This window comes from Dromiciops gliroides, chromosome 5 (genome assembly GCF_019393635.1).
Source record: "Dromiciops gliroides isolate mDroGli1 chromosome 5, mDroGli1.pri, whole genome shotgun sequence".
Classification (NCBI taxonomy): Eukaryota; Metazoa; Chordata; class Mammalia; order Microbiotheria; family Microbiotheriidae; genus Dromiciops; species Dromiciops gliroides.
Window position 1 is genome coordinate 293,290,362 of NC_057865.1, and position 142,639 is coordinate 293,433,000.

The 142,639-nt window shown below is 52.0% G+C and overlaps 2 protein-coding genes and 1 long non-coding RNA gene across 3 annotated transcripts in view; 1 reads left to right on the top strand and 2 right to left on the bottom strand.

The window, feature by feature from the left end:
* LOC122729622 (cytochrome P450 2D14) overlaps positions 1-2,313 on the bottom strand; it is an 8,911-nt gene extending 6,598 nt beyond the window's left edge. Inside the window, exons 1-2 of the mRNA XM_043968585.1 lie at positions 1,985-2,313; positions 702-873 (exon numbers count right to left, since the gene is read on the bottom strand). Of these exons, the coding sequence (XP_043824520.1) occupies positions 702-873; positions 1,985-2,182 (370 nt within the window). The 5' untranslated portion in view covers positions 2,183-2,313. The remainder of the gene's footprint in view (positions 1-701; positions 874-1,984) is intronic.
* LOC122729623 lies at positions 889-2,901 on the top strand. The gene is made up of 3 exons (XR_006353345.1): positions 889-1,099; positions 1,813-1,943; positions 2,505-2,901. It is a non-coding gene; the product is annotated as an uncharacterized LOC122729623 (long non-coding RNA).
* Positions 2,902-21,516: 18,615 nt separating this feature from the next.
* On the bottom strand, positions 21,517-113,593 carry TCF20 (transcription factor 20). Its single transcript, XM_043966321.1, is given in 8 exon segments — positions 21,517-21,759; positions 25,859-25,985; positions 26,726-26,775; positions 33,624-33,717; positions 65,186-65,425; positions 65,427-66,295; positions 66,298-70,933; positions 113,427-113,593. Coding segments are annotated over 6 exon segments (5,937 nt in total). The 5' UTR covers positions 70,898-70,933; positions 113,427-113,593; the 3' UTR covers positions 21,517-21,759; positions 25,859-25,901.
* Between the last annotated feature and the right edge of the window lie 29,046 nt (positions 113,594-142,639).

Genomic DNA, 142,639 nt, shown 5'->3' on the forward strand with positions numbered 1-142,639 from the left:
GAAGCCAGGGGTAGGGAGGGAGAGCCTTCCAGATATGAGATGGCCCCTTCAAAGGTATGGAATTGGGAAATGGTGTCCCCAGAATAGCAAACAAGCTGCTGTCACTGGTCATAGAGTGAATGCAGGGGAGAAGAGTTTGAAGCCTGAAAAGCTAGGAAGAGGCCACATTATTATTATTATTTTTTTGTGAGGCAATTGGGATTAAGTGACTTGCCCAGGGTCACACAGCTAGTAAGTGTGTTAAGTGTCTGAGGCTGGATTTGAACTCAGGTACTCCTGACTCCAGGGCCGGTGCTCTATCCACTGCGCCACCTAGCTGCCCCTGATTTCTTTTTTATCTTTGCTCAAACTGCTTCTTAGAATAGTTTTTGGCTCACTCCTGAACTTGCACATTCTTCAAGAGACAAGTGAAGCCCTGCCTCCTCCAGGAAGCCCTCCTAGACCACTCCAGCCTACATTGAGCTCTCCCTTCTGAACACCTTCACTGCTGAGTCTGAACAAGTGTAATCTCCTAGAGAGTTAACTTCTCGGGCCTCAGTTTCCTCCTCTGAACAATAAGATAACAATAAGGACTTGATAACTTCTGAGGATTACTAAGCATTGCTTTTGAGGACAGTGCTCCAGTGAGTGAGGCTACCCTGGCATACTAAGCAGCCCTGGAGGTCACCCTGGGGCACTGGCTGGGTCAATGAGCTACTTGCCTTGGGCACTGGGCCCAAAGCCCAGGTGCTTGTAGACCGGTGAGGGTGGCCTGTCCGAAGTATCCTCAGACTTCTGCACCAAGGCCTCAAGGACAGCTTTGTGCCCGTTCAACACCACCACAGGGGTCCGGACCATCTGGAGGCTAAAGACATCCCCAAACTTTGCCCGGAGCTGTGGAGGGAAGGAAAGGCATGGGCAGAGTGAGGGGGCAGGGCCCAGGACTCACTGCACCATGCTGACCTGGAGCCTTTACCCCAGGGTTCTGAATCCTGGCCCTGAGCACCTAAGGTGCCCCAGAGCTAGGCACTGCCAGAAGCAGCATCCATGATGGAGGGAGCAGGAGATGACCGCTGTGCCCACCCAGATTAGAAGAGGTGACCAGGAACATATGCGAGAGGTAACACACAGAACAAGCAAGCTATGGAAGTCAGTCATAGGCTGATATTCAGAGCTGGGAAGGATCTTAGAGGCTATTGAGTCCAACCTCATTTTACAAAGGAGGAAACTGAGGCAAATGGGACAGGGGTTAAATGACTTGCCCAAGGTCACACAGCTAGAAAGTTGAAATTTGAACCCAGGTTCTCTGATGTCAGATCCAGACAGTGAAGACGTATGTACTTAATAATTTAGGTGCTGGGGCTGCTGTCCCTGCCTTCAGGGCTATCTCATCTCATTCATTCAGTCTGGTTGGAGCAGGAGACAGGAAGAAAGGAGAGTCTCGAGAGGGAGGGGGGGACCCAGCGCCGAGTGAGGCGCTTGTATCTTATCCAAGACACAGAGGACAGGGAGGCACCGGAACTTCTTGAGAAGGGCAGTGATGTGGTCGGAGCTGGGGAGGGGGGAGCCTGGGTAGGCGGTCAAGGGAGAGGGGGACCTGAGCCAGAGCGTGGAAAGGGAAAGAGGGATGGAGGTGGGGAGGGGGAGCTATATGTGGAAGGAAGTTGAAAAGCTCCACAACCCAGTGGGGAGACAGCCGGACCTCAGTCAGGGAGACTTCTGGCTTATATCGCAAAGCAGCGGGTGGGGTAAAGGAGCCGTGGGAGGTGGGAGTAGAGAGGGTGGGCGGGGCTTTGAGATAGGCCTGAATTTTAGAAGGTTTTGTTTCCACAGGTGCTGGATTGATTCCTAAGTGGTTTTGGCTTCCCTACCATTGCCCATCAGGCCTCGGGAGATTGGAGGACCGTGTTTGCTGATCTTCACTGGCCCCCAGGGTGGGAGACCTCTCCCCAACTCACTCTGTCGTGAGTCCCCTGCCTCCTCGCATCCCACCTGGCCCGCTTACTTGTTTGAAGGAGTCATGGAGATCCCTAAAGTCCACTTGGAGCGTGTTTCCCAGCAGGGGCATCAAGGGGGGGCCCGGAGGATAGCGGAGGGGTCTCTGCCACCGTTTTGAGAATTCCAAAAGGAACAAGAAGACAATGAGGGCAAGGGCCGCGGTGGTCAGGGTCTCCCTGCAGAACAGCTGAGCCACTAGTGCCATGGTGTTTGCCCCTATCCCTGTCTCCCGCTAAAGATCCTGGTCCTCTGGCAAGGCTGGGCTGTTCTTCCTCCTCCTCCTCCTCCTCCTCTTCCTCTTTCCTTTCTCTCGATGCCTGACCCGAACTTTTTCTCCGGCTCTGGGGTGGTGCCCCTGCTGGGCTCCTCCCCACATGTCACCTCCCTCCTCCCTCCCTCCCCTAGCTGTAGCCCAGTTTCTCTTAAAGGGGGAGTAGGCCTGGGCAGAGGGATTTAATGGAAAGGACTCTGCCCTGGGAGTCAAGGGCAGCTGAGCTCTAATCTTGACTCTGGTACCTCCTACTTAGGTGACCCTTGATGAGCCTAGGTGCCCTCATTCTCTGTACCTCACTTATGGCAGTCTCTCAAAGCATCTCCAGCCCCAGAGTGTGGTATGGATACATTTATATAGACTGATCATCTGTTAAGCCTCTTGTGGGCAGCCTGGTACCATGGATAGCGCCCCGGAGACCTGGGTTTGCGCTCCACTGCTAACTCAGGACCTCAGGCAAGTGGCTCCCCTTCTCCGGGAATTAGCGACAGAAATGAGACTCTAGGGGTCCTGGCTTCCGGGCCCCAGGCCCTTGACCTTACTCTGCCTCTCCACTGATTAACTGGAGGGTGTTCAGGGGAGGCAAGCAGGATAGGGAGGGGCATAGGACAATTGGCTTGAAGGAAGTGGGCATGTGTAGTTTGGGGAAGGGCGTGAGATGTGGCTGGGGGAGGGAAGGGCATGACAGCTCTCCTGGGGAGAAGGGATTGGGCCTCTTCTATGCACCCCAGAGAGCAGAAAGGATTGGGAGTGGGGGTGGGGTGAACTTCAAAAGATCCAATTTAGAAAAAACGAAACAAGCAAGAGCTGCCCTAGAGTAGCCTGGCTTCCCCAAGGAGGGGGTGGGTTCCCCTTCCCCTTTCCCTGAGGGTCTCCAAGCAGAGGCTGGTATGTCAAAGAGGGGACTTCCTTTAGGTTTGGTTTGAGTTAGATGGGCGGTGAGGTCCTTTCCAACACTCTCAATCTGTGATTCTGGGAAGTGCTTCAAGACTCTTACAGGTTAGAACAGACGGATCCTGGAAACTCACTCTTGCTTAGAGCAGAGAACACAAAATGTCAGTTAAAATCTCACAAGATCCAAAATCTGGTGAGCTCTGGTTGAGGGCCTGCTTTCTTCTGCTCCTCGATGTCTTTTGCCTCCAGACCACCCAGGATGGGCTATAAATCAGAAGCTGGGTCCCTGCTTGCTAAGATATCCTGCCCTTGGCCCCACTTTCCTTGTCCAGAGACTTGTCTAACCCAAATCATCCACTTGGGACTGGCTGAAGGACGGGGTATGTTTGACTTCTAGGAGACTTGGAGGAGGGTGGGTGAGGGTGGGATCCTAGATCTGGGGCTGGAAGGGCCATCAGAGGCCATCTAGTCTATCCCTCTCATTTTACAGATGAGGAAACTGAGGCTCTGAGTAATTAAGGTCATACAGGTAGTGTCAGAGGTGGAACGGAAACCCAGCTTCTTTGACTTGGCAGCCAGTGTTCTTTCTCCTGGACCCCACTGGGACCCCTAGCATCTCCAGTAAGAAATACTCTAGCCTCTCCTCCCAAACCCTCGGTGATGGGGCTCTTGCTGCTGCATCTGGAAGCAGTCCATTCCACTGGGCCCAGTACTTGTTAGGAAATGCTTCCTTTGGTCCAGCCAGAATCTGCTCATCTCAAACACTTGTGGGATCCCAGATCCCAGACAGACAAACATGCAGCGTTCGAGGGGAGCCAGTTCCTGCCTTGGTCATGTCCAAACACATTCGGCACCCTAATTCCATACCCCAAATTGAGGCCTTGGGAGAGGACTCTAGAGAACTTCTAGTCCAGCTGATTGATTTCTCATTTGTGAGTAAACTGAGGCCTAGAAAAGTGAAGAAGTTCATGGGACAGCTAGGTGGCATAGTAGATGCCTGGAGATAGGAAGATGAGTTCAAATCCAGCCTCATATACTTCCTGGCTGTGTGACCCTGGGGAAGTCACTTACACTTTGTTTGCTTCAGTTTCTTCAAGTCAAAAATGGGGATCACAATAATGCTAAATGAGATATTTGCAAGACACTTAGCACAGTGATTGGTACATAGCTGGAGCTTTTTTTCTCTCTTTTTTTTTTTTTTTGCGGGGCAATGAGGGTTAAGTGACTTGCCCAGGGTCATACAGCTAGTAAGTGTCAAGTGTCTGAAGCCAGATTTGAACTCAGGTCCTCCTGAATCCAGGGCCGGTGCTTATTCCACTGTGCCACCTAGCTGCCCCCATAGCTGGAGCTTAATAAATACTTTCCCCCTTCCCTATCCTCCCCCTCTTCAAGGTATCCCAAGGTATCCCTGGCACCTCAGACCAAGGTCCTCTGGTTCCAAATGCTGTGGTCTACTAACCCACACTGTATCTTCTCCCCTTCTCAATCTGGGCTGCTACCTTCAGAGGCCAAGCAGAGGAAGTCTCATGCTTTCTCTTCTGGCCAGTCCTTATTCACTTAAAGAGAGCTGTCTTTGAGGGGCTGTGTGGTAAAATGGAGAGTCTGAGGGACTGTGGGTTCAAATCCAACCCCTGACACTTCTAATCTTGGGTGAATTACTCTATTTTCCTGAGGCAGATGTTTCCTCTCATGTGAATATTGGGGCAGGGGTTTGTACATCCAAAGGGCAATCAAACTGCATACCATTCGACAGCAAAAACTAGATCAAAGAGATCAAAGAAAAGGGATTATGATCTACTTGTAGAAAATATTTATAGCAGCTCTTTCTATGGGGCGAAGATTTGGAAATTGAGGGATGCCCATCAACTGGGAAATGGATGAACAAGCTGTGGTATATGATTGTAATCGAATACTATTGTGCTACAAGAAATGACAAAGGGGATGGCTTCAGAAAAACCTGGGCAGAGTTATATGAACTGATGCAGAATGAAGTGAGCAGAACCAGGAGAACACTGTATATAGTAACAGCAACATTGTAACAATGACCAGCTGAGAAAGATTTAGCTATTCTGATCAAGACAATCCCGAAGGAATCATGATGAACAATGTTCACCTCTGGAGGGAGAACCGATGGACTCTCAGTGCATGTTGAAGCAGACCTTTTTCACTTTCTTTATGTTTCTTATTTTTTGTGTGTATTTTCTTTTGTGACAATGGCTAATAAGGGAATGTTTTGCAAGGCTTCATGTGTATCATTGATATATTGCTTGCCTTCTCAAGGGGTGGGAGGGAGGGAGAGAATTTGAAACTCAAAATTGTAAAAAGTGAATGTTTAGGGGCAGCTAGGTGAAGCAGTGGATAGAGCACCGGCCCTGGATTCAGGAGTACCTGAGTTCAAATCCAGCCTCAGACACTTAACACTTACTAGCTGTGTGACCCTGGGCAAGTCACTTAACCCCAATTGCCTCACTAAAAAAAAAAAAAAAAAAGGATAAATGTATCCTATCCTTCAACCAGTCCCGAGGGGATGATTTGGGTTAGACACTCAAGGAAGTGAGAGCAGGGGCAGGATCTCTCAGCAAGCAGGGATCCAGGTCCTGACTTGATAACCCATCTTGGGTGGTCTGAAGGGTAAAAGATATCCAGGAGAGGAAGAAAGCAGGCCCTGCAAGCAGAGCTAATAATAACTAATGAGAGGAGTTGGGGCCTCTGATTTGTTAATGAGCCTTACAAAGTGCCAAGACAGGACTTATGGCTTCATCACGGGCACCTAATGAACAGACAGCCTGAGCTGCCTCTTTTCATGGACTCCCAGTATCTCAGAGCTGTGAGGGACCTTGAAGGACATCTAGTCCTACTCATACTGAACCAGGAATCCCTTCTGCAGCACCCGGCTCCAGGGCCACTGCGGCAGCCCACTGGACTGATTGTTGGTCAACTCTCAGGGTTACGAAGTCCATGGAATTGGACATTTGGAGCTGGAGAGCACTCAAAGGGTCCAGCCAGTCCACCCACTGGAGAGGACACTGGAGCCCAAAGGGGTTAAGGGACAAGGTCAGGGTCACACTGATAATAAGTGACAGAACAGCAATTTCTAACTCCCAATCCAGCCTCCACCATGGAAGGTGACTAACTGGCTTTGGAGTAAGCACTGAGAGATACTTAGGGAATCTTGGGCATGTCCACCTTTATAAAATGAGGCCAGCCTCTAAATCCATGATCTTGGGACTCTGTCTCTGTCTCTGCCTCCCTGTCTTTCTCTCTGTCTCTGTCTCTCTCTGAGGAGAAAAGTCAGGGAATAAAGGAATGGAAAGAGGCATGGGCTTTAAATTATGGTCTGTGTGTGTGTGTGTGTGTGTGTGTGTGTGTGTGTTTCTTTTTTAAAATCTGGGTAGTGGGGGACAGCTAGATGGCTCAGTGGATAAAGCACCAGCCCTGGATTCAGGAGTACCTGAGTTCAAATCCGGCCTCAGACACTTGACACTTACTAGCTGTGTGACCCTGGGCAAGTCACTTAACCCCCATTGCCCCCCCACCCCAAAAAAAAGCTAGGTGGTGGAATGTATGGAGTTCTGTGCTTGGAGTCAGGAAGACCTGAATTCAAATCCTGCTATAGATACATGGCAGTCCTGCCTCAGTCTCTCTATCTGTCAATAAGGGGGTCCTCAATAGCCTCTAAGGTCTTTTCTGGCTGGCAGTGGGATGGGGGAGGAGGCAGACCCTGTGGGATATGGCCCAACCCAGAGAATTCAGTCTGGAAGGGAGGAGGGGTTGAAATGAGATGTAAGGATAAAAGCCACTGATCAAACGTGTTCTTTTAAAAAATAAGTTCATCAGAGAGGCTAAGGAAGGTCTTCTGAGGAAGGCTGTTGCCCACAGGGGCATCACAGAAGCCTTCCCGGAAGAGGCGGCGTTTCAGTTGGATGAATAGAGAAGTTCAATAGATAAGAAAAGGAGGCAGAGGCAGCAGTTTGAGTGAAGGCACAAGTCAGAGGAAGTCAGACCGTGTCTGTACAACAGAAAGTTGATCAGTTTGGGTGGAACACAGAGTGTCTGCAGAGGATAGGGCCTTGAATGACAGATTCATTCAATAATTCTTTGTGGTTGTTTTGGTTGTTTTTGTTGTTTTTGTTTTTTTTTTTGTTGTTGTTGTTTTTGCAGGGCAATGAGGGTTAAGTGACTTGCCCAGGGTCACACAGCTAGTGTGTCAAGTGTTTGAGGCTGGATTTGAACTCAGGTCCTCCTGAATCCAAGGCCGGTGCTTTATCCACTGGGCCACCTAGTTGCCCCACCCCTCCATTCAATAATTCTTTTCTGCCCACGGCTGGGGCTGTCCAGGGCCTCGCTGTGATTCGGGGCCTTCCTTCTCTTTTCCTCAATCTGTTTCCCACAGGAGCCTTCCCAGAGCCCAGGCTCAGGCAGAAGTTGGAGCAGGCATTTATGCTGATGCACCTGAAGTAGGTGAGAGGCTGCCCCCTGTGAAGGGGTTGGTCCTTTCAAAGTTCACAGGATTTGGAGTTGGGACGGCCCTTACAGGTCACCTCCTCCTGTCCCTTGTAAAAGAAGTTAATGAGTAACAGAGCCGGAGTTTTGACTCTCAAGCCATTGTACCAAGCTGCTTCCACAGCGAGTCCTTGCGGAAGATTCTCTGCCAGAGGACATCTCCCCATTGGACAAAGTGGCTTTGTGGAGCCTACATCTTTGTTTTTTTGTTTGTTTTTTGCAGGGCAATGAGGGTTAAATGACTTGCCCAGGGTCACGCAGCTAGTAAATGTCAAGTGTTTGATTCCGGATTTGAACTCAGGTCCTCCTGACTCCAGGACTGGTGCTTTATCCACTGAGCCACCTAGCTGCCCTGAGCCTACATCTTTGCGAGCAAGCCAGGCCTGCTGGGACTGAAGGCAGGTGGGCAGAGGTGGGCAGAGGGGCAGAGGGGATTTCTGGGCCCTTGGGGTCCTTCAGACTTGGCCAAACCAATTCCATAGGCATTTATGAAAGTGCCTTGTAGGGATTTGAGATGAAATAAGAGATGGTCCCTGACCTCAGGGAGTTTTCCTTTTTTTGGGTCTGACCCACTCTTGGCCTCTACCTTTGTGCCAACGTTGGCAGGCAGAAGAAGCAGCAGAAGGGTGCAGGGTCTGGGGATGGCGAGGCATCTACAGCTCCAGAGGCCTGTGGGATGTGCTTTGGACAGATGATTGAATCAGAATGAGTCCTGTGCCCCACCCCCACAGAAAGAGTTCCTTCCTGTTCCTCACACCTGTATTTTGGGGGAAGCCCTAGTTAGTTGAGGCTCTGTTCTCTGCAGAGGTGGGCCCAGTCATGGTGCTTACCCTTATTGTCCACTGATCCCCCCCCCCCAACCATTCTCCATTCTTCAACACTGTGGCATTAGAAAGCCAGTCCTGTGTCTGTCCCTGGGGTCAAACCAGCCTGAACCATCAGGAGGATCTGAAACAGTCCTTAGGATAGCACTTCCTGGGGGATCTGAATCCTGCCTCAGACAAGTGACCCTGGGCAAGTCACTTGGCTTCTCTGTGCTTACTCCAATGGAAAATGATAGAGTGCCCCTACATGCCCTCCAAAGTCCAGATCCTCAATCCTATGAAAAACATCTTTTTTCCCTAAAAAATAAAGATAGAAAGAGGAAGGAATTTGGATGCAGGGGGTGGGCTGGGAGGCAGCTAGGTGGGAGTGCTCAGGTCAGCCAGGTGGTGCCGTAATGCATGGAGAGCTGGGTCTGGAATCAAGAAGACTCATCCTCCTGAGTTCAAATCCAGCCTCAGACCCCTCACGATCTGTGTGACCCTGGGCAAGTCTCTTAACTCCTTGGTCTCAGTTTCTTCATCTGCAAAATGATCTGGAGAAGGAAATGATAAACCATTCTAGTATCTTTGCCCAGAAAACCCAAAATGGGGTTACAAAGAATGGGACACGATTGAAAAAAGTGAACAACAATAAGGTGGGAATAGTCAGTGATAGAGGGCTGGGCTTAGAGTCAGGAAGACTTGAGTTTGAATCCTGTCTCAGATACTTTAGTAGCCATACCACCCTAAGCAAATCCCTTCACCATTCTGTGCCTCAGTTTCCTCTTCTGTAAAATGAGGGGGTTGGTGGGCAGCTAGGTGGCGCAGTGGGTAGAGCACCAGCCCTGGATTCAGAAGGACCTGAGTTCAAATCTGGCCTCAGACACTTGTCATTTACTAGCTGTGTAACCCTGGGCAAGTTGCTTAACCCCCATTGACCCGCAAAAAAAAAAAAAAAAAGAGGGGGTTGGACTAAATTCTCTCCAAGGTCCCTTCCAGTTCTAAATCCATGATCATATGAAAACATTTTATTAAAAGATGGCATGATGGGGCAGCTAGATGGCGCAGTGGTTAAAGCACCGGCCCTGGATTCAGGAGGACCTGAGTTCAAATCTGGCCTCAGACACTTGACACTTACTAGCTGTGTGACCCTGGGCAAGTCACTTAACCCCCATTGCCTAAAAAAAAAAAAAAAAAGATGGCATGATGGCATTGAAGGCCACTAGGTGGTGCTGGACTTGGTGGCAGGAAGACCTGAGTTCAAATCTTGCCTCAGCTGACAGCGATGATGAAGAATGGCTGATGATGACGACATCCATGACACTGTATCCCACGGTTCAGGAATTCTGAGGCTCGCTTAGGTGAAGGTGCTGCTGCTGCTACTGGCCAATGCTTTCAGAAAAGTCTGTCTTGTAGTCTTTATCTAATAAATGGCTCGACCAGTTCGTCAGGTGTTATGTGGATGGATTGAAATGGCAGGAAACAAAGGTTCGTACTTCAGAGCAGACTGATTTCTTGGTGGGCCATGCAATTGCACAACAAATAGGGAACGGGCCCCCTCAGGTGCTAGACCCCAAATAGAGGGGGAGACAAATTTTTAAGCATTAAAAGAAAGCAATTAACAGGATGCAAGATTAGGTAATCTGATTTCTAATTGGAGGAAAGATTAGAGACTTTTCAAGTTGGGAGAGGGAGAGTGAACAGGAGCAATTCCCTGAAATCAGAAAAAGAGGTGTCCCACTCCCCTCAAGTGTCCATATTCAATTAAAGGAACATGGGAACAATAACTGATTGACCAGAACAGGGCTAGTTTTCAGATAAGACATATGGGTTCCTTGAGATGTATAACTGTGAAAAACTCCATGCATCAATCTTCAGAGCTGACTGGAGTTCTGGTCAGCGTAACCCAGGTCCCCAGTTTAGCATTAAACAAATCTGGTCTCTAAGCAACACATCGAGGTGGTCCAGCTTCTCAGTCACGCAGGGCTAGGTTCAAACAATGCAATAAGATTTACTCACAATTCCCATAATTGAATAAAGTTTCCTCGCAAGACAGAAATTGGACTAGACCCATAATAGAATAGAAATGGGACCGAGCTAGCTCCGCCATTGAGTCACAAGATGGAGTCAGTGTGGTTCACTCGATTCCCACAGTTCCCACAATTCCCGCAATTCCCACAGTAGGCAGCATGGTGACTGTCTTCCTTGTCCTGAACCCCAACATGCAAGCAATATAAATTACAGGTGGCATATCCATGGTGCTTTAAAGTCTGCAAAGTTCTTTGTATGCATCATCTTACTGATCCCCACAACAACCCTGTGACGCAGGCACTGTAGGCATTCTTGTGCCCATTTTTCAGAGGAGGAAACTGAGGCTCAGAGAGGTCAAGTAACTTGACTAGGATCACAGAGTGACCAAGTGTGGGTCAGAGACAGAACACGAAGCCAGGCTTTTCTGACTTCAAATCCAGGGCTGTATCTACTATTCCATACTGCCTCTTCATATATTGGCTAGACAGCTATATAAATATAAATATAATAAACAGAACAATAATAATAGTACTATTTCGATAGTACTTTAAGGTTTGCACAAGGCTTTAATTATGTTACCTAATTCGATCCTCACAACCCCCCCGGGGAGGTATCCACATTTTATAGATGAAGAGACAGAGGATGGGCAAGGTTAGACGTCTCTTTCAGGTTCACACAACTAGTGAGTGTCTGAGTCAGAATTTGAACTCAGGCTTTGCCCCTTCTAAGTCCAGTGAGATAGCCTAGCTGCCTCTGACTGAATGGTAGGGCAGGGCAGGAGGCATTTGGAAGTCCAAACAAGTAGGTGTGGATGCTCAGAAGGCCTGGCAGGTGGAGGACCCAGCCTGAGTTTGGGGGCTGGAGGATCAAACCTGGAGGAGTTTGCTCCGATACAGGTGGATGGGGAGCCCTGTACCTGGAATGTCAGAGCTGGGTCCAGCCACAAGATTTGCAGAAGTCTACACCAGGGAGAGCTGTGTCTACACAGGTGAGCGTGTCCCCAGAAGCTGCCCTGGGCTTTTGCTGTCCTTCATACTGAAGCTCTCTAGATCTGTTTGCTTGGCCCCAGCTCACCCGTTCAAGCTCTTTGGTCTTAAAGGGTCAGTCCCTGTTCCAGTGCTGGGCTACACTTTCCATCCAGACTCTTCCAGGCTCTGGTTTAATGTGTCGCCCCCTCACAGATAAGCATGTTAGAATCAACCAACCAACTAAGCATTTATTAAATACCTACTATGTGGGCTATAATAGGTTGGTTAGAATAGAAAGGAATCTTATAAATCAAATCTAATGCCCTTATTTTATAGTTGAGGAAACTGAGGCCCAGAGAGGTTGACTTGTCTAAGGTCACACACTAGTGAGGAACTGAGACAGGACTCCAGTCCAGGTGCTCCACCTAGTATTTCATGCTGTGTCAAGCACTGGGTATTTAAACATAAATGGAGATAGCCCTTGTCCTCAGGGAGCTTACTTTCTGACAATCCCATCAACACAATAGACCCAGGAGGAACCTTAGAGACAGAGCATCTAGTCCAATGCCTTCATTTTACAGAGAAGGAAACTGAGGCACAGAGGGGGGAGGGGCCAAGCCACGCAGCTCGTCAGTGGCAGAGCTGGAGTGGGATTCCATCCAAGTTGTGCCACAGGCCAGTGGTGGTTCTTTCATCGGCCTGGCTCACTTTGCTGCTACCTTAGTGGGAATCACCAGGCGAGGGTCTGATTCAGAACTATCGCAGCCTCAATTAAGTGAGCAGAGAAACGTTTAATTAGCATCAGTGCAGAGGAGGTGGCCAGGCATGCCTGGTTAATGCAGCTGATATACACACGCTGGCTGCCCCCCATGCCTGCTGCATGCTCTCTCCTCCTCTCCACCTACCAGAAACCTGGCTTGGAGCCGCCTCCTCCAGGAAGCTCTCCCTGACTCTGTACGCTCCCTCTTGCCCCCATTGTCCTCTAGCAGATCCTCAGGTCCTGAAATGTCGGGACTGGGTCCATCCATTTTCTCTGTCTTCAGCCCTGCATGCAGTAGTTGCTTAATAAATCCTTGTTTGAATTGGACAGAATGGAATCCACATGAGATCACAGATTTAGACTTGGGAGGAACCCTGGAGTCTAACTCCCTCATTTTACAGAGGGGGAAACTGAGGCTGGGGGGAAGGATGGTTTGCCCAGGGTTACACAGGTAGCGAGTGGCAACTTGGGTAGGATTTGAACCCTGGCTTTCCTGCTTGTGAAGCAGGGGGGACAGTGCTGGGCCTGGAGTCAGGAAGACCTGAGTATCTGGTCTCAGACACTTACTAGCTGTGTGACCCTGGGAAAGTCACTTCACCCTGTGTGCCTCAGTTTCCTCATCTGTACAATGAGCTGGAGAAGGAAATGGCAAACCACTCCAGCGTCTTTGCCAAGAAAATCCCAGATGGGACCATGAAGAGTGGAACTGAAAAAAGACTGAACTTCCTGACTGAAGGTCCGGCACTCCAGCCAACACACCTTGCTGCCACCTCTTAGGCAAGTTAGGAAACAGACCTGCAGCCGGCAGAGTGCATGCCACCTTCACTCAGGCATGCCCATGTTGCTGCCCAAGTGCAGGGACAGCACAGTGTGTTCAGATCCCAGGCCAATCATCTGTCTAGGACTCTGCTTCCAGACCTCTGGGGATGGGGAACTCACTACCCTCCCACACAGTCCATTCCCCTCTGGACAGTTCCAATTGTTAGGAAGATTTTCCTTACAGCAAACCTACTTTGAAAGACTCAGTCCAGAGCACTTCTGATGAAGTCAGCTGCCCACCTCCAGATAGAGTGGACAGAGGATTGTTGGGGGTGGAGGGAGGACAGAGCCAATGTTGGCATTTGTTTTGCTTGACTCCATGTTTGTCATGGCTTTTCTTTTTCTTGCTTTCCTTTGCGGGGGGTTGGGGGGAGAAGGGATGGAGAGAATAAAGTCCAATTAAAAACCCCACAAATCTCTATTTCCCACCTGATGCTCCACCTCCTGCCCCTCGGAGCCAAGAAAAAGCAGGCCAGTAACCTCCCCAGACATCAGCCCTCCCCATACTTGAACAAGTAGCACCTAGCACAAAGCCTGCACGCAGCAGGTGCTTACTGAATGCTTATCACTTGACTGTCTCTCTTCTCCAAACTAAACATGCCCATTTCCTTCAGCAGACCCTCCTCAGGCGCAGTCGCTACCCCCACCCTTCCTCACCATGCGGACACATTCCCATTTCTCCGATCAAACACTCAGCTACAGGGGAAGCCAAGCAGGGAAGCTCCTTTATGCGGGTGGGGAAATGGGTGGTCCCTGGTGCTGCTCCCAGGCAGGGGATGAGTGGTCTGGCACATGCAATTAGCCTCCCCAGGATGGGCTGAGAAGTCTAGGCAGCTCAGTGGGCAGACAATGGGGAGATCTGCAAGGAGCTGGAGGGTGGGGGTGGGGCGGAGCAGTGGGAGTCGCTGAGAGGGTTCACAGGGGAGGAAAAGGCACCTCTTGGGCATCCCTGACCAATTTTAGCATAACCAGCCAATTGCTAATTTCTTATTCAGCGATGTCTAAATGCTAGACCTGTCAGAAGGAGGGAATGAACAGAACACAGTGTTTCTGAGTGCTTAACTGTGAACCATGTCCAGCTCTAAAGAGACAGAGGGAGAAAGGGCACTGCACCCGGTCAGGTCAGGAAGCCCTGGGTTCAAATCTTGCTTCTGACACTTATTAGCTGTGTGCCCACCATTCCCAGCTTTGGGCCACCTGCTGATTTGATAAGTATGCTGCTTAACGCTCTATCCAAGGCATTCGGAAAAATGTAGACCAGTAAAAGACCAGGCACAGATAAGTGTAATGCCAACTAGCATTTATATGGTGCCTACTATGAGCCAGACATTGTGCTAAGTGCTTCACGAATACTATCTCATTTGTTTCTGACAATAACCCTGGGAGGGAGATGCAGTTATTATCTTCATTATAAATTTGGGGAAACTGAGGCAGACAGTCCAATAGCTGGTGTCTGAGGATGGATTTGAACTTGGGTCTTTTCCCAGCGCTCTATGCACCATGGCGCCACCTAGATACTCCTACTAGCCCTAACTCTACTAGAGACTCCCCTGGATGATTCCTCTGTCCTCTGTCATTCCACATTCCAAACTCACCTCTCCGTATGTAAGGATGCGGTCGTGCCCGCGTCACAGAGCTTAGGAGGGGACTGTCTAGCTCTGGGAGTAGCTGCCGATCACTCCAATACCCACCAATTCCTTCTCCTTGCAGATGCAGCCAATCGTTTCAGTCACTTAAACCTCAATGGTCACGTTAAATAAACCAGCTAATTAGATGAACAAAAACACGGTTAAATCAAAGCATTAGCTACTTGTATCATAAAATTCAACATTCCAAACACTCCTTTCCCCTGGTCCCCCTCACTTAGGTTGGAGTCCATTCCCCTTTCTCTCTCCGTTCTCTAGAGCTCGGTGAGAGACAATCCTGAAGTTCATTTGCTTAATAAAGCCCTCCAGTTACCACAGGGACGGGAGATTATAACCGCCATTCATGCCAATTAACTCCCAAACAGGTGTTCCGGTTAGAAGTCCCTTTCACTCTCTCACTCTCTCGGGCCTGGACTAGAGTGGGCTGATCCAAAGTGGTTTTTTGTTTTTGTTTTTTTCTTCCCGCTGGTCTACACCTCCACGTCGGGGTTTGGTGCTGCCAGTCTCTACCTACGGTCCTCTCCCTCCCGGTCCCCCCGCCTCCTGCTCCCTGGGTTTGGCTCATGTATGCATGACTCCGCAAGAGTTTTTAACTTGGGGTATGTGGATTTCTGTGTTTTATAATACTGGGATGACTATTGCAACACAACTGGTTTCCTTCGTAATCCTGAGTGTTTTTCTCTATGCATTTGAAAACCTGATTCTGAGAGGGGCTGCGTGCCCAAGGGGTCCGTATACGACCAAGGATAAGAACAGCTGCACGGGGAAGCGGTTCCGGATCTAGTGGGGCAAGCTCAGGGACGCGGGTATCCATCCCCTACCTACCACTCTGTCTGTGGTCATTTCCGTCCTCCAAACCTTTCCATGGGCATTTCATGTGTAGACCCTCGAGCGAATCACTTCCAGGACACAAATTCCTCTTTACCAGAGTCTAGGAGATTCACTGGTCAGCTCTAAAGCCTGTTGGGGGATACTGGTTCCTTACATCACGGACCACTATCTCTCCATCTTGCAAAGAATAACATGAGAGACCTTGTTAAATTCTTTGCTGACATCTAGGTAAACTGTGCCTACCACATTGTCTTGATCTACCAATCTAATAACCCCAACAAAAAGGGAGATAAGGTTACCCTCCTACTGGAGCCATGATGTCTGCGTGGAATCCATTTCTTTTCCCCCACTTTGGCAATCAGAGTTAAGTGGCTTGCCCAGTGTCACACATCTAATAAGTATCTGTGACTGGATTTATAAAGTATCTAGCCCAGCCAGTAGATAGTAGATACTTCATAAATGCTTGTATTTCCCTTTTCCCCTTTGGATATTACACACACACACACACACACACACACACACACACACACACACACACACACATTTGGGGGGGGCAGGGCAATGAGGGTTAAGTGATTTGTCCAGGATCATACAACTAGTGTCAATTGGAACTCAGGTCCTCCTGAATTCAAGGCCAGTGCTTTATCTACTGCACCATCTAGCTGATCTGTGGCTGGATTTGAACTCAGGTTCTCCTGACTCCAGAGCTGGTGTTCTGATGCACCACCTAGCTGCCTCCTTGTTTCTTTTTCTAGATGCTCAGAAACCATCCCTTTAATCATGTTTTAGAGTATTGCTGAAAATTAAAGTTCATTGGTCTATTATTTTTAGACTCCATTCTTTTTTTTTTTAAATCAGGACATTTTAAAATTAAAATTTAAACATTTCTGCCTCTATTGTTCTGCTTGATTTCAACTCCACAGCACAAACTCATTATTTCTGATCTTAGTCCCATGCTGTTAACTCAGTTTTGATTGATGATGCCACCTTCTCCAGCCTCCTCTTCCCTTTTCTTGGAGGGCTAGAGGTTGGAGTACTCGTACTCTCCCAATGCCTTCCTTTATAGAGGGTAGAAACTGGATTGTTTGACCCCCTACTCTGCATCCACTGCTCTTCCTGGTTTCAACTCCACAGAACAAGATGTCCCCTTGTCCCCACCTCCTTTTGTGTGTTGTTTTCCCCCTCCCTCTCCCCCATTAGATTGTAACCTCCTTTGAGGGCAGGAACTATCTTCCTATTGATTTTATTTCCAGCACTGAACACAGTGCCTGGCACAATAGGCACTTAATAACTGTTTATTGGATTGGACTGGACATTTGCACTTCACCAGTCCTGTGGCATCTCTCTCTCTCTTTGTAGTCCATGCACCAACATTTACTGTAGAGGATGAGTGGAAACATGGGCATAGGAGAGGGTAGCAAAAAGTGTTAAACACTGGGTAAGAAATGGGAAAAGCCAAAGGCCTATAGACTACACAGAAGCTTCACATATCTGTCATAAAGTTTTGGGAGGCAATGAATGTACCAAGCACTGAATCCTGTCACAAAACATGAAAATAACTCTGACAGGAAGCAGCTAGTTACCTGAATCAGCTAGCTTGCCTATGTACAGCAAGAACATGGACTTGTTAGAACAAAAGTGAAAATCCATATCAAAATGGAATAAAAATGAGAAAATATGGTAATTTGGGCAGCTCCAATCTCACCTATTTAAACAAACCGATGATACTGGGAAATGGACAGAGGTACAGATACTGACCTAGAAGTTCACTTTTTCCTAGTTTATCTCACATGACTCAAATGTCACAATGAGATCTAAACTACCTTAGCCAGTCAATCCTTGATGTGGTGACAACTAGAGAGGGATAGTAGCTGAATGCAACTTTGTTTTAAACCAAGGGTTCTTAGCTTAGGATCTGTGAAACATTTTTACAAATAAAAATGATATTTCAATATATTTGGTTTTCTTTGTCATTCTATGTACTTTGGGCATTTAAAAAACATGATTCTGAAAAGGGGTCCAAAGACTTCACCAGACTGACTGCCAGAGAGGGGACCAGGACACAAAAAGGGTAGAGAAGCTCTTGTTTAGAGAACACAAATCTGTGAGTAAAATCTTATGGTGGAAGATTAAGAGCATTATTGCCACAGAAACCATTGAGAGAGAAAGAAAAGCAAAGTGAGTTTACTTGGGGAGAGACACACATCAGACAGACCAACCTGTGGGCACTATATAAGGAGAAAGTCAGAAGATGAAAAAGGGAAAAGATCTGTGAAGATTTTTACTTTTCTCCATTGGTTACAATGGAGCCCCCATACGGGACTAATGTACTGCATGAAGACTAGTAGAAATGGCACTGAGGAAAATGAAAAACAGCAGCTGGGCTAGACCAAGGAGATCCAAAGGAGGTGCTTGCTGGATGTGTCAGTTCTGAAGCGATGGGAGGAATCAATCAATCCAGAATCACTCATGAAGGACCTGAGTTATATGCCAGGGGCTGTGCTGTCCCCACTGGGGAGACAATGGAAAATAGGAAGACCCCTGCCCTCAAGGATGGGGGAGCCAATGTGTGTGTGAACGTATGTGTATATCTGAATCTATCTACGAAACCTGCACAAAGTAGGCACTAGGTAGGGAAAAGTAGTTGGGGAAACGCATTCGTCAGAAAGTGGTGCTTGAATTGAGCTGGAAAGCCAGGTATTCTAGGAGGTGGAAGGCATGCCAGGCATGGGAGGTAGCCAGTGCAAATGCTTGGAGAGGGGAGGAGGCACATTGTGTGTGAGGGACACAGTTAGATCAGAAGGGCAGGAAAGGGAATAATGTGTAAGACTAGAAGGATAGGAAGGACTCAGGTTGGGAGTGGGTATTTCATCCTGGAGGTATCAGGAAGTCCCCAGAGCTTACATGTTAAGACCTGGGCTTTAGGACATCTGCTTTGTGGGAGGGCTCTGGTTCAGTGTCACCCCACCCTTCTTGTCTCCCAGGCAGTCCCTTCCGGGCAGCCTCCACTGGACCACCACCAGGGAGGAGGAAGGTTGCCACTCCCAGAGGCAGCCTTTTTTTCTGTGTGGCAATTTGTCTTGGGTACCCCTTGGCCCTAGTTCTGTCCCAAGATGTCAAGCCAGTGCCTCCCCTATTTCTTTGCCACAAGAGGCTTCCCTTCAAATACTTTTTTCGGGGGGGCAATGGGGGTTAAGTGACTTGCCCAGGGTCACACAGCTAGTAAGTGTCAAGTGTCTGAGGCCAGATTTGAACTCAGGTCCTCCTGAATGCAGGGCTGGTGCTTTATTCTCTGCACCACCTAGCTGCCCCCCCCCCCTTTCAGATATTTAGAGACAGCCTCGTCTCAGTAATTCTCCAGGTTCAAAACCGCTAGATCCTTCCATTGGTGTTTATGAGGCATGGTCTTCAGGGTCCTTGTCTTGAGTGCCCTCCTCTGGACACACAACATTATTGTGTCCTGAACTATGGCACCAAGAGCCGTATTTAGAGTGTGATAGGAACTCATCTTGTGGCAGAGTCTGGATCTTGGGACTTCCAATTGAATGCTCTGCCTAGTGTCATGATGCCCAGGGCAGCAGGCCCCTCCTCTATTAACACAGACCTGGGAATACATTAGGTTTTTTGGCCATGCCACTGTTGCCTGTCACCAAGCTTGGAGTCCACTGAAGATCCTGCACCTTGCCCCACATTCTTGTCCAGCGCTATTTCCATCCAGGGTCACTATCTCTCTTGACATGTGGCTCCTGCTCTCACTAGGTCAGAAGCGTCAGATACAGGGCCCATCCCCACAACCTCATTAAAATGCAATTGGGAAAAATGTTTAACCAAACATATAAAAATATAAAATAAAACACAGATGAACCCTTGGGGAACAGCATCCCTCACTCCTGTTAGGGACTCCAGCCTTGGGGAGATCTGTGTAGACCACCTGAAATCAATGCTGAGGCTAAGGAAGCTCTGCAGGTTCGTCTTTTGCTCTTACACCCCCGCTGAACAATGAACCCAGTCCAATTCAGAGAGGTTTTCATTTGTATACCTGCAACATGCAGTCTGAATGTGACCCTTGGCCCAAAACCTGCTAGAAGCCCCTTCCCTCTAACACCTTGACAAAATGAGAAACTGACCATTTGGGTGATGTGCCCATTAAAAAAAATTAATCTGCCACTTGCAACCTTAAATTGATGGCCAGACAAGGATAACCCATTTATAATTGCTTATTAGCATTGCATAATATTCCTGCCAGTATTTTTTGTTCTCATTAATTTTTAAAAATCCATTAACATTGTGTTATTTTCTTATAACCTTTAAAATTAATGTTGATTGGAAATATGTGCTCAGGCCACCTGGAATTTCAATGTGTTGGTGGCTTGGCTGCATCCCCCTGCCCCCCTTCTGCACCCCATGCTAGGAGGGGCCCTGAGGCCACAGGAGACTGGGTCTGCTGCTCCACTAGGAAGACAACCCTTTGGATTAATGCATGCAAGGAGGGAGGCTCTGGAGAGCCTAAGAGAACAGAGATGAAAGCTCGAATCTATTTCAAACAAGCCTCAGAAACAGTAGGGGAGACGGGACCAGTGAGGACCTGGGAAGTCCCTACCACAGCTATGATCATGCCCCACCGCCCCCCACTTTCCATTAGAGGAGGCCAAGGCTCACTCGAGGTAGACGCCTGCCTGCCTAATGGTCCCACAGCTAGGACAAAACCCTGGGTATGATCAGGCAGAGAATCCTCTGCAGTCCCCAGAGGGGCAGCGGCACTGGCTGACCTGGGTCAGGGCTTGTGTGAGGAAGGGGGTGGGGGGAGTAAGAGTGGTAAGAGAGGAGGGAGGGGGAAAGAGACGCGCCATTTTCATGAAACCAAAAGGCAGCAAGGTTAAAATGAAGTTTATTAGTTTTTTTGGTGGTTTTTCTTTTTTTTAAATAAAACTGTTTGTGAAACAGCTGTTTGAATCCCCATGGCAGAGTGACCCCTGAAAGATGCACTAACCCCTTCTTAAGGCCTTAACAAGAATTTTTTTGTAGGTGTTTTCTTTTTTTTTTTAAAACTCATGTTGAAAAATGATACGATTTACAAAAGCAAACCAAAAACAACAGAAAGAATCATAGAGTATGGGGCCGTCCCACTGACACCCCCCACCTTCCTTTATAAAAACCAAAGAAAAGAAAGAAAATACGGGTTAACTGGGTTTTTCCTGGTCAGCTTAACCCACACTGATTCCATGAGCATGGAACCTCCCTGTCCCAGCAGGCAGAGAAATCAATGCCTCCTCTGCTGAGCTTCTCGGAATGTTGTGAGGGTGGAAAGTAGTTCTGGCTGTCTGCAAGGCAGGCAGGGGCTCCCTTCCCCCTCCTCAAAGTCGAACCTGCCCAGTGGCTCTTGGGCCTGCCCCTGTGGAGACAGGACCACCTGTGAGCAGTAGTGGCTTCCTCAGGTCCTACCGGTCTGAGGGACCGCTGTGGGCTCTGGGGCATCTACCATTAACTTGAACCCCAAATTAAACATTTTAAAAAAAGAAAATAAATAAATAGTGTTCCTTGAAATGGAAAAAAAAAGCCATTTCTTTTTTCTTGCATGTGTGTGTGTGTCTGTATGTGTTTAAACATTTTATCCCCCATTCTGGAAAACATGAACTTTCCCTGACCTCCCCGTCCCTCCCCAAACCCTCCCACTTGGAGACAAATTCATCACAAAAAGAATGGATTTGGTGTGGTTGGTTTGCTTTTTAATCTTGCGCGTAGTGTTCGAGAGATTGGTGTGAGGCAAGCCTGGGCTCCCCTCTTCCTAAGCAAAGAGCTCTTGCTTTTGGGGCCTCTATTCAATTTCACAATTCAATTTCACTGTCCTGGTGACAAATTTGGAGTTCTGGATAATTTTAAAATAGAACCGAGTGGGTAAAAAGGGATAGCGCACCTTTCATTTAAACAAAGTCTTTCCAGACTAAAAATAGATTTATATATATATATTTTTTATCCCTCCCTTTTCATTCCCCCCCTACTCCCTTCCCCCCTCCCTTCCCCCACCCCCCTCCCCACATTGTCACTATGAAGACTGCGTCCATGGAAACAGCCATCCGGACTCCTTGGGCATTTCCTGTGGCGTCACCAGTCACGTGGGATGTACGAATTGATGAAGGAAGTGCTGGCATTAGCAGGCACATCGGGGGTGGGGGAGGGGGGTGGGTCGTGGCTGCACAGTGGGACAGATTCCATTCCGTCACGAGTGTCCACCACCTTCTTATCTCAACAGCCTAACCTGCAAGACAAGAGAGACAAGACATGAGAGCGTCCCACGTCCACTCCTTGGGGGGAAGATGCTCCCAGAAGCCGGTCATCAGTGATGGCAGGAGCTCTCCAAGTGTCTCACAGGAGGGACTGTTCAAGCCAGAAGAGACCCTGGAGATGACACCTCACGCTGCCCTTCGGGTGCCCAAGCTTGTGCAGCTACTTGTTTCCACCAAAGGGATTTCTACGCCAGGATGGACCCGACCTGCCACGGCCCCAGGTCAGTCAGTGTGATTCAGGATGCCCAAAGGAGCTGACCGAGCCTGGGACAGCAATCCCCATCACTCGCCTCGGGGTCTCTGCTTTCTGAGGGTTTTCCCAGTGAAGCAGATAGGGGAAGCTCTGTCCCTGATCAGTCAATGACCATTAAGGGACAGACATGGGCTTTTCTTGCTGTACCTTGCATCCCATGCTGGGCAGGCAAATTCAGTAGCTAGGCCTGTACCCGTGACCCCATGACCTCAGGAAGTGACCTTCTCCCAGAAGAAACGTGATCCTCACCATCAGTGTACATAAGCAAATACTTTCTGGGCCCTGCGCGGCACACTGGCCGTGGGGAAACCTTCAGAAGTTTTACTATCATGTGCTTAATTAAGTCACAAGAGGAAAAGCTTGGCCAGTTCCCCAGAATTTCCTTCATCTTCAAACACTGTCCAGAGGAACAGGAGCTGACAATCCTGTCCTTGCTGAGAAGCCCCAAACCACTGTGCGGATGTGTCCTAAGAGAGAGTGCTGCCACCACGCAGGGTGTGCCAATATCCCGTCTCCCAGCTCTGCTGCCCACCGTCCTGATCAGGGCTGGGGGCCCAGGCATGGCCCGCCAAGCCGCAGGGTAGAACATCAAAGCAGTGAGGGGCGATGGCAAAGCCTCCAGACCAGACTGCATCACATCACACCACATCACTCACAGAAACATTCCATGCAGGAGGGTCAGTCCCTGCCCCCCCCCCCCAATGTCAAGCTCTCATTACTATAGAAGCTCCCAACAGGGGAGAGTAAAAACCACAACTCAGAGAACCCGAAGCCCGCACATGCTCTCATCTGCCTGGCTTGTGGCCTGATCTGTCTTTTTTACAGAAGAAAAAACTGAGGCTGTGAGAAATTAAGGGACTTTCTTGAGGTCACACAGGCAGTCAGTGTCTGAAGCAAGATTCAAATTCAGTACTTCCTGACTCCACCTCCCTTCTTCTGGCTACCAGGCTGCCAGCTGCCTACCACACAGACGAGTTCAGGAAATGGGCCATAAGCCTGGTCCGTGACACCAGTGATGGGGATGACGACAAAAAGGATTCTATTCTTGACCTAATGTGCACTCACAGGAGGCCTTGGTCCTGGCTTGGCCACATTTACAGGGATCCATGTTTGGCCTTTTGTGTGGCCACTCCTGGGCTCAGGAGGGGAGGCTGAAGATCAGTGGCCCCTACTCTGACCAGCTTAGTGGTCCTCTTCTGGAAAAGGGGCAGCAGATGCCAGTCTACTCAGGACAACCAGCTTCCCAGGGGGCTGGCAGGAAAATGCCTTTTCATCTTTTAAGTGCCAGAGAAATGTGGGCTAGTCTCACTACAATTCCTCTGGGAGCTGCTGGATTTTTTGGCTTTGGTCATTATGGACCGGAAATCTTTCCTCTACTGACTCCCATCTCATGACAGAAACCCCAAAGTACATGGAAAATCATCCTGGGCAAGGGCAACTGGGGAAATGAAGCATATGAGTGCATGAGAGAGCCAGAGACAGAGACTCTGGGCATGCCACACCCCAAAGAGGGAAGGAGGGAGGGGCGTGGACTGCTGCTGCCTCCAGGCTCTGGCTCAGTCTTGGACATCCTAGTGTTCTCTTCTTTTTCATCCTTTGAGGATGCTGTAAGGGGGCAGCTAGGTGGCGCAGTGGATAGAGCACTGGCCTTGGATTCAGGAGGACCTGAGTTCAAATCTAGCCTCGGACACTTGACACTTACTAGCTGTGTGATCCTGGGCAAGTCACTTGACCCTCATTGCCCCACAACCCCCCCCCCCCCAAAAGAGGATGCTGTTATCCATGATATTCAGCTAGCATGGATGAAGCCTTTTTGCCTTTGGACAGATGCAGGTAATGCTGTTCAGCACAGTGCCCGGCAGGTGCGCAGTAAATGCTGATCACTGGATTTTGTTAAACACAACCCTTAGGGGCAGCTAGGTGGCACAGTGGATAAAGCACCAGCCCTGGATTCAGGAGGAGCTGAATTCAAATCCGGCCTCAGGCACTTGACACTACTAGCTGTGTGGCCCTGGGCAAGTCATTTAACCCTCATTGACCCACCAAAAAGAGAGAGAGAGATGAGGCCCAGAGGAGTAAGAGTGCAGAAAAACAACAACACACCAGACAAGCCCAATGCCAGGGCCCTGAGAATGAGAAAGCCCACTCTTAAAGGCTGCTCAGATATCCTTGTGTAAAGTGGCAGCTGCTCTCACAAAACCCAACTCTGCTTTTCCAGGTCAGGAAACACAGTACCTTGGACAGCCACTGGCCCAACCCCTCAAGGTCAGAGAGAGAAGCCCCAAACCCCTTGGGGGGAGCTGCCTTACCCAGTCATACAGGGTGTCAGTGACTCCCAGCCTGGGGTTCAAACCCAGGGCTCTTCTCCCCACAGATTCTGGCTCCACCTAAGAGGCTGAGCCAGGAGAAGCCTCCTCTTGTGGGGAATCCTGTTCTGGTCTGTTCACATCAGCAGGGGTCAAGATCACGAACCCCAGAGGTGAGGCAAAGACAGGAGCAAACTGGTCTGTCTTAGGCCTCCTACAGAGCTTTCCTACTTCCTTGACCCCAACCTGCATCATGGAGTTGGGGGGGCCAGCTTAACCTTCCTGATTTGGGGATCTAACCATTCTCTAAGATCAGGTAAAAGTCCCACCTCTTTTTTTTTTTTTTTTTTGGTGAGGCAATTGGGGTTAAGTGACATGCCTAGGGTCACACAGCTACTAAATGTCAAGTGTCTGAGGCTGGATTTGATCTCAGGTCCTCCTGACTCCAGGGCCGGTGCTCTATCCACTGTGCCACCTAGCTGCCCCCCACCCCCACCCCTTCCTGTGGCATCCTGGGCCCTCTTCAAACTGTCAGCACTTGGTCTTCATTAACACTGTCCCTCCAATGCCTTAGGGTGGTCTCCGGGCAGGGCTCCATGACCCTCCCGGGCACTTCTCAGACCAGTCTGGATGACCACTTGTGACAAATCGACCTTCATCAGAACCACGTGATCCTCAAAGCTCTGCTGCAGCCCCAGACGGATTGACAAATCCACGAAACCCAAAGCGTCCGATGCCCGCTACATACGGGTCCCCCTAAGGGGATTTGCTGGTGCCTGGATCCCAATCTCCGGGGGACAGATCCCCAAAATTTGAGGCCCCAAGTGATGCTGGGAAGCCCCGATGGCCCCCTCAGGGGAAAGGCACATGGATCACAGCTCCATAAGCTCCTAATGCCTTTCTGAGTATTTCTCAGGACGACTCTGCCTGACACCAAGCCTGCTGGAGCATGTTTGATGGGCTCTGTGTTTACTCCTGGCCAGGCACAGAGCTGGCAGCCTGCAGTCAAGTGGCCACTCAGAAGTGGGGGTCCCCGAGTCCTGTTCAGAGCAGCAGGTGGAGGCAGCTCCAGCCCAGCAGAGCGAGCGAGCCAGACAAAGTCTGGGTGTCCACGGGGGGCCGGGACGCTGGGTGATCATCAGTATAGGCCCGCCAGGCCCGCCTGGGCGTCCCCTGGGATGCCTGTCTGCTCTGGGAGCTGAGCAGCAGTGCCTGTCTGAGGAAAGGCAAGAAGCCGACCCCAGGGGAGGCCTGCCAAGAGGGGCCTGGAGTCCTCATGGGCCAGCTCTGCCTGGGAAGGTCCCACTTCACCTCAAACCCCAAGTTTCCAGAAACAAATCTTGCTTGTCTGGGCCAAATGCTTGGGCTTCCCCCAAAGCTGCTGTGTAGCCTGCCTTGGGAGGCTCCGAGAGGAGAGTCTGTGGGGGGTGCCCGGGGGTCATGAGAGACACGCAGAAAGGAAAGGCGGCATCAGGAGGGCCGGGAGAGGGCGGCTGGCTGCCCCCAACTCACCTGTGCTTCTTTAATTTCCATTCCCATGGGCACAGTGCCCCCCTCAGCCCCGCTCCGACTGCTCTGTGCTGAGGCCGCCTTTCACCGTCTTGTTCTGCAAGGGGGGAAGAGAGCAGGGCAGGGGAGGCTGACGCCGGCAAGCCGAGAAGAGACGGACAGAGGAGCAGGAGGCAGACAGGAGGCGAGATGGCCAAGAGGGAAGGACACATGGAAGAGGAGAGAAAAAGACAGTCAGTGCAGAGGGACCCCCGGGGCCTTCTCTATGGGCAGAGTGTGGGGGCTGGGCACCAGGGAGTCCTCGCTCGCTCCACCGGGGGTCAGCGTCCCCTCAGCCACCTCAGCTGCCCTCTCAGATCCCCATCTCTGACAGGGCCGTGCAGCTGTCCCCCCAAGCAGGCTTCTCGCCCTGTAGCACCGACCCTGCCAGGGAGATGGGAGAAGGCCACTGCGCCAGACTGCTGGGGCTGAAGGGAGCCAACCTCAGAAAGGAGAAACGCCGCTAGAGCCTCACGCTTCTTTTAGCGCCCCCCGCCCCCAAAGAGAACACCAGAGACATACCCTTCCCTCATTCGTCAGAGGCACAGTAATTCACCTACCTAGAACGACCTGAGGCAGCCGGGGCCTCCCTCCCTGCCCCCTGGGGCTCCCAGAGCCAGGAGGAACACAGAACTATCCATTCGTGGGTTAAATGAAGGCAGTGAGGCCCCCCACAAGGTAGGTGGGCAAGGACCCAGCCACCGCTGCCCGAATCTTCTCCCGGTGACCCCTCAGTCCACGGGGAGGACGCAGGCACCGCTAGGACAAGGCCCAGGGCAGGCCGGTTTGACAAGAGTGTGAGCAGGAATTGGAGGAGGGGGCAGATCTTACCTTGTGCTTGGGGCACCTCACTGAGAAGTTCTCTTCATTTAGTAAACAATCTGCAACACAGAAGCGATCTGTCAGAGCAGAGAAGCCCCTGCGTCCCCACAGCAAACCCCCGCCAAGCCCATGGTCTCAGAAGCTGGGCCAGTTGCTCTCCCACTGAGGGCTCCCGGCCTGGCAGGGCTCCCCAGAGCACGCTCACACGCCCCATCTCCAGAGAGCACCCATTGAATCACCGCCATTCTTCATGGCGGGGAGAGAGGTGTGGCCGGCCGCACACCCCACGCCAACCAGCCGGCCGGGAGAAGCCAGATCTCAACCCCAGGGCTCCTGAACAGCACAGCCAGGCCTGGGCTGCTCTGAGGCCAAACGTACCTAAGCCCCAGCGTAGACCCACTTTGTCTTCCATGAGTCGGGAAAGAGGAAGGGCCGAGTGCTGCTAGGCCTCAGCACCCCGGCCGCCAGCCGGACTGGGGCCTTGCCTAGAGATGGTCCTCAAAGGGCAAGCCAAGTGCTTGCCTCTGCTTCCAGCCGCTGGGGTTCCAGGGTCAGGGGGCCTGAGCAAGGCTGGCCACGCTTCCTGGAGATGGACGCCCATCAGGGCGAGTACACAAGTCCAATGCCAGCAACACGTGCAGGCTCTGGGGGCTGTGCGGGAGTGATCTGACCCCTGCCTATGGATTCTTCCTGTGTATCCCTGTCCCAGCCCCCATGGCTGGCCAGTTACGGTTGCTCCAGAGCCTCCTGAAGGCTCCTGGCTGATGGGATCAGAGCCCATGAGGCTGCTATTGCAAGGCCTCCCCTTGTCCCCGGGGCCTCCAATCCCACATCCAGCGTCTCCTTTGACACCTTCAGGGCCCCCCACCATTCCCCCAGCAGCCATTCAGGCTGTCTCTGCCCCCAAGTCTCCAGCCTGTCACCAACCTACTGGCCAATGAAAAACCTCCCTGGCATTCGAGGCTCCGCTCAGGGCCACTGCCTCAGCGAGGCCTTCCCTCCTGACACTTCGCCAACCAGAGTGTGCCCACCCTTCTCAGGGACACTGACTGTCGTGCACCTCAGCCCACTGGGCATGACACCCACCAGTGGATGTGCTATGCTCACAGCCCCTCATGCAGGAGTCTCTCACGTCGGCATCTTGTGTGCCCGCTGAACTGAAGGGACAGGACACACAGACAAAGCCCTAGCCCTCCTGAAGACAGTCAAATTCACGGTCAAATGGATTCAGGTGAGGGGGCCACTGATTCATGATGTGGGCACGGGACAGGAATAAGTTCTCATGGTGTTACTTGTACCTCTGGATCATGAAATGTTGGTGCTGGACCTCAGAGGTCATCTCTTGGTGAGCCAGCTGTGGGCGCAGCACAGAGAGCTCTGGGTCTGGTGTAATTAGACTGGAGTTCAAATTCAGCCTCAGACATTTACTCGCTGTGTGACCCTGGGCAAGTCACTTCACTTCTACTTGTCTGTTTTCTCAACTGTAAAATGGGACTAATAGCACTCACCTCCCAGGGCAGTTGTGAGGACAGTGCCAGGCAAATGGCAGGTGTTAGCTAACGCTAGTCATGGCTGTTGCTCTCATTTCTATCAGCCTTGAAATGGAGGCTGCATCCTGGTCCTCTGAGCCCCTGTGGTGGAGGGGAATGCAGTGCCCAAAGAGGGAGCCCACTGTAGGCCCCGCCCCAACGCTCCAGATGCAACAACATATAAAGGGATCCCATCCGGGCCTTAGCCAGGGGCAAGAGCTCAGAACGGGAGTGTGGGCTGGTGAATGAAGAGGCGGGTGCTGGGACCGTGATCAGCTGGAGGAGGCGGGGCCCCACAGGAGCGGGGGTGGATGGGGAGAATCCTCTTCCCCAGGCCAGATGACTGCTGGTATCTCCATCAGTCGTTTCCTTCGGTTTGCGTGTCCCATTGCCTTCAGCTGCTCTTTGTGGGCCTTGGTCTCTTCTGGACACCCCCAAGCTTGTGGAATTCTCGAGGCTGTGACTCCAGGGGAGCAGAGCTCTCCGCCCCGGTGCGGCCCGAGCCCCTCAGCAGGCTGGGTCAGCTGGGCCAGTTCCTCGGCTGTGGACGTGTGACAACGCTTCTCACATGACAGCGCCTTGCTCTCACCTGCTGAGATAGTCTCGGATCCCGTTTCTGTCATTTACTTTATCTGGTACCATCACCAGCTTCGTGCCACTTGCAAATCTAACCAGTCTGCTAATACAAACGCAGAACAGGATGGCGCCAAGGGCAGATCCCTGCAGCACCTCCAGCCCCAGGGTTCCCTTAGCCAATACTCTTGGGGGTGGCCAGTGCTGTAGGTCTAAACTACCCACACGTCTTACCAGTGACCGGTTCATATCTTGCTTCTGGTGTCCAAAGATACCAAGAGTGACTGGCCTACGGCATTTCACGGGGATTAAAAACCAGGACCCCTTGTAGCTGAAAGGTGGTAGGGTGCTCCCGTGACATTTCCCAGCTCGACCAGCCTAGTAATCCTCTCAGAAGAGGAAATGGGGATAATGGGCTGTCAGGTAGTCATGCTGAATGAGTGATGGTGGCTCTGGAAAGGACCCTCGGCCTCCCAGGGAGGCCTGGATCAAGGGCCCTAACGGTGGGCAGCAGCGCCTGTGCAGGCCTCAGGCTTTGCTCAGTCCTGCTCACTCCACCCTCTCTCCCCTCACTGTTCTGGGAGCCCGGGGCCAGCCGTCTTGAGGACCGACAACTTAGCAAGTCGCTTCTACCTTGCACCCTCTCCCCCTGCTGGCAAATAGCATGGCAGTAAATAACACGTGTTAATTTAAAACCCACAAGTACACAGCGTGACCGAGGCTCCCTGCTGCTCCAATCTGCCAGAGCTTAGAGAACAGCAGGAGACAGCCCGAGCCCAGGGGAAGCCTCCCAGCCCTACCTGGGCCTCAGCGACGCTCATCTGCTGATGAGCTGTGGGAGGCGGGCAGAGCCTCGGAACAGACTGAGCCTCGGCCACGGGGCATCTCCCAGGCCAGGGCGAGAGGAGACTCCTGGCCCACGGAGCGGCTCCTCATCACAAGGGCGATCCCCGTAGCCTCTGTGCCCCAGTGTCTTCATCGGTACGAAGCACTGCCTATGTCTAGCTCACAGGGTGATCCCAGAGGCCCGGGAGGGGCCTGGATGAGACGGCTGCTCTGCTTCCTTCATGTGAAAATCAAATATTCTGGGATTCTAAATTAGGGAAACATCCTCCCTGCCTTGAACAATGACAAAAACACACAGTAAAGGGCAGGCAGCGGCTCCTGGTGCCAAGCTGCTCATGCTGGAGCTCAAGTGGGGGCAGGGAGAGGGAAGGATTTTTCCCAGACCCTCCCTCGGGCACTCAGACCCTCTCCTCCTCAGGTGACAGGCAGTCACCGGCCTCTTCCTAGTGGGCTCATACCCACCGCAGAACCAGGGAGTGAGGCGGGGGGCAGATGGTCTGAGTAGGCCCCGCTGGCTCCAGCCCAGCCCACGCCCTCTCGGGACAAGAGAGAACAGGATTCCCCCGAACTCCAGCCTTCTGTGACTTGTGCTCAGGCACTACCACGGCAACCTTGTGGCTGCAAGACTGGAGGCGAGCTGCCACCAGGCCCCTGGGACCCGGGAGGGGCCTTTCTGGCCTCGTCTGCCCTTTTCTGGGAGGTTCCTGCCAAGGCAGGCAGCCCCACAGCTTCCCCTGGTAAACATGCTACCTCCTTCTGAGGTGGCTGACTCAACCCAATGCACGTGCCTCCAAAATGCTTTAAAAAAAAATGAGAGTGGCTCATGATCCCAAGGAGAAAAGGAGGGAGAAGAGCTGGGGTCTAATTGCTCTGGGTCAGCCATCTCGATGGCCCAGTGCAAAGCAGCAGCTGCCTGCTAGGCCCCTTCTGTGGGAGGGATCGGCGGTGGGCACAGAGGACAGAGAGCTCCTGAGGAAGGACACGATGAACAGCCACGGTCCATGGCACAGCTGATGATGATGGCCCTGTGAGGGCCTGGGCACTGGCCCAGCTTCCAAGGCTGCTCATGAGATCAAAGGCTGGGGTCACACCTTCTTGGAAAGGCAGCTGGGCAAAGGAGGACTCCCTGGGCCTTCCTTCACGGGGGGCAAAGACGAACCTCCTTCAGGCAAGACTGCCGACTCCGACAGTGATTAATAAGCCAACCAGCCTCCTTGGCCTCATCCTGAACTGGTGCAAAAGAGAAGGCTCCAAGCTCCCAAGAGCTCCTATGGCAACTTGGATGTGAACCAGCTGGGATGGCGGAGACCTAGGCCCAGCCTGGGGCTGAGGGAAAGCCAGGGAGTCAGCCCATCTACCCAACCGAGGGACGTTTCCATTGAAATGTCTGAGGAAGCTACATTTCCCCTGAGACACCGACTGCTCTTTACAGGCTGGGGCAGGCGACACCTCAACAGAGACGGAAACCTTCTCGGCACAGAAATGACTGGTCCTGCGTGCGGTCTCCCCGAACCTGATTCCACTTCTAGTGAGACTTGATCCACGGGTGACTTCTCTTTGGAAAACGCCAGAGAAGATGACACCAAATGGGACCCGAGCCAGTCTTGCAGCCAGCATGTCACAAAGAGTGACAACGTCCCCAAAGGACCGTCAGCTCCTGAAACTGCTCCTCTGCCGAGGCCTCACCAGGAGCCGGGAGCCAAGGGTCGAGCGTCTAGGGCTCTGCTTGGAGGCAGGCGGCAGCCCCCGTCTTCTCTGAACTCCGGCCCCCTTGGGGGGCCTCCAAGGCCTCGGCCTAGAGATGAATGACTGACTGTGACAAACAGGCACCTCAGAAAACGGCTGCTGCTCTTCCGAGTGCTACACTGATGGGATGCTTTAGGCCTGCCTCTCCTTAGGGAAATGGGGCAGGGTCTCTGCTGAGATCCCCTGAGGACAGGGGGCCAGCCTGAGGGTGGTCACCGAATGAGGCTAACCCTGGTCTCCCCAGTCTGGTGGGCTGGCCATCCTGGGTCCAAGAACTCCCTGGAGGGCAGCTCTCAGGCCTGCCTCCAGGGCACTTCCCAGTGCTAGGTATGGCCCAGGCTACTTTCAGAAATGGAGAGTAAACATGCCCTCTGATACCCCTAGTCCTGGCATCCAGGGCCAAGAGGCCAAGCCCCATTACCTTCCACAGCAGGGATCCCTCCTCCCCCATCTCCTGTCCGGAGGACAGTCCAGAAGGCACCTCCCCTGCTCTGGACACTAAGAGAGCTGAGGCCCCAGGGGCCCTTGTATGTGGACAGCACAGCCACATGTGACACGTTCAAGGTAAATGCAAAACGACCATAAGCCGGGGGATCCTAAGAGGTGGAGGTGAAGTGGGGGCGCGTTTGCCCAGGCACAGTCCACGGAGCCAGAAAGCTGGTGTGGCCAGTGAAGATGGAAAGTGAAGAGGGAGGCTGGAGGAAGCCCCTGGAGTTTTGTGAGTTGGGGGAGGTGGCCATGAGAGAGGATCTCACCGTGGGCTGTGTCTGTCTGGACAGCGCAAAGGCTGCTTCTCTAAGCAGTGCCACAGAGGCAGGAATAGAAAGGTCTGGCTGCTGCTGGGCTTGGAGGGCGCTGCCAGGCCGGGTGCCTGACACGGCGCCTCTCACGGGATTGCTGTTTGCTGCCTCCGCACCCTGACCGTAAGTACTGTGAGGCTGGGGGCCGCAGTCCCGAAGCCTGCCCAGCACCCTGCCCCGAGCAGGCGTTCCCTCTGCCCATTTGCCTGAAGAGGAGACGCCAAGTGTGGGGCTGGCCTGTCCCTCCTCTGACACTCCTGGCTCTGTGGGAGCCTCCCGGCTTTCCACAGCTCCCAAGGGCTGGGTTGGTTCACGGGTACTTTTAGTCCCATCCTGGCCTCCAGCCTGGCCGGCGCCACTGTGGGGGGCTGTCCTTCAGTACGCTGGCTCATCACGGTCCACAATGGTCATCTCCTCCCGTCAGAACGTCCGCCTGCTTACTGACAGCTTCACTCTGAGGCCCACTGCTCATTTAACTTGGAGGTCATCTTGTTTCTCTGCTGCTTGGCCCGGCCATCCCGGCCACCCTGCCCCCTCCTCCCAGAACACCCACTGCTCTCTAAACACAGAGGACACAAGCTCAGTGCTAGGCCACTACGTGGTGACCTGTACAGTGGAGGCCACGCAGGAGCAGGGCCAGAAGCCACCCCTTCGAGCTGCCCCTCTTGGGAAATGACTTTCTCCAGAAAGGTCAGCAAATTCAATCAACACACATGGATGACACAAAGATCAACAAGGGGCTATCCCTTGAGTCCTTGAGTGGATGGCCTTGTGGCCCCAGGGAAAAGATAAGGTCATGCCCTGTCTGTGGATAGCTTGATGAAGAGGAGGAGTCTAGAGGGACATGGGTGAGCCATAATCCGGCCTCCAACGGAGCCCCTCCCCCCAGTCCTGCCCTCCAGGGCTCAGCAAACCCTAGCCCTGACACTTCGTGCCTCAATTTGCTGGGCCTGTTTCATCTCTAAAATGGGGGTGTTGGGCAGGATGGACCCTCTAGATTTCTGGTCCAACGGCCCTCCAGACATGGGAGGGTTTGTATGAACAAACCAGAGTCAAGAAACCATGTGAATGACCAGAACAACAGCAACAAAACCAACACTAGCAGACCCCAGAATTCAGAGCCAATGGAACGACCAGCTTGGATTCAGGTGACGCCACTCCCTCCTCTCAGCCCAGAAGTGATGGGCAGACAACCTGTGCCCAACACGGCCCAAGAGGACCAGGACCCCAAAGAGACAGTGAAAGAGGGTACATGTAAGGGGCTCACATCCATCCCCCTCCCTTACTACTCCTGCTCTTCCAACCCCAGGGTGCCACAGGAGAAAGAGGAGAGAGGAGAGAGGAGAGGAGGAGACGGAAAAGCAGGACCTTTCCCACCTGGACCTGCCCCCCACAGCTCACAGCTGCGCTTACCTGCATCGATGGCACACGGGTAATGGTACCGGAAGGAGCAGCCTTTGTTGTAGCAGCCTAAGGTGGCGCCTGGCTCCTGGCAGTGGGAACATTTCTGAAAGGAATGGAGAGGGGAGAGGGGTCAGTTAGCTCTGGGAACGCTCTCTCTCTCTCTGCCACCTCACTCCTCCCCAACGACTACATAACTGGTGTTACTGCAGCCACCTCCTGACCATGATCCACTTGGGATCCACAGGATGCCAAAGACTGGAATGGCGGACCCCCAGGCCAAGAGGCTCAGCACGGTCGAGGGAATTGGTCAGTGGGGAAGGGTGCTCCCCTTGGGGTCTACAAAGGCTCAAACCCCCCTCTGACACTTGGGTCAAACCCTTCCACTTCCTGCTCACAGCGGCTGTCGTGGGACCAAATGAGAGAAGACACTGCCATGGATGATTACTGCCATATGCTCTTCCTGCCCCACCCCCATCCCTCCTCCTCCTTCCTCTGGCCACCCCTGGAATCAGACACTCGCCCAATGAGCAAGAGCTTGGAAGGTCCCTAGGGTAATCCAGATCTCAGCCCAAAGCTGCTCCCGGCAGCATCCCTCACAAGTGGCCATCCCACAACCACCTGTGAGGGGTGAGCCCAGGCCTTCCCAAGAGCTTCCACTCTTAACCAGCTTTTACTGTTAGCAACTTTGCCTTCAGAGCTTTCTCATTTATTTCTGGGCTTTTTTTTTTTTTTTTTTTTGGTGAGGCAATTGGGGTTAAGTGACTTGCCCAAGGTCACACAGCTAGTAAGTGTTAAGTATCTGAGGCCGGATTTGAACTCAGGTACTCCTGACTCCAGGGCCAGTTCTCTATCCACTGCACCACCCAGCCGCCCCCTCATTTATTTCTAATGCTCAATAACGGAGGGCAATGGTCAGTCAGTTAACTATTGTTTGTCCTTAGTTCTCAAAGAGGACAGTGACATTGGGAGGTGATGTCATGACTTGCACTGAACTGGATTTAAGTGAGGGAGGGCTGTGCTAGGTCACCAACCTCACTCTCTCCTCCAGAGCCATATGGGTCCAGTGGCAAGATATACAACATGATGACTGGTGCATGACCCCAGATAGTTAAAGCAATTGGGGTTAAGTGACTTGCCCAGGGTCACACAGCTAGTAAGTGTCAAATATCTGTGGCTGGATTTGATCTCAGGTCCTCTTGAATCCAGGGCCAGTGCTTTATCCACTGTACCACCTAGCTGCCCCCCAGTCAGTTAATATACATCAAGTGCCCACTATGTGCCGGGGATATAAAAAAGAGGCCAAACACACACTGTGCCCTCAAGGAGCTCAGTCCAATGAGTGAGATGATAGGCAAACATCTCTGTCCAAACAAGATACAGTTAGGATAAATTGGAAATGATCAATCGAGAGATGGCACTAAGGCTGAGGGGCTGGGAAAGGAAGCCAGAGAAGGCAGGAAGGAGAGAAAAGGAGAGCCATTCCAGGCATGGACAGCAGTCAGGGACCACATCCTGAGTCTGCAGATAAAGTGAGGCCGCTGTCACTGGATGGGGGGGGGGGGGGGGGAGAATTAAGGTGAAATTAGACAAGAAATGTGGGAGGGACTGGCTTGAGAAGGGTAGATTTCGATTTCATCCCAGAGGTAACAGGGAGGCATTGGTACAGTTGTACTTTTACTTCCTAAAAGTTACAAACAGCATTTTATTTTTAGCTCTTATTTTTGAATGGCCAACACTGGAAACCAATTCTTGAGCTACTTCTCCTAAATCTGTAGGATACACAGTCCCTTCCAGCTCTGTCCTTAAACACCCTGGTGCCTCAGTTTCCCCATTTGCAAAATGGAAAAGAATATCTGCACTCCCTCTCATACAGGGTTATTACTGTGAGGATTCGAATGGGATTCTCAGGCCATAAAATATTCGAGAGACACACACACACACACACACACACACACACACACCCCAGCTGTTTTCCTAATGTTTTGGCTTCACCGAATCAAAGTGGATTTCCATGGGTATAAAAGTTCCAGAGAACAAAGGACTGAAAGGACTATCACCCTCAATGATTTAAATCTGCCCCTTCTGTACATGCAGATTTCTCCAGTCTGGTTTTCTTCAAGGGAAGTGAAGAAACCCCAGAGAGATGGGAAGGTTAGGAAAACTGACCCTTCTGCCAATGAAAAGGGAACAGTATTCAGTTATAATTCAGCAGATGACATGACCTTATGAAAAAAAGTGAAGTTCCAACAGTTTGGTGTCTACACAGAAAAGTTAAGCCACCAGCTCTCAACAACTGGTTCCAAGCTTATGCCTTAGGCACAATCATGAAAATGAAAATAAAAATATGTAATAAAGAAAAACAAATTAAGCCCTCAGGAAGAAAAGTTCTTTTGATAAAAGTGCTGCTAGCAGCTGAGTGACCTGCCCCTATGACCAAGAGAAGGGATGGGACCTCAGCAGAATTCTCGGGCAAGCCCAGGGCTTCACAAGCAGCTCGGTCTTCTCGAGGTCCACTGACCTGGGACTAGCCCAGGTCCCCAGAAGGGAATCTGGCTGAAAAGCCCCTTACTATAACCCTTCCTTTCAGGAGACTCCTCTCCAAAGCCCCTCTCTGTTATTTGCTGGCAGATCGGCCCATCATGATCGACAACTTGCCTTCAACATCATTACCAGGTTATCGGATGTGACTCTGAATTTACTGGTCCAACAGGAAGGACAGAATTCATGCTCGTGGGTCTTCACCAGCCACGCACAGTCCTTGTGAAGGCCCTTCTGCTCCCCCTCCCTAGGAGGGCCTGGGCTCAAGGTTCCTCAGCCCGCCCTGCCTCCTGGTGTCACAGTGTGACGGGGAAAACAGCACACAAACGATCGCATGCCAATGAGATAGATAGGAAACACTGATGGGCGTCTGGCAGGAAGGAAGTCGGCCAGGGAACGGAGAGATGGAGTGCCTCAGAGAAGCGGCCAGGAGGCCAGTGTCACCGGACCCAGAACGCGAGCGGGAAACAACAGTATCATTTCTGATTCCCTGCTTACGCCTGGTCACAGAATTCTGAGATCGAAGGTCTGTTGGCAGCCATCTCATTCTTCCTACATGAGGAGACCAGAGCTGGTCAGAGACTTCCAAGGAGGGAGAGCCCCTGGCACCTGGGGCCAACCTGTCCCCTTCCCTTCGCAGGGCCTATTCCCTCCTCTGTGTGACAGCCCTGTGTGACCCCTGTGTGGCTGTTCTCCTCATCCATCCTGGCTGCCCACCTGGGGACGCTCCAGCTTTAAGTGTTACCTCCAGAATAGAACACTCTGCTTCAAAGAGTCTGCAGGGGCAGAGTTCAGTGGAGTCCTCAAGTAAGAGACTTTAGATGTGTCCCTCCCTCAACACCATCATCTAATTGGATTCAAGGAAACTGCTCTCCCTTGCAGCCTGATGCCACCTGCCAATGTGATGGATGAGCCTGCCATCTTTGTCTTCAGTCAGGTCACTGAGAAGAGGTACCCGGGTGCTTACTCCCTACTACTGAAGACCTGAGCCACGTACAAGCCCCTGGGTCCGGCCATGCACAGGCTCTGAATACAACTGACGGGATATCGTCACTGCCATCGAGGTGACGCCTCCGCCTGCATCTTCACCGCAAGGAAAGCCCAGCCAGGTATCCGAAGAGTGTTCCCCTCATCTGCTGGCTATGTCGTCTGGCACAATGGGCTCTTCCTAATCAGGGCTCTGCTTTCCAGACGTTCACCAACCACATCTCCAATCATCCATTTGGGGATTTCCCCAGAAATTGCAGTCCAGCTCATGGGCCCACTGAGCAGGCGGAGATGGGAACTTTTGCCTTTCCAGGTGCCTCTGCCAGCTCCCACGACCACCCAAATATCCTTGGTCTCAGCTCCGCAGGCCTATCTGCCAGCTCTTTCAGGACCAGGATGTGGTCATGCACCTGGGCGGGGGCCCAAATTCATCCGGTAGGCACAGCTAAGGACTCTTACAGCTTCTTTATGCCTTGACATCATTCTCCTTGGCAGCCCAATGCCCCCAGAAGCATCCTTCCTCCCCAGGGTCTTCCTCCCTGTCTTTTCTGCTTTCCCAGAATGTATGGTGCACATCAAATGGTACCTAGTTTTTCTTTCCATGATCATCATCTATAGGTAGGAGCAGTCATTTGTCCCCAAATTAAATCCCCCGGGGAACAAGTCCACTCTAGCAGGGAAGCTGACGCTGACTGGGCTGCAGGAGAGCTACCCCTGCTGGGGTGTGGGCACTAGGTCTAGCACCCGTAGGGGGCTCTAGAATGGTAGTGTGGAGCTGCCAGGCTAGCAGTGGAGCAGGTCCCAGTTCCAAGCCCAGGACGAGGATCGGGGCTTGGCCAATATAGGAGGACCCAGTCTCAGAAAAGGTCAGCAGTTCCTTGGCCTCTGGCAGAGGTAGAGCGTGCAAGTTCTCCACCACCACAAAATCATGACTCAGTGCTTGCATCGTCATCTCTTTCCCCAACTCACTGAGTTCTTCCTTCTGTCCAGGTGGTCTGTAACATACTCTAATGGGTAGGTGACTTTGCCCGTCTTTTCTCTCTGAAGCATCAGCCTCCGCTATTCTGACAACCACAGCTCCTGGGAGGGCCCCTGAAATAGACACTCCTCACCGTCCTCACAAATACTGGACTCTGACAATCACAGCTCAAGTCCTGGCAAAACCACTTCATCAGCCAATCAAGTATTTCCTAAATGCTTATTCCACGCCCAGGCCTATTCTAAGTGTCAGGGACACAAGTGCAAGAGAAAAAGCAGCGATCCCTGCTCTCTAGGGGGTGAGGTGTGTGCTTTCACAAGCAGACACACAAGAAATTCACGGGAGGTGGCAGTGTGGGAGGCAGCGCCCTGGGCCTGGAGTCACAAAGACTCCTCTTCATGAGCTCAAGTCCAGCCACAGACACTTCCTAGCCGTGTAACTCTGGGCCAATCGCTTAACCCTGCTTGCCTGAGTTTCTTCATCTGAAAATGAGCCACCCATCTTTTACCAACACACAACACGCTGCTCTCATTTTATTCTTTGCTTGCTATCGCCAAAGGCACGCAACACCACCACCTCCTCGCCATAGAAAGAATCCTGAGTTTTTAGGATCTGCACAGAGAGGAGTGGCCAGAAAACTGGACGCCCACCATTTGAGGTGCAGCCTCACCCAGCGTCTGGAGAGGCTCATCCTCAGGAGGCTGGCCTGGCCCCAAAGAAGTCACTGACCCTCGGGCCCTGAATTCTGGGCCTTCTTTCAGATGGAAAGGTCCGGGAGGCCAGCATCAGCCACATCTGAGCTCTGGTCTAAACAGACTATAAGCCAGGCAGGTTCCCCAAGAGATCATGTTTAACATTTAAATTTCCTTTCATTACCGCCTCATCTCTAACATCCTTTTATTTCCTGAAAAGGGAAATGAGGTTCTGAACTTTCAGGGAGACAGACGAGGGACTGTGCTCCCTCTGCTTGATGGAAGGAGCAAGAACTAGGCCCAGCAGGACAGAATTAAAGGGAGATGGATGGTGACCCATGGGAGGAACATCTGATCTCTGCCATCATGGGTAAGGCCACCTTTCTCAGGAAGCTGGCAAAGGCTGCAGGAGGGCCTCTGGATGCCCTGTGGGATGTGAGAGTCTACAGTGACAGGGCCTTCACTTTGTGGTGGCACACTGATTTTTAAGGCGTTTAAGCAATGGAAAAATGGCCTCGTGTCCACACCAATGGTGTCAATGGACAGTGACTCATGCAAGGCCCTAGAAGATCCCCCCAACACACACACACACACACACACAAGGAGTGGCCAGGGGTTTATGCCACAGTGGTGTTCAATGATTTGAGATGGAGCCGGAGCCAATCCCTTTCCCTCTTGGAGGGGATAAAAGGGAAGATTTTACAACCTTGTCATTCCTTGAAAAAGCCCTTTCACAACACCCCAAAAAGATCCACTTAACTTGCCCATATCTGCTTCAGCCAAGTAGTCATAAAATCACCCCCCCCCCGCCCAAGTTCCAGGATGCTCAACAAAAATCTCACAAAATCTGAGCTGGGTGGGACCTCAGAGAGCACTCGGTCTAATCTACACTTCAGCAGAAAGCCCCGTGCCCCGATCTCAACAAGTGATCATTCAGCTTCATCTTGAAGACCTTAGACAGAGAACTCACTACTTCACCAAAGGCGCCCATCTCAAGTCTAGAAGGACAGATCTGAGAGTTTCTACTAACAAGGAATGAGTCCTCGCCAACAGCAGGCAGAAGAGGGGGGCAGCGGTGGGGGTGGTCTAACAGCTTTGTGATTAGAGCTCTAGCTACTTAAGGAAGCTCACTCTGATGCCAGCACTATTGGCTCTTTTTTTTAGTGAGGCAATTGGGGTTAAGCGACTTGCCCAGGGTCACACAGCTAGTAAGTGTGAAGTGTCTGAGGCCGGATTTGAACTCAGGTCCTCCTGACTCCAGGGCCAGTGCTCTATCCACTGTGCCACCTAGCTGCCCCTGCACTATTGACTCTTGAACCACAAAAGGAACAAGGCTGAAGAATTAAGTCTCAAAGGCAGTGGGACAGTCCTTCTCCTCCATTTTACAGATGAGGGAGCCAAGAGAGGAGACGGAACTGCCTCTGGATGCTATGGATTAAATCCCATGTTCCTACAACTCAGGCGACCTCCTTGGTCATCCAGTGCCTTTTCCCATTTGGCCTGAGGATGGAGATGGTGAGAGCTTCTTTCAGATGGAAAGCCCAGGCATGGTGAGCCATCCCTGTGTTCCCCAAAGACTCCTGTTACATCATGGCACAGCCTTGCAAGAATGCAGCAGAAGGGCACTGAGCCTCACAGCCTGCCCAGTGATTTGCTTTGGAGACAATCTACGCAAGCTAGAAAGGTTTGGCGATGCTGTAGGGCCTCGCTCCCTGAGATTCAGACGCTCATGACAACTGGAGATCAGCTGGTGTTGTTTTCTGCCTATGGCGTACAGATTATACACTGGGGAGCTGGTTAGGCAGCGTACCTCTGAATTCCCTGAACAACATGGCCCCAGAGAGCACCAAAAAGCCAGCAACATTTTAGAACTGGGTCAATGCAGCCAACACGAGCTACGTGTGCTAGGGGAAGAGTCAGGGGGACGGCCGATCATTGCTATACTGACTTAATTCAAGCTGCTGGAAATTCAATGGCTTTTTGGTTTGGTTTGGTGGTGTTGAAGAAACCCAACTAGACTTGTGCACAAACCCGGCTACAGTAATAAGTAAACATGTTAATACTGGACAGTGTCATGGCTCTCTTGGTGGGGAGGGGGGTGAACTAAAGGCCTCCGTGGTCTCTTCTAGCTCCCAATGGGACGTCCCATGCTAGGGTCTAGGCCAGCTAGTCATGACGTCAGCCATGGTCAGTCACTTGTGTGTAAAGCCAGACGCCCACATTTATATGGCTCACGGAAACATCTGCACTTAGACTCAAGGTAACATCAGCCAGCCAGTGGGGACTAACGAGATCCTGCTGCCAATGTCTATTGGGCACTGGGGTCGTCATTTCCAGATTCACCACAGGTCCCGTGACAACCAACTCCCCCGACACTCTTCTGCCGCCTTGAATTTTCTGTGCTAATATTTCTTGAAAACACTTGAGCAGAGCCCAGAAATCTCCTTCCACAGCTATCTGTTCCGTTCACTTATTTGAACAGCACCAGTCTTCTGAGGGGGCCCTGGTCCAACATGGAGGGGCACAACTGGCCACAAGCTTGGCAGCAAGACCCCAAGCTTCCTGCGGGTGAGGGCCGGCTCACTCTGGCATCTGCATTCCCAGGGCCTGCAGGCGGCACAAGGTCTGGCACGGACAAGGGCTCCCAGGAGTGCTTGCTCAATCACTGAAGCTTGCTGGCTGGTTCCTGAGGCCGCCTTTGCGCTCCTTATCCTCACCTGTAGCTGGGCTGTCCCCACTCAAGTTGGGATGTGGGCTGGCATTGACTCCATGCAGTCCCCAGCCCAGGGCCTGGGGCTCAACCACCCCAGAGCTAAGGGAAGTCTTCCTGCCGAGGACTCCCACGAGCACATTATCATGTGGTCCTCACACAAGGGGGATGAGCAGGGGAACCCCCCTGCCCCTCATCTGGGCCTGTTGATCAGCTGTCCCCTGCTGGCTCCTGGGATGGCTCCTGGGGGGCAGTCACTGCTTTTTTGCCTGTCTGGGAGCCCCGGTTCTTAGCACAGTGCCCGGCAGCTGGCAGGCAGTTAGGACTTGCTGTTGCTTCCCACGCCCTGGGCAGCTCTGCCCTCCGAGCCGTGGTTCTACCATCAAGACGAAGGGACCTGCCCAGAGTCCCGCAGAGCTGGCACCACAGGCTAATTTCCCAGCTTCCGTCTGGTTCTGCACTTACCCACTGAACCTTCAGAGTCCCAGCCACCCTGAGGAGCCTCCCCCAACCCTGCACGGTCCCCAGCACCTCCTCTGCACTTATTCCCCCCCGAGGGCCTTATCTCTAGCTGATTCCCCCAGCTAACGCCTGTCCTTTCTCCTGAGGGAAGGAAGCAGATGAAATTCTGCCCCCTCCCCCTCAGCTCTGCACAGCCCATTGGTGTCAGACATACGGCAGAAGCTCAATAAATACCCACTGAATTAATTTCCCTTCCAATAAAGGAAAATGTTAACGGCTGCCCAGAAAACAAGACAAAATCCTAAACTACAGAGCAGCGTCTGAAGCTAATCTTTTGCTCTCCCAAGCCAGAGATAGAAGGGTAAGGATGACCACCCCCACCCCCCCTGCCCTGGTCAAGCCTCCAGATGGAGGCTGCTGGCCTGGGTCTGGGGAATAGCTCAGGATCGGGTTACTCCATGATGCAAGGGAGAAGTCCTCCCTTAGCAGACCGGGGGAGCAGCTGGACCGCTTCGGCAGAGAGGTGCCGAACAAATGGAAGCCAAGGCCACAGCCATGTGCAGATGAACAACCAGCAGGTGCTCAGAGCCCACAGTTTTAGAAGCATCCCAAATCCCCAAACAGGCCTTCGGAGTCTAGGGAGGATGAAAAGGAATCTCAGCAGGCTCACGTCCTGTGTGACTGATGTTAGCCGCTTCTCTCAGCCTGGCACACGGAAGGAACCACTACACTCATGACTCATGAGCAGCATCTCACCAGGGGCACCTGCTGCCCCTCGCCCTCCTAGCCACCCCACTCCCCCCAACACTGCCATCTCACTTGCTCAGCTCAGAAATCATCAGCTACTGTTGCAGGAGCCCCTGCTGCCAAGTCTTCATGATCCACTGAGAGGCTAATGGGCCCATCTTCCCGGCCATCTCCTTCCTGTCAGAAGAAAAGGAATGCATGCACGTGCCAAGTGGGCCTCTTCAGCCTCTTCTCTCTGACCCCAAGGTCAGCAGGCCAGGAGGAAAAGGACAAGCCCAGGGGCTCCCTGCTGTGGACTGTGCGCCTGTTTCTTGGGAAGGCATCTGGACCTCAGCACAGAAACGGCTGGGGCTGGGAGAAGCTGCGGTTGTGACTGACAGGAGCCAAGGGGCTTCAGTCACGGCCCCCCCCTCCTTAAAACCCTTCGTCATCTCTCAGCTCCAGAGAAATGACTCACTTATTTGAGTGAGTGAAGGAGCTGATCTGGCCCGGCGATGATCCACGAGAGATCTCCTGGCCTCACCTGCCCTCCTGCACCAGCCTTCTGCCAGCAGATGGTAGCAGCCGGCCTGGCGCTCACAGTAGTGTGAGGGAGGGAGCCTTCCAAACACTGGGGGCAGGGGGGAGAGGGCCCTTTTACTAGCCCTGCTCCCATACCTGAATACTCTGAATTCTCTCCCCCAGGTGGGCTGAGTGCTGCGCACACGCACATCCACGACACTCCACCTTGGTGAGGAAGACAAGCAGCTCCGTTTCCTCCTTTCTTCTTCCAGGACAAGCTTGCTCTCGATGTCCTTTCCACGTGCAGGGTGGCCATCATCTGGCCTGCTGATTTCCTGATCTGCTCACTTCCCTCTGTGTCCACTCGTCTAAGTTTTGCCCCATTTCTCTGCCCTCTCTTCCCCAACTGATGGATGGCCCCGCCTTCCTGCCTTATGTCCAGATCTCTGCTACCACATAGTGTCACTATGAGGATCTGATGTCTACGGGAGCTTCTCTCTTTGGAGCATGTGCCTAGCAGTGTAGCGGCTGGATCAGGAGGCATGGAGGTTCATTCTTTGAACAAGAGAAGTCCCATGAGGACCCATTATGCCTTGTTTCAACCAACACCGAATGCCCTGTTGTTTTTTTTGCGGGGCAATTGGGGTTAAGTGACTTGCCCAGGGTCACACAGCTAGTAAGTGTTAAGTGTCTGAGGCTGGATTTGAACTCAGGTCCTCCTGAATCCAAGGCCAGTGCTTTATCCACTGCGCCACCTAGCTGCCCCTATCGAGTGCCCTCTGGCCTGATCTCTAAGTGCTCACAGTGAGTGGCCAGGGCTGTGGTAGAGAAGAAAGGGCCAAGACTCAGGCCTTGCCCTCAAGGGGCACCCATGTGGAGCTGAGACCAAATGTTGGATAAAGGCCACAATGGGAGGCTGATCTCACAGATATTGCTATTGAGTTCTCACAAGCTCACTTCTCTTCTGCCCATCCATCTGCAAAGAGTGTTTTGTGGTGTCAGGGAAGTTAAAAGAAGTTCAGGGGCAGCTAGGTGGCGCAGTGGATAAAGCACTGGCCCTGGAGTCAGGAAGACCTGAGTTCAAATCCAGCCTCAGATCCTTAACACTTACTAGCTGTGTGACCCTAGGCAAGTCACTTAACCCCAATTGCCACACACACACACACACACACACACACACACACACACACACACACACACACACACACACAGTTTGGAGCCCCCAACTACCACAAGCCTGCCCTTCCCCAGGCTCTTCAGAGAAGTATAGTGTAGAAGCCATTCAACTGGAAATGGGTACGAATAAAGAGATCTGTCTCCTTTTGCTGCAGTTAGCTGGGTACAAGCAGGGTGGTCCCTGTCCCTGTGGCTCTGGGCAGAAATTCAAACGTGGGCTGTGCCCAGCGACTTGCTCGGCCTGGTGTTCAAAGCCTCACTGTGCCTTAGTGTCCTTAATGGGAAAACGAAGACACTGGCCTCAAAGGGCCCCAGCTTCCTTATTCATAACATGAGGCAGCTCCCCTTACAACTCTGAACCAACCTTCCACAGCATGGTTGTGAACCCAGCATTAACAGGGGTCCTCTTGGGGTCTCAACATCCTCTTCTATGAAACAAGTGCTAGACTTGATGACTTCTGCCTGTTTGGGTAACTCCCCACCCTGGAGCTTGTCTCTCCTGACTTGGATCAGATCACAGACCAAACCTAAGAATGGATGTGCAGAAGAGGAAGGGACCTGGGGGTCATGCAGACTTGTCACCCTGGGGCGGACCTCACTAGGAGGGCAGTTTCTTGCCCTCTGTTCCATTACTGCACACAAACTCAATGTTGAGGACAGTGCGTAGAGGAATGCCCCCTCCAGATGTCACTGAGGGGTGGGCTCCAGCCTCGGCTCTAAGAACCCCACAGACTGGGTCCCCAGTCCCCCTTCAGCTCTAACATTCTAGGCCCCATCAGGCACCAAGCTGTCAAGTCCACAGAAGTGTTCACACCTCCCCGTGGCCTTTGCATGTGACACAGCCACATGTCACCAGAGTGGTGTGGGGCAAAAGGCTCCTCAGCCAGAATGCTTGGGGGGAGGGGAGACTCTGCTGTGATACCTGACCCCCCCCCCCCATACTTTGCTACTTCTCTTCTGCTGTCCTTCAGTGCCTGAACCCTCCCAGTGACTTCGCTCTCTGCCCCTTCCAAGTCCTCCTTGGATGTCTGTGAGAAGGCTGACCTTGGAGCCAGGAAGCCGCTGTTAGTCACTTGGCTCTCCCTTGGGCGTTCGCACCTTCTACTGTCGTTGTGTGGGGTCTGCCAGCCAAGGCCAGAGGCTTCTCTGCGTGATCCAGGCCACCTGTCTTTCTTTTTCTCCTCTTTACAATTATAAAACAAATGCTCTGCCATCTCCTTCTTCAGCTCATCGGACAGATAAGCAAACCGAGGTAAGCAGGATGAAGTGACTAGCCTAGGGCCTCACAGCTAGTAAGTGTCTGAGGCTGGATTTGAACTCAGGAGGAAGAGTCTTGCCGACTCTGGGCCTGATGCTGTGTGCACTTTTGTACGTGGCCCTCAGAGACAAGGCTATTTCCAGAGCCTGATTCCAATTTCATCAGTGTGCCGGGGTTCTTAGCTCATTTTAGCTATAGGGTCTTCCTGTGCCCTTCGGAGGATCGCCCTCCAGTACGTCTGCCAAAAAACCCCGAAAGGGGTCACGAAGAGTCAGACACGACTGAAAAATGACCAAACAACAAATTCAGAACCAGGCGGCCTCCAACAAGATGTCTCCCAACCCTGAGGTCCTGGAACAATGCAACCCTCTTGTTGGACAGAGGAAGCCCCAGAAGCTTCTGGCTGTTCATGTTCTTCCATTCTCCGACCCCGAATTGGAAGCGTGCCTTCTCTGGACTGTTTTCCTCCCCCAGACCATCAATGACAGGTGGGCCAGGAAGGGCCCATGCTCTAAACACCTCAGTGTTCCCAGCAGTCCTGGTGTGCCCTGCCCACCCTGTCCTCCCCGTTCCCCATTCAGTTCCCCAATCCTGTCCATTCTATGTCTCTCTTGAGAAGGATAACTTCTTTACGTACAAGGCTCCGCTCCAGTTCATAATCTCCTAACTTTTCTCTTGGACTGTATACAGCTGCCTTCCTGCTCCTCGTCACAAGTCTCTTCTCTCCACATCTTTGTACCAGCCGTCCCCCATACCTGGGATGCCCTGTCTCCTCCTTTCTGCCTCTAGAATCTTGGGCTGCCTCCTGCCATGACGCCTCTTCCCAATTCCTTCAGCTCTTTGTCACCTAACGGTGACCTCACCCTGTCCTTTATCTGTATGGCTCTGACACACCCAGAGCTCTCCGTACACATCTGTGTGCCCCCAGCAGCTGTTCAGTCTCAGGCACACAGTAGGCCCTTGATGCTTGACTGATGTTTGCTCGCTAACCTCATGGTCCCCCTCCATTCCCCAGCCCTTAAGATCTCACAGCTCCTGGAAACCAGCAGCACAAGGTGGCCTGGAGCTGGGTGCAAGAATACCCCAAGTATGTTCTAGGGCAGTGAGATTCCACGGACACCAGAAACTTGCTGAATGTATCAGGGGTGAGCTAACCCTGACTCTGAGTGCCTCCTGTCGCTGGCTACAATCTAGCTCCCGTCTCTGAGGGCTGACAAACACAGTCGCTGTATTTGATGAGGTGCCTTTGAAGAATTCTGCCCTTCTCCAAAGGAGGGGCAGGGATGAAGGGGAGGCTGGAGTAAAGAGGTCCTTTGGTACGGAATCCCTTCCTCCCGACAACAGGGACTTACCAAAGCGTGGGCATGCATCCATGGGCAAACTGTGAGGCAGGGAGAATCAAGCAGAGCCTGGCAAACACAATGGCAATGCTGTGACGCCTGAATTGTCAAAGAAGTGGGAGCTGGCCAAGGGTCTGATGGCATGTCCCCCCAGTGGAGTCCAAGTTCCTTAAGAACACAGCCTGTTTTTATTTTTTTGTGTCTCCAGTGCTTAGCTCAGGGCCTGGCATACAGGAAGCACTTAATAAGTGCATGCTGCTGCATACAGCATTACATTTTCTGAAATTATTATTATTATTTTTACAATGGGTGGCTCTCTAGGAGTGGGTGGGAAACATAGGTGAGAGATAGCACTGTCTCCATTATCAGAGAAGGTCAGATTGCTAGGCTGACACAAGACAATCCTGGTGAAAGATTTCTCTGATCCAAAGTGCACGTTCACCCATGGGTGCCAACTGAACCCTCCAAATGTCTACGAGGTATCTTAAGGCACCTGGCACACTGGAATGCACTTCTTCTATGTGGTGGGTAATTGAGGGAAGTCACATGTTTTGGGTGGGGTGGGGACACTAACAACAGAAATCATGGGGAATGGCTGCAAAGAAGGTCTGATTAAGAAATGATAAACTCTCCGTAGCTGGTATTCTTACTAACAGGACAGCTGGAAAACTCACTGAACTTGAAATCTAGGGCCCTGGGTTCTGACCCCAAACAGGCCATGTATGTGACCAAGTCCTCCCATGCCCAGCTGCCTCTCTGCTGGGTGAAAGCCTTTCTGACTCATGGCTGCTGGGCTCAGTGACGCCACCTTAAAGCTGCTGGCTATGTAGATGCTCAGGGACATAGAATAGAAAGATGAGGCCACAGTTTGGGGGGGGGGGGGTTCTTCTTGTAAGCAGCAGAGCTCAGACCTGCCCTTATGACTCAGACAGACAGATCTCCAGAGCTGGGACCCTGAATAAGCCAACTCAGCGGTCTGCTAACTCCTCCCCATAAGCACTCTTCATTCCAGATACCAGTTTGGGAATAATACTGACATCTAGTGTCATGGCCCATTTTTGTGCCCTGGGCTACAGATCCAAGAGGTATTTAGTGAATAAGTCCGAATCCTCAGGAACTCATCTAGTGCTGAAGTCTGAACTCCACCTGAGCTGCTGCTGGCCACCATCGAGGTCTGAGAATGACAACAGACAACTTTACAGATCAGCACCAACGAAGGGGCATCCATCCAGGCCACATCTGCAGCTGCCCCAGGGCCGGCTCAGTCATTGTTAATTAAATGCGATGATCATTTCTGCTTTACAGATGAGGAACTGGGGGACCTGCCCATGGTCACTGGGCTAGGAACACCCACTCCTCCTCCTCCAAATCTGGGGGTCGTGGTGTGACGCCACGGATCTCTTTTCAGGAGGTGTTTGATTTCGGCTGATCCCGGTGAAGGACATTTCTTCAGCCCCTCTTGGGGCTGAGCACTGGAGCTGCCAACAACAGGTGTAGCTGTGGCCGTGGAGTGGAGGCAGCGTCCCCCAGAATGACTGTGAGAAGCCCTGGGGCCCAGGGAACGGCAGGCAGAGGGAAGCCAAGAGGCCAGCCTTCACCCTCTCCCATGGGCAATGGCATGTGCTGGTACCTGCAAGATCTCACATGATCTCCAAGTTTCCTTCCAATCAAGTATGATGCTGTGGGGCTTCCAACTTTTGACTCATTTTCTGTACTCCATTCAACAAACATTTTTAGACATGCAAAATACTCATTAGCTTGAGAGGCAGCCTCTAAAAGCAATGAAGAGTGCTGGACTCGGGGGAGCTGGATTCAAATTCTGCCTCAGATACTGACCAACAGGAGGATAATGGGTAAATCCCTCTCTCTCAGAGCCAGTACTCCCTCACCCTTGAAATGGGGTCATACTTTGTATTAATCCCACCAGCCTCACAGTTATGAAAATCAGCCTTAAAGTACTACAGATGTGCATGTAAGCTAAATGCTCCAGGAGAATCTCAGGATAATTAAGTGAATCTGAAGCCCTTTTCTCTGAACATCTATAATGGGGGAGAAATTCAATTTAACAATCAGTTCAGCTTTTTTAAATGCTCTCACACCACAAGTCTATTTACCAGGGTCAGAAGACAAAGGCCAACTGTAGGGGCCCCATGAGAGGTCTAAGGAAGGAGAATTGCTTCTGACTCAGGTGGGAAGGAGAAGAGAGAAGACTTCAGGAGGAAGCATGTGAGTTTGGTCTAAATAGGATTTCAACAGACAGCACATGGGAAATCCAATGCCAAAAAGCCCAAGATGAGAATATTCAGAAGGGTGAGCTGTCTACTGTTATCAGGCACTGCAGGTATTAATGTTCATTTTCTATTGGGGTGGATAAAAATCAATAGCTTAAAGATCAGATGCAAAAAAAGTTTAAACGGGAGTTTTTGTAGTCAAAAGACTTTGATATAAGAGTTAATTTGAGACATTAAAGCTCCAAGCTCTCAATAATGAAGAGGAATTAGAACGTTTAATTATTCAATACAGGAATGCTTGATTCACATAATCTCTTTAGAAAAGCTTCACAAATGATGAAGGGGATGGTTTCAGAAAAACCTGGGAAGACTTCTATAAGCTGATGCAAAGTGAAGGGAGCAGAACCACACTGTACACAGTAATAGCAATATTGTTAACAATGATCAACTGCGAATGACTTAGCTCCTAGAATCACTACAATGATCCACTACAATTCCAAACATCTCATGACGAACTATGCTATCCACATCCAGATGGAGAATGGATGGACTCAGTGAAGACAACACAGTTAATATGGAAATGTGTTTTGCAGGACTCCCTATGTATAATGAGCATCATGCTTCTTGCCTTCTCAATGGGTGGGTGGGGAGAATTTGGAAAAATTTTTTTTAAAGTTTCACAAACAGGTTATATGAGACTCCTACATGACTTCCAGCTCATTTTATTACACGTCGTGTCTACACTTGGTAATGGAAGTAAGCAAAATAACTTCTATCACTGACTCTACGGGCCAGTGCTAGGCCTCTCCAGATGTGTTCTCTCTCTATCACCTGCTCTTTCCCTGTATCTCTGCTAAAGGCTCATACACTTCATTTGCACAAGTTCAATGAGCATTTTTCTCCTGATGGTGTGCACCTTTCACGGGGAGGCAAGGAAAAGTCTCTTACATACCCAGGCTGAATTAAAGTATCTGAATGAAATTAATTTTGCAAGTTCATAAATATAAGAGCTGTAAAGGACCTTAAAGGCAAGTAGTCCAATTCTTTAATTAGACAGACGAGGAAACTGAGGCTGGGGGACTGCCCAAAGTCACACAGGCAGCAAGTATGATGGGATTCCAACTGAGGAGCTTCAAATCCCAGAGCTCTTCCTATTGCACCACACTGCCTAATAAAATGACTAGATCACTGCAATTTCTGATGAAGTTTCAAGTTTCATTTTAAAAACCAAAACATTCTATAGCAAACCACTCCTCAACATGGGGTGCAGGTGACCTTTGTGTTACAGTGACATGAGCATGAGCCCAGTGCTGAAAGCCCACCGGTCACCTGCAGATAGGACTGGGGAGGCATATAGAGCAATTCCTCTCTGAGGTTGGTCATCAGGAACAGTTTTAAAGGCACAGCAACTGGCAGTGTTATGGTCTGTGTCAGGAAGGGAGGGCCCACACAAATGATCTTCGAAGTTCATTTACTGATGATTTCTAAAAATGCATCCTTGAATTAAAAAAAAAAAAATGGATTTTTCTTTTAGGGAAAAACCAACAAACTCATGGGAGAGGGACATTGGTCCAAACCCTGCCTAGACTAAGCTTTCCCAGCTTAGGTGCCACACTGATTGAATTTAAATCGAACCCACCCAACTTTGCCAAAGGTCAGGTTGGGGGTCAGCAAATTCCTCAAGAATCTAATTGCCTGCTTGTTCTTCCATTCTGCCAAGCAGAAGCTGCTCTAGGAGCCCGGAGCCCCAGCATGGCTCTCCGGAGACCCACACAAATGTTACTGGGAAGGCTCCACTGGGCAGGTTATTGTGGCATGCATGCAAGCAAGGAAACATCTCCAAAAAGGGAGCCGTGTCAGCAGCAGCTCTGAGGCCCTGGGACATGAAATCTGGCCATGGACTGCAAGTTAGGTCAGAAGCTGGCTTCTGTTGACCCTACGGTCTACAGTGGTCCGTGAGGGCCTGACGAATTCCTTTTCCATCAGACCAGGACTGGAAGGTTGAGTGCTGAGGCAATGGCAGAGATAAGTCATGGGTTTTAGATAGAGAGAGCCAAAAATGGTTTGGTGTCTCTCATCTACCAGTCCCTAAATTAAAGGCTTTTCTTTGAGCTGAGTCATCTCCCATTTCCAACACATACAAAGAGGTTAAACTTAATGCTTTCTAAGGTCTCTTCCCACTCTAAAGCCACTAGCTTTGGGGGTGGCTATGATTAACTTCAAAAAGCCCCTAGGAGCAGTCCTCATGACAGAGTGGGTGATATTCTGTGGAACTTTTCCTCCCCCTTCTTCCTCTTTTAAAAAGTTCTTTATCAGCTGTGCATACCCTTTGACCCAGCAATCCCACTTTTAGGTCTTTTGCCCAAAGAAATCATGGAAGGGGGAAAGGGACCCACATGTACAAAAATATTTATAGCTGCTCTTTACGTGGTAGCAAGGAATTGGAAGTTGAGAGGGTGCCCATCCATTGGGGAATGGCTGGACAAGTTGTGGTATATGAATACAATGGAATACTATTGTGCTGTAAGAAATGATGAGCAGGAAGAGTTCAGAGAAACCTGGAGGGTCTTACGTGAGCGGATGATGAGTGAGATGAGCAGAACCAGAAGAACATTGTACACAGTATCATCAACATTGAGTGTTGACCTACTGTGATGGACTATATTCTTCTCACCAATGCAATGGTACAGAAGAGTTCCAGGGAACTCATGATAGAAGAGATCTCCAAATCCAAGAAAAAAAAAGAAAGAAAGAACTGTGGAGTATAGATGCTGATTGAACCATATTATTTCTTTTGTTTTCGGTGCTGTTGGTTTTTTTTTTTTCTTTCTATTTTGAGGTTTTGCATCACTGCTCTGATTCTTTCTCTTGTAACAGGATTAATGCAGAAATAGGATTAATGTTATTATGTGTATATATATATATATGTGTATATATATATATATATATATATATATATATATATATATATGTATAGAGATATATAGATATAACCTATATCAGATTACCTGCTGTCTAGGGGAGGGGGGAGGGAGGGGAGGGAGGGAGAAAAATCTGAAATTGTAAAGCTTGTATAAACAAAAGTTGAGAACTATCTTTACATGTAATGGAAAAAATAAAATACCTCATACATTAAAAAAAAAAATAAAAAATAAAGACAAAAAAAAAAGTCCTTTATCATACAGGATGGCTTTTTTCTTTTTTGGAGGGGGGAGCCAGGATTATCAATGAAGTTTGAATGAAATTAATTAAACAGGCAGGTCTTCCCAACTATTCTCTAAAACTGGGCATTAAAGAATAAAACATACAGTATTGATTGCTTAGTATTCCTTTTGGTAGAACAATACGAGAGCTCTGGAGGCCTGGAGAAGTGACAGGAATGCTGACATAGGCCAGGCTCTGGGGCTGCTGTCCAAGGTCCACTCTGCCTTTGTTCTGAGAAGCTCATTACTAGGCTGCCCTCTGAAGGGGACCTGCTGAGGTGATGTGTGTAGCAGTGCAGGAGGCAGACAAGTACTTCAGGAAGTTGTTAGTAAGAGCTGGCATTTATATGGCACATGATTGTTTCGAGAGCTTACAGAGGTCCTTGCTTGAAAGAGATGGAAAACTTAGTCCACAAAGTTAAAAGCCGCGCTCAAAGGAGGCTCCGATGGCCCTTGCTGGCCCCTTCCCGAACGGCCTCAGATCTTAGCTTACGTCACCAACTCGGCAGTGGCAGCACCTCCTGTTTGTATTCTGTTCTGCAGCTTGTAAGACAGTCTCTTTACCGAGGACAACACCAAGGCTAAGAATGGAGAGAATGGCTCCGAATCCCACAGCTATGAAGTGTCCCATCGGGGAAGGGAATTCATGCTTTGAGTCCAAGACCCTTCCCACACCCTAAGTTGCTTCTTCTAAATGATATGGTGTTTCTTCAAAGACATAAAATATCATTCATTTCAAATTTTGCCTATTCAAATTAGAAAAGGTGGAAAAAGGATCAGAAGCATCTTGTTTGTAATGAAATACTGGTATGAAAAAAATATCATTTGAGTGTTCACACTATCAGCAATTCAAATAGAAACAGATTCCTGGGGGTACTTCTTGACTTGGCTTTAAAAACCACAAATTCACATTCTCTATACATTTGGTTAAACATTTCCCAATGACCTTTTATTCTGGTTGGGGCAGCACTGGCACTCAGGAAGGGGCAGCTTGGCCCACACACCTCTGGTGTAGATACCTTTCTGCCTACACAGCTCTTGTCCACCATTCTTCCCCAGTTCCCAGGCAGCATCCAGCCAGTCTGGCCAGTGTGCTGGGCAGAGCCAGACAACGACTACACTGGGCAACCTGATCTAGAATATTCCTCTCTCGGGGAGGGGAGGGGGGAGTGTCCCTATGTGCTGTTGCAGTGATAGTGGCAGACAGAAGAAGGGATGGAAGGTGCTGAGAACCAAACAGGTGGCTTTTATAGGAAATACAAATGGTAACTTCTGGAACATCAGGTCCCCCTATAGGATGGGAGACAAGAGGTACAAAGGGATTAGCACCCAAGTGGTATTTTATTCATAAGCAGGGAGTAGGAGACAGTCAGAAATACCTGGGTTCAAATCTCATCCCTGACATCTACCTTCAAGTAGATGTGACTTCAGGTGAATGAGTCCCTTAACCTCTCTTTGCCTCAGCATTTAATCTAGAAAATGGAGAGAATACCTGTACTAACTATCTCACTGGACTGTCATGAGATAATTAATGTATATAAAGCATATTGCAAACTTTAAAATATTCTATAAGTATCAGTTATGATAATCAAGTTGGGCACCATTTAGTGTCCCAGAACTTAGCCTAGTGCTTGGCACACAGTAAGCACTTGATAAACGGTGACTGGTTACTGATTCGTAGTGCAGCAGGACCGACACAAAAATATTAAATATCAGTAAAAAATATATAGAAATATATTTAAAGAGTAATTCACTATGATCATATTGAATTTACACAAGAAATGTAAGAATAATTTAAAAATGGGAAAATTAAAGCACACCAATAGTGAAAAACAAAAATCATGCAATTATGTCAGTGGATGTAGAAAAGACTTCTGACAAGTCACAGCACTCTTTTCAACATTCGAATCACTATAATAAAAGGGTTTTAGCTCAATAAAAACATCCATCTAAAACCTAGAGCCAGCATTATTTATAGCAGACAGTGGAAACCTTCCCAGTAAGAACATGGGTAAAGCAAAGGATGCCTGTTGTCTTTGCTATTAGTTCACACAGTGTCACAAGTGCCGGCTCTAACAGTAATACAAACAAAGAAGCAAAATTGTCTCTATTTGCAGATGATAGGATGATTTACTTAGAGAACCCCAGAGGATCAATGATAATATTTATCAAGATAATGAATAGCTTCTGTAAAGTAGCAGGTTAGTAAATACGTCTACAAAACCCATTAGCCTTTCCGTATGATACTAACAAGACCCCAGGAGGGAGAGCTGGGAAGAAAAATTACACGCAGGATCACAACAAAAATGCCGTAACTATCCGAGAGTTAACCCACTGACACACAACACTTACACAAACACAACTATAAAAACAATGTTTACAGACATAAAATACGTTAACAATTGAAGAGCTATTAAATGTTCATTCCAGAGTCAGGACAGTACAATAAATATTCGAATACTTGCCAAAATAGTCTACAGATTAGTTTCATGCCCATATAATACCAGACAAAATAGTAAAATTGACTTAGAAGAATGAAAGATCAAGAACATTAAGGGATGTGATGGAAAAAAGTAGGAAAGCTGGGATGCAAAGAGGGTGGCGGGGTGGATGATGCTACCAGAGTTTAAATTATACCATATATCAGTAATTATCACAAGTACACAGTACCAGATTAAAAAAATCAGCAAACTACACCAGACAAGAAAGATCTAAAAATATATGCAAACAGGCTAGCATTAAATAAACCCCAAAACATAAAATGACTAGAGAAAGGGACTACCCACTCAATAAGAACTACTGCAAAAAACAAAGTATTTTGGTTTTAAAAAAGTGGTATAAATTAACTTCTTGCACCGTATACACTACATACTACAAGTTCCAAATGAGTAAAGTATATTAAGTAGAAAAGTGTAACAACAAAAATAATTAGGAGAACTGAAGGTTATATCTTTCATAATGGTGGACCAAGGGGAAATTCCTAACCAGAAAAGACAAGGCAGCTTATAGAAGACAAAACAGACTTATCATATAAAATTCAAAGATATCAAATGTTATATGGTGTCGATTGATATTATGAATCAAGAGCCATTCCCCAATAGGCAAATGGTCAAAGGACAGGAACAAAACCATTTTCAGAAAGAAAAAAACAAACTACAAAAAAGCTATCTGAACAGTGTTCAGGATCACTAATCAGATAAATGCAAATTAAAAGAACCCTGAGGTAACTCTAACCAAACCAGCAAAAATGCTAATAGAGAAAGAAGGAAACATCACCAAAGGTGCTGCAGGGAGACAGAACACTAATTCCCTGCCAATACCAATGTGAATTTGTTCAATCATTCTGTAAATCAATCTGGAATCATACAGAAAAATGACTCAGTTCTTCATATCCTTTCACCAGAGAACCCCATTCCTGGGGCTCTATATCCCAAGAAGGCTCACCACAAGAAAAGGTACCCAAAGTACCCAAGAGTTCATAGCTGCATTCTGTGTGACAAAAGGTTGCCCAATTGATGGGGGAGGTTAGACAAATTATGATACAGAGATTTAATATTCCTTCACTAAAGGGGACAGTGAATATGAAGAATTCAAATAAATGTGGAAAAATTTAAACAATGTAAAAAAAAAAAAGAGGGAGCAGCTAGGTGGCACAGTGGATAAAGCACTGGCCCTAGATTCAGGAGTATCTGAGTTCAAATCCAGCTTCTGACACTCGACACTTACTAGCTGTGTGACCCTGGGCAAGTCAGGGCCCCGCAAAAACCAAAACCAAAACCAACAAGGTGAAAGAATAAGGGAGCAGAACCAAAGCAACATTCACATACAAGGTTAAATCAAAAAGGCGACAGAGCTTGTTCCCAACACATCCGCCAAGGTCCTGCATCCAAAGTTTAAAGTGACAGCCCCCTTTTCTGTCAGTCATCTTCGGGGGTCAGGAAGTACCTTGTGCCAAAATAAGGAGTATCTATCAAGTTACTAACACTGACCACTGCCAGCCTCTGTTCCCAAGTGAACACCTGACCAAGATCCTTCCAAACAAAGCGAACTCCTCCATGGGCAAATCTCTTCTGGATTGTCTCTAAATCACAGCAGGCTACTTTTGTTTGCCATGGTCACCGAGGACTAAGGATCACTCTCCAGGTCTCCCGACTGATGATGCAAAGCGAGAGTTGTTATTACAGGACTAGGATCACAATCATGCCCGCACCGTGCTGCCTTTCAGGGCGCTTCTGACAGCTGCAAACCCACAACAGAAAGCTCCTGTGACGGATCCAGATGGAGTCATCCTTTTGCCTTAGAAGGTGTTCTGCTGACTCTGGTCCTCTTCCCCACTTCGAGTTTACCTGATTAGGGTCTAATGCCAGACTCAGTGTTTGGCTCTTCAGAGCAGTAACTGTGCCCACAATGCCTGAAGCTTGGGGCATGAGCGGCCCCTACCTTCTGGGGACTTACAACTTCCCATTTGCAGAAGGACTAGGAACATCAGGGCACAGGAAAATGGCCTGTTGTAGATTCTCCCAAGTCACACATTCCAAATTAGGCACCAGCACCAACAATGTTGAAAATATTTGTTTTAAATTACTTTTAAAATGCCCCTAAGTGTAACTGGGAGAAAAATGAAATATATAAAACAAAATGTCCCTAAATCATTAGGTGATAGAAAGCTATCCAGGAGGAATGGAAGGTGTATTTTGTTATACACAAAAAGCCCGAACGCAAAGCCAATATAATAATGGTGGAGGTCCCTATACAATTCCATCTGCCTGAAATTCCTCCTCACTCTTCAAGGCCTGGCACAAACGCTACCTCCTCCATCAACCCTTCCCTGTGATTCCCTTTCTTTTCCAATCCCAAAGCAATCAGCCTAATTAGGAAGCTGCGCGTTACTGTGGAAAGAATACCAGCTTTGAAGTCCAAGGTCAGGCCTTGGCTCCAAGCCGGTGCCTGCTCTCTGGGTGACTTTAGATAAATCTCTGCATCTTTGGGGGCCTCTTGGAGCAACATTCCTCTTTACAGAGAATATCTAAGGTTCCTTGCAGACCTAAAACTGAGTAAGCTCCGACTGCCACCTCTTCTTGGCCAAATCATGGCAGCCTTCTAAGCAGAATGACCAGCCTCCCCGCCCCCCCCCCCCATGCCCAAGAATGCCCAGACCCAATCAGCATCAGTGTAAAGCGGAAACATCAGATACTGGCCTTCCTGATAACACCCCCGGAATGCAGGGCAAAAAAATACTGTGGGGCAGTCGTTGACCTTTGTGGCCCTGAGGGGCCTGTCCCAGTGGACCCTCTCCCCCTCTCCTGTGCTGTCATTCCTCTCCATCACTTTTTCTTCCCATGTTTGCAGCACCATTTGGACCCTGAAGGGCCTTCTCCTGACCTCAGTCTCAATCTCTCTCTAATGCCCAACCAACTCAGTGCCAATCTTTCCCTGAAACACTCCCCTACGACCGGACGACTGCTGCACAGGTGAAAACTAGCATTCCTGCCTCAAGTTTCTCAAAGCACTTAATTAAGCCACAAGAGAGAAGAAAGTACAAAGAAAAGATGAAAAAAAAAAATCTCCCTGTTTTGGGCTTTACATGTGTGGGCTGGGTCACGGCACCTTGCAAACACGGCCTGCACACGAGGAGCCCCGAATGTCTGCCCAATGAAACAAGACCATTGAAAGTACACTGTCAGATGTCAAACGAAGGCCCCTCTCTTCTCTACTTTCATGTAAGCTCTGTGAGGGCAGGGGCCCTCTGCCACAATGCCTTTTACATCCAGGGAGGAGACTTAACATCAAATGCTCAAACGACCCCACCCCAAGGCCCTTTGTTCAAAGCAAGGTTTCTGTATTTGGTAACAGATCCCTCCTTAAGCGCCTGCTTCCCATTCTTCAGACTTTTCTCCAGGTCAATGCTTTGTAAACTGAGAATGATTAGGGAACCCCTCCGGATTCTTGGGCAGCTCAGAAAACACTCAAGCTGTGTGGCGTGATGCCTGGCCGAGTCAGGAAAATCAGATCTGATCCAGATGAATTTGCATTCTTTCTTCTCCCTCTTCCAGTCCCTGGTCCTGGAGAGCTGTAACTGAACGGGAAAACAGGAGAAATGGTCCCCCCAAAACTTACTGCTGGGGAGGGGCACCTAACCTGGGCTCCCTGAACTTGGGTTGGAAAAAAAAATACCCTGATCACTGTAATTCAATATAATTGCTTTCCTTTGCAATTCTATGTAGTTCTCTTACTTCTTTAGAACTGGGATTTTAAGAGCTACTTCCCCAGGGCTCAGGTTAATAACAGCACCTCCCTCCCAGGGTTCTTATGAAGATCAAATGAGACAATACTTGTAAAATAGGCTTATCATAGAACCTGGCACACAGTGGGTGCTTTAAAAAATGTTCATTTCCTTCCCTTCATTATGAGGGGAGGGTGTCACTGGGAAATAACAACAACAACAAAAAAAGGCCCCAATGAAATATCTTTAAAACCTGTCAGACACCTCCCCCCCCATTAAAAAGTAACCCGACGGGGCAGCTAGATGGTGCAGTGGATAGAGCACCGGCCCTGGAGTCAGGAATACCTGAGTTCAAATCCGGCCTCAGACACTTAACACTTACTGGCTGTGTGCCCTGGGCAAGTCACTTAACCCCAATTGCCTCACCAAAAAAAAAATGTAACATGATGAATGAAGTCAAGCTATCCAGAATGTCCCTTTTGTCCTGCATATGGCGACGTCATAGCCAGAAAGAACTACTCTGCAAAGACCATTCAATCCAGCTGCACGCTGCTCCCATCCAACCCTGTGTGTGGAGCACTTGGCATAGGGCCTGGCACATGGCAGGTGCTCCTGAAATGCTTGGTCCCTCCTGTAGCTCCCCTGCCCCCCCCCCCATAAAGACAGGACTGGCTCTCCCTTCTTCACCACTTCCCACACCAAAATGGCACATCACTGCACAGCTAGGCATGGTCTTACCCAACACTTCTTTAAGGCTACTCAGGAAACAACACTCCCAAGACTGGGAGCATGTACAGGCCTTCTCTAAGTCATCTGGCCCCAGTGGCCAGCCTGGCTGCCACCCTTCCCTAAGGGGAACCCAAAGAGATAAACACAGTGACAGGGACAGCCAGGGTGAGAGCTGGGGATTCCTGCAGAGGGATCAAAGGAAGCCACAGTGGCCCTTTAGAAGAGAAAAGTGGAGAGACCCAACTAAGCACTTGTTGGGAAGTGAATGAACCAAAGTGAAGCAGGCCGGGCAGAGGACCTAGCTCTGAGCCTGCCTCCAGCATGAACCCTGTGACTTGTGGAGGCTCCTCAGCTCCAGGCCTAGGAAGCTGGGAGGCTGGGCTCAGCCACCACTGCCCACGATGCCCTCCACCGGGAGCTTAGAGTGTGGTGTTCCCTTAGGAAGGCAGGAATGCTGCGGACCGCCCGGTCTCCTGAGCAGCCTTCCCCATCTGCTCTGGGAGGCTGGGCGGGCATCCACCGTCCCTGCCTCCGCTCCCTCTTCTTTCCATTCCATAAGCCCTTGGCAGCTTGGCTCTCAGCCTCATCACTTCCCTGAAACTGACCTCTCCAAGGCTATCTTCACGGCCAAAGCCTCCTCTCGATTCTCATTCTGCCTGACCTCTCTGCAGCCTCTCTAGGTTTGGGGCACGGTCTTTTCCTCGTTCTTCTACCTGTCTGACTGTGCCTTTTTCTAGGTCCTAGGCCCTCCAGGCCCATCCACACCCATTCTCTTCTTGGATGATCTCGTCACTCCCTATGGGCTCCATGAGCAGCCCTGGGCAGATGATCCTCACATTGAGATCCCCAGCCCCGGCTGCTCAACATTTATGAAGCACCTACTAAGTGCTAGGGAAACAAAGACCAAAGATAGTCCCTGTCCTTGAGCTCTCAGTGTAACGAGGCAGACAAGAAACAAACATTGTACGAATAACTCAGATACAGGGTAAATAGGAAATCGCCAACAGAGGAGGGCCTTCCTGTAAAAGCTGGGGTTTTAGTTGAGACTTAAAGGAAGCCTGTAGGTAGAAGAAGGGGCACATTCCAGAGGACGATGCCCAGAGCCAAGGGACAGAGACCTCCGGGAGGCCAGTGTCCCTGGGTCAAAGCATACACACTGGGGTGCAGGAAGTCTGGAGAGGCAGGATCCTGGAATCTACAGTGAGTGACACAGTCGGAGCTGGGCTTTAGGACAATCCCCTGGTCACACAGTGGGGAGAGCCCTGGGACAGGCAGACCCAGCCACAGGCTACTAGGGTGGTTCAGGTGTGAGGTGACGAGGCCGTACCAGGTCAGGGCACAATCTGAAAGATGCAGCAGAGGAGAAATCCCAGGCCAAGAAGGACCGACTGGCTATTGCACACCCTGAACTCGACATGTCCAAAAAAGGAATTCATTCGACTTCCTCCCCAAATTCTTCCCTCTTCCCCATTTCCCCAGTGCCATCCTCTCAGTCCATAGCCTCGGGGCCAACGCTGACTCCTCCCTCTCCCTCAGCCACATGAAGAATCTGCTGCCAAATCTCCTCGCTTCTACCTTCCCCAAATCTCTGACACGTCTCCTTCTCTCTCCTGCGACACGACCAGCTTCAGGGTGCCAGCCCTCATCTCCTGCTGGGGGTCTCCCAACTCCCCCCCATTGCCTGCATTGTTCAGCCTCCTGGCCTCCCCTCCTGGCCTCTCCACCCTGCTAGTATCTTCCCCGAGATAATCTCTTACTCACACAAGCTATAACTTGTCTTTGCACCATAATTTGCACATTGTCTCACTCCTTTGAATGGGAGTTTTTTGAAGGCAGGTTTTTGCTTTCTTTGTATCTGCAGTGCTTCATGGAGTGCTGGGCACACAGGGATCACTTAATAAATGCCTGTTAAATGACTGATGCTGGAATCTCAGTTTTCTTCTCTGTAAATGGGGACCATATTTATGCTGCCTTCCCAGACAAGTGAAGAGATGAGTCCAGAGGGAGAGTTAGTCAGCATCTGAAGTGAATCTGCACTTGGGTCTTCCTGACCCCAGATTCAGCACAGATTAATGGGTGGAAAGTGCTCTGTCGGTCACTCTTAAGTTCCCAAACCCCTTTCTTGGCTATAAAGGTAATGTTGGGCCAAGAGATGAATGAAACCTGCTTTCCTCAGCCTCAGCCTCCCACCTCCACTGGCAGCCCTGAAGAGACATGCCCTCCCCCAGCACTGTTCCATCAAGGGCCCCAAGTGTAAGACAGCCCAAAAGGCAAGCCCTCAGACTCACCGAATCCAACCAGGCAAGCTGTGGGGAAGGTCTGGAAGGATCCTCTCCCCTCACAGTCCTGAGAAGACAGACCTCCTCCCCCAAGCATTCAGCAGGAGACCCCAGAGCCCTCTGTAATGACTCTGGGACTGACTGCTGCCTAGGGGTCAACGAGGAGCTGCTCACTCCCTCAGAAGTCATCATGCTTTATGTTGGAACATCATGCTTGTCAAAACACCTGATAAATACACAGGCAGAAATGGATCTCTAATGAAATTTATGTGGCCCTATCCTGGATGATAGAATTGAGAACAAGTTCATTAAGTAGATGAAAATAAATTGTATGTGCCTGCTAACACCTTGGAAGATAAAACACAATTCAAAGTGACCTTGACAAATGGTGTCTCCACAACAAGGTGAGGTTCCGCAGGGAAAGGAGAAGAGAGTGCCGAGATGGAAAGCTGGAAGGGACATCAGGTTGTGGTCACCTGCCTCCTCCCCCCAATTTTACACAAGAACAAATAGCCTGGCAGCTATTGAGTGTCTACTGTGTGCAGAATGCTTAAAGGGAGAAACTGAGCCACAGAACCACCAGAGACACCTACTCTCCACAGACGAGAGCCAAAGGCCCAGGCAGCTCAAGTCACTCCTCAGCAAATTAAAGAAAGAGCAGCAAGCTGTGCGTGCGCACACATGCAGACACACACACATGCAGACACACACGCACATGCATATGCAGATACAGGCACACAAGATACACACCCAATAGGAGACTCCCAGATTCATGCAGGAATTCTTTTTCTGACTGTGAAGAATATTTAAAAGGGCTCCTTTTACTTGGTGTTTTAAGTTCAGAAGTAAAAGGCAACAGCAGCCCCCACCCTCAGGCCCGGAGAACTGGCCCTCCCTTGCAGCAGGCCTTCAAGTGCGCCAGGCAGCAGCATCAGCGATCATTCCAGGGAAGCCTGAACTTCTCTGGGTGGGCACACATTCCCCGCCAACACCCCCTCATCTGACGATATCCAAGGCCTACTGAAATACAGGGGGAAGTGGATTTTTAAAAACATAATAACTTCCCATCAGTGTTTTTCTTGACCGCCAAGTAAGACCAGCTTCCCAGCCAGTGGGTTCTCAATCCAGTAAGTGAGAACGGGCCACGGAGGGAAGCAGGCACTCGGGGTCACCACAGGGGTCACTGGACTTTTGAAAGACTCTGTGGGCTGATGAGCCACTGCCAGTGAAGTAGACACAGGAGAAGCCCCCTCACACCCATTTTACAGATGGGAACATAGCCGAAATGCTCATGTGCCTGGGAGCAAAGAACCAGGCATAACTTTCCTGATGCCAAGCTCACCATTCTTTGTACCATATGCCCCAATCCTCCTGCAAGTGAATGAAATGGGCCGTGTAATCACCTGGGCCAAATTTAAGATCTCCTCGAAAATAAAAAAAACCTGGAGAAGCCAAGAAATAGAAATGGGCACTCCAACTCTACAGGTCCAGATTAAGGCTTAACTGCAGGGGCAGCTAGATAAAGCACTGGCCCTGGAGTCAGGAGGACCTGAGTTCAAATTCAGCCTCAGACACTTGACACTTACTAGCTGTGTGACCCTGGGCAAGTCACTTAATCCTCATTGCCCCACAACCCCCCCCCCCCCAAACACAACAAAACAAAAAGGCTTAACTGCACTCCCTTCATTTCTTCCACAGTGAAATCAGGTCACAATTACCTTTCCTTCCTACCCCACAGCAGTATCTGGCCAGACAAAAACTGCCCTGCTGTAGTGCAGCTATCAAAGCGCATGGACCAAGGGAACAAGAGTGAGGAAGATGAGCTGGTCCCAAGGTCCGGAAGAGGCCCGAGCCGTCTGGGGGCAGGGGGAGGCTCCCAGTGGAGGCCCAAAGCCTGACCCGCAAACACACCATCTAGCTGTTCCTCAAAGGAACTGGAGGAGACAATTCATGCTACCTGTGCAGTGACCAGTCTGAAGGCCAATGCCTCCTGGAGCAGGCACACTGTTTGGGAAGACCTTCTCAGCTGGGGAAATAAAGTCCTGGAAGGATCGGTTCAGTGAGTCCTCAGAGGCCACACCAAGAGAAGGGAGCTCCAGTAGGCAGGGCTGAGCCATGGGACCTCCAAGTTAAGGGTGCAGAGCCCAAAGGGAGGCCACCGACATGACCTCCCTGAGGACCTCTTTGCATGAAGTATTCAGCAGTTCTGAACCCCCAAATTCCTGCGTGTGCGAGGGCATGCACCTACACACACAGACATCTATACAAAACTTCTGGGACAGGCCAGACTTCTGAATTCACTGGTATAGGAACAGGGAACTCCTACGGAGGGAACAGCTTTGACCAGTGAAGAGCCAGGTCTCCTAATGGACCTCAGTAGCTCAGCCATGGAAAAACCAAGCATTTATTAAGCACCAATTGTGTGCCAAGCACCATGCCAGGCACCAGGAACCCAAAGACAAAAACAGAACAACTGCCCAAGGAGCTCACATCTGAGCTAGAGAAACAACAGCATACAACCTAAAAGTGATCTGGGGGAGGGGAGGGCTGAGGGAGGCACTGACAGATGAAGAGACCAAGACAAGCCTCCTGTCAAAGGTGATCTGTGCAGAAAGTGGAGGGGAGGACAGCACTCCAGGCCTGGGGGCACAGGAAAGGGCGTGGGGGGAGTCACCTGTCTGAGTGACAAGAACAAGGGGAAATATCCAAGTGACCACCAGGGAGAAATCGAAGGAACACGGTCTCGGCCCACAGAGCCAGAGGTGGACACCGGACACCCAGGCACTCATGTTCGCTAGTGAAGATGGTGACGTGGCCCTTGGCTCAGGACAGACCAGGCCATTACACAGATGGAGGACTGCATCAAGCTAACTGAACGTGCAGGGCCTGATGAGGTCAGGGAAAAGAAATTCATCAGAGTAAAACGAGGGGCAGCTGGGTGGTGCAGTGGATTAGAGTGCCATCCCTGAAGTCAGGGGGACTTGAGTTCAAATCGGGCCTCAGACAATTGACACTTACTACTTGTGTGACCCTGGGCAAGTCACTTAACCCCAACTGTCTCACCCAAACAAACAAAAACCAGTAAAGTAAAACCAAAAGTTCTTTCCCCACTCAAGACATTTTCAGCAAAACAACAGCAATCACACAGTGGGGAGAGCCCTGGGACAGGCAGACCCAGCCACAGGCTACTAGGGTGGTTCAGGTGTGAGGTGTGTGCCTCCATTTGGCAGAGATGCTGATGGGGAAGGGGCATCACTTCTCCCAAACCTGCCATCACCCGTCCTGAACTCTGCACTCCCCTAGGAGCTCAACTGGAAAGAGGAAGAGCTATCGGCTCTCCAAAGCAAACCCTGAGCCTGGAGGTCTGCAGACTATGAGGAAGGAATCAGCCAAGTATGGCTCTTGAGAGAAAATGGAGACAGAGAAAGAGAAGGAGCTGCCTGGCCAAGGTCAGGGAGGGGCACGCAAAGCAAAAGTCGCGGGAAGCAGCAGAGCCGCCGGCCTTCTCCTACTCACCATTTCTCTGGCTATTTCCAAGGCTTCCTGCAGCCCGTAGAGCCTGCCACAGACCAGGTAGATGCCGTTGGCCCAGAGAACACAGCCCTCGTGGACCCAAAGTTCATTACTGTCTAGAGGTAGCTCAGGAATGTGTAGCTCCAGCTCAGGGCCTGCGCCTTCTGACGCGGGCCCCGCGGGCTTTGAGTCCGAAGGAGTCTTTTCACTGGGGCCGCTGCCGCCCTCTGCGGTAGCCTTTTTTACAAGGGATCCCCCGGGAAAGGGAGCGCGGGGTGCCGCCACAGTCCTCAGAGCGGTGTCGTCTCTTAAACCTGGGGTGGGTGGCCAGACTGCGCTGCTCCTTCTGCTCCTTTGGCTGCGGGGTTGGTGGTGGCTGTTGTGGCTGCTGCGGCTGTGGCTGCTGCTGCTGCGACTGCTGCTCTTCCTCCTCCTCCTCCTCTTCCTCCTCCTCCGTGTCCGTCTTGGAACAGCCGTTGGAAGCACTTTTGTGCCGTACCTTTACTTTGTTCTGCATTTCTGTGGCTCTCTTGGGAGGCGGGTTCTTGGGGAGGGTGGCTGCGTAATCTTGAGGGTAAAAGGGACCAAAGAGGTCGCCCATATTCCGATAGCTGGCCCACTTACCACAGAGGCAGCAGACCAGGTGCCCCAGCACGGCAGACTCGGTCACCACGGGGCCCTGAAGGACGAAGGAGGACGAGGGGAGCACCTTGCTTTCCGCGCTGCTGGGCGGAGGGGTCAGTGAGCGCTGGCCCTTCCGGCCCTTTGCCAGCTTGCTCTGTTCCTCTTCCTCAGCATTGATGATTGTGCAAACCGCCCCCATCTCACACTTGTTCACTACGTGAATGTACGGGAAAAAGGACTTATTCTTGGCGTCGGTTTTATCCAGCGATTGGGTGGCGTACTTTAGCTTGATCTCCGGTTCCTGTGGCTCGACGATCGGAACGGCCTGCTTTGTTTTCCGTTTTCTGGGCTGGGCCCCAGGTTTCCTCCTCTCCCTCCTCTGCCGCTGTTTTTTGGGCTTGGGCTCCCCATCCCCAGAACCTTCTGTGCCCTGCGTTGGGGGGGGAGGTGGAGGTGGGGGCTGCTGCTTCTTTTGTTTATTCACACTTCGATGGGTCTCCCCTTCTTCTTTCCTGATGGGAAATAGCCTTTTGGGGGGAAACACTCTTGTTTGGGTGAAACAGTTACCGCCTCTCCCTCTTTTTCCTCAGACTTGTTATTTGGCTCAGGAGTTGAGATGCCTGCAGGTGAGACACCTTGGGAGTCAGGGAAGCTTAAAGGTCCACTTCCTGCCAGAGACCCATCAGGTCTCGCTTGGCTACCAATGGGCTTCTGTGAGGCTGGGGGGGCCATGGCCCCAGGGGCATCTTTCCCAGCACTCCCAGGTTCTGGAGGGATCTCCTTCTTCACTTTGTCCTCCCCACCACTGCGCCAGTCTTCGGAGGAGCGAGGGAGAGGAGTTTCACTGTTTGAATCCTGGCCTGTGGGGCCACTGACATCAGAGGCGGCCACCTCTCCTTTCCTTTTCTCCGCGTCAGCTTCGTGAACACTGGTGCTCCCGCCTTCCTGAGGGCCACTCTTCAAGGCCAGGATATCATCCAGGGTGACTGTGTCTGCTCCAGCTTCAGCACTGCTGGATGGGGCGCTCCTCCGGATGTTGGGGGAGGTGATCTTCTGAACAATGGCTTCCAGTTTCAGCCCCCGTCCCTTTCGGGGCGGGAGTATTTTGGTCTTGGTCGGGCTTGTGAGGCTAACGGCAGGGCAGCTTCTATTGTCAGGGCTTGAAAGGTCCTTGAAGGACTCCCTTTTGGGGAGAGATTTAACATCCTGATTATGAGACACGTGGGCATAGGAATTGAGCGCTTTATCGGGCCCTTCTTTTGAGGGAGGAAGCAATCGTCCTTTGTCATCGGGGCTATTGTTCTTGCCCTCCTGGGACTGCCTTTTACTGGGGATGGGAGAGATGAAGGAGCGGACCCGCCTCCGCATAATTAACGGGTTTTGGGGGGACTGGTCTTCTTGCCCCGGGAGTCTCAGCATCACATTACCAGGCTTGGATGACTGTGCAGACTCGGCTAGCCCGTGGCCATCGGTCTCATGGGGAGGACCGTACCTTTTCTGGTTGGACATGCCCGGGGGGCCGCTACTCTTGGCTGGAGAGGTCTGTCGGGAGAGGTCCCAACAAGACTCCTGCTGTAGTTTCTGGGGACCATGCTTGAGATCAATGCCCTTGTTGGAAGGAATGCCATCGTTCGCCATGAGGCATCGACCTGAGTCCTGATTCCCCGGATCGTGGTAAGAAGTGGGTGGGCCGTACATCATGCCATCCTTGTCATTCTTCAAAGGACTCCTTACTCTGTCGAGAAACTGCTGCTGCCTGGGGCTCTTGCGTGGTCCCTCCGCTCTGTGCTGGGCCGCAGCGATCACCCCCTGAGCAGAGCTGCCACCCCAGTCTTTGTAGTCCTCCTGTTGCTGGTACAGCTGCCTTTTGTAATGGAGCTGAGAGTTCAAGCCGGGGTTGGGGTCCCCGTAAGCATGAGGTCGGGTATTGGGGTGATAGGGAGAAGAGAGGCTTTCAGAGTTGGGGGAGAAGGGCGCGTGCAAGGAGCTCCTGTTGGCCCTCTCGAATGCCACATGTGGGTTCAGGTGGTGGGGATCCCCCCCGGGCCCTCGACTACGGCCGGGAGACATCTTCAGTTTCTCTGCCAGATCGTGATACTGAGAAGATGAACGGCCTCGCATGCCTTCTCTGCCTCCCATTCTGCCGGGCACTCGTCTCATCGGGCTGGGCCTGCTGTCCTGCTGGGAGCCGTACTCTGAGAGAGAGTCGTGAGTTGCGGCTCCTGGACTGGCATTGCCACGGTAGGATTCGTGCTTGATGCCAGTCGGATGGCAATGGTCACCAGATTTCTTGCTGTTGAGGCCGGCTTGGGACTTGGACTGTTCGAAATCTTCCTCTTTTATCTGCCCACTCTGGGACTTCAGTTTTGTTTCCATGGACACCAAACCACCTGGAAGGATGACCGACTGGCCTAAGCTTGGATTGAGACGTTCGTTCCTGCCCATCCGGGCATCGGCACCCATATGTCCCAAAGTGTGGGCCCCCGGGTCCCGGACCAACTGTCGCAACGGTGATATATCACAGATCACTGACCTCCGTTCTGAAAGGCCTCCCCCAGGCTCATGGGCTGACGACTGAGCCTCCATTTCAAACTTCCTGGGGATTGGATAGTCAGCCAGATTGATCTGCTTCATATCAGGGGCGGAGCTGCCCGACTTCCTCTCCCAGGGGCCCCAGTGGGGGTTTTCCAGGAGGGACCCAATGCTTTTATTTAGGAGGCCCCTGCTAGCTAATTCGTTCGTCTGGCTGATCAAGACATTGGGCCTCATGGCTCCTTCCAGGCCTCCTGTCATTCCCTGATGGTCCTGTGCGTTCCTGGAATACCTCCTATCAGGGTGGTGGTGGTAACCCTGGAGGACTTCTTGCAGGAGGCTGGGAAACTTCTCATTTCGCCCCTTCCGTTCGCCGTGACCAGCAAAATCCCCTTTGTCTTGTCCTGCAGGATACTGAGGAAAGCCACCCGCGTTTCTCTGCACGGCGGACCCCAAGCTGTCTTTGTAACTATAGCGCAGGCTCCCAGGAGACTTGCTGGGCTCTGTTCTGTTGGTGAAGCCCGAGCCAAGAGAATGACCCGCCTGGCCGTTTCCTTCTCCGTTGTGGTTGGTGCTGCTATCTCCGCTCTTGGTGCCTTTGTTCCCTGCTTGGGGCTCCGGTTGGGGCAGTGCTCCATGGCCAGTGTCCTTTGCACCGCCGGTACTCGGTGGCGCTTGGGTTACGGTGGGATCTTCGTCCGGGGAGCCTTTTTCCAGGCCACCTGTCTTTTCTCCTCTACCTGACATGGCTTCTCGGGAGACAATGACCCCTATCGCTTTCTCGTTTCCTTTTGGGTTGGTATCTGTTGACGACAGAGTTTCTTTGTCGTCTGGTGAGGTGGCGTCATCCCTCACTGTGGGACTGGCACTGAGCTTGGGGGGGTCATTCTGGGAGCCCTGCGGGGGTGAAGGGTTGGCTTTTTCGGAGGGCCCACCCTTGTAGGTTGTGTCTGAGCTGGTGCTCTGACCACTCAGCTGCCTCACCCTCTCGCCAGGATCCTCCGAACTACTGGAGCAGCCTCCGTCCAGCGACTCGGCCAGGGGCGATTTCAGCTGCTCCTCAGGCTGAGAAGAGCCTTCTGAGTTGGTGCAGCTGTCGGCTTTCTTGGAAGAGGACGACGACCTTTTGGAGGTCTTCTTCTGGGGGGCCAAGGCGTCAGAGAGCAGCATGTGCTGGACCGTGTTGGGCAGGTTGGCCACTTGGGTGCTCAGGGCGCTCAGGCTGCTGAGCCCGGGGTCTGTGAGCCGCTTCTCCGGCATCCCTTCCACTGCGAAGCCTTTAAAGCCTGCTGTGTGCGAGTTAGGACTGGGCAGCATGGAGGGAGTGGGGCTGAGCTGAGGCATCATCTGCAGGAGGCGGTTCCGAGAACCCACGCTCATACTGGCCTGCCCACACTGCAGGTTCTCCCCGCTCTGCATCAGAGGAGAAGGGGTGGAGCTGCAGCTCGGAGACTGAACCACGGAGGCCGCGGGGGACGGGTTGGAGATGGGGCTGAAGTTCTGGTGGAACTGCATGGGCGACCTCACGGGCACTTCGGGCTGGTTGTACTGTCCCACCTGGCTCTGCATGGAGAGCTTCGGGGCGGCATTTCCGTAGGGCAGTGCGTGCTGGGGGGGAGGGTGCTGCTGCTGGCCTCCCTGGGGGAGCTTGGACTGCTCGAAGTTTTTCATGGAGGGAGTCTGGTAATTATAGTTCGACTGCGTTCCATAAGCCTGGGCTCCCGAGCCCACCGTGTGCCCTTCATACTGGGAGCTGGTGTTCACACTGTAACTACTGTCATAGTTCTGCCCGGACTGGCTAAAGCGCTGGGGGGAGGGGAAGGAGGAGGAGGAAGCAGCCGCCGCCGAGGCCTGGTAGTGTTGGCCAAACTGCCCCACGCGGAGCTGGTAGCCAGCACTGGAGGAGGGCAGAGCGGATGGCCGCTGCATGGGCTGGAGGTGGGAAGAGCTGGAGGCCGCCTGGCCCGATGCCTGGGGCAGGGGCTGGTGAGACTGGTAGAGCTGCTGCCGCAGCTGCTGCACTTGCTGCTGCTGCTGCTGGCTAGAGGCCTGCTGCTGGTACTGAGCGCTCCCCGGGGAGAAGGGGCCGCTGTAGTCCTGCTGATAATGAGACACCCCCCCCAGAGCCGAATGCTGTGCCTGAAACTGGCCCACATGCCCCTCGCCCCCATACTGGCTCCCGAAGCTGCTCCCTTGGGGCGGTCCGTAGCTCTGCACCGGACCCGAGGGCCTGCGCTGGGGGGGCTGCTGGCTGCCAGGGGTCACGGAGTCTTTGTTGGCGGCCATGTAGTAAAACTCCCCAGCTTCCTTCCTGAAGCCCTGGTAGTTCTGATGGCCGGAGCCCTCGCCGGCCATCGCGGCCGCTGCCGCCGTCCCACGACGCCCGCCGCCTCCACTGCTGCCGCCGCCCCCACCCCCCCCTCCTCCCCCAGCAAAGTTCTGGAACATCTGGGCCTGCTGCCGGGGGCTGAACTCTTCTAGCCGGGATGAAGCGTGCACCTCCTGGGGGTAGCTCTGCTGGTTTCCGTGGTAACTGCTTTGCTCCCGAAAGGACTGCATACTGCTCAGCGGCAGAGCGGCAGGCCAGGAGCCCTCCTAGAAGGGAAGGAACAGAAAAGAACAAAAGTTAGGGAAGCTTCAACTACGGGGAATGTGACCACGGGGAACTGAAATTCACATAAACTCAAAACCCCTTTTAAGCAAATGTCTGGTTTTGCCTCATTTCATTTGCTTGTCCATTCTCTACTGGAAAAGTGACAAGCAATGAAAGGGGTGTGTGAGATATCTCTGGGCTAGCAGTGTCAAGGAAAAGGTTCAAAACCATGTTAGGGGATGAGAGGCCCTGAGGGCGGCGGAGGGTTCCTAAGGACCCCGACATCCCCACCCTCCCTCTCCTCAGACCCCCCTCTATTCAGTCAGGCCCCCAAAGGGTGTGTAGGGGCGCCTGCATCCACTGTGCTTACTCCTTTGCTGCTATCTGATCCCCGAGCCTCTTGCCTGAGAAAGCTGCTCTCAGATGTCTCTGAAATGAATAAACCTCCCCCATGCTTCATATTCCTGGGAAGTGCTCATGGCAAATTAAAGAACCCCCCAAGGCCCAGGCCAGAGTCACAGAGCCAGGTTCTCTCAAGAGTAGGGGGCGGGGGACGGGCATGACCGTGACCCCTGAGCCAGCCCTCTCTCCTCACTGCCATTCCCAATGTGGAGCAGTCACGTGACTCCAAAGGAGGGCATTTCGGAGCCGCTGCTTCTCTCACCACACATCCTGACTGGAGAAGTTGGACAGTTTTGTGTTATGCTCAAAATAAGTTTGATTTTCTACCTCCAAAAGCCACCCTTCATGACTGTGCAATACTAATCTTCTAAGAACTGGAACCAAGATGGCATGGCCTCTTTCCAAACAATGCACCTTCTCTTCTATTTAAAGGGATCTGCACAAGGCCTTTAGTGCTGTGGTTGGAAGAGGTTAAAGCGGGCACAGACTCCCCTCTTTCGCTTCCCATTGTCCTAATCTGGGTTCTCCTCACGGCACTTGGCACAGTGCCTTTGCACAGAGTGGCACTTTAATAAACGTCCAAGTGAAGTAACCAGTCAGCACCAACACACACCCTTAACCTTGGGACCAGAACGTGTCCCAACTAGGCCTTGGCTCTCCCCATACCCTGCTCTCTTGCAAGACGCCGGCTACACTGGCCTTTTTTTTTTTTTTTTTTTTGCGGGGCAATGGGGGTTAAGTGACTTGCCCAGGGTCACACAGCTAGGAAGTGTCAAGTGTCTGAGGCCAGATTTGAACTCAGGTACTCCTGAATCCAGGGCCGGTGCTTTATCCACTGCGCCACCTAGCCGCCCCTACACTGGCCTTTTAAAGGTGTCTGTCTTATCTTTAAATTCTTTTTTACTGACTCCAGGTATAGGAGAGTCTGGCTCTCCATCTCAGCAGCCTTCAGAAGAATTAAGAGGAAAAACTGTAAAAACCCAATGGAAACAAAGCAGATTCAAGTTCTGTGCAAACAAAGCCAGGCCGCCCTCACCTTCCACAGGTGTCAAGGCGATCTGACCTTGTTATTCCCTCTGCTCCAAGCTACTACTTCTAGGAAGACTCTAAAGGCCCAGTTAGCCCTGAAAACCCTTCTCATGCTGATCCAGCCAGTTTTCCAGCCTCACTGTGTACCGCTCTCCCTGTCAGGCCCCTCTCTGGCCTCTGCAGGAGACTGCCCCTCGGGCCTGGCACCCCTCCGCCTTCAAGCATCTTGGCCCAGTGTGCTAACTCCTCAGCTGCCGGTACCCTCGCCTTCCCTAGCTACCTGGTAAGTTCTGACACCCAGTATTATGTGAAATGGGCTTGGGGATGTGCTCTTCATCTGCCTTGCTGAAGGAAAGCTCCCAGAGGGGAGCCTTTTATTCTCTGTATCTACCCAGAGTGCATGGCTAGCCTAGCACCTACTAGCACTTCAACTCCTCCAATTTTTCTGGGGTTTATTCCTCTTACAAAGAAACCAAGTTTTCTGTGTAGGCACTTATTGGAAGGTGCTCAGTTTTCCCAAGAAGGGTTACAGACAGGCAAACAGCTGGCAGCCATGAGAGGATCCTTCAAATCAAAACACACACACACACACACACACACACACACACACACACACACACACACACACACACAGCCTCAGTTTGCAAGATAAACATGTTCCCATGGGTGGATTCCAAGACTAGTACAAGGGGCCACTGTAGCTGCTAGACCTTTGTCCTCCCCCCAACCTGCTGAAAACTTGCTACATTAGGAGATGCTTTGGAAGATACAAACAGGAAAAACCCCACAGCGTCCGAGAGAAGATGTGTCCAGTGAGCACAATACAAAGTTAGGTCTTTCCTTCACCCTTGTTCTCAGGTGGTCCCAAGAGCCAGGTCAGCATTTCTCCTGCTAAATCCCAACTGGTCCACATACTTCCAGGTTTAATCCCCATTTTGAATCTAACATTCACCGTTCACCTTCTTAATGCTATGGCTGCAGTCTAAGAAACTGATCAGAGACAACTTATTAGAAAGAACAAGAACTCTGAAGACTTGAGTGTGGCCAACACGATCACCCCTGGCAACAGCAGCAGGCTGATGGGGGAGCGGGAGACATACCCATGTTCAACCCTGGCCAACGGAGACCTTTATTTGGCTTGATCAAACCCGTTTGTTACAAGGAAGGGAACAAGGGCCTCTAGCTGACAGGGAGCAGTGGTGATGAAGAAAAAGGGGGGAAAGACCCAAAGAACAACAAAACATCCCAACCCCCTGGAGGGGAACAGCAGGAAGATCCTGAGTGGTCAGAAACAAGCTCCGCCACTCGTGCTGAAATTTATCATATGATTAAGACACACTATAATACGAGCAGTTTCATGCAGAACCCCCTTTTCTGTTCTTTGTATGACAAAACATTCCTATATATTGGGGTTTGTTAAATAAAGAATAAAAAAGAAAATGTAATTTAAAAAAAATGAAGATTCTAAGGAACAGATAATGTAACAAACCTCCTTTAAGGCGAGAGGTGGAGACCTACTGGACTAGAATCCTATATACACCGTCTGATGTTTTTACTGAATTGCTTTTTTTTTAGGGTTAGAGTTAACTAATCCCTCCTCAGGAGGGGTTCAACCTGTGGCAGGGAAGTGGGAAATAACTGAGATATAATGACAAAAGGCACCATCGACATTTTTAAGAGCCTTCAGAATGAGAGGAAGTGGGTTGATGAAAAGGGGCTAATGATACAAGTGATCAGGTTCCCCTTTGGAACATGAAAAGTAATGTGGGTGGTCCACTAGCTAAGTAATTCTGTTACAGAAACAAATCTGGCCTCATCCTAAGCGCCCTTTTGCCACATACCCTGTGCTGTCAAAGAAGCCACCACCGGGTGCAGGAGAAGCAAGACACCCCCACCCGGGCTGTGGCCCCATCCCATTGGTCTAGTCTACCATCCATTGACCCTAACATTTACCCCCAAGAAGAGCTGGCGATTTTCACCCAACTCTGTGAGAGGGGAGCAAGAAGCTAGTCAGAACCCTGGGGATGGCCAATTGGAAGGGAGCCCATAGCCCACATAATCCAACAGCCTCAAACATCACTTGTGCCGGGATTACTGCACAACCCTCCCACCTGTCTCCTTCCCACCAATCCCGCGCTTCCCCCTCCCTCTCAATAATCCTGTCTAAGCATTGCAGATTAACCTTCCCAGCGCCTGCTTTCACCCTCCTCCTCCTCCCTGGCCCCATCCAAACCCACAGGGAAAGCCGTGCCTCTTGGTGGTGCTGTGCCCAGGCTGCCTCAGCCCCTGGCGTGCTGTGTTATAAGCCATCAGCACACAGGCCCGCTGCCTGGAGAGACCCAGGCTGTCGTGAACTGTGCCTCCCCTCAGATTCAGAATCAGAATCATGAGGGCTCTTCACTGACAATGAGGAGGAAACCCCCAAGGAGCCAGTCACTTCGTCGGAGGGACAGCGGAGGGATGAGGGCCCTGGCAGTGAAGCCCCCAATGAAGCCTCACGCCAAAGGCCAAGAAGTTTCCTTCTCTCTCTCTATTTTTGCAGACCTTTTCTGTGGGAAAGAGCCATCTTTTTTCATTTGAGTAACGCAAAGAAGGCAAATTCACTTGGATACCCAAGGTCTGACAGACCTCCAGCTAGTTGTCCCTAGAGGGCCTGAAGAGAAGACAGCTGAAGGCCTCTCCGCTGGCGAGAGCGGCACCCAGCCACCTGGCTTCTTAAACTGCGGGGTCTGTTAAACGCATTGTAGGGGTTGTGAAAAGCCTGGTGACAATAAAAGGTCCCGTGTATCTACTCTATCCCCCCGTATGCTCAGGGTGTACAGGGCTGTACAACGCCTGAGAAGCCCTGATCCAGAGCACGGAGGCCTGCGGGGGGTGCTGCCCCTCCTTTTCCTGATCAGGCAGAAGGCCCGGCTGCCCCCTGCCCCGCCCCCCTTCTGGTCTGCTCCCGACCAGGTCCCGCACTCCCAATTCTTGGCTGGTTCTGCTCCCCTCCCACAGCCTTTCATCTCCGATGGCTCTCATTCAGCCGCCAGCCGGGTCAAACCTTCAATCTTGGGCCTCCACACTATCAGAGTGACCTCCCCACCTCCAATCCACCCACCCTACAGGCCGGATTAATCGTTCTCAATCTGACTCCTTGGCGCAAAGATCTCTAATGGCGCTCCACTGCCTATTGGTCAGTCAGTCAGTCAGTCAGTCAGTCAGTCAGTCAGTCAGTCAGCCAACAAGCATTTGTTAAACCATCACCATGTGCCAGAGTCCAACAACGCAGCCCAGCAGCCATGGCCCAGTTTGGCCAACTTTCTCCTTTGCCTCATTTTTTCTGCCAGCAACATCTTTATACCTGGGGGCAGGGGATGGGAAGGAGAGGAAGGCGAAGCCTCAGTTTCTTCATCTATAAACCGTTTGGTGTGGCAGATCCCTGTGGCAGCCACATCTCCCAAGACCCACCAACATCAAAGTGCTACTGAACAGGTCAGTTGTTCTGTGATGGTCTCCAGGGGCAGATCTAGCTAAAATTCTATCAGATCCCCACGTTCTAGCTGCAGCCCCTTCCAACCCATCCCATGAAAATGCCTCTCAAAGTATGGTAGCACTCCCTCCTGGGGCCTGTGAGAGACCGGGCTCAGAGCAGGGCATAGCCCCAAGCATGGCTTCCTAACTGCTCACCCAGTGGCCTTTCCACCAAGCTCTGACCCCACTGTGGGCTGCTAGTCATGCCCCTGCACTCCCCCCCCCCCGGCCCCCCAAGGGTAACTAGACGCCTTCTTCCATATACCAGCAACTGTGTCAAGGGCTTTCCCATCTCTGGGGCCCCACCCCTGACCTGTTGGCCACACCTTCTGTCTCCCATGGAGTCAACAACCCTCTATCCAGTTTGCTGACCTATCACTCACCTTCACTCAATTCAGTATTTTACCCCTCCCGCTCCCTATTCCCCAAAGCTTTATCTTTGACCAGAAGCTGTGGCAGAGCTGAGAAATTACTATGAGACAAACCCACCACATTCCAATACACCCCTGGTGTTCATGGGGTTGCACCTATCCCCCAGGCTTAAACAAATCCTGAAAAAACACTCATGTCAACAAGAGGATGGAGACCACAATCCAGGCCCTGTGCCTCCACTACCAGCCAAGTATCTGCTGGACACTGATCCAGGATGGTCCTGTCCCCTTTCGGCTTAGGTCAGTATTTTTTGTACAAACACTGCCATGTTGGAAGTGCCTTGGTGTAAACATTCAGAGGACGGACAGGGCCTCCCTCCCCATGGCCACTAGTCAGCCCCATGCTACCTTCAGCAATAAAGAGGCAGCAGGGTGGGGCGGCTAGGTGGCGCAGTGGATAGAGCACGGGCCCTGGAGTCAGGAGGACCTGAGTTCAAATCCGGCCTCAGACACTTATCACTTACTAGCTGTGTGACCCTGGGCAAGTCACTTAACCGCAATTGCCTCACCAAAAAAAAAAAAAAAAAAAAGAGGTAGCAGGGAAAAGAGACTGCCTGTGACTTAATGAAATAAAGCAAGTCCGGGGCCCTCTGAAGTCAGGCTGGCACCGGGCTCTTAACCAATCTGTGTCATAGTGCCCGTCTCCAAAGAATGGTCCTACACTCTATTGGACATCCTGCCCTAGCCTCTCTGCTGACTTCCAGAGTCCATCGGCAACTGCCTGGTAGACACCTCAAACCGGATGGAACAGAGAGTCCCCAGCCCCAGGGACTCCCCAGTCTGATGTCAAGTTCACCTTCAGACCATCTCTTGCATACAGCCCCTCCCTCCTCTGACAAGGCGTCCAGCCTGGGGACAGGCCCTCAGCCCCTCTCCCCTGGACCATGGGAGGAAAGTCTGCTTGACTGCCTCCGATCCATCCCCCTCTGACACCATCCGGGTGACCTCTGGAAAGCACAGGTCTGAGCTGGTGCCACTCAGCTCCAGGACCAAACAGAAACCTTCTAGCGCTCAAACTCCTCCACAAACTGCCCCCCCCAGTCTTCTGTCATCTTCCCCTTCCAGTGACCGGCCCTGCGTCAACCCCAGGAATTCTCACTGGCTGTGCCTGCCCGTGGTGCTCTCGCTCCCTCGGCCCGCCATTGGCTTCCTTCACCCTGGGCCCCCCATGCTGGCGCCTTTTCTCTCTGGCGAGGATTCTCAGTCTGTCTTGTCCATGGGGCTGGGCACCCAGGCTGGCACACGCGGGTGCTTGGCCAACGCTTACTGACTTTGAAATACAGCAAGTACAAAGGGTTACAAAGGAATTTAATCAGAATAGAAAAGCAGATAAAGAAATCCTTCCTGAACGAAGAGCCCGACACAGCAGAAGGCAGCTGAGGCTAGTTGGCAGAGGCCCCCTGCCAGTCAAAAGATTGCCGTCCAATGAGCACCAGTGCGCACCGGCTGGGAGCAAGCGCCCCCAGTCACAACCCCTGTCTGGTCAGAAGAGAGTTCAGAGATGGATGGAGCGCTGATGACTCACTCTGAATGTGATCTCCAAACTAGACGTGTGTGTGTGTGTGTGTGTGTGTGTGTGAGAGAGAGAGAGAGCTGCCGGAGCGCAAGCGAGCGTTGCGAGCACACCTGGCTGTCCTTCCAAAGCTCATGTGCCAAAGGCAGGCATGCCCCTCTGAGCTCCCTCCCTGCCCCACACTGGTGGCCGGAGCCTGATGCTCCTCAATCTTAGAAGACTAACAGAGCTTGAGTGCGGGGGGACCAGCCTCACCATCTTCCATGGCGGGCCTGATACCCAAATACCTGTGGAATGATGCTGGGTCTTGGGCATGGTGCCTTTGGGTCTAAGGCCCATGACTTCTCTCTCAGGTACAAAGCACTGTGCCAGCTCCAGCAGGGGCTCCTAATCGCCTGCTTAAGCAGTCTCTGTCCCACTGTGTTCTCTCAGGGTGCCTCAAAGACACAGTTAAAAGCTTCACAAAGGCTCGTTCCTTCCCACTGTCCACACACGTTTTATAACTCATACGCTGGTCCTTCACAAGCCCGGAGCATTGCCAGGAGGAAATGTTACTCCCATTTTAGAGATGAGGAAAAGCCCAGGTCCAAAGCTCCATCAGAGACAGGATGTGACGACTCCAAGGCCAGGGATCTTTCCCTGACACCAGGACGTCACTCTTCACCTCCAACCTTCAATGGTCTCCCACAGTGCCCCAACTTCCAATGATGTCCACGCCCCTCTGCCTACCACTCAAAGCCCCCTCCTCCACGGTCCGTTATCACCTCCTTTCTACTTGACATCCCCCAAACACCCATGATACCCGACCTGACTGGGGGTGGCTCCCAACTGGCCTACGAGCCAATGAAAGCTGCTCCCAAGGACTGTGCATCACCCTGACTCAAGAGACAGACGTGTACCCACAGAGAGAAAGCCACTCTCTGACAGACCTCCCCCCTGCCAACCCCGGCGGCATCTCGGAGGGTCCTGAGTCTTTCATGTTTACATCTCTCCCACCAGACTCTGAGTTCCTTGGGTCCAGGGCCTGCTGCTGAGCACGTAGTCCCACACCTTCCACCTCACGACTCCATTTGTGAACTAGTTTAGACACCCTGGGAGGTCTCAGCAGACACTACAAGATACTCTCCCTTAATGGGGTGGGTCCCTTGCTACAAAATAGGCATGCTTAAAAATCCAGCATTTGCCTTGTAGACAAATAAAACAGAAAGCACCTGGATCTGGAAGTTTAGAAACCTCCCGGGTTGGCCTTCTCTAAGTTACTGTTCCTCTTGTAATCGATCCTCAGTGTCCCCCTCTGTAAAAGGAGGGGGATGGAGTAAATGGGGTCCTGGGTGCCTTTTGGCCCTGGTGGGTCCATGCTGGGGAAGAGAGTGACTCGGGCTGGTTGGTCCTGGCAGCAGGGAAAGCCCACTAGGGACTGAAGGTTTGTTGGAGATACAACATCTGGGTAGAAAACAAACAGCTGGTGCTTTCGGTTGCTGACCAGTGAATTGGCTTCAGTCTGGCTAAACATTTAGCGAGTGCCTGATTGGAACCCAGACAGACAGAGATTGTCCCCATCCTCTGGGAATTCATAATCCAGTGAAAAGGCCACAGATAAGAAGTCCTAAGACACAGCCAGATAAGCCAGCACCTAAAAACAAAGCTATTGACTGCTTTCTCTGGAGTCTGTTGGGAGGGCCAGAGAGCAAGGGACAGAACACAGTGGGGCGAGGCGAGCTCCCACTCATCCTCATCCTGTGAGACAGGGCTGAAAGCGCATAGCGAATGTGTCTCTCCTCTTCCTGGGAAGGCCCAGCCCAGACACAGCCTTCTGGGGCCTGAAACCTTTCCAGAATGTTCCAGTTGAAGCAATAACATCATAGCCTGCATTCCTCTATAGCCGGGGGAGGTCAGTGGGGCAGGGCCATTATCTGCACTTTACAAAGGAGGCACCTTAGGCACCTCACTGGAGTCCTGGGCTGAGCAGGGAGGGGGGGATGGAGGGCGGGAGCTTTGGCCTTTTGTCTCACATGAGCCAATAGGAAAGAGGCTGGTGCAAAAGTTAACTGCTCTTTTCCTTGAAGGCGTCCCGTGCTAAGTAAGAAGAGGCCCTGGCTTCCCAGAAGCTCCATTTAACTTGGCTGATGCTCCACCCAAATGACCCAAGAATAATGATTGAAGTCCAAGAAAACGAGGGTGAGTGGAAGCAGGCTGAACTCATTCAAGTCAGTCCTGTTGGTTCATTATGCCACTGAACTCTCATCTTGAACCCTCGGAAAGGGTCTCTGACATCTGGTCAAATGAAGCCTGGTGGATGGGCAGGGGAACAAAGGGCGGGCAAGCTCTGGGCAATGCAGCAAGCTGGGAAAACCAGGCCCTGACCATTGGGGGGCTCCTACCTGAGAAGCCAGAGCCTGCATCAGGGTCCAGAGCAGGCTTGGGAGGGGCTCAGGCCATAGGATGAATATTCTTCAGAAAAACTCTAGCACTGGAAGGGCCGCTCCAGCGCTCCTTTCACAGAGGAGGGAGGGAACTGGGCCTCAGCAAGAAGTAGCGCCCCCTCTTCCAGACTTGCCTCCCCCTTGTTGGATGATGGCCACGTATCCGTTTCCCTTGCAGGTCCACTACCTATATGCTGCCCCCTCAACAGTCTCTGGCTCCTATCTGCACCCTCGCCATGACATCCCACCACCATTTCTCTATAAAAATGGCATCCAGCCAATAGAGGCCGAGCACTTTAACACCCCACCCTTCTAACCACGTGACTTCCGTCTTCACTGTGGGGGCAGCTAGGTGGTACAGTGGATAAAGCACTGGCCTTGAATTCAGGAAGACCCGAGTTCAAATCCAACCTCCGACACTTGACAGTAGTTGTGTGATCCTGGGCAAGTCACTTAATGCTCATTGCCCTGCCAAAAAAGTTAAATGAACGAATGAATGAGAATTTATGCAAATACTATCAATAATATTTTCCTGTGATGGGTGGGCTGGTTTGGGGGGCAATTGTGTTCTCATTTCCATTCCAACTAAAGGCTTTTTCAGCTACTGCTTGAGAATCTCCAAGACTCTTCAAGTGGGAAGGACCTCAGCAGCAACTAGAGAAACCCCTCCACTGCACCAAAGGAATCACCACAGGAGCAGCCCTGCTCTGGGAAGTCAATATTCTGTTGAGAAGCCCACATTTTTCTTCCAACAACTCTGTGGAAAACACAGCCCTCCACAGGTAGGGCCTGGTCTGGGTTAGGCCCTCGTCTGGGGAAGCTGCCTGGCCAGAGCCACATCATTTCTAGGTCTCCCCCTAACGAGCCCATTTGCTGATCTTGGTAAGGAGGAAGGAGGGAGACAAAATGATCACAACATATCTGCTGATGGTTTTCTGATTTATTCATATTAAGAATATCGAAGCTTCTTCATTTTTTAAAATGGGGAAATCTCAAAAAGATGATTTTGTAAATTGTCTGCAGTTCTAACTTTTCAGAAAGCAGCCAACTCCAGCATTCTGCGTCACAGCAGGAGCATTAGGACTATGCAGTGATCGATCTCTTTAAGAGTACCCCTTCCTTCTGCTCTTGTTGGGGGGTCTTGGACTTTTGGTTAGTGAGAACTCACCCTATGTGGCCTACCCTCCCCTCCCACCCCTGCTTCTCCATGCCCTGTCCTCCTCCTCCTCCTCCTCCTCCTCCTCCTCCTCCTCCTCCTCTCAGTCCCTTCCAGTTTTGTCTCTGGTAACTGTCATCAAATCTGAGAAATGGGTTAGAAAGATGTGAGTTCCAATCCTGCCCCAGAAACTAGCTGTGATGCTAAGAAAGTCACTTAACCTTTTCTCCCCTCAGTTCTCACATGTGTGTCACTGGGATAACCACAGCACGTGCTTTACAAGGCTGTGGTAAGGCTCAAATGGGAAACCGTCTAAAAAGTGCTCTGCAAACCTTAAGGTGCTGCATAAATACTAGCCCTTAAATCAACCCTTCCACGGGGCCGCCAGGGGGCGCCGTGGAGAGAGCGCCGGCCCTGCAGTCAGGAGGGCTCAGACACTTGACACTGACTAGCTGTGTGACCCTGGGCGAGTCACTTACCCCCCATTGCCCCGCCAAACAAAAACAAACAAACAAACAAAAAATTAACCCTTCGGCTCTTGGGAAACAGATCTATCAATCATTTGGTACGCAGTCCCCTTTTAAATGGAAGCTCTTCCAAGGCACAATCTCGCATGGAAAGTGCGTAACCCTGTTTTCATTCATTCATTTGTCCCTACTCTAGTTCTCAAAAACAGCCACCAAACAGACCATTTTTGGTGGAAATGGCTTTTTGGGTTTTCTTTTTGACCACAAAAGGAATTTGCTTTATCTTTCTGGTCACCAAGAAAAACAACGATTTCTCCTTTTAGTACCAAGGCATGAGAAAGCCAGTGGGTTTTGCAATAATCAAGAAGTCTGCGACAGTTTGCTCCCCTAACATTACCCAACTTTGTAAAGCCCCCCTTCTTAGTGAACTTGTTTGCTTTTGAGGGGTTTTCTTCACATCAAACTCTCTGCAGATCCTCACTAATATCTTGTTGTATCTGTGGACATGCAGTGGGACCCAATGGATGAGGGGACACCTGTAAATGCAGAGCCCAACACAATTCTCCTACACTATAGAATTGTCATTAAAAATGAAATAGCTTGTCATCAATAGGTCTGCAAAGTAAATCTTCCCTAACAAGTTTCAACAACATATCATCCATATAGAATCACCATATAGAATCAATTTGTACTCACTAGGGCTTACCTTCTAAAGTGGGGAGACATACAGGGGTGACGACATGGAAAATTACACAGCACTAAATGAATAAAGACAAATATCAAATACAAAGTCCCTGGGGAGGGAGGACACGGGCACTTGGAGCACGGCAACAGGCAAAGGGTTCACGCAGGTAGAAGACAATGTTTAAATTATGAGTTGAAGGAAGAGAAAGAGACTTTAGGAGACAGAGGGAAGGGAGAGAAGTGTGGGGATACCAGCGATTCAAAAAGAAGCCTAGGAACTGAGAGAACTCTAGTACGGCTCCAGGGAGCAAGGGCCAATGGGGCTGGAGCAGGGCGGTAGAGGGCTTTAGCGACGAAACAGGAGTAGTTCATATAGGATCTTGAAAGCACTAGGGAGCCCCTGGAGCTGAGTGAAGAGGGAAGTCACATGGTTAGGAAATTAATTTGGCAGCAGCATGTGGGACAGCCTGGAGCACAGAACCAGAGACCAATTAGGAGCCAGTAGGGGTGCCATCAATTATCCCTCCAAGACACTTCTCCCCTTCCACTGTGTCAAGTTCAGGCCCAAGCCTGACTCAGACTGGGGTTATCATCTTGACTTGTCTCGAATTTATTTTCCACGAAGTTACCACAGTCAATCTCAGACACGTGCCCCAGCCCTGCTCCAAAGCCTTCTGTGGCTCCCTATTACCTCTCATTAAGTAACTCCCCAGCCTGACATCTCCAGTGCCAACCTATGAGTTCACACTCTAAGCTTCTACCATCCTCCTGGATGCTGAGCTGTTTCCCAATTCCATCAAACTGTCTTGTTGGAATTGTCCAGGCCATCCCAGCTTGTTGTAATCTTACTAAAGGGTGTTGCCTGGGGCAAAGTAGAGCAAAACCACTAACATAAAGGAAAATTACAATTGCTGGAAAGACTGAGGCAAAACAGGTACATCACTGGTTGAGCTGAGAACTGGTCCAGCCATTCTATAACCAGAAAGTCACTCAACTGTATGACCCAGAGTGGTCACTACTATGTTTATACCCCAAGGAGTCAAAGAAAAAATCCCTATGTACAAAAAGATTCCTGGCAGCTCTTTTTGTGGTGTCAAAAACCTGCAAACTAAGGAGTATCCATCTCTTGAAGAATGACCAAACAAATCGTGGTATATGGACGCAATGGGATTGTGCTGTCATCAAGGACAAAAAGGACAATTTCTGAATTTCCTGGGAAGACTTCATGAACTGACATAGTGAGCAGAAAGAATCCAGAGAACATTCTGTACAAGGACAGTGGAGAAAAGCAACTGGTGTTCCCCAGAATGCCAGAGGGCTGGCTCCTCTGGCTGATGGGCGCACATTGTGGACGAGGCTCCCCAGGGCATCTCTTCTGCCTGAATGTGCACATCTGCATGATACAAGGGTTTCCCTTTTCTTTAAATCTTTTTGGGCACCAGATAGGAGGGAATGAGGTGGGCAAGCAACAGGGTTACAAAAGTTGGCAGAAAAAAAGATCACTGCCCAGGTGAGAAGAGAAGGACAGCCAGTAGGGCACAGAAGTATGCCAGCTATAACTCGTGTTTGCTCATTGTATCCTTGGAGGGAGAAGGAAGCTCCAGGGACACAGATTTTGTGCCCGATCCTCATCTTCTACTCTGCCTCGCATAAGGAAATGTTCTTCTTTGGTCTATGTTAAGTCCAGTCATTTTAAAGAAAACCTCAAGATGAGCTTGTGAACCAAACAGCAAACTTCACATTTATCTCTATTCACTCTCATCTCACTAGACTTCACTGGAGATGTTCTTATACCACAACCGTCCCCTCCCGGATGCCTGGCATTTGCAAACAACAAGCAAACACCACCTATAGCTTTATTCAAGTCACTGACCCACCCACCAGCAGGGCCAGAGCTGGTTTCCGGGGCCTTGGCACCACCCTGCCTCCTCGTGGAATACCCCTGAATAGGGAAAAGCTGGCATTTCTAGAGCACTTCAGGTCTGCCAACGGTTGTAGATATGCTCTCCTCACAACTTTGGGAGGGAGGTGCTATTAGGCTCATACCCATTTTTACAAATGAGGAAATTGAGGCAGAAGGCAGTTAAGTGACTTGCCTGAGGCTACATAGCTAGTTTGTGTGTGAGGCCAGATTTGAACTCGGGTCTTCCTGTCTAGGATCCAAGGCATCCCCATGGGTCCCCTAGCTGCCACTTATCTATGTGTGTACATCAATCACATCCTGAGGCTCCTGGAGATCAAGCCTGTTTTTTATTTTGAGATAACACACCCAAAGCCAAGGCAGGAATTTGTAGGAAGTATTAAAGGTCGTTGATGGATGAACATTGCTTCACCCTGCTTTCTGAAAGGCTGAAGAGGGTTTGAAACCCTCATGGTGTTCAGCCTAAATGGAAGAATGAGAAGGGGGGGCAGGAGAGGCCTGTGCTTGGCCCTTCCCACCTACCCTGGGCTCATCCTAGACTCCTCACTCTCTCTCGCCTCCCATAAGCACTACGGTGCCAAGGCCTGTCCATTTCACCTTTGCAGCGTCTCTTGAATACGCCCCCTTCTCTCCTCTGGGTTGCCATTGTCCCTGGTGCAGAGCCTTATCACCTCATGCCCGGACTGCTCAATAGCTTGTTGGTGGGTGGCTCTTCCACAAGCCTTTCCCTGAGCTGGACCATCCTCCACTCAGCCACCGTGTCACTTCCTACTCAGTCAACTCTAGTGGTTCCCCATGACTTCCAGGATCAAATGCACAATGTTGGGCACCCAAAGCCCTTTCTAACCCTGCCCCCTCCTCCTCTTCTAGTCTTCACACCGTACTCCCCTGACACATCCCCTCTTCTACAGGAAGCCTTTCCCAACCCCTTGATTCTGCTGCCTGCCCTCAGTTCGTCAGCTCCTATTTCTAACTTGCTAGTCTGCTGTGCCCCTCCCCAGCCCCATATCAGACCTGAGCTCCTAGACCAGAGCAGGAATTGTCCTTTGCTTCTTTTTTAGATCGTATTGGCCTAGCAGCGTCTGGAGCACAGTATGCCCTTAATGGCTGTTGATTGATGACCAGCCCCAGAGCGGAGACCCAGGAACAATGGCAGCAAGTTGGAGAGAGGCAAATTTAGACTTTGAAAAATCCCCCACCAGTGGAAGCCTTTGGCAGAGCAGGATTGTCTGTATCGAAGGAGGACGGGATTGGTCCCCTGTCCCAAGCCAAGGCTGGATGATGAGTGTCAAGGCAGAGATTCCTGTTTGGAAATGGGTTGGATTGGGGTATCACTTCAACTATTTTAAAATGTGGGGGACCCCTCCCACAGAGTTCTGCAGGCACGCGAGGCAGCTTGTCTTCATAGCTATACGGTAATTAAAAACGACATTTTGTTCCACTGCTGTAGTATACACAAAAGAAAAAGGTGGAAACCATCTAACCATCCCAGGCTTGGGGGAGGGGACGATGTTGACCAAGACGGCCTGTCTTCAGTCACCAAGAGTGGTACCAGACACGAGCTCCAGACAGACATGGGTGTGAGATGTCCTGAGGCGATGCCTTCCCAGCCTCACAGCCGCTCTTCAGAAACACTCTCTACACTGGCCACTTGTCCATGAGCCTTGGAACGCAGCACTGTTAATAACCGGTAAGTGGTCACAACCGTCTATTTTTTGTTGATTAAACTACAAAATGTAAAAAAAAAAAAAGCCTGAGAAAACATAGGTGCCTGTAAAGAATTTCCTTATTACATTTATGCTTGAAATGATTGTGCCTTTTCAGCTAGAAAGAAGATAACGCAGAGATGACGCCCACTGGATCCCAAAGCAGACTCAGACAATCCACAGCCATCTACGGTCTCTTGGCCACATGCCTTGTGATCAGCCAGGAGGGGACACAGGGAGGACGGTCATCGGAGGCAGCAAAAAACAAGGGGAGCCTAGAAACCCCAGAGAAGTACATGAATGTGGCCTTCCTTCACCAAGTTACTTGATATTCCTTTCGGTCTCCATTTCCTCACGTGTAGAGGGGAATGACTAGCAGCACCTGTCTTCCAGTTACTATGAGCATCAAACAAGCATAACCTATGAAGTGCTCCATAAATGCCAGCTCTTATCATTAAGACAGAAACAATCCAAGTCGGCTGATGGAAGAGAGGCCTACGAATTCCAGGAGCTCCCCCAGGCGTTAGGCTTCCCTTAAACATCAAACTTCAGCCTCATTTTTAGGGAAATGGCGACTGTCTCCTGAACAAACCACACGACCTGGACGAAGGGAATCATTTGGCTCCTGTTCCTAGCAGACGGGAATGCTTACGAGTGAGGTGGCTGGTGAGGGAGCGGTAAAGAACATCTCATTTTCCAGCCCAGAATCTGGATTTGCACTGGATTTCTGCCTGGACAGAACCTCCACATACACTTGCCCGGGACAAGCGGCCTTTCCAAACAAAACCACTTCCCTTTCCACCCCCAACTTCCTCCCCATCCCTTTCCTGCAACTTCCGCAGGAACAATGGAACCCTGGCCTGGAAGCGAGCTCGAAGGCTTCACAGGTGGAGGCGCCTTGGAAAGAGGAGGAGGGAGGGTGGCCCTCACACCCCCTCATCTCCCCTTCGGCCATGAAGGAGACACTCAAAGTTTCTTGAGGGAAGAAAATGCTGCTGAACAGCAATGGACTGCTAAGGAATGGGAGAGGGACACACCTCCCTGGGAAGGCCAGAGATGGGATCCTATGGAGGCTCCAGTCTTATCAAGGAACCGTGTCTAGAGCAGCTAGCTGCCTGTCCATCCCCGCCAACCTCTTTCCTGTTTCTTGCAAGTAGGACTCCAGAAACCACAATTCCCACCAAGAAAGCACCCGGTGAGGGCAGGTGGGCACGACTCCTACCATCTACAACTCTGAACCAGGAGTGGTTCACATCAGACCTTCCACTTGCACTGACGCACAGCCTTTCCCAGCTCCCCAGACAAGGTGCTCAGAGACCCACTGCGGGGCTCCCATCTCTGCTCCACTACTTGGATGACCTTAGGTTAAAAGCTGTGTCTGAGCCTCAGTTTCCACATATGTAAAATAAAGGAGCTAGAGTTGATGGCCTCTTCCAGGGTCCTCTCCAGCTCTCAGTTCCTGGATTCCTTAGCATGCCAGGCAAAGCAAAGGCCCCCAACGGCCTAAGCCAGCGAGCCCTACAAGCCCTGTGCCCTCAACGATCACATAAACTATCCCCAAACCTCCCTCCATGTCCTTGCTGAACGGGACAGCTCACTGTTCCCTGAGCAATGGGAGGAAGGAGTACAAGAGCCCTAGATTGGAGTTAAGAGGAAAGACCTGGGTTCAAATATTGGCAGAACCATCTGGTAGTCTCTCTGTGATCTTGGGGAAAACCCTTCGCGCCTCTGGGCCTGTTGACTCATCTGTGAAGTGATCTGGTTGGACTAGATGTACTCCCAGATGGTATATGTACTCTGCTTCCAAGGGCAGTTAGTGGCAAAGAGGATAGAGTGACAGGCCTGGAGTCAGGAGGACCTGAATTCAGATCTGGCCCCAAATACTTCCTAGCTATGTGACCCTGGGCAAGTCACTTCACCTGTTGACCTCACTTTCCTCATCTGTAAAAAGAGCTAGAGAAGGAAATGGCAAACCACTCTAGGATCTTAGCCAAGAAAACCCCTAATGGGGTCCCAGAGAGTTGGACACAACTGGAAAATGACTTTACAACCATTCCACTTCCACCCCGACCTCAATTGCAAAACCCTTGCTTACTCCTTCCCACAAAGCCCAGCTAAAATAGCACCTCCTAGAAACCAAAAGTGGTTGTAAAAATACAAGCAGTCCCCACTCAAGCCCTGTTCTGGTGTCTAAGAATGCTATGGCTTTGCCAGCCCTGGCAAGCCTCACCTGCCAAGCTGGGAAGGTTTTGAGTGCAGGCCCAGAGAGAGACTGTGTGCCTGTCATCGAGGGCCCAGCCCTGGAGAAGCACTTCACCAGGCTGGCAATGGCAGTCATGGCTAACTGACAATTTTATCTGAAAAAGAGCAGCAGTTCTTAGTGGCCTGCAAGGTCAGTGAGCCAACACCCAGGGTGATGTGGCCTCCAAAAAGGCTGCACTAAGAGAGGCAACTGGTGCTGCTTGCCTTGGGGAAAGGAGGGAGCCAGAGGCAAGTAAATGTGGAGCTGTTCCAAGAGGGAGAGAACATGAGAATCGGGGTGCTGCTGAGGGAGAGGCCTGGGAAGGGGAGGGAGGGGAGGGCACATTCCAAGCCTAGACAGAGAGCTTGGGCATGAGGATAAACACCACCTGGGGAGATTGGGAGGCAGATGGGAGCCCTGGCCAAAGGGGTCGCTCTTCTGCCCGGGAGACAACTTCCCGAGGGGGGTGCCTGGACCCTGGTCATCACAGCCTGGCAACTGTGTGAAAAGCAAATGAATTCCCCCCAGGATACCTGCTATAATATAAATCCACCCCTAGGCTGCAGGTCGAGCCTCCAATGACAGAAACAAACAAAGGCGCCATTTACAGGTGGTGTGGGGAGGGAAGATGCTCGAAACCAGCACGGGGAGGCCTTGGGTGGGGCAGCTAGTGTAACAGTACAGGTCTCAGAGAGGGGGCCCGGTCTGCAGAAGGAAGCTCATGGTCCAGGAGCAGCGAGGGGGCAGTATCAACAAGCTCCGGAGCCTGCGGCAGGGTGGGCAGGTGGAGGAATAAGGCATAAGAAGCCTGGAAAGGGCTGGCTGGGGGGGGTGGGGGGAGGGGAGAGGGGCAGCACCCAGGTTATGCTGGGTTCTAACCATCAAACCAAGGGTTTTCTAGCAGATCCTGAGGGGCACTGGGAGAGCTGAGGCCTGTGGCAGGCATGCCACGAGCAGGCTTTTATCGCTGAGGTTAAGCTGACTGCACTGGGCAGCAGGCTGGAGAGTGGAGTGTGGGGAATGAGTGAGAAGTCGGAGTGACAAGCTGCAGGCCTCAGTGACTGGGGGGACAGTGCTTCCCCCCGAAAGGCAAGAGGGAAGGTTGGAAGAAATAGAGCAAGTTCAGCTTGGATATGCTGAGGGCCAGCCCGTCTTAGAGCTGTCCAGCTGGAGACACCAGGGCCGACGAAAGAGATGCGAGAACTGCGGGAATAAGCATATGAGGAACACTTGCTGACTTGCTCTCCAGAGTCAAGGCTGGGGGACAGATGTCTGGGGTGCAGCAAGGATCACACTTGGCAGATCTCAGGCAGGAAGGGGACCCTGGGAAGAGCTGGACTAAGAATGGACTGAGAATCTGCAGGTCATTCGCTTGTGCTCTCCCTGAAGCAGAACCAACACCTGAGTCCATCTCAGGTCCTTAAGATCCCACTGATGGGTGCCGACTGAAGACAAGCCAGCCAGCCAACCAAGCCCAGTCCCTCTCCTTGGTTTAGGACTTTGGGCATCTCAAGTTAACAACAGCTTCCAAGTACCTCCTAGGTGCAGGCTGGTGCCGGGTACTGGGCCTGCCCCGGACCACACCCAGGACCCCGGCCCTCCCAGAGCTCAGCTCCTCCTGGCTGAGGGGGGAGACCCACAGGCACACAGACAACACAGAATACAGACAGAAGAAGTACACAGCCCATTGGAGGGCGGTGGGTACAGTGCAAGAGCACTGGATTTACACGAACTCGGGTCACTGGCCCTTTTCAGTCTCAGTTCCCTCCACCACGAAAATGAACCGAGAGGAGGTCTGACCTAGACGTTAGAGGTCGTCTCAGGAGCTCCTTCTCGATCAGTCTCTGTTCCTAAAAGGTTGGTATTTTTCAAAGCACAAGATGATCAAGAGACTTCTAGAGGGATAGAAGACTCTTCTTCACATTCTAAGTCTCAACCACAGAACTTAAGCCTATCCAAGAATAGGTAAAGAACTTAGGAACATAGGAGTGAGGGGCCCATCATCCAGAAGACCCAAGTTCAAATCCGACCTCGTTCACTTACCAGCTGAGTGACCCCAGGCAAGTCACTTTAACCTCACTCTGCCTGCCAGGGCTGCTGGGAGGATTAAATAAGATGTCTGTACCAGTGTTGAGCGGCACCCAGCAGGCTCTAAATAAATGCCCATCTCCTTCTAGTTGCCCCTCCTGCAAACTCCTCTGAAGCCTCCATGAACCAAAGCCCAAGTCCCGTGTGGAGGTGAAGTCCAAACCAAATAACGCTTTGTAAAAATGTCCACGACTGCCCCATCAACCTCCAGCAAAGAAAGCAAGGAGGCAGCCATGCCTCAGACAAACAGATTTTCAACCTGTCCTTGGCCTGCTAGGAGAAGGCAATGAGAAATGCAGTCAGCCGAGCCCCTTGGACTTGATTTTATTGGAGCTACCAACATCATAGGTCAAGCTGTCACAGAAGCAAAGAGCTGAGCTCCAATTCTGTGGGTCTCGTCCACTCCAGATAAAAGCCAATGGACCTTTTTACAGTTTATGGGGTTCTCTCCGTATGGCTGGCTATGCAGGCACGGGAAGAATATTGTGGGGATGATTAATTTCTGAGAAATGAGAGCCCAGCATGGAGGGAGAAGCCATGTGAGCAGCCTTCTTGCGGCAAACTAGACCAACTTTCAAAAATAAACTCTTTGGGACACAATTCATCTGAGGGTTTGAAGCAGGCTAGCCTAGGACATCTCCACATGTAAAACTGCGGATCCTGCCCAAACCCACCAAGTCACGACATTAATAAAGAACATAAATAGGGTGGCAACAAAAGGGCAAGGCCTAACATCATCCACCAGCCACTTGCTGTCCTTCCCAAGAGATTTAGGAGAAGTAATAACCAGAAAACCCTCCCGCCCTACTCAACTAGAGTGCAATTCAATTTATTGTATTAGGAAGAGCAGGGAAAGACGGGCAACACTCCGGCTCCAGAAGAGGGAGGGCCTCTACTATCTGCCAGCAGAAACGGGCATCTAACAAATATCTCATCTCCTCCACCTTTACTCTGGCCAAAAGGCATGCCACCTTCCCCAACTCGCCCTCCGCTCCTACAATTTTCTAAATCAGAGAAGAAAATGAGATCCCGGAAGGCCACGGAGCTTCCCAGTGTGACCCACTGACCTCAGCCATGGTCAGCAGCCAGATCTCTTCTGGGACCACGTTACCTCTTTGGGTTTCAGTGCCCACCTTCACAATGAGGGCACTGCGGTCCCTTCTATGATTGGCTAACTATACTGGAAAACCAAAGGACAAGTGGCGAGGGTGTGTCTGGAGAGGTGGGTGGCCAAGCCTCAGAGCAGCAGCATTAGATCCTCACTGCCCCGGGCCTCCATGTCCCACGCAGAAGCACCCAGCCCAAGAGAAGCCTGGCTTCCTGGGCCTCCCTCCTCAACTACACAGGAGCTGCCTAATGGAATTCCAGACACATTTTCAGAGAACAGGTTTCCAAAGTGCACATTGGTTGAAGGATGCTCATTTCCAGGCTCTCAATGTGCATATTAAATTCCTGGAAATACCTGCATGTGGGTAGAGAAAAATGCAAACCTTCTCCCAAGGCCCATTATGACCTAAGCCTCAAAGAGGACAGCCAGATGCTAAGAGGTGTCACATGGGCTTTGGAAGCTTGGCCTCAGGAGAATTCTGCTCCCTGCTGGCTTTCCCAACACTTGCCCAAAGCAGGAAGGAAAAGGAAGCTTTCTAAAGGGAGGTGGGGTGGAGTGGGGGGAGGTAGACCAGAAGCCCCTCTAGCCACAATAGTGAGCAGACACTATCCAGAAATGATGTGAAACAATGACCAAAGCGACCCAAGTCTCAAAGGACAGGCAAACAATTTCCCACAAATCCAGGTCTATCTGCCAATCTACTACCAAAGCCTGGGCTGCCCAGCTCCCTTATATCCGACATCTCCCAGACTGACCCATTCAACAGTACAAACCTGTGACCTCCCTGACCTTACTCATGCCTACACAAGACCACTTGTGCCTGGAGAAATAAGAGAACACACAGATCCCCCACCAAGAAAAGCAAAGGGGCTGCAGCTGCTGCTGGGCACAAAGGAAACAAATTCCAAATAAGAGAACCTTACCCAGAACAGTAGAAGGAGGGTTCTAAGACTTCAGTCCATCCACAGAGAGAAAGGCAGTTAAACTGTAACTTCCTGGAGGAAAGTGACTGAGGTAACTTCTTTACCCTCAGCATTTAAGAGACGCAGGTTTCACTGGCTGCTGAATGAATGAACACAACAAACTGCCCAAGCACCGTGCCCCTTGACTGTGCCCAGAAAGCTAGGGCCACTCTGAGGGGGAGTCCCATTTCCCTCTGCTCTTTAGACCCAATGCCCTGAGAACCACCAGGCAGATTCCTCTTGTCACCCAGAAGCAAAGACGGGTAATAAACACAGTTCTCGTCCCCCTCCCTCTCCCCACCCCCCATTTGTAAACAGAAAGTACAAGGAGTTGTGATCCAGCCACAACTTTTTGGGACTGTTCTTCTGGGCCCTGGATCAGGTTAAGAGGAGAGGATTAACAGCAGGACTGAGGGGCACAGTGGGAGCCCAGGGAAGCCCAGATGGCATCTCGGCAAGTGGCTGCCCAGAGCACACTGAGGGAGGCCCCCTGGTTCTGGGGAAATCAATCCTGTCAATAGTGCCAATACCCTAGTCTTTTATTAGGTCCCAACTGCTCGACCAAGCCCAGAGCCCGGGAAGATCAAACACAAGGAGGGAGCCATGAACAAACTTCCCCTGCTCCCCCCCCCCCCCAGCACAAATCACCGTAACAGAGACTCCTAACCTGGGGTCCCATGGAGAGTTTTCTGTGAACTTGGACAATAAAACGAAGGGAACTGGGGCAGCTAGGTGGCGCAGTGGATAGAGTACCGGCCCTGGAGTCAGGAGTACCTGGGTTCAAATCCGGCTGCAGACACTTAACATTTACTAGCTGTGTGACCCTGGGCAAGTCACGTAACCCCAATTGCCTCACTAAAAACAAAAACAAAAACAAAAAACGAAGGGAACTTTTGGTTTCTTTTGCAATCCTATGCATTTAAAAACGTGGGCTGAGAAAAGGGGCCCAGGATGCCTAGAAAGATGAAGCTCTGCCTTCCAGGAAGGCAAAGTTGTACTGAAAGTCTGACACGGTTTAAAGAAAGCGAAGTAGGGGGCAGCTCAGTGGTGCAGTGAATAAAGCACCGGCCCGGAATTCAGGAGGACCTGAGTTCAAATCTGGCCTTAGACACTTGACACTTACTAGCTGTGTGACCTTGGGCAAGTCACTTAACCCTCACTGCCCCACCCCCCAAAAAAGAGGAATAGGGTGAAAGAAGGGAAAAAAAGAAAGAAAGCAAAGTAGACAGATGCCATGGCCCTATTCCTCCTCCTGTGGCCTTCTTCAATGAAGGGCCTGAGGGCTCTGGGAGCCTCCCAACAGTCCTCCTTGGGCTGCCAGACACTTCTCCTCTAAACATAACTATCACGACAACAATAATGAGCATTTCATCACGTGGAGCCCTCTTTGGGCCACATCTACAAAGCGAGGAGGTTTGACGACCTGCCTTCCAAAGTCCCTTTTAGCGGTGACATACTCCACATTGGTGGGAATCTGTACTAGTTTATGTTACCTTCCAACTCGCATGGAGCCGCAGCTGATGTGTGCAGTGTGCAGCAGGGCAGCTGGGCCTAGGTAAGGGGCAGGCAGAACCAGGTCCTCTTAAAGTGGCTCCAGACCAACACCTTTGTTGCAAGGCTATTGGACGCTAACCTGCAATGGGAATCTTCCCTTCGTTGCTCTCCACAAAAACTGGAGCGATGGCCCCAGCACAAGATCACAGGCTGTAGAAAGCGGGAAAGACTACAGTGATTCTCAAAGCGATCAGAAGCCAGCAAGCCCCCAGCCTGGGCATTGTCAGAGGCCACTCTGCTCGCCCCTGTGACCTGGGCCCACCGCCCTCCCCTTCATTCCCAAGTCTCAGCATCCTCCCCTTTAAAAAGGAAAGAACAATGTCCGATGGACTTGTGTGATTTCTTTACTTTGGGGTCATTTCCACCAGAATGTGACTCAGATTTGCCTAAGGCTCACCAGAGGGGTACCTGTGATGCCGTTGGCAGCCCAACTTCCTGCCGTGGGAGCTCTCTGTGGCATTCTCCGTGGCTCTGGGGCAGGCGTCTGTTTCTTGCCTTAGAAGCAGCACCGTCTCCATGCCATATGCCAACAGCTAACGACGAGAAATTGTCTTTGTTTAGCCCAAACAAGCCCCTATTTTAAGTGCTCCTTAAACCTAAATGAGAGGCAGGCTCCCCTCCTTTTCCTGCTCCCAAGCCAACTCAGAAGGAAACCCAGCAGAGGGAGAGAGCTCCCCTCTGCCAGTGGGAAGGTGGCTCGCTTCTAGGGTCGTGGCCGCATCTGGGCACTTCTGACCACTGCGCTGCCAGGACTGCCTCCAAATGCCATTCCAGGCCTTCCTTCTGGCCACGGCCCATTCTCTCCTCTGCCCACCCAGCCTTCTGACACACTCCTGCTGCCCCCAATCTCCACGCTGTCTCCTCATTGCTTACTGCTGTCAGGTAAAGAGATCACAGAAGCAGCTTACCCAAGGTCACAGGAGAAATCCAAACGTGTCTGGATGCAGGGACATCAGCCCTTGGCTCTGAACACAGGCTAGTGTACTGCCCTCCGGGGGCTGACAGAGTCCTGGGGCCTAGCATTCCCTAGCCCTGCCCCCACTTCGCCCAATGGGTAGCTTCAGGGAACTGATGCTAAGGGGATGTCACTTTCTGGTGTGAGCCGCCTGCTGCACCGACCCCTTCTCCCTCGCCAGTCTCTCCTACAGCTGGCTCCCATAATGCCCAACTGTCCCCCCCAGAAGATGTTTCAGCTCATCGATTCCCCAGGATTTGCTCAGATTTCCCCAAGACAGGCCTCCTGAGGCCCCCAGCTTCTTTCTGGCCACAGCTCCTGGCCTCCCACCCCTAGTGCGTTCTCCTCCCAAGCCTCACTAGAAGGTAAGTACTCAATACTGACCCCCCGCACCCCCAGGTCCTACTGACCAGCTGTTCCTAAATGCCTGGAATCTTCCCACAGGCTTCTTTCTCCTTTGCCCCTCAGAGCTTTCCTGGAATGAAATGAGGGCAAACAAAAAGGATCCAGGCGATAGAAAGAAATCAGGAGGCCAGAGTTCTAACCTAGATCCTGCTGTGTGTGACCTTGGGGAGGCAGCAAATCACTGCAGAGTGAACCAAAACCCTGGCCTGGTCCCACTTTAGGACTTCTTCATTCCTCGTGAAGTTTCCCCTCCCAATGCCCTGAACTGCCGGGCCCTCCCTCCTAAACTGAATTGTACTTATTCATTGCAAAGTTACCGCTGTCTATATTTACACTGAAAATGTACACACTCCTCCCCTCCCATCTCAGAAGGTAAACTCCCTGAGAAGAGACTGCCTCGCTCTTGGCACTGGTACTCCCGGCGTCTAGCACGGTGCCTGGACCCACGGGGTGTTCAATCAATGTGTGTTGATTGACTATTTCTCCTAGAGGCGGCAGCAGTAAGTGTCTGCACACACATCCAAGCCCTTCCATGTGGGCTCATGGTGGTGCTGCTGTTTCTTATTAGAGTCATCTTTCAATTTGAGGGCAGGAGCACTGAGGGATCCTGCAGCAACCTCTTGCCTCCCCCCACCAAGAACATGAACACTTCCCGGGAAGAGAGTGCCACACTTCCCACAATGCACAAGAAACTAATTTCTTCTTTTGCCTCGATGAAGTCAGGACAAGACACTGGCCATTCATTTTCTAAAGTGAACACAGCGATACCCTAAGGCAGGTATGAGGAGCAAGGTGGCACACACCCTGTGAGCTGGGAGGCCTCTGTTCTCTCCATTAGGGTGATGATGTCTTTGGGGGTCACTAAAGCATGGGGCAACAGCCAAGATGAGAGTACCTGAGTCAGTCACTTTCCTAGGGCTGGGGAAAGCATGCCCAGAGCTCCCATTCAAAATGGAGATGACGGGCGGCTAGGTGGCGCAGTGGATAAAGCACCGGCCCTGGATTCAGGAGTTCCTGAATTCAAATCCAGTCTCAGACACTAGACACTTACTAGCTGTGTGACCTTGGGCAAGTCACTTAACCCCCATTGCCCCGAAAAACAAAACAAAACAAAACAAAATGGAGATGACAGGTGCCCCTAACTAGGAAGAGCCACATACCAGAGAGGGGGCCACGTGGGAAGAGCAGGCTGGGCCAGATGGGGTCATCCCTCCCCTCCTCGATCTAAGTCTGGGCCCCTCTTCTATACCACCCAACAGGCACTTCCCACAAGCAATTAACAATGATGGAATTTCATCTGAGCCTCCCGACAAGGGGAGATGCTAATATTCTTTCCTTTTTGCAAATGGGGAAATCAAGGCTGAGAGCAGTTCAGAGTGACTCCCCATGGTCCCTCAGTCAATAAGGGCACACAAATAGGGCAGGAATGGTTTTATTTCTCCCTGTATGCAAGAAGTCTAGAAAAGAATCCAAGCTCATGGCACTGCAGGCAGCCACCTGCCCTTCCCTCACAAGCCTGTGCCAGGCACCTGCGCGCCAATCAGAACTAGGGAAGCCTCTAGCACGCCAGCTAAAATTAGATCCTGAACCCAAAAGGCCTGGAGACATGGGGAGGCTCAAGTCCAACCTTTCCCTCAGCCTTCTCCAGAAACTCCCTGTTCCAATTCCTCATGGTATCTAGGCAGGCATTTAAAGGGGAATCTTAAGGGGAGCCTCTGAGCCTCTCCTCGCCCGAGGCCCTTTGAACAAATCAGGGGGCTGGGGGGGAAGGGCGCCCATGGAAGTTCAGCCAAGCGTGGGACTCCACTGCAGTCTCAAGGGGGGACTTTACTCAACACCAGCCTTATGTCACCAACTCCCGTCCAAGAGGCAATCTGTGTAAGGAAACGGCTGCTGCCTCCGAGCCAGACACGCCACCTGCCTGGTGAGAAATCAGTCTCTGCCCTTCAGCAGGAGGTGGCCCAGGCTTCTGGAAGGCTGGCTATCCTAGGGAGTGCGACTCCTAGCTGGTCTGCTTACCACCCTGGAAAGGCTTCCAAGTATAGCCCAGACATTGTGCTCATCATCTGAGGACCTCGCAACAGGGGCAACTGGGTGGCTCAGCTGGCAGCAGGAAGACACGAGTTTAAATCCAACCGCAGACACTTCTGAGCTATGTAACCCTGGGCAAAGTCATAGAACTCTGCCTCAGTTTCTCCATTTATCAAAATAAGCTGGAGAAGGAAATGGCAAACAACTCCAATATCTTGGCCAAGAAAAGTCCAATTAAGGGCAGGAGGAATTGGGGAAAACAGAAACAACTAGAAGCACCTACTATGTGCCAGGCCCTAGGAGCACAGTCAAAATAAAACAGCTCTTGCCCTCAAGGGGCTTCTAGTCTTTTCAGGGGAGATGATATAGACTGCATGTAAAACATCTTCAAATAAGGGGGTAGACAGAACAGCTAGGTGGCGCAGTGGATAAAGCACCAGCCCTGGATTCAGGAGGACCTGAGTTCAAATCTGGCTTCAGACACTTGACACTTGCTAGCTGTGTGACCCTGGGCAAGTCGCTTAACCCCAACTGCCTCACCAAGAAAACAAAACAAACAAACCCCCACAATCCAAATAAGGGAGTAGAGAGACTAGACCTGGGACTTCAGTAACCTGGGAAGGTCTTGGGGAGGAGCTCCTTCTACTAGTACAAGTTGGCATTTTTTTCTTCAACTCCAAGCAGTCAACATTCATGAAGCAAGCCACCTCGGGCACTGAGATTAAGCAGCTGAGCAGTGACTGAACCCATTATGTCCCAACGGGTTAACCCGAACCTGGGTCTCTGTCTCGTTGGCTTGATTCATTCCTCCGTCCATACGGTCTCTCCCATTCAGAAACAACTCTCCAACGGTTCTACAACCCTACCCATCTAAGTGGTTCCTGTCCTCTGAGACTTGTAGTGAGCTCCTCCCAAAGTGTGCCATGGAGCACCCATCCAACCTGCTGGAGGCCTCTGCCATTTCTCTTGATGGTTTCAAAGGAAAGTGATTGGGCCGGGGCTTGTTCACCTCCCGTTTCTTCACGCTTCTGGGTCACCAGACCATTTTCTTCTTCTGCCACACATTTCCTTGCTATCTCTTACAGCATCTGTTCATTACCCTCTATAGATACTCATTTTTGAGCCTTCTTAGACAGTGGTGTTCCCTGTCTTGGAGTCATACAACCCCAGTAGAAATACTGCTATTAAAAAGATGGATCTGGGGCAGCTAGGTGACTCAGTGGATAAAGCACTGGCCCTGGATTCAGGAGGACTCGAGTTCAAATCTGGACTCAGACACTTGACACTTACTAGCTGTGTGACCCTGGGCAACTCACTTAACCCCCATTGCCCTGCAAAAAAACAAAACAAAACAAAACAAAAAAACCAGATGGATCTTTGCTTCTTAGAGAAGGTTGGGGTCATCATCAAAGCAGGAAAAACCTACCTGACCATCAAGAGAAATGATGGCATACTCCTGCCCACATGCCATGGGCATCCTTGATAAAGGGGCAAGCTGTCTAACCTAAGCCAGATTCTGTAACTGACAACATTGGGATCATCAAGTCATGGACTCGAATACCTGACACCCAGGAGATCTCACTGTACTGGCTTGGCCATTGTAGAAAAACATCCGACTCGGTAGAGCAACGTGCTGCTCAGGACCCTAACTACACATCACAATCCTTTAAGCTTCCTTGTAAGAGAGCCCAGAAATCACCCCAGGCCAGGGGGTGTCCACTGTGATGGTGCTCACACAGGGCTGAGTCCAAGCAGAAGAGGGCTTCCCGGTGAGCGGGCAGATGCTCCAGATGTTTCCATTTGCAGATGCCATTGGGCAGGGGGGCACCAAGCCACACACCACTGCAAAGTCTCCTCGAAGAGACCTCTGATCCACTCAAAAAGGTCTAGTGGATCATTCATCGAGGAAAGGTCTACTGCCCAGAATCCAACGGAAGGACAAAAGGGGTTGGATTGTCTTCCAGCCCCTCGAATGTACACACACAGAGGAAATTCTAGGTAACAGGGGAGCCGAGGACCCGAGAAGGCCTTGTGTTGCTTCCAAGGAAAGGAGGGACGGCACAAGGCAGAGATGAGGACAGAGGCCTCAGAGGCACCGAGGAAAGGCTGTGCAGAAGGTGTGGGAGTGGGAGATGAAGGGGCATGTAAGAGCAGCAGCAAGGACGACATTTTCACCATACGGCGAGGGGCAGAGAGGGGAGTAATGCTGGGAAACATGCTGGAGACGAGGAGCTTGCCAATGATCTGGCAGGTGCTGATGAGCAGGACCACGGGTCCGGTGCTTTGGGCAGCTGGGTGGGTGATGAACTGGAGACATGAGGAGATGGATCAGGAGACCACTGCAACACTGGAAGAAAGGCTTAGACCGAGTGGACACATCACGGGAGAGCGGGGGAGACCGCTCCATCTCAGGTTCTGATCTGGCACACATGCCAAACCTCTCCCTTTCTTCGTCTGCAGAATGAGGTCTTGGCCTCCATCTCCACCTCGACTTTAGGCCTAAGACCAAAGTGCCCCAGCTACAAGGGCCCTCAGAGGCCTCCTAGAGCGGCCACATGGTCATGGAGAGAGGAGGAAGCCAAGGGACAGTGATGCCAAGGGAGAGCCTGTGGGGAGAAGGCAGTGCTGGGACTGGGGGCAGTGTTCTCTTTTTAATTAATTTTTTATTTATTTTAAATTTTAGTGAGGCAATTGGGGTTAAGTGACTTGCCCAGGGTCACACAGCTAGTAAGTGCTAAGGGTCTGAGGTCACATTTGAACTCAGGTCCTCCTGAATTCAGGGCCGGTGCTCTATCCACTGTGCCACCGAGCTGCCCTGGCAGTGTTCTTTCTGCTGGGCCACACACTCATCCCAACAGCCTTGGGCATTTCCTGGTCTCTCTCGATCCCTTCCAATTCACAGGCACGTGAACACTGCAGATTCATCATCGTCCATGCGATCCAGGCTCCGGCCCTCCTCATGACGAGAAGGCGGGGTGGCTTTCGGACCAGCACCAACACTCCCTCCTGGGCGGCAAGGGACAAATTGTATGCCACGATGATCATTTCCTCACTGGCAGAAAGGAAGAGAGGGCATGGGCCCACCCTAGGGAAACCATACTGGGGTCAGATACATTTACGCATCTCATCTTTATGTCCAACAGTCTCTTTATTAAATAATAAGGTGATGGAGAAGGGGGAAAAGGGCCTGCCTTCCTGCTGGCTCATACCAATAGACTGTCAGAGGACATAAACGGTTCCCAAATTAGAGTTACAAACACTTAACGATCATGGGAAAGAAAACCATCCGAGGCTCTGCCTTCCCTCTGAAAATTAGCCAACAGAACCCAAATGGGACTTTCTAGAGTAGCAAAAAAAAAAAAAAAAAAAAAAAAAAGGAAACAAAGATACCCATTGATTAGGGAATGGCTCATCCAAATGTGAACACAAGGGCATGTCAGTGCTCAGTAAGAAATGATAGATATGAAGAACATGGGGAAGCAGAGAATGTCTGTCAACAGACACAATGGGAGTGTGAGCAGCACCAGGAAAACGCAGAACACCCATCACAGTGACAACACCAACGGTGTTCATGGAAAGAACAAAACAAAAAGGATCTTGGTGTCATTGTGCTGCTGCAGTTGGGCCCCAAGAAGGCACACGTGGGGCACTGTCCTCTGGTGGGACTCGCCCTTTAGGGAGACAGACTGGACCCTTCTTTCCCCCTCTTTGTTCAAAGTGATGTGAGGCTGGGGGGTGGGGGGATGGGGAGAAATGAAGGTGCTTAAAAACAAAAGGAAACAACCATTTAAAAAAGGAAATAAGGGGGTCTTCTGCCAGTGATGGGAGAATTCCCCTCCCATCTGGATCTTTTACCACCACTCCTCTCCAGATGCCTTTCCTCTCTTCCACAAAGCCCTAGCCAGAGCTGGAAGGCTACTGATTCCCTACTTTGACTTGGATATTGCCTTGCATACAGAGAAGCCGCTCAACAAACAGGTGATTGCCTGAAGCAGACCAATCTCAATTGGTGCGCTCCATTATATATTGGCTTTGGACCATCCCCAATCCCACAACTGCAATCTGGGAGCAGAAAAATCTGTAAAAACTCAACGTTTATAAATTCTTAAAATAAAGAGTACATGACAGGGTGGCTGTTTTGGGTTTTGTTTTGGGAATGGGGGAGAGAAAAATGACCCAAAAAGTTATACTTTCTGAACCCACAGAGCTCCATCTCGTGTAGTGCCACCTTGGGAAGGATCTCCCCAATGGCAGCAGCAAGGTCTGAACAAATGACTGCTTAGTCTCTCCCGCAGCCAGGACGCACCCGCTAAGGTGTTGTTCACCCAGATTCTCACCCAAAGAGCAGTCACTCCTTCAGCATCAGACCCTACACCCTCGGGCTGGGGCCCTAGGCAACGCAGCAGCAGTGCCAGAGACTTGAAACCCCCAGTGCCTCGCCTTGCAGCCAGGTCTCCATTAAGCACAGGAGGGAAGACAAGGTCTGGGCATTTGAGGGAAACACGATCTGCGTTTGATTAAATTATTCAGGTGCAGGGAAGCAGGAAAGGGAGGGAGAGAAGGGGAGAAACAGATTTCTCTGCCTGATTGTTTCAATTCTCCCTATCTCCTTCATATATACAAAACAAGCAACACTGGTAGAGTGGAAAGAAGCTAGTCCCAGAGTGAAGAAAAAACTCGATGAGAACCTACTCTGGGGCAGCCTTAGACACCCCCTGAGCCTCAGTTTCTTCATCTGTAAAATGAGAATCCTCACACCTGCACAATCTGCTGGTTCCTCAGCATGAGTCGATGGGGAGGTGTGGGCCTGTCAGCATTACCCACCCATCTAGATGAGAGGATGCATGCACATCGCTATGCCAAGTGGCAGGGGAATGTTTTCAATGGAATTAAGCAAATTATGGACCCCATTAATCTAAAAGAATTCCAGTCAAGATCAAATCATAAAGAAAATTCTAAGAGGATCAGGTTAGGTATCTTTCTTACCTATGGCTAGGGGGATAAATCCTAAGCACAAGAGATAAAATACATCATCTCAGTTCATGAAACTGAAAAGCTTTTGCACAAACACAAGCAATCTAAGTAGGTAGGATAAGGAAAACTTGATCGGAGAAAAAAAGATTTTGCATCAAGTATCTCTAAGGGTCCTTCCTGTATCCAAGATATAGAGAGGGAATGGACACTAATATTTTAGTAGGTAAACATTTATTAAGAGCCTACTAAGAGGGGGCAGCTAGGTGGCACAGTGGATAAAGCACTGGCCCTGGATTCAGGAGGACCTGAGTTCAAATCCAGCCTCAGACACTTGACAAGTACTAGCTGTGTGACCTGGGGCAAGTCACTTAACCCTCAATGCCCCACCAAAAAGAAAGAAAGAAAGAAAGAGCCTACTATGTCCTAAGCCCTGTGCTAAACACTGGGGATACCGAAGGAAGCAAGACTGTGTGCGCTCAAGGGGCTCATGATCCCAATGGCCAAAAGCCATTCCCCAATTGGACACCCCTGGTGAAAGCACAAACTGGAACTGTGTTAAAAACACTTCTAAGATCTCCACACCCTTCCACTTGGAGATCCAAAAGAGGTCCCACATAGATCCAAACACTCATGGTGGCACTTTTTGTGGTAGCAACAAACTGGAAATACAGGCTGGCCACTCTCTTGAGAAATGGTCACACCAAAAAACAAACCCTGAGTATCACCTCTTGGACTTCTCTGCAGGGTGGAGGGGAGGCCTACAGCTGGGACACAAAGCTGACCGCTGCTGCACTGGATGGATGTGTTGACTGACTTTGCCAAACTTTGGGGTGGGGGTGGGGCTAGGTTTTCAATAAACCCAAAGGTCCCAACTACAGGGGTCTCAACAAAAACTACCAGAAAACCTGAAAGCATTCTAACAGAAATTAGATTTAGACTAACACCTCACATCACATACCAAGATATGTTTCAAACGGGCAAATACCTCAAACATAAAAGGTCACATCAAACAAATAGAGGAACAAAGAAGAAATTTCCTTTTGGATTTTAGGGTAGGCAAGAAGAGTCCACAGCCAAACAAGGGCTAGAGATGATTCGAAGATAAAATGGATACTTTAGATTACATAAAATTAAGAAATATTTGCACAAACAAAACCAATGCAGCTAAAATTGGGAAACAAAAAGTGAGAAAAAAATCTTTACATAAAGTTTCTTTGATTAAAGGTCTCAAAAAAAAAGTCTCATTTTCCAAGATATAAAATAATTTAAATATGTCAAAGCCATTCCACAACTGCTACATGGTCAAAGGATAAGAACAGGTGGTTTTCAAAGGAAGAAATTCAAACTATCCAGTTACATGAAAGAATGTTTTCGTCAATAATCAAGAGGTATACAAATTAGAGAATCCCTGAGGTTCTACCCCACACCCAGAATGGCAAAGATGAATGGAGGGAGGGAGGTAGGACAAAACATTAGAGCACTGTTGGTAAAGCTATGAATTGGTTCAGCCAGTCTGGAAACCCAACTGTGAATACCCCTTGAAGCAATGATCCCACTATTAGGCCCACACACCCCAAAGATACGATTATTACAGCAGCTCCTTTTGCAGTGGCAAAGAAGTGGCAACTGAGGGAAGCAGAGGTGAAGACCATCCAATGAGGAAAGACGCATAAACGTAATGGTAAATACCGTAATGGAATTGCTGCCAGAATTTATGAAAAAGAGTTTCTGGGAAACAAGGAAGATCTATATGAACTGATGTGCAGTGAGCAGAACAAATCTAGCAACAGTACCAGCACACTGTCAAGAGAAACAACTAGGAAAGACTGCAGACCTCTGATAATGCCACGACCCACTACATTTCTAAGGGAGGCCTGACAGAGGCGACGGATTCATTTTATTTGATCATGCAGATTTGCTAGAAGGATTTTCTCTTTTTCCCCAAGGGGGACAGAGGGAGAAAAGCTAAATGCTTGTTAGTCAGAAAAGAACTTTTAAAAAAACCAGTGCGGGGTTTGGGTTCATCTCCTAGTTCTTAGACAGACTTGTCATCTTGGACAAGTCACTGCATGGCTATGGCCTTGCATAGCCTCATTTACAGAATGTGGGGTCTGGACCAGACAGCCTCAGAGGTTCCTTCCATTGCCAAAGTTAGGATCCCATGATCCCCAAATAAGAAAAACACTGGAAGGTTTGTATGAACTGATGGCAAACAAAAGCTGCAGAACCAGGAAGAGAATACACACACAGACTTGAGTCCTACAGAGAAGAAACCCCAAAGGAATGCCACAATGATAATGACCAAGCTCAGCCCTGAAAAAGACTCTGCCTCCATTCTTCCTTGGGCACAGGTGAAGAAGGATGCCCAGTACTGCTGGGCACAAGTGATGGGCTCTTCGACTTTTTTTGCAGCCTGTTACAAGCCCTGCTCATGGAGCAGAGGAAAAGGGAAGAGAGCTCTATCTGGAAATGAATGTGACAGAAGAACAAAAGGCAGAATTTAGAATAGTGTAACCTTTTAAAAAAATGTTTTTAATGGAAAAAGCCAAAAGAAATTTAAGAGAAAAAGGAAACAGTCCAAACCAACACTTCTTCTTAGTTCCTACTGTGGACAAGGCCTTCTGTTTCACCTAGGGAGAGAGGAAGAATAAAAACAAACGAAGAAGCCAACAAAAAGAGTGCCTGCTCTCCAGAGGGTGGGTTGGGAGATTTCTCTCATGAAGATCAAACAAGGCAAGGTGTGATAGGGACAGAAGCCTAAGAGGGGGGAAGTGTTCCTGCCACTTCCCCTGCTCCATGCAGGACCTGTGACTTCACTGGTACGGAGGACACTGCCTGGGCTTCCCAGGGCTTATTTGCTCAGACACTCCAGCCCACCGTGCTTGGGTCAGAGGCAGATCTTGAGCCCAACCCAGTGGACCCCAAGGGCAGCTGTCTCTGAAACAAGGGCATTTTCTCCCAACCATCTCCAAAAATGAAGACCCCAAAGCCATACGTAGCACCAACATGCCGGTAGTCATAGCAGTCTGGCTTCAAGCAAACCCGTGGGCATCGTCTCAAAAGCAAGGTCTCGTTCCAAAGGGTACTCGGTTCAGCACCTCCCCATTAGTCCTTGCAAGAATTAGGTTTTTTCCAGAAAGGGCACAGCAAAACCCTACCAATTCAATCAAATGTTTCAAATCACCCTTTGTTTTGGTGCTTAAAGCTCATTTTAATTTTTAAATTTAGGAACTCTAGAAAGTGAGCGTTGCTATGAGAACTTTCTCTCGCCCACACTGCGCTTACTGTATATCCTGAAGGGCTTTAAACAGGCTCACTCGTAATCAAAAATACTCCCTACTCTATGGGCAAAGTGGGCAAGTCAAACGTTGCCATGAGAACCTTCTCTTCTACGGCTCCCATTTGAAATGGACAACTTGCACATATTCTTCCCCCAAATGTTTAAAAAAACCAAAACACCACCACAGTTTGGGAGGAGGAGAAGATGACATCTATGAGTGCTATCCTGTTCCCAGAAATGCCAAGCACACTGGAAGCCTGCAACTCACCAGGGATGCATGTGTTTGAAGTCTGACCGTTCAGATGGGATAAAAACCATGGGCTGCCCTGGGAGGCCGGCAGTGCAGGAGTCTTTGTCACAGCTATAGCAAAGCAAAGCAGCTCAGCCAGGTCTGCTCATCTGTAATCAGACGGCCCCTCAGGGCCAAGGCCAGGGGTCCGCACACAGTATGTGCTGAAGAAATGCCTGCCTTGGTCCAGAGCGGCAAGGTGCTTTCTCTATACGTGAGGAGACCAGGATCAAGAGAGGTGACTTTTCCAAAGTGGCAAAGAACCAAAAAGTTGGAGAATCAGAAACCCCAAACTAGGGTTCTTTTCTAGCCCAGTAGATGGCGCAGCAGATAGAGCTCAGGACTCGGGAAGAGTCACAGCACAGACCAGCCAGGTCACTTACCCTCCTTGCCTGCCTCAGTTCCCTCATCTATAATGCGAAGATAATAACCCTTCTCCACCAGGGTGTCATGGAAACCCAATGAGAGACTTGCCCTGGGTCCTCCTGCTAGGCTGCAGGCAAGTCCTGATCTCCCCATCTCTGAAGCCAACAAGGGGTTCCGAGCACAGAGCCAAGACAGGGCGGCTGCTCAGAAATGTATCTTTTTAGGTGAATCTAAACAGACGGATGGTTATCACCCTTGGGTAGCATCAGCCCAACTGGGAGAATAAAACCAGTGAAATAAGGTAGCTGTTAACCCTTTGGACCAGCGTAAGAACAAGAAACTGTCTATCGGTCTGCACGAGAGCCCCAGAGCTATGTCTGAAAGAAGAAAAGGGAATTTGAGAGGCTGCGGTTTAGGGTGTGCTAGCCCAGGCCCAAGCCTTTGCTCTAGGGGCTGGGCAATGCAGCCAACCTACTTGACCTTGGACAAGTCACAGCTGGGGGTGGGTGTCAAGGGAGCCAGAGTTTGGATGAGAGTAACTGACACAACTGAAGGCTGTCAGGGCTCCAAGGGATCTTAAAAGGCTAGAGAGGCTGGGGTGAGGAGATGGGAAAGAGCATCCAGTCCTCGGGTTCTGAACTTCCTTTGGGCGGTCAGTCTGCAGAAGCTGGACCCCCTTTAAGAATGTTTTACACAGGATCACAAAGAAAAACCAGCCGCACTGAAATAAAGATGTAACCTTTTCCCCATCCAAGTTTCTCCAGTCTATTCCAGGTCCAGGTTAAGAACACCTGTCCTGATCCAATGCCCTCACTCTGGGGATACAGCCTGCTTAAGTGACTGGCCCTGGGCTAGCTAGCTGAGACTAGAACAAGTCCCTCTGGAGCTGTGGCCCCCACCCCCCCACACCCACTCAGGTATCCTGAAAGGCAGAGGAATGTTCCTCCTCTAAAGAGCAGGCAAAGGATTATAAAAGTTAGACCCTCCAAAAATTATTCAAATTGGATGTTTAAAATTATTTAAAACCGGGGGCAGCTAGGCGGCGCAGTGGTTAGAGCACCAGCCCTGAATTCAGGAGGACCTGAGTTCAAATCCGGCCTCAGACACTTCACACTTACTAGCTGTGTGACCCTGGGCAAGTCACTTAACCCCAATTGCCCCCCCCCACACACACATTATTTAAAACCGAAATCTAATTGGAACGAAAGTTAATGATGCTTTGTCAAGAGCCTGTATCAGGCAAAGAGGGTCACCTCCCTGTATGGGGCCTTCACAAGCCAGCAGGACCTGGCTGACTCCCCCACACCCAACAGCAGGCCCTGCTTTCTGATGGCCCACACTCCATTTTCAAATCTCCCCATTTAGTACGCTCATGAGAAGAACACTTCCCTACACACTTAAGCAAAACTTCAGCCTCTGAGAAGTATCCAAAGTACTTAGAGAACTTTCAAAATAACCTATCATTTGTAAGAAAAAGCTGCCCCAGCCGGCAGGTAGATATGGGATCCCCAAACCCTACATTAGCAGCAGCCTTAACTGGGTCACCAAAGACTACCCAAGCTCCAAATAAACCACCCTCACTCCCAGAGGCCTTCGGTCAGAAGAAAGGGACTGAGGCAGGAATCGTTTCACTGGAGATTTCTTGGCTTCTAGGGCAACGCAGCTATTCTGAAAGGAAAAAAAAAAACTATCTAAGCTCTTAGAGAACTGGAGCCAGGAAGAGACTCTAAGGATGGCCCAATCCAAGCCCTGGCTGTAGAGATGAGGGAGCAGAAGGAGATGAAGTGACTCGCCCCCAAATGACAGCAGCAGGCAGTGACAGAGCTAAAGACACGCCCCCCCCCAATCCCTATCAATCTGGCAGCCCTCCCTTCCCATGGATACAAATGAACTTAAACTCATGACCTTAGCAGAGCTTTTGAAACACACACACGGTTTCTGGAAACTCTGCAATCTCTTACAATAAGCCATAAAAGTGTTGGCCCAATTGCATGCCCCTCTCCAGGACTGCCGACACAGCCAAGCACAGACACAAACGCTTAAACAACCAGAAACAACCCAGAAAAACCACCACTTCATAATTCAGATGCGGAACCAGGGAAAAGGACTGCAAAGGAGAATCAGCAACAGGCTAAAGGTTCCTCCCAAGGAAGGTCTCTGCTCTCAGCCGAGGGCCTGGAGGAACACCATGAGAGCGCGTGATGATGGGCGAGCCTGGCAAAGGGCTTTACCTGACATTTTGTGGGATCGTCCCAACAAGTATAGGGAAGCCAGTGCCATGGGTATTTATCATTCAGTCCAACTGACCACCCCAATGAGCCTTTAATAAAGGCCTGCTATGGGCTAAGCCCTGTTCCATGTTACAAGCACAAGGAGAAGGGGCCAGCCCCTCTCACCAAGGTGCTTAGATCCTCCTGGACGGAGGGAGGGGTTGGTGCGGGGGGGGGGGGGGGGGCCGCCTTAACAACTCAAGAAACCACCAAGAGCTCCTGAAGTCTCCCAAAGCCTTGGTGGGGGATGCGAGTTCCAAATGCTGCAGCAGGGTGGGGGGAGGGGCAATCCATGGCCTGAGCAATGAGTCATCAGCCTGGGTGGATTGGCATCTAAAGCCCCTCAAAATCTGGCTCCAGGGGAACAGGGGAGAGCTGGTATTTTATCCTGCACACAAGCCGAGCCATGGAAGCTTCTCAAGGAGTCGAGAGATAAGGCCAGATCCGTGCTTTGGGATCAAATTGGCTGCTGGTGTCGATGGTCCAAGGAAGCGGTGATGGGGGTCCCACTGAGGACAGTCGTATTGGAAGGGGACTGGACACCAGAGAAGAGTAAAGGTACCACTTTACAACCTGCTTTGTCTTCTCCTTAGACTATAAGCTCCTTGAAGGCAGGGACTGGTTTTTGCCTCTTTTCCGATCCCCAGCATTTAGCACGGTGCCTGGCACATAGTAGGGTTAGTGACTGGCATCACCCTTCCGATCTGACCTATCTTTGGCTCCCGTCGCAGGACCTTCACGCACGCCCCACTCTGGGATCATGCCCTTTTCTCTCCCCTCTCCACACAGTCCCACAACTTACTGCCTGTGGGGCAGGCGCCTCAAACCCAGAACTCCTTCTCCCCCAAGGGTGCCCCCCTCCCATCCCTCCCAGCTGTCCTGACTCTCTCTCATCCCTTGTAGCCCATCGTTTGCCAAGGTCTGTCAATGCCCCTTCCAACCCCCTTTCTCTCTACTACCAACTGACTCCCAGGGTCTGTGTGGGTGGCAATGCCTGCTGAATTGCCTCTGGCCTGTCTCAAGGTCCTGGCCTTCTCCAATCCACTCACCACGTGGCGGCCCAACGAGTCTTCCGGGCCTGACCATACATACCCCTTCCTGCTCACAAAACTCCAGGAGTTCCCAACTGTCTTTAGGATGAAATGCAAACTCTTAAGGCATTTAAAGCCCTTCACAGTCCGCTTCCACTACCATGCCAGGCAGATTCTACTACTCCCCCAGCAAATGAGTCGACTTGTTGTTTGGAGACCCCCCAAATTCAAGCCCCGAGCTTTTCCCTATTCCTGGAATGCTCCCCCGCTACACTCACACCTCTCAGAACCCCAAGTGTCATTTCCCGGAAGACGTCTTTCCTGATCCATCCCTCCATCTGTCAGGAGCCCCTCCCCTTGCCATGATTCTGTGCACATTCTGTCCTGGGGGGGGGGGGGGGCACATGGAACGGAAGCTCCCTGAAGGCAGAAAGTCTCAGGAATGCTGGCAGCCTGAAGAGAGGTGTGTGCGGAGGCCAGGGTGCACAGGATGTCCACCAGACAGCAGAGGGCTGGAGAGGGCTGGCATTTGGACAGAGCTGACAGATGACCCCAGGGGAGCTGGGGGAGAGTATTCCCTTTTACAGATGGGGACCCCACAGCCAGAATGTGCCAGGAGGCAGGCTGAGGCTGTCTTCCTGCCCTCTGCATAGTCCAATGATTACCAGCCCTGCTGCCCTCGAATGCCAGACAAACCCTAGAATTGTGGTCACACATCAGAGATTTTAATCCCAAACACAGATGTGACAAATCTCTCCAGAGCTGCCCCTCGGTTTGCCGGTCCAGTCTGGTGATCCACGTGCTGGGCCATAAGCTGTACGTCCCACATGTGCCCAACACTTATCATGAGGTTGCTCTGAAAGCATGGACGCCCCATCTCCCGACACACACACTGCTTGGTTTCCTTCAGGTACTTCCTCGAGTACTCGTCAGGCCCTCAGAAGGGGATAAATCAGGTGCAGTGAGCGCTGAAGCACCCCTGGGTGGGTAATGTCCCATAAGAGATGCTGCAGGATAAGCAAACCTCTGTGACAGCAGCATGCTCACAGAAGAGGGTCCCCAGATTCTTTCCAGGGGAAGCGATGGGTGCAGTACACTGCAGACGATGCCCATGTGACGATGGGTCCCCCAACAACAGAGGGGGCTATAATGGGAAATGATGGCTTAATTTTTAAAACCCCAGAGCCCCAAACTTCTTTCGCCCCACACACACACTCCCTTTGCTGGCTCCATTCCCAAGCAGGCCAACTGCAGCCCTTCAAATTGTGTATCAAATTCAGCTTCCAAAAGCCAGAGCAGAAAGTGCTCTGGGAAAACCAAAGACTCTTCCCATTGGGCCTGGCCTAAAACAGCCAAACACTCTCGGAAAGTGATCAATCACAAGAATACAGGATGCTAGAGGCCCCCCTCTTCCTTAGGGCCATCCACCAGCTGCCATGGGGCAAACACAGGCTTTCCAACTGCAGGCAAGGTAATGCTGAATTTTGGCCCAACCTGCCCAGTATTGAAGCACACACACAAATAAAATGACAAAAAATGCAAGTCAGGGGAATCCTAAAGGAGCAGAGCTCAAAGGGTCCTTACAGTTGGGGAGAAAGAGCAGAGCAAGCTTGATTTACTCAAGCAGACACTAACTGGAGTCAGGGCACTTCCATCAGCCTCAGTCTCCTGGCCTGTAAACTGGGGTAATAATAATAGTACCTCCCTCCTCCCTTTGAGGTAAGGGTCCAATGAGATAACAACTGTAAATTGCTCAGTAGGTGCTATAGAAATGTCAGCTGCCCAACAGCTGCCTCAGGTAGCACTAAATATCATTCCCATTTTACAAATGAGGAAAAACCGGGGCTTAGAGATGCTGAGATACCTGCCTCCACAGGCCCCCCAAATGAAGCCAAAAGGGCCAATTATCACTCAAGAATGGGCATGTATTTTTGCAAATCCCTTTGGAGCACAGGGAGAAGAGCAGGCTCTTAGTGTTAAAGGATCACTGGGCCTCTGAGCTGACAGTGACAGGGAGCCAGTCCCACCCCCTTCTCGGGCAGCTGCCAGCAAAGTGGGCATGTCCCCAGCCCTGGCCCACCTGGTGACAGGGAGGTTCTGGCTGGCTGCCTCTTAGGGAATCTCCATCTCCATCCTCCCCCTTGGAATCTAATATTCTAGAAGTTTCCTGGGACCTGGGGCCACCCTCAGCCATCAGAGTCTGAAGACCCAGCATGGCATAGAGCTGCTGAACCTGGAGTCAGAGGACCTGGCTTCCACTCGAGAAAAGGGGGTTTCGACAAGATGACCTCAGAGGTCATCTGATCTTTGACCTTATGAGCCCCTCTTCCCTTTGTACCCCTCTCCAGTTCGTCTTTCCAGGGCTCCTCAATGACTTCGGTCACAGCTCTTTGACCTGCCCCCCAGACACCCCTCTGGGCCTGGGGACCCGAAGCTCCAGAAGGCTCTCCTACTCTTTCCTAGCTTTGAGCTGTCCTTCTTGGGAGGAAAAACCAGGCAGAAAGTAAACAGAGTCGTCCTGCCGCCTTCTCTGATCCCTGCCCCGTGACCTTGGCAAAGTCATGCCAATTTGGGGATCCTCAGCTCTTATGTGAAAAGGGAGCACAAGAAGAGCCTTTATCAGAGAAGAACCATAGGAACACATGTGGTCACGTGAGAACACACATGTACACGCATGTACACAGGGATGCACACACACTACAGAGAATGCCAGCACAGGGTTCAGCCTGGGGGGATATGAGGGGCTTCTGTCTAGGCCTACCCTTTCATCTTAGGGGCAAGTCAAAGTACGGATGGGAGCCCACAGATGTATTCATCCTGACTGTGCCCAAGAGTCCTCGGCTGGTGATCTGGGCTCACTCAGACCCATCTGCGGATACAGAGGTGCCTGTTGGTGACGTATCTAGCCTGGCACTGCCAGGGTGCTCCCCCCCTTCCGGGGGCACTCCATCGGGACCCCCCAGAACCCTGCCCGCCGGCTCCCCGAGGCCCCACGCGCCACCAGGGGCCGCCCCAGGCTCCTCTCCCCGTAGGCCAGGCTGGGCGCTCCCGGACGGCCCGGCACACAGTAGGCGCTTGCGGGCAGGTGAGCGGAGCACGCGCAGCCAGAGCCTGCGTGTGTAAAGTGCTTTACAAACGTGACCTTGAAGCGCTACGGGGAGTGCGTGGGGATGACAAACATGCCCTGGCGCTTCTACGGCTCGGGGGGCGCCCGCCCCCCCCCTCGCCCCCGGCCCACCCGCGGACCGGCTGGCCCATGTAAACACGGCCCCGGGGCCCCCAAGGCAGCCACGTGCTCCGCGAGTCCAGCCGGCCCCCTCCCCCGGGGGAGGGGCTCGGAGCGGCCCAACCCAGGAAGTGAGCGGCCCGGGCTCGGCCGGCCGAGGGGGGAGGGCCCGGCCCGGTCCGCATGGGTCGGGACGACCCCGTCCCCGCGCCGCGGGGGGGGGCACACCGGGCAGGGGGCAGGGCAGGGAGCGGGAGCGAGCGGGGCAGGGGCGCAGCGGCGGCGGCGGGCGGGGCGGGGCGGGGCCGCGGTTACCTGGGCGCTCGCTCGGGCTCGCTCGAGGCCGCGCCTCCCGGCCTCCCTCCCCCCCCCCCCGGCCGGCCGTCCCTCCTCCCGTCCCTCCTCCCCCGGCGGGCGCTCGCCCGCTCGCTCGCGCTCCCTCCAGTCAGCTCGCTCACTCACTCACTCGCTCCCTCACAGGCTCGCTCCTCGCTCGCAGGCTGGCGGGCTCGGGCCGGGCTCCCTTCCCCGGCCGGGGCTCAGCGCGGGGCCCCCCGGCCGCAGGGGCAGGGGCAGGGGCTGAGGCCGCCGCGCTCCTCGGCCCCGGCGCGGCTCCGCTCGGGGCTGCTTCTCTCCATTCTCCCAAACACACAGGAAATAACAGAGGGTCACGTGACACCGCCCCGCCAATCAGGGGCCGCCCGGGCAGCGGCGCGCGGGCGCGCGGGAGGCGGGGGGGAGCGTGAGGGGAGGGAGGGGGGAAGATGGGAGGAGGGGGAGGAGGGAAAGGGGAGGGGGAGATGGGGGAGGGGAGATAGGGAGGAGAAAGGGGTGCGGGGAGATAAGAGGAAGGAGGGGGGGAAGGGGGAGGGGAAGTGGGGGAACCCGAGGGCAGAGGCCAGCGGGGGAGGGGTAAGGGGTAAGACCCCCCTGCCCCCAAGCCACCCGGGGGGCACCTGAGCAGGCCGGGAGGGAGGAGGGCCGGCACCGCGTTTCCCTCCAGGGGGGCCTTGCCAAGATGGGAGCAGGGGGGGCTTCCTTCCTCCAAGCCCCCCCTGCTGCTCCCGGGGCTGCCCATGGGTGCCAGGCCTGGGAGGGGTAGCCCCTCTCCCTGCACCTGAACCAGGGTTAGAACGTGTCATCTGAAAGCCTGCAGTCCCTGAGGCCTCCCAAGCAGGGGGAAGAAACCCCCCTTCCTGGGGTGTGAGGGAGAGGGGAGGGGGCGTGCCCCCCAGGGCAGGGAGAGTAGGCACCCTGTGGGGAGAAGTGCAGAGGGTCTGGGCTGGGCAGAACCCTCCAAGCTGGCCCAGAGAGGGGAAGAGGCTTCCCCAAAGCCACACAGCTTTGGACAGAGCCCCCACCCCTTCAGCTCCATCGACCAGTACAAAGCAGAGACATTTCCCGAAACTTTCCCATAACAAAGGTGTGAGAATACAGCCATCCAGGACTTTAAAAGCCTCCCCCAAGGTCTGGGCCACGGCCCCGGCCAGCACTCTCTGAAACCCGGAACCTGGAAACCGGGGCTCCAAGCTTGCCTCCGTCCGCCCACTTGCTGGGAGGTCCAGTCGGTGAATTTCCTTCTCTATGCCTCAGTTTCCTCCCCTGTAAAGTGAGGGGATTAGAGAGAAGTCACCCTAAGGAGACCAGATGGTCTCTTCCAGATACATAAGGGCTGACAACAAATCCAAGATCCTGGGACAGGCCTAAAAGAGACCTTGGATATCTTCTGAATCAAGTCCTTAACTAGGGGGAGGGGTCCTGAACATTTTGGGTTGTTTTGGTTTTTTTTAATTTTGATAATTAGTTTAATAAAATGGCCTGCCTTCCTAATGCCCTAGATTTCACAGTAGGCATTTAAAAACACGATTCTGAGAAGCATCCTAGGCTTCCTCAGGGTCCGGGTATAACCCTAAGCAGTCCCTGGGGCAATAAGGATCACCTCCCAAGAGGCTTCTCCCAGTCACCAGCTGGAAGCTCCACCTCAGCTGCTTTTCTAAGATACATGCCCCTGGGCAGTAACACTTTCCCTGCCTCAATTTCCCCAGCAGTAAAAAGGAAACAGAGGGAGTTCTGCAAGATGACCCCGATGTTCCCTTCTAGTTCTCCATCTCCTCCCTAGATCAGAAGTACAGTGAATTTTTTTAAAATGAAAATTCCACAAAATGATTGTTAAAATGAAAATATTAAAATTCCCTCAGCAAGAGGCCAGGGAGGGGAAAAGGCTAGAGGCATTTGGTTTCTAGGGACTCTCCCACACACCTTCCTTTACAAAAGAGACACACACAGGGGCAGCTAGGTGGCACAGTGGATAGAGCACTGGCTCTGGAGTCAGGAGTACCTGAGTTCAAATCCGGCCTCAAACACTTAACACTTACTAGCTGTGTGACCCTGGGCAAGTCACTTAACCCCAACTGCCTCACTAAAAAAAAAAGAGACACACACCCTCCAGATGCCTCAGGACTTCCAGGGAGAGCTGGCCTACAACCCCTCCCCATCCCCAGGCCTCTGCAAGGGGATGTGGGGAGGCCCATTGGGCCCCCTGAGGGATGGGACTCTGAGTCTGGAGAAATCAGGACCTTGCCCAGGGAAGGGAATTTACAGACCCACCCAGTGAGTTCCCCAGGAATGGTGGGATACCTTGGCAGTGTAGGGAACCATATCACATGTTCTGCTCCCCCTCTCACTGGGGAATTGGCTGGGGCACCAGCTCTGGGAGGGAATTTCACCTGCAGATTCCCAAGCATCCAAGACAGCCCCAGGAAAAAAGGGAGAGTTTAAGGTTTTCAGAGGCAGCAGAAGGAAGACTGGGCCACTGGGCCTCAGTTTCCCCATCTGTCAAGTAGGGATCATCTTACAGGACCTACTTCGATGAGAGCCTGAAAAAACCGCAGCTTAGGAAAAAGAGGTGCTTAGAGTCCCTAGGCCTGGGAGTCAAGTTCCTTCCCAGCCTTCAGGTCCAACACCCAGCGTCTCAACTCAATGATTTATTGTGGAGCAGCTGTAATGTCCCTTAGGGCTTAATCTGGAGTTTTGGACCAGAAAGAAATCATGAGGAGATAAAGTAAATGTAATCTCGTGGAGGGCAAGGTCTATTTCACCTGTGAGTCTATGCTCAGGAGAAGTACTTTGCTTTTTGTCTCTGTTTAAAAAAATCCAACAGCTGCACCTGAGAGAGCCATCTCAGATACTCCAAGGAGAATATTCCCTTTTAGCCCCTTCCTGCTTGGATTCCTAGCTCCCCTTGGCAAAGACAGGTCAGGTCTGCCTGTATCCAGGCCCCCCTCCCCTGCACAACACTGACAGGCCTCCCCATGCTGGGCAGCTCTGGTCTTTCCATAAACATGCCACCAAAGGCTCACCCAACCCGACAGGGCATCCCTTCCTTCCCCTTGTCATCTCAAGGATGCCAATGGAAGGCATCATTGACATTCTCAACCTGGATATGAGGATAGCCGCTAGGTGGCGCATGGGATAGATTGAGGGGTCTGATGTCAGGAGTTCAAATCCAGACTCAGACATTTACGATCTGTGTGACCTTGGCCAAGTCACTTCACTCTGTTTGCCTCAGTTTCCTCCTCTGTAAAATGAGCTGGAGGAGGAAATGACCAACCCCTCTAGTATCTCTGCTAAGAAAACGCCAAATGGGGGTCTGAGAGACTCCGACACTGCTGAAAAAATACCTGAAGGACAACATTCACTGAAGCCTGGTTTAGAACAGAAGGAAGAACTAAGCCCGACCCCCTCCTTTTCTAGATGAGGTGAGTGACTCGCCCAGGGTCACAGAATTAGTAACCTAGGAAGCAGGTGTGAATCCGGATGTCCTTACTTGAAGACCAGCATTCTATTTCCTACACTCTGCCCCCAAGCAGCAGATAACAAAAGGCTGCTCTCTACCAGGCTCCCATTACAATGAATCCTTGCTAAATCGCATTGGACCAGGGCTGGCCTCCCTTTTTGAACCTAGAACACTTCAAAAGAGAAAAACTGGGTAGTGAAAGCTCAAAGGAGGCAGGGAGGAGTCTGATCCCCATTTTATAGATGAGGAAAAGGAGGCAGAGGCAGAGACTGGCCTGACCAGGCCAAGGCTGAACTGGGAGCTCAGTGTGAGTCAACCAGCCAAAAGATCATACCGGAGGAGGCTCGGGTGAGGAAGGAAAACACTCACCCATGGAGCTGCCCTCCGGTATAGGAAGGGGCATCCCAGGCAGAAGGGATCATCAGCCTCCTCCTGCTGGGCCACAGAGGACAGAAGCAGGAAAAAGACAATGAGGGAAACTGAGGCAGCTTGAGGACTGGAGTGGAGCTGAGGCGAGAGGCCTTCCTGCGCCTGGGGGGGGGGGCCCTCCAGCCCAGGTGAACTCATTGTTGCCTGCCGGCTCTTCCGGCTTTTTGGGGTGCCTGGAACCCTCTCCACACAGCCCATCTCTCCTGTCATTACAAATGCTTCTGCCCTCTCCCAGGAGCCCAGGCAAATTGGGGATTAGAAAGGGAGATTTTTTTTTACCATCAGGTCATTGCCTCTACTTCCAACTGTCAGTGCTGATGGATGGGCCGCCCTGGCTTTGCTTGGGAGATGTGCAGGGGGTGGGTGAGGGATGCCATCGTCTTAGCGGCACTCAGGAACTCTCTCTCTCCTCTCTCTCTCTCTTTCTCTCTCTCCCTCTCTCTCCTCTCTCTCCCTCTCTCTCTCTCTCCTTCTCTCCTCTCTCTCTCTCTCTCTCTCTCTCTCTCTCTCTGTCTCTGTCTCTGTCTCTCTCTCCCTCTCTCTCCTCTCTCTCCTCTCCCTCTCTCTCCTCTCTCTCCTCTCTCTCCCTCTCCCTCTCTCTCTCTCTCTCTCTCTCTCTCTCTCTCTCTCTGTGTCTCCCTCCCTCCCTCCCTCCTCCTCTCTCTTTCACACCCCTATCCCTCCCACTGCCCCCCATCCTCACCTTTCTCATTCAGAGGGAGACCATCTGCAGAAGTACACCTGGCTGGGTTCTCTCAGTCTGACCTCTGCTCCAGGGGCATACCCTCCCCCATCCCTCCCAATGGGGTCTCTAGGACAAGGGGTTGTGTGTCAGGGACACCCCAGCTGTTGGAATTCTCAGAATCATGGTTTTAAATGAAAAAAAAATTAACATACCAAGGATTTCTAAGATGACAAATTGTGGATCCTTCAAAGTGATCAGGGACTCCCAGGATTCCTGGATGCCAGCCCCTTCAATGGTGGCAGCCCCACAGGCCTGAAGGCTGAAAGGAAGCCGGCTAGTACAACCAACCCCTTACTACACAGATGGGGAAACTGAGGCCCAGAGAGGTAAGCAATTTGACCATGGTCACACAGCAGCACAGGTAATAACGGAGCCCAGCTGCAGCTTTATTAGGAGCTGCTTGATACAGAAGAACAAAGACTCAGGAGACACGGGTTCCAATCCTGCCCCCAGTTCTAAGCTGCAGCAAATGAAGCCTCAGTTTCTTCCTTTGTTAGTGGGGGACAGCAAAGTGTGCACAACCTACAACTTCTGAGGGCTTTATGGGAACAGATCTCACGCTGTAGCCTTCAGAGCACCAGGGAAACAGGACTTCACACTCCTTGTCACTAGCTGGGCCCTCGGCCCACAGTGGCACCGGAAGAACCCAGAATCCCTGCCTTGGTCCCTGGCCAGAAGGGGCCAGGAGGAGATATCAGGCCAAGAACCTGATGGGGAAAGAAGCTGGGATTGCCCAACCTGCTGATAGCTACCCCATGCCAAGGCAAGTGTGGAGCCTGGGGATGGTCTGACTTGAGACTTGGGAAAACTGGGACAGGGCATCACCGGCAGGGGCCTGAGAAAAGGGAAGGTTGGGGCAGCTAGATGGCTCAATGGATAGAGCACTGGTCCTGGAGTCAGGAGGATCTGAGTTCATTCAAGCGTCAGACATAGACTAGCTGTATCACCTTGGGCAAGTCACTTAACTTTGACTGCCTCTAAAACCCCAGGGAATATCAGAGCTGGGAGGGATGATGATGATATCCTAAATCAAGGGCTGGACCCCTCCCCGTTTCCTGGTCCAGTGATAGGCAGTAATAAAAACTAACCCTTGGCACTTTGCACACACAAGCCCCCAGAAGGAGAAGGTACCATGGCCGTCTCCAGAGACAGATGAAAAAATCGAGGCTGAGAGACATTAGAGCCCAGGGCAGGAGCCAGAGCACAGACAGACCCCAAAACGGAAGAGCTGTCTGTTCTAATGCTCGGTTTTACAAGGGAGGAAACAGAGGCCAGAGAGGGAATGAGTAGCCATGTTGGTGGCAAGCCTAGGCCTGGCCCCTCGGGTCTGGTGCCCTGCCCACCACACCACACAGCCTCCCCAGAAGCCTGGCAGCCCTTCCCTTTGAAGGGCTCTATTCACAGAGCTCTTTGATAGCCCCCAGGCTCCTTCAGCCTTTCAGGAGCCCCACACAAGCAGGAGGGCAGGGGTTTTGTGGGAAAAGTGCCAAAATTTAACACTAAGAGGGTCCAGATTCAAGCTTTGCCAGCCTGGAGCCTTGGGGCAGTCATTTCCCCTCTCTCTGTCTCAGTTTCCCCTCTGTAAAGTAAGGGGGCTGGGCTAGGTGGTCCCAGAGGCCACTTCTAGCTCTCTTTCTCATGGAAGCACCCCCATTTTACAGACGGACAAACCAAGACCCAGAGGTGAAAGGCCTTGGCTCGGCTTGGCTGTCCACCACTGGCTAGGCTCACTCCAGAAACAGGCCGCAGGCTGACATCAAGGAAGGAAGGAGGGGAAAGCCTCTGAAACTTCCTGAATGGGTGTGGGGGGGGAGCCCCGGAGCTCTTAGCCAAGGAGCTTGACTTCTGTTTCTTTCAGGGTCACCCCAATGCCCATCTGGAGCTGGGCACTGGGCTTCAGGTCACACAGTTAGATCTACCCACCACACCCATTTTATGGAGGAAGAAACTGAGATCAGAGGAGCAAGGTGACTTTTGGACAACACATGGGATGATCATTGCTCTGGAGCCAGAGGGGACCTTGGCGGTCCTCCAGTCCACCCCTTCACTTTACAGATGGGGACACTGAGTCTCAGAAGGGTTAAGGGACTTGTCCAAGGTCACCCTGGGAGGAAACCAAGATTAGAATCCCTAACCTCTGATGCCCTCCCACATGAGGAGTCATCCAACATACTTTGTCAAAAGCAGCAGCCAAAGAGGGTTCTTTTTTTTTTTTTTTGGTGAGGCAATTGGGGTTAAGTGACTTGCCCAGGGTCACACAGCTAGTAAGTGTTAAGTGTCTGAGGCCGGATTTGAACTCGGTTCCTTCTGAATCCAGGGCCGGTGCTCTATCCACTGTGCCACCTAGCTGCCCCCCAAAGAGGGTTTTTAATATAGGTCCTGCCTTTGGCATCCTCCTCCGGGAAGCCCAGGGGGATTTCAGTCACAGCCCAGGCCCTTTCAAGGTGGGAGTCTGGTTCCTCTTCTTCCCCAGAATAGTGTTTCCCCCAAAGAAAGGACTCCAAGGTCCTCAAGCAGCTTTCAAGTCCCTGACTGAAAATCAGGAGACAGAAAGAGAGGTGTTCAAACCCCACCTCTGACGCTCGCTAGCTGGACCTCAGTTCCTTCTATAAGAAGGGAAGGTTGGAGCAGAGGGCCTCTGAACTCCCTTTCACCTCACAAAGGTCCTTGGGTCAGTCCCTTCTTCTCCCCGTGCCTCAGTTTCCCCAACTGTAAAATGCGACGATCAGACATGATGGCCTCAGACGTCCACCACAACTCTAGTTCCATGACCAAGAGTAAGAGTTAAGACGTTTTTCCTTCCATTGAGCTGAAATCTGCCTCTTGGACCCCCTCCCCCCAAATTTATTGCTCCCGGTTCTGTCCTCTGGGGCTGTTTCCCTTCTCCACCATAGGTCCTTCTTCACTGAGGGATCCCGGAGTCTGGCCCCAGCTCCTTCCCCCAGGCTTCCCATGGCCACTCTCTCGAGGGCTCAGAGGGGACCCCAAGACCACCTCATCCCAACCCATACAGAGGAGGAAAAGGAAGCCCCAGGTTAGTCACCCAGCTAGGGATGGCCTCACGGCAAGAGTCACAGCTAGCTCCTGTGACCCACCTGCCCACATCGCAATGTGTTTGATACACTGGGTCAGTCTCCTCCCACACTGAAGACCCATTCTCCAGATGGAGTCTGACCCGAGCAATTATGTGACAGAACCCAAGTGGGGAACAAAAACCTATCCAGAGCCGCCCCTGGAAGCCAGCTCTGGGGGGCCAAGGGCTAAGCCACTTGTTTCAGACCTGTTGGTCTGCAGCTTCTGAATCCTCCCTGGCCTCCCTGCCTCCTCCCTGCCCATCCGGGATGGGCAGCCATGACTGGCCCAGGCCAGCAGAATGAGTGCCTGCTGCCACTCCATATGTGGGACATGAATGGGCACTTTCTTGCCTGGGCCCGATTCCTTCTCTGGACAGTCACAGAATTTGAGAGCTGGAAGGAGTCCAAGGGGCTAAGATTTGGCACACCTGGAAGAGCAGCAGCAGCAGCACACAAGCGGCCCAGCCCAGAACTGACCGGAGACAAGTTCTGACGGAGGCTGATGGAGGGACAGATGAACAAGGGAGCCCAGGATGGCGGCCCATGCCTGCCTGCCAGTGGCCCCCCCCCCCAAAGACCCCCCACAAGCAGGCCTCCAAGCAGGGGGTGCCCCCCTCCTGGGGACACTACTCACTGTTAGGGGTCTTGCCCCCCTGGCCCAGGAAAGCCTTTCGCTCCAGCCATGTTACCCGCTACTTCCCTCCCCCAGTTCCTCATAGGTCTTCCTTTCCTGACTGGTGAACTCTGGGGATTTCCCGCTTGCTCTGACCCCACTGTGCTCTCCTTATTCCTGATAGCTTTGCCTCCAATGAGGCAGTGGGAAAACGGCCGTTGGGATTTCCCACGGCCAAGCCAATAAGCATGTATTAATCGCTTACTGTGTACCAGGCATTCTGCCTGCTAAGTGCTAGGGATACCCAAACGAGAGAAAGGATAGTCCCTGCCCCCAAGGGGCTTCCATTCTGAGCCAGGAAACACAGAGGAAAGGAGCTGGCTCTTGAGCCCTAAGTCCTTGACGTCCCATCATCCTTAGCACTGGTCCCTGGGGGAGGCAGGGACAGAAACAAAGGGTGGATTCTCAGAGGCAGATAGATCTTGGCTCCATGTTGGGAGGTGAAGTTCGGTATAGGGGCTGCCTGATCAGATACTTTGCCTCTGTGGGCCTTGGTTTCCTCTTGTGTAAAATGAGGGGGTGGGGGTGGAGTCACTGACATTCAAGTGTTCTTTGGGGTGTAAAGTTTTGATTCCTGAGGTGGGCTCTGGCCCACCACGGACCTCTGAGGGGGGAGGCAGATTCTGCCCCATGGGCCACCTGTGAGCCAAGCTGCCCCCCCTCCCCGGCCTGTGCCTCAGCTTCCCCTCAGTAAAGGGAGGTCAGACTAGAGGGGCACGGAGGCCCCCTGCAGGGCTGACCCCCCCCCCTCCCCATGGGGCCTCAGTATCTCCCTCTGCTGTTCCCATTGTCTAGGGGAAATTGCTTGGGTGGCATTAAATCACAAGAAAACCAGGAGTAACAGGAGCTCCTTTACTGATCCGGGCTCCCCAGGACTGAAGGGGTGTGTGTGTGTGTGTCTGTCTGTCTGTGTGTCTGTCTGTCTGTGTGTCTGTCTGTCTGCAGTGTGTGTGTGTGTGTCTGTGGTGTGTGTATGTATAGTATGTCTATGTTGTGTGTCTGTGTATCTGTGGTGTGTGTGTGTCTTTGTGTGAGTCTGTGTGTGTGTCTGCAGTGTGTGTGTATGTGTGTGTGTCTGTGGTGTGTGTATGTATAGTATGTCTATGTTGTGTGTCTGTGTATCTGCAGTGTGTCTTTGTGTGAGTCTGTGTGTGTGTGTCTGCAGTGTGTGTCTGTGTGTATCTGTGGTGTGTGTGAGACTATGTGTGTCTGTGGGGTGTGTGTGGGCAGGGACAACCCCTCAGGACAGCTTCGAGGCCCCAGAACCTGCCTTGGGGGCCTCCCTCCTTTCCTCTCCAGGCACCAAAGATGACCCGGCCCAGTGAGGTTCTTTGGGGAGAGCAGGGACTCTTCTGGTCTCTGTCAGAAGGGCAGCTGGCCCAGAGGAGCTGCCAGCCCAGAGGGGCTGCCCTGCCTGCCAGGGCTGGGTCTAGCGGCTGCTCCCCCGGGCGGCTGGGGCCAGGGGCTGGGGAGGACTGGGGAGGGCAGGGGGTGCGGCTGGCACCAGTGTCTGACCGGTGGTCAGAGGCCCGGCCACCTTGGCCACCGTGCTGCCTCGCAGCTCTGGGGCAGGGGCCCACGCAAGCGGCTCAGCCCCACTCCCGGAGGGTGACACATGAGAGGGAATCCAGAAAGGAGCAACGCGAATGAGTAAGAAGCAGGGTTTCCTGAGCTTGGAACCTCTCCATGAAGAGGTCGGCCAGATGGGGATTCCGGGGTGAGGGAAGGCGGCGGCGAGGATGTAAACACTCAGAGCAGGCGGCGCTTGGGGGGGGGGGGGCGCCAGAGAAAGCGCGGTGAGAGGGGCCGCCCCTCTGGCCAGGCCGGACAAGTTCAAGATGCCCAGGCTTGTTTTCCACGGCGCTCTGGCTGCGGACCAGGAATTCTAAGCCTGACTCCCAGGGAGCCGGGAGATGAGCCGGGGCCGGGGCTGGGGCTGGGGCTGGGGCTGGGGCTGGGGGGGGATTTGTCTTTGTTACCACCAGGCATCCACCATTACACAACCCCAGATCCGGAGTTAGAAGGGCCAGCCCAGAAGGCTCAGGGCTGCAGAGAGGGTGACCTGGAGGAGGGGTGGGGAGGCGGGAGCAAGAGAGAAGTAGCTGGGGACGCTCAGGGTTAGACCCCCAAAGGGCTCTGGGGCTCTGGGACCTGGGACCCCGCAATAAGGATTCCTGCTGAGGTCCAGCCGGGGGCTGCACGCCCCGTGCCATCTTTGGCTCCTGATTCAGTGCCGGGGGAGCCGGGGAGCTTAGGGGGGCCTGGGCCAGTAGGAAAGGGGACCGGGCAGGCGAGGGCTGAGGGCTTGTGGCTGAGCTGCAGTGGAAGTAGGGAGGAGGGACCCGCCACACCGAGCCCGCCTGCCTGTCTGTCTCCATCATCTCACTGTAAAAATAAATTCTCAAAGCACAAACCAAACAGAAGGGAGGGGCCCCGAGCACCCCTGCTCCTGCCGGCCGCCTCCCCGGGGGTGCACCAGGGCCCCCCGGGGCTCCCCGGACCGCTCCCCCCTCCGCACTTGGTGCTGAGCACAGAGACAACACAATGTCATCCATCCTTCTCCTGTCATTCTTTCTCTCCTTCCCTCCTCCCACCTACACACACACACACACACACACACACACACACACACACACACACACACACACACACACACACACACACACACACACACACACACACACAGAGGCTAATGCAAAATGAAGGCTCCGGAGACAGGCTGAATGAACACAGCCCTTGGTCTGCGCCTTAATTGTTGGCGGCTCTCCCTTCCTCACTCCCTCCGGATCACAGACCGGAGAACTCACAGCATTCGCCCCCACCAGCCCCTTCTTTGTCCCAAATCTCCACTCACAAATACCCCCAGCACCCCGGGGTCGGAAAAACCGACGCAGAGCCCCCCCTTCCCCTCCCTCCGCACTCTTAGCAATTTGGTATCTGCTGAAACCACTGTATTGTACTGTCTTCTGATCGGATTCTGATTCTGAAGGAAGGAAGCCCAGCTGCCGCCACCGCCGCCAACACCGCCGACACTGCCAACACTGCCACTGGGACCCTGACCCCAGGCCCTGCCCTTGGCGCTCCTGACACACAGCACACAGACGGACGGCACAGCGGCACTCCAAAGCCGAGCCCCCAGCCCGCCTCTCCTCCTCTCCCGGGCACCACTGTGAACCTGAGCCCGCCCCTGTCCATGCCCCTGCCTGTGCCCGCCTCCCCGGCGCTGCCCCCCTTTTATGTCACCGAGCAAAGCGGCAGCTGGGGCCTTTGAAAGGGGCCAAGAAAGATGGGGACGGAGGCAAGGGGGGAGCAGAGTCAGCGCCCAGCTGCGTCCCTGTCCCCTGCCCCCCCCTCCTGCGCTGCCCGGTGGCAGCAGCCCAGGGGGCCATCTGTGCCCGCCCCGCTCCCAGCTACCGCGAGGATTGTTTTTTTACACACAAGAGAAAACTTTGAGCAAAGGAAGCATCCGTAAAAGCAGCTCATTTACCTTGCCCGCAGCATCTCGCCCAGCCCCTTTGGCCCGGGCCCTTCGGGATTTCCAGGCAGCTGTGGGGGAGGGGGGCTCGGCGCTCAGCCTCCTCTCTGCTCCTCCTGCCCGAGGCTGCAAGTGAAGTCACAAGGCCCCGGCCGTGACATCACACCTGGCTGCCCGGCTGGAGAGGGCGGCAGGACGCTGGGGTCCGGGCCCAGTCTGCCAGCGAGCACACGGCGGGAAGAAGAACATGGGGTATGGCAGGCTTAGGAAGCTGCTGGGAGGAAGAGGAACGCGTGCGTGTGTGTGTGTGTGTATGCGCGCGTGTGGACGTGTGTGAGCCCCGAGTGAACATGCTAAGGGGGGGAGAACAAGTGGTTGGCATCTCCGCAGAACCGCCCCCCTGCCTGCCCAGGCTTCAGGGAGCCCCGGGGGCACAGGGCAGTGATCACACCTCTGGGGGCTCTGGAGCCCTGCCAAGTCCAGGGAGCTGGGAGGGAGGGGCAGTGCCGGGGGCTCGGGCTAGGCCCACCCTCTGGCTCTCCAACACTGGCCCAACAGGCAAAGGGCCTGGCCCCCCAGGCCAGGTGGGGAGTCAGGCCCGGGCTGCGGTCAAAACCGGACTCGGACTGAATTCTGGCTCTGCCCCGAACTTGCTGAGGAACCTCCGGCCAGCTGCCTTCCCTCCCCAGTCTCAGTTGCCCCCTCTGTAAAAAGAGGCCTTGGAGGTTCTCTGGAGCTCTCTAAGGCCTCCTCTAACTTTAAGGAGCAGAGCCAGTGTGGCAACCCAGGACTCACTTCATCACCAAGGCTGGGGTCCCTTCACGAGGGCCCATCTTTTACAGAAGGAGAAACAGAGGCCCGGAAGTCCAAAGGGGATAATCCAGGTCCACATCCCCCCCCAGGGAGGTGCGGGGCTCTGCCCATCTATAGCAGGAGAGGGCTTGTGGTACTATGCAAAGCACACTGGAGTTGGGGCTGGGAGAGACCCAGGTGCCAATCTGGCCTCAGACACTTCCTAGCTGTGTGACCCTGGGCAAGGCACTGAACCCCTGCTGCCTCAGTTTCCTCATTTGTAATATGGGGATAACAACAGCACCTACTTCCCAAGGTGGTTGTAAGCTGTGTGACTGACCACTGGCAAAGCCCAACCTGGCTTTCCTCACCTACAAAACCGGGATAACGCCTTAACCCACAAAGCTATTCTGAAGATGGCATGGGACGCCACAGAGAATGTGTCCCTCCTGACCTCAAGGTGCCACAGAAACATCGGCTGGGGTCATTAGGCCCCAGACCTGCTTGGGGCCTGCATGTGGGGCTAGGTGAGCATTAAAGGTCGCTTTCAAATTAACTGTGGCCATGGAGAGAGATGCTCCCAAGGGAGCAAGGCCACAAGACAAGGCTGAGGTGCCCAGGGGGTGCCGGGCTCAGAACTAGCCTTGTCTGCAGAGCAGGAAAAGCATCTGCTAGCTAGGTCTGATGGGAAATACCAAAATTAATCAGACATGGAGGTCCCTGCCCTCAAGTAGATTAAAATCTAACAGGGAGATAGAGATAGTCATCAAGTCCTATGCTGTCAGAGGAAGGACAGGCCTTAGAACAGAGAACGTCAGGGCTGGGAGGGCCCTCGGAACAGGGAATGTCAGAGCTAAAAGAGACCTTAGAACAGGAGATGTCAGGCTGGGTGGGGCCTTCCCATCCCTCTCCCCCAACCGTCTCCCCCAGAGGTATAACTGGCCTGCAGTTCAGGAGAGAAGTCATCATAACCCTCACTGTGTGAGCACTTTAAGGCTGACAAAGCACTTTCCTCACAGCCACGATGTGAGGTCAAGTGTGTAAAGATTATCGTCCCCATCTTGCCCATTAGCAAACCGAGGCCTGGAGATGGAGCGCTCCCGGCCCTCAGCCAAGTGGCAGGTCGTGCCCCGGAGCCTTCGCCCTCTGTCCTCTGCCTCCCAGGGCACCAGGGTTTGAGGGAGGAGGCGCCCGCCCCTTGCAGAGGAGTGTACCGGGAGGCTGAGCGGAGGGGCTGATGCTGAACCTAGTAGGTCTATGTGCAGGAGGAAACTTAATGGAGATGCTGGGAAAGGGGAGGGAGGAGGCCAGGACCTTCTGCTGGGAGCTGGGCAATGGCAGGGAGGCTCCGGCTCTGGGCGCCCCCCAAGCAGATAGGAAATGGGCCCAGTGTGGGATGATGAACACCACCACAGGGACCGCCACTCACAGGCCTGCAAAGGCCTTTCCAAATCTCGAATCCTCACACTCACCCCGTGAGGGGGCTGCTCTTAGGAGGCTGAGGACGGTTAAATGACTTGAGCAGAGTCACACAGCTAGTAAGCATCTGAGCCAGGATTTGAATTCAGGTCTCCCTGACCCTAAATCCAGCCTTTCTGCCCATTCCCCCAAACACCATCAGACCTTGAGAACTCCATTCCCAAGGTCTCTATGCACTCCTTCATTGGATCCTCCTAAGAATTCTCTGAGGCAGGTGTAATCATTCATTCCAGTTTATAGAGGAGCAAACTAAGGCTCCCAGAGAGCAAGTGATTTTAGCCCAGCATCACAGTGCTAGTGAGGCTCTGAGGTGGGATTTGAATCCAGGTCTTTGAGACTCCAGCCCCATGGCGTCTCCTGCTGCAATACTACCTGCTTCTGCATTCCCTTGGATTGGAGAGATGACCTCGCTCCTCTGGGCCCCGACCACCCTGTCTAGCCAAGGCCGGCCTCCTGCAGGAAGCCTGCCCTTCTGGCCTCGGGCCCCCCTCCCTTCCCTGGACCCCTAGTGGACTCAGAATCCCACCGTGAAGCACAGGGGCTCCCAGACTAGACTTGAAGCCTCCTGAGGACAAGGAGAGTGTTTGCTGCTTCCTGGTAACCCAGTAGGGCGCTGAGCTCCTGCAAGCGCACTCAGTGTCTACACCTTCAGTCGTGGCTACACTGGCAGAAAGGTGGGTCTCAGCAAGGTCGAGTCCTGGGCAGCCTTTACATGTTACCTTGTCCACACAGCAGACGCACCTCCCTCTCCCTCTCTCCCTGCCCCACTCCCTCCCTCCCACCAAGGCTTCTTGTACCCATAATGCCCTTCACCCCATCACTCCACCTACAGATTTCCCCCCTTCCTTCAAGGCCCCAACTCCTATGCCACCTTCTGCAAGGTGCCTTCTCTGATCCATTTCCAATCAGAAATTACCTTTCTCTCCCCTCCTGATTTTTATGGAGCTTTTAAAATAATTTGATTTTTCAATCCTCCCTCTCACTTCTTTTCCCCTTTCCTGCCTTAGATGCGTTCTAGGCTCTCAATAGCGATCCTGACCAGCCCCTCTCAGAGGACATGCTCTCTCCCCTGGACTTCAGAAGTACTGCCCGCTCCCATTTCTCTGATCACTTCTTTGTCCACTGACTTCTGATCCACCTCTAATGACACCTCCTCCAAGTAGCCCTACCTCCCTGATGCCCACAGTCAGTAACCAGAGGGGAGGAGGGCAGGCTTCCTGGAGGAGGTGACCAGGGCCTGGAAGGATGGAAAAGTCAAGTTCCATTTCACAGAAAGAGAGTCCTGGGGCAGCTAGGTGGTGCATTGGATAAAACGCCGGCCCTGGATTCAGGAGGACCTGAATTCAAATCCGGCCACACACACTTGACACTTACTAGCTGTGTGACCCTGGGCAAGTCACTTAACCCCCATTTCCCTGCCAAAAAAAAAATAAAGAATCTGAAAGGGGGGAAAAGAGCCCCTCTAGAACCACCTGCAAGAAACCTTCCAGGAAACTTCTGAGCCCTGGACCAGGCCCTATGATTCAGTTATTTACTAGAGCAAATGGCTTCAGGGAAACTGAGGCCCAGAGAGCCCCAGGTCAAGGGCTGGTCTTCCTCTATTTTGGAAGGGTTACACATGAAGGGAAGGGGGAGCCTGGATAAGGCCACAGTGCCCCCTGCCTAGGATGGAAGGCACGCATCCCCAGGGGCTGCTCGCTGACCCCAGCAAGTCTCTTCCCAGCTCTGGCCTCCAAGGTCCCTTTCAGCTCTGAATCTTCTGATCCCCTTTTAATTCAGGCCTGGCGGCTGTCTTTGATTTCTGCTGGACCCCCACGGGGCTGAGCTCTGCTCACTTTGTTTGGGTTCACAGTGGAGGAGGAGAGGGGAAGGGGGGTCCAGGGGAGGAGCTTTGGATGAGCTCTGAGGCTGCACTGAGGACTCAGAAAGGTCAGTCTAGAAAGGGGCCCCTCACGCCTCAAATTCCGCATCTGCCAGCCAGCCTTAACCCTGTGTTGAAACCGCTACCTCCAAGGTGGCCAATGATCTCTCTGGGGCTAAACCAAAGGCTTTCTTCTCTGCCTTCATCCTCGGCCTCACGCTCTCTTTGACAGGGCTGTGCCCCTCTCTCTTGGTTCTCCTGATACCTGTGTCTGCTCCTCCCCGGGCTCCCTCCCCTAGCCCATTGAGTGCCCAGCTGCTGTGGGCAGCTCCTGAGGCCCTGCCCTGAGCCCTTCTCTCTCTCTCTCTCTCTCTCTCTCTCTCTCTCTCTCTCTCTCTCTCTCTCTCTCTCTCTCTCCCTCCTCTCCCTATCTTTCTCTCCCTCTCCTCTCTCCCTCCCCACCTTTCTCTCCTCTGTTTCTCCCTCCTCGCTCTCCTGCTCCCTACATCTCTTTCTCTCTCCTCTCCCTCCTCTCTCACCCCAGAACAGCCTCAACACCCAGGGGTGTAACACTATCTATAAAGATGACTCCCACTCAGGCTCTGACCACCCTACACTACAGTCTTGTCTCACCCTGCTCCATCCCCTCTTCACCCATCCTCTCCTCTAGTGGCCCTGACCTGAACACTGGTCAGTGCAGCAACATCCCATCTCCCACCTCCACGCCTTTGCACAAGGATTTTCTCTCTTGCCCAGCACACCCTCCCTCCTCTATTCTCTGCCTCAGAATCTCAACTTTGCTCCTCCCCAAGAGCTCTCCTGCTCTAGAAATTACACAATTGTGCTCCTCCTCAATCTTCCCGACAGACTATAAACTCCCTGAGGGCAGGGTCTGTTTTGGGTTTTGTCCCAAAACACTTGAAACATAGCAGGCCTAAGTAAAAAGCTTGTTGAATTGAAGTGACAGGTACGGGGCCTTTGGAGGAGGAGGAGGAAGAGGGAGAACACAAGGAAGGGGAGGAGGAGGGGGGAACAGGAGGAGGGGGAGGAGGAAGGGGAGGAGGAGGAACAGGAGGAGGGAGAACAGGAGAAGGGGGCGGGGAGAGGAGGGGGAAGAGGAGGGGGAGGAAGGAAGGAGCAACAGCCCAGGCCCTGTGGAGAGACTGCTCACTTGCTAGCTGGGGAAGCCTGCTTGAAAGACAGTGAGCTCATTTCCATTTCTAAGTGCAGGGAAAGGGCCCAGAGTCAGTCAGAGGCATCAGGACCTGCACAGATTCCCCTGCACAAGATTGTTAAACAGTCTTTCCGGCTTAAAAGAAAAAAAAAATCAAGGGGAGTTAAAACCACAAAGGGAAAGACTTTAAAAAAAAAAAAGCGCTGACCGCGGTAAAAGGTTTCAATTAGCCAAGGGCTGGGTACAGAGAAGCCTCCTCCCCGCTCCTCCCCGCTCCTCCCCGCTCCTCCCCGCTCCTCCCCACTCAAAAGCCCAGCCCGACCTTGGCCCAGCGACTTCAATTCTTCCTGTGTCCAAGGAGGGGCTGAACTAGATGCCCCCTACAAGTTCCTCCCGCTCTAGATCCGGCCCCTGTGACCTGGGCTAAGGCCCTGCCCCTCACTGGCCCTGTCTGTCAAAGGAGGAGGGTCACCCCACCCAGATCTAAGCCTAGGACCCTTAGACCACCTCTCCCAGCCCTGGGTTTCTCTCTGTCCTCCCCTCCCTCAGATTCACCCACTCCAGGCTCCCCCTGGTAAATCCCTGTCCCCCCGGGAAGGAAGGGAATTGCTTTCCAATCCAGTCAAGGAGCATCTTTTTTTGTTTTGTTTTGTTTTGTTTTAGTAGGGCAATGGGGGTTAAGTGACTTGCCCAGGGTCGCACAGCTAGTAAGTGTTAAGTGTCTTGAGGTCACAGTTGAACTCAGGGCCTCCTGAATCCAGGGCCAGTGCTTTATCCACTGTGCCACCTAGCTGCTCCAAGGAGCATCTTTAATTTGTGCCTAGTGAGCCAGAGAACTACAAGGCTCCAGTCACAAGGACCAAAAACACATCAGCAAGAACAAACACCAGGGGCAGCTAGGTGGTACAGTGGATAGAGCACTGGCCCTGGAGTCAGGAGTACCTGAGTTCAAATCCAGCCTCAGACACTTAACACTTCCTAGCTGTGTGACCCTGGGCAAGTCACTTAACCCCAATTGCCTCACTAAAAAAAAAAAAAAAGAAAAAAAAAAGAACAAACACCCCGTCCCTGTCCTCAAGGGACTCCCATTCTTCAAGAACACTACCTCCTCCAGGAAGCCTCCCTTGCTTTGCCCATAGCTGCCCTCACACAGCCCTGAGTGGGCCCCTCTCTGGGCACTTCAGTAAAGCTGCGCACCAGTGTCACCTGTGGTGACATAACCCGGGCCTGGACCAGAACTGCATCATCTCTAATGGTTGAGTTTTCCTCAGTGCCCTCTGCATACAGCAAGCACTCAATCAGAGCCTGATGCTGCACACAGCAAGCACTCAATCAAGGCCTGATGCTGCACACAGCAAGCACTCAATCAATGAAGGGAGGAAGGAGGCAGCATTTTTGGTGGAAATAATGCTTGAAGTCAGAGGCCGGGGCTCTGCCCACTGACTGACTGTGATCCTGGGCTCATCTGTAAATTGGGGGGGGGCGCCTTGGATTACACAGTCTCCATCCGGCCTTGGACCACTTCTCCTGGGCCTCAGCTGACCTATCTGTAAAATGAAGGGGCAGGGCAATCCCTAAGGAATCAGGTTGGCAGCCCAGCAGAGAGCAAGGCCAGGACCTCTGGGCCCCTCTCCCCGAGATGCTGCTCTGGCCCAGCTCCGGGTACTCCCCCCCAAGCATCCCTCCATTTCCCAAGCCTTTCTCCCATTCCAAACATGCCACAGAATCTCGGGACCCCGGAGGCCGCTACTTAGAGGCAGATTAATCACAGTGAATTCTCCATCCAGATACTGTGCGCGGCCGAACTCCCACAGCTAATAGCTGTGATATTCTCCTCAGCGTGCGCAGGATGCTGGGGCAATGCGCCAGGAATGCTAATTCTCTACCGCTGGCGCACGCATGCGCCAGCCCGGGGCCTGGGGAGCAGCCCGAGACACCTGAGGGAGAGAGAGGCCACAGTGTGGGCGGGGAGGTCGGCTGGGCCCCAGGAGAGGGGGCATCTGGGCATCCTGCTTGGGGGCTGGCAGCCAGCGGGCAGGGCCAGTCCCCCAACCCCCGCCCCCAGGCTCCTTCTCTCTGCTGCAGATTCCAACAGCAGGGACCCCGTGGCCCCCTGCCCTGACTGGGCCACCTGCCCCTGCTCCCATTTACCAGCCTGGGCCTGAACTCAGAGCCGGCTTCTTCAAGGACAGACAGACAGGCACGCAGGCCAAAAGGACATCCAGGGCTCTTCTTTGAAGTGATCCAAATAAGACAGGCATTAATTCCTTTCAACACAAGTGATCTTTGAAGAAACGGCCAATTAGGGACCAACTAAACCTCACCAAAAAAAAGGTCTTTCATCTCTTCCAAATAGAAAATGGCCCATGGGGAAGTAGAGGATACTGGGAAGAGCAGCATCTCCATCTCTGCCACGATCCCCCCCAAAACACTGCTCACGGCCCCTCCTTCCTCCTAATTCCCACGGATAACCCCCTAAACGGCCCCTCCACCACACACCTGCATCCTTACTGGAGGCCTCCCACAGCTACATTCCTAGGGGCACGGCTCTAGAGCCGGGAGGGACCCAGAGGACGATGCTCTTATTCTACAGATAAGGAAACTGAGGCACAGAAAGGCCACACCACTGGCAAACATCGGAGGCTGTCCAGTGCCACTCCCCAGATTGCTGTGGCTCAGAGAGGTTCTGCGACTTGCCCAAGGTCACACAGCGGCACTGTGTCTGGAGCACATTCACACCAGGTGCTCCTAACTCCGAGTGGAGTTCATGGCACCCACCACTTCATCACAGATGGAGAAACCCAGGCTAAGCCCCGAAGGGTCTTCCCCCAGAGACTGCCCCACAGCTGTTTGCATGCTGCACGGTTTGCCTCTTTAGTGCTTAATTAAGCTCAGTGCTTGGCATACAATAGGCGCTTAACAAATGTTTGTTGACACCATTCTCATACGGATTGGACTTGAACCCAGCTCACAGGAACATAAACACCTAGAAGAGGTCTCCCATGCCACCCCATCAGAGCCCCTCATTTGAAGGATAATGGAACCTAGGCCCGAAGACTTCAGATCCAGGGCTTGTTCCTATGGCCCAAACCTCAGACACCATAAGGCCACCTAACCCACCTCAGGCCCTCCTCAGCTCCTTACTGCTGACCAAATGAACCAAGTCCGAATGCTTGCCTGGCATTCAAGGCTCCTAACCCACTCTCCCCATCTCGCCTCATGCCTCAGTCAAACTGAATAGTTCTGTCGGGAAAGAGTGCTGGATCGGGCCTCAAAGGCTCCAGGTTCAAATCTTGGCTCTCTTCCTTACTACCTCATGGCCTTGGATGAGTCAAAAATGCCTTTGTCCCGCAGTTCCTCTCCTCTACTATGAAGGCACTTGATCTAACGGTCTTGAACACTGGCTCCTTTGGCTAATTTTATCATCCTAAAATGCACTGCCTTGGACTACTCCCTTCTCTTTGGGCCTCAGTTTCCTCCCTTGTAAAATGAGCTATGAGCTTATGATCCTGCTCCAGAAAACCTCCCCGGCCTGCTCTGGCAATAACACCACCACCAGCCCCAGCCCCAGCCACTAACATTGATAACAGCCTCTCCGCGAGCCTCAGTAACAATAACAATAAAACAAATAACAATAACAGTGACAACAACGTCCCCTTCAGAGCTCAGCACCACCACCACCACTACCACATTTAGAACAACCTCGCCTTCAGGCCTCTCAGAGTCCGGAGTTTGCTGGCTCCTGGTTGAGGCACATTCTGAGAAGCAGAATGTATTCTGGGGAGGGATTCTGTTCTCAGGTGTAAGCTCCCTGAAGGCAGGCATGCTCCTCTCTGAAGCTATCCCCCAGGCCAAGGATCGGCCCCAGGGCTCTGCAGGCAGAGCCCTTCCCCGCATCTCCTCCAAATGTGAGCAGCAGCTCAGTGATTCCTGGGAGGTCATCGCATTAATTCTCCTGACAAACTCGGGTGGCATTTTGCCAATATCACAAGATAAAAGGCCAGGAGAGAACCTGGCTGGAGTTCCTTCAAGCCCTGCCCCGGTCTCCAGACAGAGTCATGGTGGGCCAGCCCGATGGGGACCGCGCTTCTTCACATGCATGGGGGAGGGCAGGCGGGGAGAGGCAAAGATCTGCCAGCCCCAGGTGAGAACTGGGACTTGGAGACAGACAGCCAGGGCTCTGTGCGGGCTCTGCTTCATTTTCACTGGGTGATGCCAAGGCAAGAAGTCCCTAGTCTCTACCACTGTCCTGCCCCAGCCTCAGTCTGTTCCTCTGTAAAATGGAGATAACGATGCCCGCTGACTGCACCCCCCCTGCCTGGTCTGTCGGGAGCCTTGGGAGAGATTATGTGGGTAAGTTACCTAAGGAGAGGCAGGCGCTTGGAGCTGGGGGGGGGGCCTCTGCGGTCATCAGGGACAACCTCCTCATCTCACACAGGAGGAGATGGAGGCTGGATGTCAGAAGAGACTTCTTGCCTAGAGGCCATACAGTTGGCGCATCTCAACAATTACAGTGACAGGGTGTCTGGGCTGATGAATTTAATTTTCTTCTGTGATAAAAGAGACACATCAGTCCCTCTCCATGCCCTGATCTCACCACTGGGCCATAGCTGGGCTCTTAGCCGTAGTGTGAGAGGTGAACAGGAGAAGCCTTTCCCAATGAGAGTGGAAGCTCTGGAGGGCAGGGGCTACCTAGTCTTTTCTATCTTTATCTCCAGCACTTGGCATGGGCCTGGAAGAATAAATGTCCCTCCCTCCCTTCTTTTCTCTCCTTCCTTCCTTCCTCCCCTCCCTCCTTTCCTTTTTTCCTCCCTCCCTCCCTTTTTCTTTCCTTCCTTCCTTCCTCTCTTCCCTCCCTTCTTTCCCTCCTTTCTTCTTCCCTCCCTCCATTCCTCCCACCTCTCTCCATCTAACCTGGCTAATGGGGTTGTTGTACACAAAATTCTAATAATAACAGCTGCTGTTTCTAGAGTACTTGTAAATATATTATCTCATTTGTTTTTCACAACAGGCCTGAGAGAGAGGTGTGGTGACAATCCTCATTTAACAGATGAGGAAACTGAGGGCAAGAGAGATTAAATGACTTGCCCAGAGTCACACAGCTAGGAGACAGGAGGGGTGGGACCCCCAGCTCTCGAGGCACCTCTTTGATAAATCCTGAAGCTCCACAGAGTTCAGAGATGTTCTTGTTATGTGCTCAGGATGCCCAGCTGGGGGAACAGTCACTGGGGAAACAGAATGAATGAATGAGCAGCTGAGGCCTATGGGAAGTCAGAGAAGGGGGCAAAGAGCAGAGGCCGGGGAACAGGAAGGAGAATTAGATGCAGAGTGGGGATCCCTAAGGCCCCTCCCAGCTCTGACACTTCATGACTGATTTTATTGGTTATGTGCGTCCAATAATTGACAAGTAAGCTGGAGAACTAGGAAGTCTAGAGGAGAGCAACCACACAGGATGCTGGGATTCAGGGCTGGGAGGGGCCTTAGAACAGGGAAGGTCAGGGCTGGGAGGGGCCTTAGAACAGGGGATGTCAGGGCTGGGAGGAACTGTGAGATGACCTAGCCCAATCCTTCATTTCAAAGAGCAGTAAACTCAGGAGGCTAGGTGGCGCAGTAGATAAAGCACCGGCCCTGGATTCAGGAGTACCTGAGTTCAAATCTGGCCTCAGACACTTGACACTTACTAGCTGTGTGACCCTGGGCAAGTCACTTAACCCCCATTGCCTCTCAAAAAAAAAAAAAAGAGCAGTAAGCTCAAGCTCAGAGACAGGTTAATGACTTGTCTTTGCTCTGATCCACCGTTTCCCTAGATATAAAGGTCAGGTGGTGCCAGGTTTGGGGGGAGGGGGTATGAATGCCCCATTTAACTCGGGGAGCAATGGGGGCCCATGAAGATCGCTGAGCAGAAGAATGATGCGATCAGATCTCTGCATAAGAAAGAGGATGCTGGCATCTTTTGCAGGATGGGTGGGAACGGGGGACACCACGGGCAAGAGCCATTAGCAGGCTGATGGCAATAGTCCAGGGGAGTGTGGATGAGGGACATGGGTTAGGGGGGGTGGCCCCAGGGAGAGACAGATGACCGGAGGCTGGGGGATTGCCCAGACAATCATCAGGGCTTCCTACCAGGTGAGGAAAGAGGCCAGGAAGTCCCCAAAGGCTTTAAGTGGGGGAGCCCAGGCGGGGCAGCCACCACTGACAGTGGCAGAGGAGTCCGAAGACTTAGGGGAAGCGAGGCTAAAGCCCTTGGTGTGAGAAGTGCCAAGTACACCCAGGATTGTTTAATCTTTTCTCGGTGGTGACTTAGACCGAGCATATCCTTTATTCTCCTGGGCTCTGGCGCTGTAATCTCCTTAGGGACTGGGGTCATGGGTCAACCTTGCCCCTGCACTAACAGCCCCAACAGATCAGGGCTTTTTGAGTTCATGTCGCTGCAGGTCCTGGGTTCGAATCCCACCTTTGTTACTTAGTACCCATGTGACGTTGAGCACATCTCTTAGGCTCTCTAGGTCTCTGTTTGCTGATCTGTAAAAGGAGCCAGTCAGGCCAGCTGACCTCTCAGGTCCTGCTCAGTGTATAGTCCTGGCTTTTCTGCCCCTTCCCTCAGAGACTCTGTACCTGCACCTGCCGTGGGGCAGAAAACCTGATGCCACAGCTTGTCAGAAGGGTGCTCCCTTCTACCAAGGAGCAAGAACTAGAGCTCTCTCCTCTTGGGGGCAAGCAAGAGCTGGAGGTCAACAGGTCCTGGAGAATGCTACAGTGCTACGTGAGGGGAGGATTCACCGACAAGGAATCACAGAGGACAGAAATCAGAGTTCAGTGTGGGGTCCTGCAAAGAGAGCAGGCAGGGCCTGGGTTCGAGTCCTGCCTCTGACACAGTGTAGCCTCAGAGCAAGTCACTTTCCGCCTTCGTCCCCCTGGATAATTCTGTAAGACAGAAGGGTGACTGATCTGCCCTGGAGGAGAGCATTTCCTCATCTGCCCACACCAGTGAAATCTCACAGGTCTGCACAAGAAACAACAATGCCCTGAAGTACCCCCAAGTAAGAAAACTTGTGGTCTCGGCCCTGTCTACACCGATGCAGAGTCTGGAAGACTACAAGCCACTTTCAAATGGTCCGTTTCAGGGAAGCTTCAACAGCACTTAGAGGGGGGCGGCTAGGTGGCACAGTGGATAAAGCACTGGCCCTGAATTCAGGAGGGCCTGAGTTCAAATCTGGCCTCAGACACATGACACTTACTGGCTGTGTGACCCTGGGCAAGTCACTTAACCCTCATTGCCCTGCAAAAAGCCCAAAAAAAACAAAACAAAACAAAACATCAGCACTTAGAAAAGGCAATAGCGACAACCGCCAAGCTCACGGGGCCCCAAGGACAAGTCCCGGTAGCTGAAAGTCCTGGTCTTTTCTAACCAAGTCAACGAGACAGACAGAGGGAGAGGATGCTGTGGGTTCAGTTCTATTCAAGAAACTTGCATGTTGGGCACTGTGCCGAGCAGCAGGGGCACAGAGACAAAAAAACCCACCCATGTCCCTGCCCTACAGGAACAGACAATCCGCTATGGAGCAGAAGACACACACCGGTGGTGGATGAGCTGCTAGACTGTGATCTCTATGAGCATAGAGCCTGTGTCTTATCTAAATGGTACCTGCTTGATGAATATTGAACGAGTGAGTGAATGAACGAGTGAATGAATGAGTGAACGAATGAACGAGTGAACGAGTGAGTGAATGAAAAAGTGAATGAGTGAGTGAATGAATGAACGAGTGAATGAGTGAGTAAATGAATGAGTGAATGAGTGAGTAAATGAACGAGTGAACGAATGAACAAATGAACAAGTGAGTGAATGAACGAGTGAATGAACGAGTGAATGAGTGAATGAATGAACGAGTGAACAAGTGAATGAATGAGTGAATGAGTGAACGAGTGAGTGAATGAGTGAATGAATGAATGAATGAATGAACGAGTGAGTGAATGAACGAGTGAACAAATGAATGAATAAGTGAATGAGTGAGTGAATGAACGAGTGAATGAATGAGTGAACAAGTGAGTGAATGAGTGAATGAGTGAGTGAATGAGTGAATGAATGAGTGAATGAACGAGTGAATGAGTGAGTGAGTGAACAAGTAAGTGAATTAACGAGTGAACAAGTGAATGAATAAGTGAATGAACTAGTGAACAAGTGAGTGAATGAACGAGTGAGTGAATGAATGAGTGAATGAGTGAGTGAATGAACGAGGGAACAAGTGAATGAATGAGTGAATGAAAGAGTGAATCAGTGAGTGAATGAGTGAATGAATGAATGGATGAAGGTTCTCAGGCTCCAAATTTGTTGCTCCTCCCATGGTACCAAATGGCCTCTAAGAATGGCTTGGTCCTTTCCAGGGCTATCCTTAAGGGCTGGAATGCTTGGCCTGGGGCTCCCCTCCTCTCCCTCAGCTTCCTGGTGCCCAGGCCGATGCTAGTGGAATTCAATCTGCTCATTTTATAGATGAGGACACTGAAGCCTGCGCCCCTCTGTGTCATGCGAGCTATGATTATCCAGGCTGGGCTCAACTACCACTGCACTGGGCACTGTATAACCAGACACTATAGACACAAAAATAAAGCCGCTCCTGCCCCCAAGCAGCTTATGTTCCAGGTGTAAAAATCATCGTTTTCGGGGCAGCTAGGTGGCGCAGTGGATAAAGCACCAGCCCTGGAGTCAGGAATACCTGAGTTCAAATCCAGCCTCAGACACTTAACACTTCCTAGCTGTGTGACCCTGGGCAAGTCACTTAACCCCAGTTGCCTCACTAAAAAAAAAAAATCATTTTCAGTAAATGTAAAACAATTGGGGGGGGGGAAGGGCAGATCAGGCCTCCTGGACCAAGCGGCACCTGGGCAGAAGTGAGGAGCCTGAGCCTTCCAGGCGTGGGCCTGTGGCCCCAGTCCCATCCGGCTCTAAGCCCCAGGATCTTTGATGGGCAGGGCCTCAGGGGTCAATGTGAGAAAGGAATTCTCTTTAGAACATCAACTGATCCAGGGGAAGAAGCACCCTTGGGATCACCTTGGGCAACTACCATTTTACAGATGAAGAGACCGAGAAGAGAAGGGCAATGGGCTTGCTCTGTGGCTATGCCAGGACTAGAACCCAGCACCTAGGAGCCTCCACACTTCCATCTAATTCTGCTTGAATACCTCCAGGGATCAGGAGCTCACCACCTCACAAGGCCATCCATTAGAGTTGATTTCTTCCCCCCTCCCCCTCCAAACCTACCCATCCCAACCAGGTCACATGATCCTGCCTTTCACAAACTTCAAGGAATCTGGGGGACAGAACAGAAGCCTCCCCACAAACCCCCATTCTCATTAGGAATGTTCAATGGAAGCCGATAGTTTAGAAATGGAGCCCCCACCTTGGCTACGTGCCCTTCCCCTGTCCCCCCCATTAACCAAGTCCCTGCAGCATAGGGCTGAGATGGGGGGGGCAGCCCCCTGCAGCAGGCGGACACCTGCCAAGTGGGCCCACCTCCACCCGTGCACGGCAGCCCCATTCCCTAGGGATAGATCATTCTCTCCTGCTCCCAGCCCGACAAAATCAGTAATGCTAACTCAATAAAATCCCCCTTCAAGGTTTTTAATTACCAGACTGTGTGGAAGACTGAAGACTAAGAAATGGAAAGGGAGAGAGAGATGGAGGAGAGGAGAAGGGAGGGGAAGGTGGGGGAAGGGAAGAGGGAAGGGAGAGGAGGGGAGGGGAAGAGGAGAGGACAAGAGAGAAGAGAGAGGAAAGAGAACAGGGGAGAGAGAGAAGGACCAAGGAGGCCGAGATGTGGGCATGGAAGAGGGAAAAGGCTGCTCTCTTGCAGTGGTCAGAGCAGTTAGGTGACTTGCCCAGGGTCACACAGCTAGTAAGTTTCTGAGGCTGGATTTGAACTCAGGCCTTCCTGACTCCTATCTCCTGTGACTCTGGAGAGGGAAGTATGCCCAGGCTGTTGCAGCCTCTGGGCTCAGGCCCCCAGACAGGGTCGGGCCTGCCCCTCACTCATTAGCACCATCATTCCCAGCTGCATAGGGATACCGAAGCACAGACCTCTCCCTGCAGAGAGGGCAGGGACACCCAGGCCCGCTGCACAGAGAGGGGCATGGCGGCTGTGCAAGGGGGCTGGCCGGGAAGCCACGGTGCCCCTCTTTGCCCCGGCCTTTCAATAACTTCTCTAACAAGGCCCAGGCCCGGGCTCAGCTGCTCAGACCCCGTGGGGGGGGGCAGGGAAGAGAGCCAGGAGCGTGGCTGGCTGCAGACTGATACCCAAGAACCAGGCCTGGCAGCTTCCCTTCCCTGCCAGATTTCAGGGAAAGGGAAGACCCTGTGCTAGAGGCGCTGGGGGCTCAGGGGGAGGGGGGCGAGCGGCCCAGGCCTCCCAGCTCCCACAGGGGCCCAGCAGAGACCTGCCCAAGGTCACTCCAGTGGAGCAAACACTTCTGCCTCATCGCTGGGCTGGCCCCACCAGCACCCTGCCAGCAGGAATGCCTGAACCACGTGCCCACGGTGCTCCTCGCACCTGCTGCCAAGGCTCGCTGCTGCTCCTCCGCAGCGACTGGCCAACCAAAGCCCTTCTCTTGGCTGTGGCCTTCTTCCTCCCTCCTGTCCTCACCCTTGCCTTGAACCCTTCAAACAGAGGCTCCTGAGGCACCGGCCACCCCCACTCACCAGCCCCAGGGCCTCACAGCCCAACAGGCCTGGTGGTGTTATTTTTTTCGGAGGCAATAGGGGGTAAGCAACTTGCCCAAAGTCACGCAGCTAGTAAGTGTCTGAGGCTGGATTTGAACTCAGGTCCTTCAGACTCCAGGGACAGTGCTCTGTCTACTGTACCACCCAGCTGTCCCTGGTGTTATTATTAATACTAATAACAGCTATTCATACATGCCTACATCATGTACCTACCTGCATCATGGATATAACAGACATGTAAAACCTGGCACCCTAATGTTTGCTGAGCGAAGATTCTCGCTCATCACACCCAATCCTCCCACCAGCTCTTGTGACTGAAGTGACTGGACAGTGGCCAGTGGGCCATCCACCTTCCCTGCTATTCCCCAGGCCCAGAACACTCTCCTTCAGCCCCGCCGGTCAGAATGCCCAGCTCCAGGAGGGCTCAGGCCAAAGGTTATGCCTTCCTTGGTGGATACCCCCCCCCCGCCCCGTCTACGGTGGGACCACCTGTCAGGCTTCTCTGATACTTGGGGGCCTGGCTCCATCACCCTCTGGGCTGTCCCCCCAGTAAATGTGAGCCCCTTGAAAGGAAGGAGAGGGGCAGCTAGGTGGCACAGTGGATAGAGCACCAGCCTTGGAGTCAGGACTACCTGAGTTCAAATCTGGCCTCAGACACATAACACTTACTAGCTGTGTGACCCTGGGCAAGTCACTTAACCCCAATTGCCTCACTAAAAAAAAAAAAAAAGAAAAGAAAGAAAGAAAGGAAGGAGACATAGATGTCCCCAACCCTTAGCCCTGGACCTGCTGGCACATAGGACACAATAAGTGTTTAATGCAGTGTCTATTTCAACAATGTGTGTTGATTGACTGAGGGTTATTCCCAGCCCAAGGACTGGCAAACACCAGGTGCTTAATAAGTGCTTGCTAAATTGAATTAAGCGCTTTGGGCCTCATTTCCCTGTTTATAGGCTGGTGGATGTGATGCTTTCAGAGGGGCCTCACAGATCTGAACCTGCCATCTCATTGACCCCATTTCCTAAAGGGTTCTAGCCACTTGCCACAGGCCACCAGGCTCAAGGAGGAATTCAAACCAGGTTCTGGGGACTATAATCCCAGGGCTGCTTCTACTTCATGACCAAGAAGGCCTGGGAGAGGTGGAAGATGAGGAAAAAGATACAGAAAGAGGCCACGGGGGAAGGAATCAATTCCTGTATTGTGTATGTGTTATGGGTGTGTGTGTTTGTAGGTGTGTATGTATATAGGTATATATGTATGTGCACTCGTGTGTGGGAAACGCATATATATGTAGGGTGTGTGAACGTGTGTAGGGTATATATGGGTGGGGGTGAGTGTGCCCCGCCTGGCCTTGGGGTCCCCACCAGGAGCCCCAGCAGCCCCTGGGCTCCCCAGCTGCTTACAACCTTTCCCAGAAAGGTCCCACCGCCTCCGCTGCCCGCCATCGCCCTGGCAACGGCCACCACACTC